The sequence below is a fragment of the Eublepharis macularius genome, chromosome 12 (genome assembly GCF_028583425.1).
Source record: "Eublepharis macularius isolate TG4126 chromosome 12, MPM_Emac_v1.0, whole genome shotgun sequence".
NCBI classification, from domain to species: domain Eukaryota; kingdom Metazoa; phylum Chordata; class Lepidosauria; order Squamata; family Eublepharidae; genus Eublepharis; species Eublepharis macularius.
The window spans coordinates 46,321,227-46,465,405 of NC_072801.1; the positions used below are offsets into that span (position 1 = coordinate 46,321,227).

General features: G+C 44.5%; 4 protein-coding genes across 4 annotated transcripts in view; 3 read left to right on the forward strand and 1 right to left on the reverse strand.

Annotated features, from left to right (window-relative positions):
• Positions 1 to 3,421: 3,421 nt before the first annotated feature.
• LOC129339036 (ras-related protein Rab-18-B-like) lies at positions 3,422 to 19,850 on the forward strand. Its single transcript, XM_054993638.1, has 7 exons — positions 3,422 to 3,503; positions 3,621 to 3,676; positions 6,352 to 6,413; positions 7,833 to 7,905; positions 9,998 to 10,116; positions 15,224 to 15,290; positions 17,978 to 19,850. Exons 1-7 carry the CDS (start codon positions 3,427 to 3,429, stop codon positions 18,145 to 18,147), a joined length of 624 nt encoding a protein of 207 aa, XP_054849613.1. The 5' UTR covers positions 3,422 to 3,426; the 3' UTR covers positions 18,148 to 19,850.
• Positions 19,851 to 21,229: 1,379 nt separating this feature from the next.
• On the forward strand, positions 21,230 to 30,416 carry CFAP97D1 (CFAP97 domain containing 1). Its single transcript, XM_054993707.1, has 5 exons — positions 21,230 to 21,341; positions 24,655 to 24,725; positions 26,874 to 26,992; positions 27,401 to 27,524; positions 30,360 to 30,416. The coding sequence occupies exons 1-5, from the start codon at positions 21,230 to 21,232 to the stop codon at positions 30,414 to 30,416; spliced, it is 483 nt and encodes a 160-aa protein (XP_054849682.1).
• Positions 30,417 to 37,889: 7,473 nt separating this feature from the next.
• Positions 37,890 to 116,353, reverse strand: MPP3 (MAGUK p55 scaffold protein 3). Its single transcript, XM_054994699.1, has 18 exons — positions 116,279 to 116,353; positions 114,201 to 114,319; positions 111,874 to 111,951; positions 108,209 to 108,289; positions 103,006 to 103,143; positions 101,398 to 101,479; positions 95,803 to 95,888; positions 88,170 to 88,244; positions 83,470 to 83,666; positions 76,166 to 76,230; positions 70,587 to 70,607; positions 65,256 to 65,297; positions 63,239 to 63,403; positions 61,774 to 61,854; positions 43,001 to 43,094; positions 41,725 to 41,833; positions 40,218 to 40,340; positions 37,890 to 38,372 (listed from the first exon to the last, which is right to left on the reverse strand). Exons 1-18 carry the CDS (start codon positions 116,301 to 116,303, stop codon positions 38,193 to 38,195), a joined length of 1,761 nt encoding a protein of 586 aa, XP_054850674.1. The 5' UTR covers positions 116,304 to 116,353; the 3' UTR covers positions 37,890 to 38,192.
• Positions 116,354 to 136,177: 19,824 nt separating this feature from the next.
• LOC129338975 (G protein-activated inward rectifier potassium channel 1-like) overlaps positions 136,178 to 144,179 on the forward strand; it is a 25,384-nt gene continuing 17,382 nt past the window's right edge. The window contains exon 1 of the mRNA XM_054993553.1: positions 136,178 to 136,828. Within this exon, the coding sequence (XP_054849528.1) occupies positions 136,178 to 136,828 (651 nt within the window). The remainder of the gene's footprint in view (positions 136,829 to 144,179) is intronic.

Here is a 144,179-nt window from a genome sequence, read left to right on the forward strand (position 1 = left end):
AGCCTTGGTCGATCTGGTGCAGAAGAAAAGGCACTCTGCACATGCTCGGAATTATGAGATGGAGCACTGCGGAGCTTTGAGTGTTGGAAATAGGTGGCTGGAGCTAGGAACTTATCCGAGACCTCTACGCCCGAATTCACAGACAAATAGTGCGTCCCATTGAAGTCAATGACCTTAGAAAGGCGTGATTCTCTTTAGGATTGCGTTGTTATGCAAGTTCGAATCCTTCCCCCGCACACACACGAACCTTCAGCTGTTTTCACAAGTATTTTTTTAAGCTTCTGTGGCCCAATTTAAGACAAATAGCTATGTTATTAATGTGGGATGGAAGCTGTTTTAAACTTTCAGAAGTGCCAAAAAATGTTTACTCAGAGAAGCCAACTGAGTTGCTGAAAAGCATTGTTATTAATTATATATATATTTTTCCCCATCTCTCCAAGAAACAGGAAATGGTGCAGATATGAGTCCCTCCCCCATTCTACCTCACAGCAACTTGTGTGGTAGGCTAGGGGGAAAGACACTAGCTTCAGTACTGACTGGAGAGTTACTGTTGGCTTCACCCACACACACTCCTAGTCCAGCTCGGTATCCACTACACCACATTGTCTCTTTAAAAATGTATTCACCTGAAGATAGGCTTGCCAACTCCAGACTGGGAAATTTCATGAGATTTGGGGGTGGATCCTGGGAGGTGTGAGGGCCTCAGCAGGGTATAATACCAAAGCAGACATTTTCTCCAGGGGAACTGATCTCTGGAGATTAGTTGTAATTCTGGGAGATTTCTGGGCCCCACCTGGAGGTTGGCAAGGCTACCTGAAGATGCAAACCTATGCACTCTTACCTGCAAGTAAACCAAAGTTTTAAGTAAATGGCACAGAGGATTCAATTGCATGTGTCAATATTCTCTAGAACTCTTGTACTCCAGAACTAAACTAGAGTCTAATGGGGTCTGCAATCTACAACTTTAAAGCTAAATGCAGCTCAGTACAGAACTAAATATAGAGCTTTTAAGAAGAAAATAAAATCCTTAAGGTGTGTCAATGCTAGAATAACCAGTCCAGGAAAGGAGTGGCAGACAAAGATTTGTATGAGACTAAAGACTTTCTCAGAGATGCTTTATAGAAAGGGAAAGGGTAAGAGGCAAAAAGGAGTCTGATTCATACCAGTGCAGCAAAACAGTCACTCTGGGTGCTCCTAAATATTCTTTTCACTCATTGTGAGATCTCATGTACCACTTCCTAATAAAGGACTCACAGCAAGCAGAATCTGAGCAGCAGTACATTATGGTTATTAATCCACACATCAGTAGTAATTTTCCAAACTGGTTTATTATTTATTTATACTTAGAAAATGTATATACAACCTCTTCAGGAGAGCAGCTCCAGCTTGCTCATGCTTATGAAGTAAAAACAGTACAAGAACCCACATAAACAAACGAGTATAGAAACAACTCGAAACAACATTTAGGCCTTTTTTGCACAAGCGATTTTTGCCGTGTTTGGTCCCATACCCCTTCGGCTTTTCTTCTGAATTCAGGACAATTATCTCCCCCTTCAGATTTCAATGTGACGTATCAAGGATTCTCTTCTGAGTTTTCTCCCTGCACAGAAAAGATGCAGGAAGAAAACTTGGAAGAGAACGCTTGAAATGCTGCTTTAAAATCTGAAGGAGAGTTAATCGTCCGGAATTCAGAAGAAAACCCAAAGAGGTATGGGGCCAAACATGGCAAAAATCACCAGTGGAAAAAAAGACCTTAGCAGCCTAATCTACAAACAAACTGCACTCTTGAAGCAGACCACTAAAATGTAAAATTGGAACACCTCGATTAAAAGCATGAATGGAAAGATATTTTGGACTGGTGCCTAAAAGCTATTCAGGTAGGTGCCAGATAAGCATCAAAGGGGAGGACATTCCAAAAACAAGGTGCCACCTCTGAAAAAATCTTGTCTCTGGTTGCTTCCTGTTTCACTACTGCATTTGGGGCATAATGAGAGGGGCATGGGAAGAAGGTGGTTGTAACTGGGAAGCTGGACATTGTGGCTCAAGCCCTGCCCCACCCCACCCACCTAATAGCTAAGGAGTCTCAAGCTTTTAAGTTCTTGGGAGATGGTAGTAAACTTCTTGATGAATTCCAAGTATGCAGTTTCTTGCTAGATTCTGCCTTGGAAGCTCTTTCGCTGGAGAAGGATGACTTGTAACTTAGAGACACTTTAACTAGGGAGACTGAAATCTCCCACTGGGTTTCAAATATTTTCATTTTTTAATATGGAATGTTTGTCTCTTGAACTGTTTGCATAGGGATTGACCGCTTTATGTTATATGAAGAAGAGAAAAGCATCATCGACACCTGATTATCTCACATTCAAAATGGAGCAAGATAGCAAAGCAGATATTATTAAGAACTCTAATAGCTTTGCCAGAGAGAATGTGGGGGCAATTTGCATCTGGATGTAATGCAAAGTCTGACTTGTTGAGCTATACTTATTGCCCAAGTTCTGGAGCCTTTCTTCCATACTATGCTTGACTCACAGATATGTGCAAAGCTAAAATTTGGTAATGAAAATAGGTTTGGTGACGAAGTCATGAATATAACCTGCTAATATTTATCTTCAGTTGTAAGAATATGAGGATTCCCTCCTGTTGGTTGGCCCTCCTCTGATTTAAACTTCTTTTAAAGTCTTGACTCTTAAACGCCTGACTTGTTAGGACTTGGTCATGCCTTTGAGCATGTGCAGAGTGCTTTTTTGCTTACTGCTGATTAACTACGCTCGTATTGGGAAACAAAACTACCAGGTCAGAGCCACATGACACCACTCGACACCTCTTTTGTTATTCAAACGAAAGAATACTCACAAAACAGCATGCAAGCTTTTGAGTTCCTGAGAACTCTGTCTGGACACTCAGTGTAAAGGACAAAAAAAAGTTTGGGAGGAGAGAACAGAAGTTGTCTGGAGCATAGGGACAAGGACCAAAGTTTGCCACTGTGTCCCAGCTAATTCTTTCTTGTCCAACCTGTTTTTTTAATTTTTTGTATTGAACATCTGGACAGATGAAGGATTCTAAAAATCACCCCCAAAGTTTGCATGCCAATTTATGATATTTTGGTTGCTTTTAATAAAAGGTATTACACAGCTTTGGAGATTTGGATCACCACAGCCACTTGCAATTTTGCTCCTATTTTTAGAAAAGAAGTCACCATGCAAAGCAAATTTTGGGAGAAAATATCAGCCCTCCCACAAATTTTTCTTCCCACAATGCACTTTTGTGCCTCTCCACCTCATAATTTGCTTTTTGCTGGAGGAGAAGGTGGTGAGGGTGACCTATATTCCAGTTCTTCCTCCCTGTGTTCTTGGCTGGGACGTGGAGGGCGGAGTCCTGGTTTTCCCTCTGCCAAAGTCTGCTGTGCCTCTGTTGACAGGGTTCACCATGGCGCGAGAGGACAGCCTGTCGCTGCCCACCCTGAAGCTGCTGTTGGTTGGAGACAGTGGAGTGGGGAAATCCAGGTGCAAACCGAGGGCGGAGGGGAATGTGCCAGAGTGGGAAGGGCTGTGGATGTTACTCTGTGGAGAGCTGGTGTTCCTGTACAGCTCATCTCTATTTTCTCTTGTCTCCTCCCACAGTCTCTTGCTGCGATTCACAGAAGACCAATTTGAACCCTACCTCAACCCAACCATTGGTGAGCACTGCTATCTGCCTCTGCTGTTTGTCACTTGTGAGGGTCATGTCCCTAGGGCTTAATTTACACCAGAAGCTGTTTTCTTCTGTCTTGTAGACTGTGAAACAAAGTGATTGCCTCTGAGCATGTGCAAAATACCTTTCCATGGACATTGGTACAACAAGGACAGTCTGCATGACTTTGAGGCAGGCTTGAGCTCTAGAAGCACTCAGTTCAGCAAAATATTACTCAAGATCCCCATTTGATCTCATTTTTAAAAACAAGTTTTTCTTGTTTTACTTTCTGTGGTTGTGTCCTGTTTAGGGTTGATAAATCAGGAGTGGGAAATTCCTGGAGATTTGGGAGTGGAGCCTGGGGGCATGTTTTGGGGAGGGGCCTCAGTGGGGTATAATATTATTTCCTATGGGGGAACTGATCTCTGTAGATCCATTGTAATTCTGGGAGACCTTTAGGCCCTACCTGGAGGTTGGCAACCCTGGTCTTTAGAAACTTCAGAACAAGTTATATGGGATAATTTGATTGGCCTCCATTCAGATCCACCTGCCGCCCCCCCTTTAGATCCAATCAATGCCACTCCCAAGCTCCAATTAGATCTGCTCTCCTTGGCACTTGTAGGTTTTCCCACGTGGGGGTGCTGGTGCTGGTGCTGGTGCTGGTGGAGTTAAGCCCCTCACCCTACTGCCCCTTTCCCAATCAGATTTTCTTCCCCTCTGCCCAGCAGTTTTATTTATTTTTATTCAAATATTTATACCACACTCTTGTGCTTTGATCTGAAAAGAAAAAGTGAGGATCCTGGTCACAGAATCTCTGGCCCTTAACTGGAGCATCGGGTGTTTTCTGTCATTTGTTTGCTGGGCAGTAATACCTATGAGGTATTCTGTAGGTGACCTTCTCCCATCCAGACCCATAATTCTTCTTAACTGTGGCTTCTTTTCATAGGTTATATAGTTAATTTAATATTCCCCATTTCAAAGGATTTTTGCTTTTGTCCCTATCTACCTTCATTCGGTTTCTGTATTTAAAAAAAAAATCCAGCCTTTTGGTAGGGAATCAAGAAGTTCCACTATGTTCAACTCAAGACCAACTAACGTTTGTCCCTTATTTTGTAGAATAATCCCCCCTTTCTCCAGTGATTACAACTAAAAGCCAGTCATTAACACTTAACTGAGAACCAGTGTATCACCTGAGGCCAAATTCACACATGCTGTTTTTGAGCTCTGATGTGTGAATAGCACAAAAGCAGATTGAATAATAAATGTTTAGCAGGTATCTGACATGAAAAATATAAAAAGGTTGTTGGAAATTTACTTGCATTGGGTTTCTGAATCCACACACACAGGTTGATTTACAAATACATGAAGTAAATAAATACACATATAGCTATCCTGTGCTCTACAGTGCAATGGATGATTTACAAATACATGAAGTAAAGAAATAAAAAAATAGATCGGTAAGAATATGTCTTAACTACAGTGATCCAGGCAACAGTCACCTCTAGACTGGATTACTGTAACTAACTCGCTCTACGCAGGGCTTCCCTTGAGTCTGGTCCTGAGGTTACAGCTGGTTCAAAATGCAATTACATGTGTTATTGCAGGAATGTCAAGTGGGGCACACATAGCACCTATATTGCGCCAGCTGCATTGGTTGCTAGTGGAGTACCGGATCAGATTCAAGGTTTTGGTATTAACCTATAAAGCCCTACGCTTACTGGGACCAGCGTATCTGCGGAACTGCCTCTCCCTATATATACCCTGGAGGACACATCGATCAGCAGAAAAACAACTATTGGTGGTCCCTGGCCCCAAGGAGGCCCACCTGGCCTCAACCAGAGCCAGGGCCTTTTCAGTTCTGGCTCTAACCTGGTGGAACTCTCTGTCTATTGAAACTAGAGCCTGGCAGGATTTGCTGTCTTTCCACTGGGCCTGTAAGACATAGATGTTTCACCAGGCTTATGGTTGAGGCTGAGGCTGAGGCCAGGCCAGGCCGCCCCCCCCCCCCCCGGTCCACCACTCTGTTTTTAATTAGCTAAGCAGTGATTGCCACCATCTGGGAAATTATTTATTATATTTTTTGTATTATAATTGACTGAGATTTTACAATGTTTTCAATGATTTTTATAATATTTTTAATGACTGTATGTAATGATCTTACTGTGTTTTTAAATAATGCGATCCACCCTGAGCCCACTTGCGGAAGGGCAGAATGGAAATCCAATAAAATAAATAAATAAGATATGTCAATTACCAATTTTTAAAGCCCCTTAAAACTTCTGGTGTTGCAAGTGAAGGGGTCTGTGTGACAGCCCAGGAGGGCTGGGGCAAGGAAAAAGAAAGTTAAAGGAAATGACTACATGGATGCAGCGGCATTCACAGCAACAACGAAAAGTAATGTCAACAATCATCACCCTGTGTGGATGCATCCCTAGCGTACTTAACATCTCTGTCTAACCCAGCCTGTTTTTGATGGTTAACTGTCATTTCGGTTAGGGCTCCACACACTATTTTCTCGGGCCTTTAACATGCTGCATCACAAGCAAAAAGTTGACAGGAGCAGCCCCTTCCAGTGCAGAGAGTGGGAAAGTTTCACCTTTCCCCCCATGCCTACAGCTGTTGCAGGGTGAGCAAAAAGATGCCCATCGGTCTGACTGATTCCTCTGTCTCTTTATTTGCCAGGTGTTGATTTTAAAGTGAAGAAGATGGTGGTTGGGGATCTTCCCCTGCAGTTGGCAATATGGGTAAGCAACATCTAGGGTCCCTGTAACAAACTGGGGTGCTCATTGTGGGGAATACCCATGATCCCCAGTATAACATTTTTAGGTATTCAAAGAGGACCCCTTTTTCACCTGCAGAAAGATTGGTTTGACCCAACCGTATAGTTTTAGAGCACCTCTTTCAAGTGAATTATTCTATGCAGTTCCGTAGAGCAGATGGAGCAGTTAACATGCTTAACTTGTTGGTGAGCAAATAAAAAATAACAAACTCAAAGCATCAGGTGATTTGAAAAGGCTGAAATCTCTGACCATTCTGTGACAAACGCCCATATTAGGGTTAGATCCAGCCCATTGTGCCTCAGCTTGCAGTTATACCCATCCAGGCCCAAGTGAGACATCCTGCCTTGAGGTTGAATTTCTCTTGCAGGAGTGCTTCATTCTCTTAGTGCAGGCTGTGTGACGCATTGTGGTCTTGGGAAAATGGAATTCTTCTCACCAGCATTTCCATTGTTGTTGCAATGTCTTTGCAGAAGTGCCTGTAGTTTTTGGGTATTGCCTGTAAAGCAAATTGACCGGTAAGAAGGAACCCTTTCCCTTCCAACTACTGCCTAGATGAGTGGAAACAGTGATGGCAACAAGTGCAGATGGCTTTAAAGGCAGATTAGACACATTCATGGAGGGCAGCCTATTAATGGCATCTAAACAGAACCTCCAGTGAGCCTCTGAATACCAGTGCTGGGGGGGGGGCAACATCTGGGCCTCTTTGCGCTGCTTGTTGGCCCTCCATGGCAACTAGTTGGCATCTGTTTGAAATGGGTTGCTGAACTGGGTGGACCACTGGTTTGATCCAGCAGGGCTCTTCTTATGGAATTTTAAGGTGCTGTTGGACTGCTGTTTACCATCAAGATTATGTACATGTAGTACTTTGAAGACTAGAATTCTACATAAATGATTATATTGCATTAAAGTTCACAAAACTTTAATGCAAAAGAAAGGGGGGGTTACCCATTCCTGAGTATTTCTTTATCTTCAAAATATTTATAAAACATACTCTGTTCCGGATGCTAATTGGTGGTCCGATGTGTGAAACAGGGTTCCAGACTAGATGGGCCCATGGTCTGATCCTACGGGGCTCTTCTTTTTTCTTATTTAATGAATTATGATTGATTTTATTTGCTGATGTTTTAGAAGTTCAGCCTCCCCTGCCGTGCTGGATAAAACTCAGTTGGGGTACACACCTGGTGATTGTATGGACGAGCCTGAATCTACCTTCAGGACATTGCCCAAGTTGATTGTCACCCCAAACCTAGATCATGAGAACTTCTTTTGTATGGAAAGTGATTGGGTCTTTGTAAACTTTTAACTTGTTTTAATGTTTATGCCATAGAGTTTTCAATTACTTTTAAAATCCTAAATGCCTATTTTGTCTCCCTGTTTTTGTAGGACACAGCAGGGCAGGAGCGGTTTCGAACACTGACTCCTAGTTATTACCGTGGTGCTCAAGGTGTAATTTTAGGTAGGTGGCCGACATCTTAGGATTGTAATTAGCATGATTCGGAAGTTGAACCCATTCAAGGAGAAGTGAATAAAAAAATTTTCCTCCTCCTCTAAGGGTGGCTGGTGTTGACCGAGTTAGAACAACAATTAATACTGCTGCACACCCACGCCAATAGAATGATGGTTGTTCTTTTTGGCAAAGAATTTCTGTTTCTTGAAAGGGTTTAAATGAAAAAGCCGAAGGCCCTTTCGCTCAGCTTTGTAGGCATTTCCACTTGATGTTGGGGTTAGCAAATTGACTTTCCAACATGCAGAGCCTTTCCTGACACAAACAGAGCCCCCAACTGTATTTTTAACCTTTTTTTTTTTTGTGCAACATTTGCTCTTTCAAAAAGACGCATAAATACCCTGCTAAAAGGTTCAGTCCTACAAGGTTAGAGTTGTGCTGCCAAATGCTAATTACATCCAGGAAGAGCCTGTGAAATTCACAGCATCCCTGTGCTGTGCAGCAATTATAAGGGCCCTGGAGGTGCTGGCTGGGAGAAGGAACTTTTCCCTCAGATACAAAACATTTTGCTTTGAATACTCAGAAAAATGTATGGCTCCCACAACAGAAGTGCAACATTTTGGAAAGAAAGCCTCAGAGCAGTAATCCTCAGAGTCTTTCTACATGAGACATCTTACATGGGGACACTCAAGTGTAGGGAGACACAATGTTAGCCAGAAGTGTATTTTAAAAAGACAGAGCAGGCTGAGATCACTCCTCAGAGGGTTTGTTAATTTCATCTTCGCCTCCCAAGGCTCTGTCAATTTCACCTCCCCTTAGGGGAGAGGCGTAGATGAAATTAACAAACCCTCTGAAGACCAATCTTCCTCTGCTTTGTCTTTTTAAACTACGCTTCCCAGCTAACATTGCGTCTCCCTAAATTTGAGCATCCCCATGTAAAATGTCTCATGTAGAGAGACACCACGTATGGCATTCGTAGGCGCTATGGTACTTGTCAGGGGTCATTTCGTAGAAAAAGAGCAGGAGGAACTCATTAGCATAACTCATTAGCATATGCCACACCCCTTGACATCACCAGAAGTGTCATTAGCATAACTGATTTGCATATGCCACACCCCTGACATCACCTATCCTGGCTGTTTTGGACCCAATCCTGGCCATTCAGGGCCAAATTGGGCCCAAAATGGTCAGGATCAGGCTGCTGCGGAGTAGGAGAGTGATCTACCACCCATCAGAGGCCCGATCTGGGCTATTTCAGTCCCAATTCAGGCTGAAACAGGCCCAAAATGGCTGAGAGTCAGGTGGGCGGGGCCACCTGACATGTGACTTCTTTGGGGAACTGCCGGAACTGCGTTCCTGCGCGTTCCCCCTTGAAATGAGCCCTGGTACTTGTAGATGTGTTTGCAGGTGTCCACTTGCTTCTTCCCTGAAGCAAAGAACCGATCCTGGCTTTCCTCCACCTCATTGGAGCAGAAGGTGTTTCAGAAGACTCCAGGAGATCACTTAGTGCCTGCAGGATGTGTGCATTCATAAAAGCTGCCTCTATCAGATTAGGATGCTTGTCTTGGAACTTGCCGATGTTTTGTGATAGGCGCCAGACTCCTCAGCAGCCATTTTGTTGCTGGTCTCAGTTCCATGGCGGTTATTTTGCAATGGCACCAACTAACCTCTCTCAAAATTTAAAATGTTCCTGCAGGCTCAACAAGGTTGGGCACCCCACATCAAAGCAATACAGCAACCACTCAGGGTAGCTTCTGTAGTAGAGTTGCCAGCCCTGTGCCAGCAACCTCTGGGAAATTTGGAGGAGCAGAATGTGAAGAGGGGAAGTGTTGCTGATACCACCCCATCATTTCCAAATGATCACCCAGACATGATGTCACCATGTCAGCGATGCTCTAGGAATTTACCCAATCTCTATGGTATCAGGGCTTCCTCAGAGCTAGCAGCAGGATCCTTGTCCCTATGATGCCGTGGGGGGACAAATCCAGCACAGCAGAGTCATACTTGAAGTGATCCGCTTCTCTCTTCTGTTCCTACTGAAAGGCTTCTGTGCGATCCTAAAGATTTGCATGTATGTTTGTGTGCATCTCTTTCTCCTGACCAGTTTACGATGTCACCAGAAGGGAGACTTTTGTAGGACTGGAGAGCTGGCTGTGGGAGCTGGAGATGTATGCCACAAGGAAGAATGTTGTGAAGATGCTGGTGGGCAACAAAATTGATAAGGTTGGTTGGGAGGCAGTTGCTCCCTTGGGATTGGGTCCAAGGCTAGCAAAAGGGCAGGGGCAGTGGGATCCATCTTTCTAGCTCTGATTCACATGTTCAGTCTGGGATTCCCCACCCTGTATAGAAGACACGAGTTGCAGGTTCTGCCCATGGGCACAAGTATCCAATATGTGGAAACTGAACATAGCCAGCAATTCACTTCTGACTGTTACACCAGGTGAGGTGTCCAGGCCGAACCTGTGTAGTCTGTAACATGTGAATAGAGAGGAGGCAACCTATGACCTGCATCTTTATTTTCTTGCTTCTTGCGTTTATTCTCCTCTGTTCTTGCCAAGACTCAAGGAGGATTACAGCATTAAAACAGTTAATAAAACTTGCTTGCAAAATCTTAAAACAGTATAATGCATGCAAACAATACAAAAAATCTGAATTTCATGACTGCTGATGGGACCTTCATTCCCCTTTCCTTTATCTTTTCCACATAAGTTATCCTTTTGGCTAATGATGGCAGAATATCTTCTGACCAACTCCAGATCTTCTTGGAAAACTCTAGTGCTCAAGACCCTTTCCAGTCTGGACTCAGACCAGGGCATGGGATAGAGACAGCACTAGTAGCATTAGTGGATGATCTCCATCTGAATATAGACAAAGGCCATGCCTCTTTATTGCTCCTCTTGGATCTGTCTGCAGCCTTTGACACAGGAGACCATGCCATCCTGTTGATGCATTTAGAAACAGAAGTGGGCATCAAAGGATATGCCTTGGACTGGTTTAAATTGTTTCTTATGGAATGGACTCAAAGGGTTGCCAGTGGAGATAAGCTATCTCCAGAATGAGAACTATCTTGTGGAGTTCTGCAGGGTGCAATCTTATCTCCCATGTTATTCAACCTCTACATAAAACCTTTATGAGAACTCATTTGCAGCTAAGGAGTGGGATGTCATCAATATACAGATGACACCCAACTCTATATCTCACTATCCAGGTCCCCACAGAAGGCAGTAGAAAGAACACTGCCTGACAGCCATGGTGAAATGGCTGAAAAATAAATTGAAATTGAACTTAGACAAGACTGAAGTAATGCTTGTTGGGAAGTCAGAGATCTTGGAAGACATTGTACTCCCCACTTTTGATGGAGTTCATCTGACCCTTGCAGACTCAGTTAAGAGCCTAGGGGTTATACTGGATCCAGTGCTACTACTAGAAAAACCAGTTAAGGCAGCTGCAAAAAATGTTTTCTACAATCTCACTCTAGCCTGGAAGATGGCTTCTTATTTTGACACAGCCGACTTGGCCTCCTGGATCCATATGGTAACATTAAAACTTGACTATTGTAATGCACTATGCATTGGTCTCCCATCTAAGTTAACTAGGAGGCTCCAATTGGTGCAAAGTGCTGCAGCCCAACTATTAGCAGGAGCGAGCAGGAGCATGAACATCACTCCCATCCTACAGTCACTCCATTGGCTACCTATCCGTCGCCATGCTCAATTCAAGGTATTGGTTATTACATACAAAGCTCTTCATGGCCTTGGCCCAACATACCTACGGGACCGCCTCCCTCCCTATGTCCCTCCACGGCAGCTTCACTCATTTGAATAGGGTCTCTTGCAGGCGCCAGCCTGTACATGGGCGAAATCAACAGTAGCCTGTCCACGGGCTTTCTCTGTAGTAGCCCCTACCCTGTGGAACAGCCTGCTTGAGGAGGTCAGGAGAGTCCCCACTCCTGGCTTTCCGCAAACAATGCAAAACTGAATTATCCAAAAAGGCTTTTTACTCAGATAGGAGGTCCGTATTGTAGGGAGGAGGTCTCAGATGTTTCACTAACGTCTTAGGGTCCATAGTCTTCACCACTAGGTTGCCTTACGTATTATCTTTTGCTTTAAATTTGTACTCCTATATACTACCTGTGCTTCATGTTACCTAATGTCAGTCCTAGAATTGATTATGTTCTGTTTCAGCAATTCTTCAGTCCCATATTGGAGCCTTGCTATTGCTATGCCTTTGTAAACTTGTATTCATTTACCCTATGACATTATTTATAGAAATGTCCTTAACATTATATGGAAATGCCTGCCCTTGTCCTTGCTACTGATTATACTGATCTCACACTATGTGATCCGCCTTGAGTCTCAGTGAGAAAGGCGGACTATAAATGATATAAGTAAATAAATAATAAATAAATAAACAAGTCCCAAGTGTTACACTTGACCTTGCAAAGAAAATGTTTATTCAGACCCTGACAGTGTGAAGCAGAAAAGGGTGAGCTGGCTCCCCCTAGGCTCCTCTGCACAATTTTCCTGATGTCAGTTCACATCTTAAGGCAAAGTTTGCAGTGAGCAAACCAGATGCATGATCTGCAGGGAACTTTGAGACACCAGCTGGCCTTTCCCTTTTTCCAGCTTGATTTGTACTGTCGGGAGATACCCAGCAAGACGCGCTCCCATCATCATGGGAGGACAATTGCAGAGGAAATCAAGGTGCAAAGGGGTCTATGGGGGGGGGGAGAAGAAGAGAATTTCAGCTGTAAGCTGGGTTGCCAACCTCCAGGTGGACCCTGGAGATCTCCTGGAATTACAACTGATCACCAAGCTTCAGAGATGAGTTCCCCTGGAGAAAATGGCTTCCAGTCCTAACATCACTTCCAGTCCTAACATTCAGGAGTCCTGTCTTGGCCTGCCAGAGCTTGCCTATGGATAGTTGTTGCCTGTCTCCTACCCAGCGCCAGAGGCACCAGCTGCCTCCTTACATCAGCTTTCTGGGCAGTATCTCCTCATCAAACTCCCTCTCTGTCTTTTGTGGGCAATCTGTCCCATGTGTCTCTGAAGGCAGCAGCTTCCCTTTCATAATGCTTTGTTTTCTGTTGCTGGGTGGGTTTTTTATTTTATTTTTTAAATAATTGATGTATTCCCAATGAGGAAAGGAGTCCACGGGGGCAAAGAGAAGGCCTAGGCCTCTGGCTATCTTTCAAAATTCTTGAAAATTCCTTTACCTTTTTCTTAATGGGGAGGTCCTTTTGCACACATTACAGGCTGGTGCTGGTTTCCCACCCTGTGGAACAATCAAGAATGAGTTGCAGGTTCTACTCCATTTTCTACATGTGGGATACCCAATGCAGAGCGTGACTGGAGCACACACAGAAAAGGGGCTTTAGCCTTCCTTTTGACCCACCATTTTCTAACCTGAAGTGGTCTGGAGAGAGTTTATTTAGCCCATTGGGAAACCCTACATACACACCTGGATTTTTTCAGGTTGGGAAAACAGATTGGAAGGCTGAAGCCCCTTCTCGACATGGACCCCCGTCCCAATCCAACAATTCTTAGCTAGTGACTAAGGCTGCCCACTGTTGTCTGGCAATCAGCTGAAGAAGGAAGACATGGGGATGGGAACTGTAGAATGGCACTGCATCACATCCAGCAAATACCCAGAAGTGACATCACACAGGCAGGACATCAGGGTGACATTTTAGGATTTGGACAGTTTTGTCAAAATCCTAGAGCATTGCCAGCAACAGGGCACAATGCCACTTTAAAAAAATTCCCTGCTGGTCCTCAGTGGGCCGGTGGGCAACAGAAAGGGGGACCAAGAGGTCTTTCTCCTGAGGACCCAAGATGCAACCTGTATACTGCATAATGTGCACATTGGCATTTTGTTTAGAGGATGCCGATACCCAGTATATGTAAGAGGAGACAGCAGGGCTTTTCCTTACAGAGTTGTTATGTAGACAGAGGTCAACATGAAACCGCCTGGGATTATTCATTACTGACTTTCTGACCAGCAGTCAAATTCCTTCCTGACCCCACACAAGGCGATCAGCAAGTCCCTCAATTCAAGAGGTTTAAAATGCCGCATTGCCACCTGCACATGCCAGTTTCCAGCGGTTTCAGTGCAGAAAGTCAAAGATACATGTGATGTGCCCAGAATAGATTTGAGTAGGCAGGAAGGAGAAAAGGAAAGTCAGAAGACTTTAGTTCCTTCTTCCCTTGGTGATCCCCATGGGAGATTCACACCAATAAGATCCACAAGCTCTAATTTCAGCTGCCTCAAGAGAGCAGTCCCTGGTGTATGCACATGAGGAATTCCAAGATGTTTGCCGGTGATTCACAGAGTACTGTCTTTCTTTTTAGAATTGTGAACTTGGCACTTCCCAGAGTTGATAACCTGCCATTGTTTATCCAAGGGTGTAATAGCTCCCTTTTTTGTTACCAGCTCCCTTCAACCTCCCACAAAAGCCAATGCAGGCAGGGCTGGCCCTAGGTTTTTTGGCATCATAGGCAAAGGAGAGAAGAGAGAAATCTAGAATAACTATTTAACTTACTGGGTGTTCTAAATGAAAAAGGTAAAAAAAAATTAAAAGCTCTTCAAAAATCCTCTGTGTTCCATCATGACAGCTATAGAAGGCCAAATATGGAGATTCTAAAAGATATCCTTTTATCCTGACCTGGATAGCCCAGGCTAGCCAGATCTCAGAAGCTAAACATGGTCAGTCTTGGTTAGTAATCGGATGGGAGACCAGCAAGGAAGACCAGGATCACTATGCAGAGGTAGGCAATGGCAAACCACTTATGTTAGTCTCTTGCCTTGAAAACCACAGCTGGGGGAGGGTCTCCATTAGTTAGCTATGACTTGATGGCACTTTCCACCAACAAAGACAGTTAACACCAAGCTTCCCTTCAAGCCAGTGCTCCTCTCACTTTTTTGGCATTCCTGAAAATCTGGCACCCTAGGCCAGATGGACTAGATTAGCCTAGCTGTTACATGTAGGAGCATCCGTTATTCCAGTCAAGACAACCCACGTATATCATTTTCATCAAATTTGTAAGATGTTTTCAAGTGTTCTATGGGTTCATCTTTGGAACAATCTCCAGAGGCCAGTTGCCAGTATTTCTCATTTTATACATAGTCAGCAGAGTCTAAAAAGCAGAGGCCTTCCCAAGGCCACACTGAGTCTGTGGCAAAGGCAACCTCAGCCTTCATAGGTTCTGGTTCCAATGAACTCTGTATTCATTGGACCACAGTGGCTCCTTGCAGAAAGCAAACCCATCCTCTCTCTTGAAGGTGTTAGCAGATGGAACAAGTTCTCATTGTGTTCTCTCCCTATCCCTAGCCTGACCGTGAGGTAGACAGAAAGGAAGGCTTGAAGTTTGCACGGACACGCTCCATGCTTTTCATAGGTAGGTGAGATAATGTTGCCAGCACCCGATAAGGAAATTCCTGGAGATGGGAGGGGTGGAGTCTGGGGATGTCGGGGCTTGGGGAGGGGAGTGACTTCAGCAAGGTATAAGCGGCCATTTTCTCCAGGGGAACTGATCTCTGTGGCCTGGAGATCAGTTGTGTAATTCCAGGAGATCTCCAGCCACCATCTGGAGACTGGCAACCGAAAGTGAAGCAAACCTTGTCCTGAGTTGGCTGTTTTGCTGGTGGTGTAATGCTGGACTGGGATAGTTTGGGTAACTGTCTTGCTGCAGCCAGTGGCCCATTTCCATTAACAACAGCCTCATATGCAAAGGACAAGAGTGGTATAGTAGGCAGAATGTTGGGCTGGGATCTGGGAGACCCAGCTTTGAATTGCCACTCTGCCATCGCAACTTGCTGGGAGACACTGGACCAATCGCTCTCTTTCAGCCTAACCTGACTCACAATGTTGATGTGAGGATAAAATGGGGAAGGGTAAACAATGTTGTAAGCTGCTGTCGGTGTCCATTAGGGAAAAAAGCAGGGTGTAAATATCAAATAATAAAACTGAAGCAAGAAAGGCTTATTCCCCTCATCACTATATCCCTGGTAGGAAACCCCTAGCTTAATTTCCACATGCCAGGCTGCCCTTAAAGGCACAGGGGAGCGCGGCAGTTGAAAAACTGTTAATTGTAAGAAGAGCAAAATAAGCAAGGGTGTGGGCTGTAGCAAATGATTTCCTCAAATCTCTGGTAACCACAGGTCAGTCAGTCAGTCTACCTCTCTCTCTCTCTCTCTCTCTCTCTCACACACACACACACGCACACACACACACACACACACCCCTGCACTTCTGTATGCCCCTGCTTGGTGAGTGGTAGTTGGATATCACAATTGGCTGGCACCCTCTCCCAATATTTTGGACTGCTCAAAAATAAAGCAAAGCACTTCTTAATGTGGATTTCTATCTGCAAGTTGAGAAATCTCTCTCATTTGTAGTGATTAATGTTTGTGCAAATATGCCCCCATGTGGTGAAGGAGAACATCTACCGTGGATTTTTAAAGGAGTCATCAAACTGCCAAGACTGTATTTATTAAAAGCTCCATGGAAGTTCTGTTTTTGAGGCTTTTCAAGGAAACATTTGTATATACAACGATCTATTTCAGAATGACATAGTAAAGGAAAAAAATTACAAAAACACCTAGGTTAATTTGAGGTTCTAAGCTTTAGTCCAATGACAAGTAGCTATGGGGAAGCCAGTCCACAATGAGGCAGGTGGTGCCAGGTACAACAGAAGCCCCCTACATTTCTAGGCAATCAGACATCCCCCTTCATTCTGCACTTCATGCTTTTTGCCATTAAATATATGTCACTCATAAGCGTTGATGCAGTTGCTTCTAGACGTTCTTCAGCAGCTGCATTCATACATCTGAGCCTTTGTGTTGACAAACAGACTAACAATGTCATCTTCTGCAAAGGTCCCAGGGGTGTGCTGTTGGCCTGTTAGGAAGACCCACAAGTACCCTTGTGAGTGTCCCCAACAGGCCCGCCCTAGACTGTTCCCTGTCAAAAAGTGATCTGGGGGACTCGGGGGAAGGCTGAAGCCCTTTCTCCATGCACACCACAACTATGACCCAATTGGGTACTGTGCATGTGGGCATTAAGAACAATCTGCAACTCGTGCATGATTGTTACTTAGGAAACACGTTCAGGACTCCAGACTTGTGTCCTAGAGGCACCTTGAAGTAACAAAATTTTATTCCAGCATAAATTGATGTTGGAATAAAATGTTATTAATATGTTAGCTGCCAATAGACTCCTGTTTGTTTTTTGCTGCAACCAAAGGCATTCTTAGCCATGGAACATCTAAGCAGTTGCCCCAGACCCTGCACTGCGGGTGGGCATGCTGGAAGCCCCAACTTCCCTGAAGCCCCTGCCAGAGTTGCCCCTGATCCCCACACTATCTGAGACTCAGACGGGAGGAAGGTGATCAGTTGTAGGTTGGTTGGGGGATCCCAAATTCCCTACACCTGGTTTCCCACACACATACACACTACCTGAGTGACTCTATGACCCCATTCTGAAGTTTTGCTCAGGGCTTAGGGTTGCCAGGCCTGGCCTATCGACCAGTGGGAGATTGGGTGGAGTAAGGACATGGGGAGGCAGCAATCAATGATGGCATGATACCACTTCTGGGGAAAACCCAGAAGTAATGCCACACCTCTCCAGGAATCACCAGAAACTCTATGGTAAAGCCACCCCCTGCAGGCGCATGGCAACCCTAACAGGGCCTCAGAATCACTAAGCCCACACCTGGCTGCAACAGATTGATATGGTCACCCCGCAGGAATGCTTCCATAATTACACTGAAGTTGCACCCTCTCCTGGCCACGTATATTTTCAGTCCTCCACTCACTGCTCTATAAAGCCTATGAGGCTGCTTGGTTCTCTTTCCAGTGCCTCCCTCCAAGCTCTCCCCATACACACAGTGTGCACTTCTGATTAACTGTGTGAACAAAAAAGTAGAGTGGCAAACTGGGTGGCTCTCCTCTGCTCGAACCTGGACTGCAGCATCATCAGTTGCTAGCAGTCGGCTAGATGGGCAGTTCTGGGTCATCTTGAGTGGCAGCACCTTGCTTGAAATTCTGTGCCGAGTGATGAAGGTGCTTGTTTGTTTCTGTCTAGAAGCCAGCGCTAAAATGAAGGAGGGTGTGCAGAGTGCCTTTGAGGAGGCTGTTGTGAGGATCCTGCAGACTCCAGAGCTTTGGGATGTAAGAAAGGAAGGAGTTGAGCTGACCGAGGACAAAATGCTTCAAGAAACACCCAGCTGTGGTCCATACTGTTCTCTGGCTTGACATCCACCATCTTCAAGCCAAATAGCCCAGGTCCAGCATGCCTAATGGACAGCCTCCTTGTTTCAGTGCCCTGCTAAGAGAATGCCCACCTGTGTCTCAGGTACACATTGTGAGGGTGTGCACATCAAATACATGGATGTATACACAGAATACATGGATAATCAATTGACTGAATGTTCACCATAGACTGGGAAGATCTGGCTCAGATCACAAGTGTAGCAATCCTGCTTTACAGAGCAACATCTGAATGTGGGAATGGTTTAAATGCATCTTTCTGAACTGGAGATTTTAGATATACATTGTGAGTTTGGGCAAGGTTAACCTCAGAGAACAATCTTTTACACATTACATTTAGCCAGCCAAGCACCCCAGGATAAGACTGCATCACTTGTGGCAAACCTCTTCAGATTCCAGACTGTTTCCACCTGAGTGGGACATTTGGCTTCCGTAACTTCTGAAGCAGCCGGGCAGGTAATGCTTTACTCCAGGAATGTTACCTCAGTAAAAATGTGGCACAGAACCTGACTACAGGCTAAATAGAAAAGCTAGTGTATAGTATGAAGAGATGGGCCCACACTTTGGCCTCTGTAAACAATTTTATTCAAAAGCAAATCTGAGAGAGAAGTTGTTTTTTCTTACATTTTTCTTCAAGCATTCTGTATTTTTGTTTTGCTTGATGCTTCATCTAATTATTTCATGACAGTTTGAATAGCTGTCATTTTGACTGCCCCCCCCAACCTTGGCCCCCAAATGTCTGAAAGTTACAGCTCTACATTCTTAAACCAAAGATAGTTTTAGGACTGTATTCAAGCGTCTTGACAAAAAGCCCACAAAGAATTTTTCAGTAAACTTTCATCCCATCGTCATTGGAGCTGTTTATTACTTACTTGTTTAGAAAATGTATACTCCACCTCTTCAGACACCTGCTTAGGGTTGCTTACGAAGTAAAATATGATAAAATAATTTTTAAAAAGCATACATTTATTATTAAAATGAACAAACCATTACACAACCAAGTGAGAGCATAAAACATTTAGCAGTCTAGAAGAATATTTGTTTCTGCTTGAAATACTACTCTGACAGAGAAGGTGGAGTTGTTTTGTGACCTAGAGAAGCACCAGGGTCCAGTTGACTTCTCTTAGTTTAGATTTTACCTCACTCTTGAACTTGTTAGTCTTAGGCAAGGGGAGGAGACATAAGTCAGTAGAAGAGTCTCCGCTTTGCACGCAGAAGGCTCCAGGTTCAATCTCAGGCATTTCCAGTTAAAAGGACCCGGCAGTAGATGATGTGAAAGACCTCTGCCTGAGACCCTGAGGAGCCACTGCCATTTGAGTAAACAATACTGACCTTGATGGATTGATGGTCTGATTCGGGCAGCTTCATGTATGTTCAGTGTGTATCGATCCCTTACTTCTGCCCCTCAGTCCTCAACTTGAAGACAACTATTCTGCTTTATCAACCTGTTGAAATGTGGTATGTGACACAGGCTTCAGAATTTCAAGAATCTCAGGTTTCATTCAGAAAGAAAAAGCACGAGTCTGGTCCTTTATGACTGTTGAAATGAACTTGGAGTTCTGAGGACATAGCAACATCTTAGAGGCCAGAAATGGAGGAGGACTTCCAGTGGTAAGTGAGCTTCAATACCTTGCAGAGCTCTTTGCCCCTTACTGTGGCTAGAATAAAGTATGCAAAAGTATCCAATTAAATCCAATCTGTATAATCTGATGATTTCTTGGATTCTTTTAGTGAAAAGGATAAACAGATCTGCACACACAGTAGACAATCTTGAGAAAGTTGATCTTAAAACTTCCAAAAGGATGTTGTACATTCTGTAGCACCAGAAAACTTGAAAGTATCCTGTGCTGTAACATTATGTGGATATGACTAAACAAGTGATAATAACTGATAGGGATGGCATTTGCAAAACCATTTTTGGATTGTACCATAAGCTAGTCAAAAAGCTATAAGCCCAGGTATGTGAGTGTCAGTTTATGCTTATTTGACAATGAGAGAAATATACTGTCCGTATGTTCCAGGACACTGACTGCATTCATTTTCGAGTGCTGAGCCTTGACACCGAAAACAGACTCTCTACCTTGAACTGAGAACAGATACCGCTATATTCTTTACCAAGGTCAGATCATTAGAGGGCTTTTATTGTTTTCAAATAAGAAACACCTTGAAACTGGGTAGATGTTATAAGAACATTAATGAGACAGAATTAAAAGAAAGACAAACAAATTTCTCACAAACGTAACTCAGTTATCCAATGAAACTGATTGGCTGCTGGGTGCTGTGATGACCACCAGCAGTCAAGAAGTTGACTTCCTTTTATTCAAAGCACTCTTTCCCCAGAGGCATTGATTATTTAGCTGTCCTGCCATCACACCCATATTTGATGCAGAATACCCATATTTACCTCAAAAGTAAGGCAACTCTGAATGTAAGACAATACCCTTAAAAAGGGTTATGCACAGAGTTTTTTATCATGGTACATACCCGTAACTTCTATGTGAATTTATGACCGACCGCTCCTTGTCTTGCTGGCACATGGGGGAGGGGGAGCCCTGGCCTTCCTTGCAGGTGAATAGTGTAGGTACGTAAATGAAAATGATACATATTCCTAAAGGTCTGGTAGTTAGCAGCCGCAGCAGCTAAAATGGCACCCTCCTTGTTCAGAGATGCTATATTCTGACTTCCTGCAACAGAACAGACATTTCCACCATATACGGCTTATGAATTTTCCTGGTCCTCTGGGTTGGCCTCATGAAACAGAACATTAAACTAAGAGGGACCATTTCCCTTTGTCCTATCATAGCAATTCTTAAAAACCAGCCTGTGTCTTGGTCAGAAGGGGAAGGGGGGGGGGAGCTGTGTGCCAATTGGCTCATTGTATCCAAAGGCTGAGCGCTTGTGTTAAAAACAATCCTTTCTTAGGCGTTTCAGAACTGATGATGTCACAGCCAGGGCATCTATGGCAACCCCTTGGGGGAGGTGAGGAGGAGGAGGAGCAACTCAGAAGCTGAGCCTCAAGTTTTGCCCTTTTATACCTTGAGATCTGCCACTGGATGGCCATGCCAAGATGAGCAGTCTGGAAATCTTCACCTGTCCTGTGGTCGTTGCTGATTCCAGGCAAAAGCTCTCCCCTGAGAAGAAGGCCGATGAACAGAAAAGTCACTGCAGAGTGGAACTGGGTAGGCTTGTAGCAATCCTAAATTTACTTCATACTATAATCTTAAGACTGGGATAGACCCACGGATGTCTTATCCTATCTACCTGGCAAAGGACTTTTAAGGGTCAATCTTCACATGGAAGGATCCTCAAGTTTTGGGGGGAAGCATAAGGGCTTTGTCCTACACATGCAATGGGAGTTTGGGGCTCCCAAATGTCTACCAGCCCTTTTCTGCTTACTCATGTGGCATGCAGAGAACAGTAGCTTCACACACACCCCTCACGAGCACTATTTTTGCATCCTCGAACTGCCCCATGGAACCTCTTTTCACCATTGCAAAAAAAGTGTTACCATGGAAGTAATATGATTTTCACAACAGAGCCAATAGCGGATCCACAGGGCAAGTCTGAGAAGTGCAAGCGGAAGGCTGAAGATACTTCTTCCCATGTGCCATGCTTGCAAACAGAAAGTGGCCAACAGGGTTGCCCACGCCAGACTAGGAAATTCATGGAGATTGGGGGGGCTGGGAACAGAAGAAATTACTATTTATGTATACTGTAGAAATATTGTTGCATATGTATTTTGTGTACTCAAATGTGTGTGTTAGATGGGGCTACATTAAGTATTGCTTGTTGGTGTTATCTAGGAAGTTCTTCGGAGCTCTGGCCTGTGGCTTTCCTTTTTTCCTGATACTAGGACCTCTTTGGTGTAGTGGTTAAGAGCATGGGATTCTAATCTGGAGAGCCGAGTTTGATTCCCCACTCCTCCACTTGAAGCCAGCTGGGTGACCTTGGGCTAGTCACAGCTCTCTGGAGCTCTCTCAGCCCCACCCACCTCACAGGGTGTTTTGTTGTGGGGATAATAATGACATACTTTGTAAACCACTCTGAGTGGGCATTAAGTTGTCCTGAAGGGCGGTATATAAATCGAATGTTGTTGTTGTTATTTCTTTCCTTGTTTGGTGATTTGGGGGTTGAGCCTGGGGAGAGTGGGATTTGTGGAAAGCAGGGACCTCAGTGGAGTATGATGCCATAGAGTCCCCTCCAAAGCAGCCATTTTCTGCAGGGGAACTGATCTCTGTTGTTTGGAGATCAGTTGTAATTCTGCCACCTGGAGGCTGGCAACCCTAGCCAGCAGGCATCTGGGAAGTCAGAAAATGCCCTGCACATGTACTACAAAGCCCTTGTGTAATCTCCCAGCAAACACAAGAACTTCGGAGCATGAAGACTGGTGCTTAAACCAACCTGCACAATCTATAGGTGGGAGTGTCTCTCCAGCCAATAGCTGGTCCCAGCCAGAAAGCCACATAGCAGAGGAAAAGAAATAAATTTTTGCTGTGTTCTGCAATGAGACTCCAAACCACCCTCTGCAAAAGCCATTATTCACCCCCTAGTCATACCTAAACAAAGTGACTGACCTTCCTTCTAGCCTTAATTTCCCCTTGCAGAGTGTGCCAGGGGCGGCCAGAGGGGGCGAAGCGGACTATGCTCCAGCCCTCAGTCCTAGGGAGGCGGTGGAGTATGAGCAGCATTTGCTCGGTCGCCAAGTGGGGGCTGGGGCTGTCACAGGTGCTCCTGGCTGGGGTGGGGGAAGGAGGGAGCACAGGGTACCACCGCTGCATGCCGAGGCGTACATGCAGGGGGCTGGTTGCTAGATTCCTGGGCTGCCCTCCGCAATATGGTCCTCGACTTCAACAGCATCAGCAGAGCGATAGGAAGGATTCTTTCCCTCTTCTCCCTGGCAGAGAATTGCATTGAGCGGCTGTTCTTTCTGACTACACTTCCCATGGAAACTTGTGGGAAATCGACACGTGAAGAACACATGTTGGGCATCTTGTGTAGTTTCTCTCTGAGTTGTGTTTCCCTCCCAGATTTCACCCCACTGATTTATGTGTAGATAAAGTGTGTTGTGGTACAGGGATTGAGGTGGGGGAGTTCTCACAAGATCAGCAAAGCAATTAAAGAATATTGTATCACCATAACATACATGACATCCAGAAGTACTGCAACATATTGTGGGTTTAGTGTTACCAAATTCCAAATGAGGCCTGGAGTTTTCTTGGAATTATGACTGCTCTCCAGACTACAAAGATCAGTTCCCCTGGGGAAAAAATGACAGACTCTATGATAGGTTCCAGGTGAAATTGCTTCCTAGACTTCCCCCTCCACAGGCATCACCCCCCTCCCCAATCTCCAAGAATTTCCCAGGCCAGAGTTGGCAAGCCTATATGTAGGTAATATATTTAGTTTGATTAATATATAATAACAGTAATAGATCCTTGAACAGTCAAAGATTATAGGCAAAGCAGTATACTTATATGTAACAAAAAGGAAAATTCAAAATGTCTCTCGTGCATTGCCATATCACCCTTCCTCCAAGGAAGATAAGGCAAGTTCTCCTCTCTTTCACTTTACAACAGCTCTGTGAGGTAGGATAAGCTGTAGCCCAGCAACTGGCCCATCATGATTTCTTAAAACACATACCAAGTGCTACATTTTTTCTCCTCACTTTCTGTGGTTGGGGAGTAGGCCAGACAGACACACTTTTTGTGACGGTATTGCTGAGGCTCAAGCCATAAGCACTAATACAACTCATCTCCTCCTCCCCTCAGTGGCAGGGAAGGAGCCTAATTTAGTTCAAAATGACATCCAGTCTTCCTTTCCCTTCCCTATTTTGGGCAGCAGAGGCAATAGCTATGTGAACTGGCTCTCATGTCTTTTTAGCAACTATAAAATGGCACCCAGCAGCCACCAGAACCAGTAGGTATAACCTTGAGGGCATCCAAGACTCAAGAGTCTATGGCCAAAAATTGTTTCATGAAGTTTCTGTTCTCCCCTCACCACATTTTTTTTTACCTCAGCATTGCTACCAATGGTGTGGTTGCTCCAGCTGCTTTTTTCCCCGGAGGGCTTCACACAAACTGCCAGTGTGGTGCAGTGGTTATTATCTCAGACTAGGATCTGGGTGATCCAGGATCAAATTCCTGCTCAGACATGAAGCTCACTGGGTGAACTTTGACCAGTTGCTATCTTTCAACCTAACCACAGGATTGTTGTAAGGATAAAATGGAAGAAGAGAGAACCACATAAACAGCTCTGAGCTACTTATAGGACAGGCAGGATAAAAATGGATTAGATAGTCATCTTCAGCTCCCTTCCCCAAATGGCCACCACTTGGATTACTCCTCTACAAGCTGGAAAAATGTACCAGAGTGTGTGTACATGTATTTTAAACTATCATTTTTAACTGGTTATTTTTCTAGAATTGTTTGTTATTGTTGTTGAAACCAAGGATATAGCCACTTCAGATAAATGCCATTTATTATCTTTCTCCAGCAAGGACTTTTGTTGACACAAAGGCACCAAATGCTCAGCCCCACCACTACTTCAAAGTTTCCAAAATTCAGGTACCTGACTTTCTTCTTGCAGTGGGTGTTGGCTGAGGGCGTAATGAACTGTTACAATGTATAAATCCCCCAGGAAAAGTCACTATAGGATAGGGTTGCCAACTTTCAGAAGGCACCACTCTGATGAGGGGTGGATCTAGGGGGACAGTCTCCCATGGTAGCAGGAGACCTCATGTCCCCTGCCTCCAATCCCCTGTTGCTGTCCAGTGAAGCAGCAGGAGAAATGGGGGGAAGTGATGTCGTGGCAATGATGCCGTGTCACTTCCAGACACACAAGCAGAAGTGACATTATGCATTGCCACAACACTCTAAAAGCATGGAGTTGGGGAGGTGGATTGCGAGAGCAATGCTGGACATATGATGACACTTCTGGTTGCCTGGGTGGAGCCCAACCTAATGCCAAGCCACTTATAGTGGCTGGACCAGTGAAATCAAGGGGTGGAGTTTAGTGGTGTCAAGGGATAGAGATAAGGGATCAAAGGATGGGGTAAAAGGGTGGAGCCAAGGGGGTAGAGCCTACAAAAAAATACGAGTTCTTCTTAAGGTGCTCTGTTGACTGGCTTGCTTAGGAAGTATCTAATGGTGGTGAAGTGGTTAAAAGAAAACAAGCTGAAACTGAATCCAGGAAAGACGAAGATGATGCCAGTAGGAAAGCAAGGCCAATTGTAGGGGGTTATCACCAATACAAATTGATGGCATGACGACCTGCTTCTCTGACTTAGGGAAACATCTGGGAGCAACACTGGACCCAATGCTGCTCTTAGAAAAGCTCATCAGGAAAGTGACTACCTTTGCTTTCTATTATCTATATCAGGTCCACCAACTAGCCCCCACTAGCCTGCTCCATGTTGCTATAACCTTGAGGCTAGATTACTGTAATGTATTGTACTTGGGGCTGCCCCAACAACTATTCAGAAATTTCTGCTGGTAGCCGATAGATTACTGACTGATATATCCATGTATGGACATAGAACACCTCTTCTTCAGCAGCTTTATTTGTTACCCATTTGTTTCCAGGCACAATTCGAGGTGCTGGTGCCTTTAAAGCCCTTCACAGCCTGGGATCTGCATATCTAATAAACAGCATTACAAGGTTGGCCACAATGGCAGGCAACATTCTGCTCCCATTTTCTCTTAAATGAGCCATGGGAGCAAAAATGGGAAGGGACACTGGGTATGATGCTATGATGCCACTTCTGGGCACTTACTTAGAAGCATCATGGTTCCCATGACACTCTAGGAATTCCCCCAATCTCTGTGGGTTTTACCGTTGAGATAGGACAAATTCCCAGAGCATCATGGATGATGTAAATTTCTGCAGTCTGTGGCCCCCAAATACTCCCATCTGGCAGCCCAACTAATGTTCTGCCTTTCTCCATATGATCTCATGTGCCAACTAAGGTTATCAAGTGTCTCATCTATTCAGGTGGTCTATTCAACTACAGCCCATGCACACTCATTTTCAGTGGCTGCACCCACACTTTGTCACAGCCTGCCAGATTACAGTACAGAAAGTTCCTACACTCTATTCCTTTCATAAAAGATGCAAAAGTGGAATTATTTCGATCCTCCTTTGGGAGAAATAACTAATGGATGTCTCTAGCAGTTGGTAGCGACAATGCTGCAGTCTTAACTTGATGTATTTTAATTCATGTGTTTAACTGTTTTTTCGTTTTATTTTAAAGACTATGCTTTTAATTGTGTATGATCATATTTTTAAAGCTGCCTTGGACATTGTGAAAAAACAAGCTATAAATATTTTGATAAATAAATAAATGAAATTATTGAAGTGGTATGTGTTGCTGCAATCCTTGTGCAAGTGGAGCTGTGCTAAGTACATTCTCCTCTCTGCTCATGCATCTTTGGATCCAACCCAGAGTACTGTAGAAAGAGTTTTGGAAATCTAAGGTGATTCCCCAAATTCTTTTATCACAATGTTATTTTTGGTAGTGGTATTGTTTTTGGTTTTTCTGCATTCATTTGTAACAGTTTGATAATAAGTGTGACTTTGGGCAGGTAGAATAGGGATGAGACAGCTCTGCTTGCAAGAAAACTTGGGTACCAATGAAAACAAACATTTATGATTTCCATCACTGGGAAGAGCTTGTGTGGTAACATCAAAAACCCAGCCGGTATCTCATTCTACAGGAAGCCCAGAAGAGGATTAGTCTGATTGAGAGAGAAAACAAAAGCCTCTCGGCACGTCTGGCTGACATATATCGTGGGTCAGGCATGGTAGACTGCTGGAACCAGTATGTAAAGAAGAGGTCAGTGTGACTGCAGCTACAGCCCTTCCTAGGATTACCAACCTCCAGGCGGGGCCTGGAGCTCTCCTGTTTTCTGCTTGTAGTCCCCTAAGGGATAAAGTAGTGGCGAGAAATTGTGACATTTATCCCCGGCTGGAAGGCCATGACAAGAAGAACTCCTTTTCCTTTCCTATTACTGCTTCATTCCGTATCCTCTAGTTCTCCAATACATAAAGGAGCTTAGATTCTTAACCAACCTCTTCCCAAGCTGGTGTCCCAACAGTGACCCTCAGTTTGTGTGTCTGTTTGAACATCTTCCACCTACTTAGCTATCCAGATGCAGCCAACTTCCTTTCTCCTGCTTTCCTGGGGCCTCTCTGTTTAATTTCTCCCCAAATCTGATACGTGTGACTTGTTTGGGTTTTGCAGCCCACTCCGACAGCAGCACAACAGGGAACTCGTGAGGATCACTGTGGAGAACCAGGGCATCTTGAAGAGGATCAGAGATCGTAAGCCGACCTACGATCGGAAGCAGTCCGAGATAGATTGGCAGGCAAGTGCAACCTTTGCTGTATTACTCAAAAAGAAGCCTTTTTCCTAACCATATTAGTCAAAGGATTCTATTGCTAAACTGGTTGTAAGGGCAGCTTTGTCATAACGCTGCATGTGTATCACTGGAGTGCAGGGAAAATACACATGTAGACAGCACAGTGAGAGGGAGAAGGGCAATTGTTTGTTTGGTCATTTATTTATGTATATTTAACATGGTTATATCAAAGGTCTCCTGTCTAGGTAGTGACCAGACCCATATCTGCTTAGATTCAGCAACACATAAAAAGATCCCAGCTGGATCAGATCAGTGGTCCATCTAGTCCAGCATTATGTTTTGCTCAATGGCCAACCAGTTGGACTCCTGGAGAACCAACTACCTGGGCAGAGAGGCCAAGGCCTTCCTCTGATGTTGCCTCCTGGTGGCGGCATCATGTACCCCAGTGGTGCCAGCCAATGGGTTTCTTGGGCTTCTTCACTAAAGCATCTCTTCTCCAAAGTAAAGAGCCAGTTCATGGCAGAGATAGGCCTCCTCAGACATGCCACTACCTTTCATCCAAGGATCACTTGGCCATAGCTTCAGCAAGGAACTTGTTTTGAGAATGAAGCCTATTCCTGGAATATGTGTAATGATAAAGAGTAATAATTACTCTGAGGACATCCTGAATGTCACAATTCCCCTCCTAGTCAGTATTGGTGATTAGAGTGAAGGGCATCCAAGTCAGAGGTTACATTCAAGGTAGATTTGTCCCTTTTAATTTTAGGCCTAATTAGATAGTTAGGGGATGTGTCATTGCTGGCAATCCACAGTTGCCTGGTGACGCTTGACATAACAAAACATGGTGGGACATCACCACACGCAGCATTTCTGTGCCCCAGTTTCAGTCATTGGCTGTTTCTCACAGAGGGTGAGGCGATAGAGAAGGTAGGAGTGCCACATCAGACATTTCTTCTATTAGAGTTTACCAGGAAGTATGGCAAGATTGGGATATAAGCCAGAGAAGGCTGTGTATCTTTTGTCTTAGGCCCCCAGACTTCTGGTATTCGCAATTTCTTTACATATAGTTTTTTTGTGTAAAAAAAACCCCAAACCACCCTGCAAATAGATCAGTCATCTCTGTGCCTAACAAAGAGGGACAGTTAATTAACTTTCCAGTTCTAGCGGTGGATGTTTAATCTTTACATTTCCAAATAAAAACAGGACCTTTGGAGCGCAATTAATTTTGTAATTTTCCCTCAGCATTTGCAGAATGTGATAATCCAGTGGGGCAATTTCTGAAACGCGCGTGGGCGAGAAAGTGTTTCAACCCTGTTATTAGCAAAGCGGGGAGGGAGGGTTGCGCAGGGTTTGTATCCCACATGTCACGTTGCAAAGTCTCCCCTTCTTCTCTCCCCTTTCCTCCCTCTTCTCGTTCATTATTGCAAAAAGTTGCCTGCACTAATTTGTCAGTGGAGTTAAAATCTCTCCCCAAAATCAGACGACGACATCTCAGTGGCAACAACAAGCCACCCACAGATTGGGGGGGGGGGGAGGTAAGCAGATGGCTTGGCTGCAACCTTTGTCTCAGCACAAAAGTTACCACCTCTTTGTCTCTCATGCAAATCTGGAGAGTGAAAGGATGCTTTCTCACAGATTTAGAAGAAACTCCAAAAGGTTTGACTAGTTCAGTTTCCATCTGTATGATAGGCTGCAATTCATTGATTCCTTGCCACTACGGTACCTGTGGGCGCCACTGTGGCACCCAACAGTAGGTTTCCTGGCACACACTTGCTTATTCCCTGGAGCATCTCTTTCCCTAACCAGATAGCCAGTCCTGGCTTTCCTCCGCCTCATTGGAGCAGGAAATGCTCTAGAAGCACCCAGGCAGCAGCATCTTTGGACTCACATGGAACACCCATTCAGAAAATATTCCTCTAACATATGGAGGATATACTTGGCTTGTAACCTCCCAATGTTTTGGGAGTGGTCTCAGAGAGGTCTGAAGATTTGACTGGAATTTTGGGAGAGGAGGGAGCTCATCAAAGATGTGATGTTATACAGTCCGCCTTCTGAAGCTGCTAATTTCTCCAGGGGAACTGATCTCTATACTCTGGCAATCAGCTGTAATTCCAGGAGAACACCAGGCTCCACCTGGAGGTTGGTAAGCCTACTCGTCACCACCCCATGGCATCCATTTTGTAGTTAGCTCCAGCTAGGATTGCCAACCTCCAACTGGTGGCTGGAGATCTCCAGGAATTAAATTGATCTCCAGATGAAAAAGCAATTCCTCTGGAGAAAATGGCTGTTTTGGAGGGTGGACTCTATGATATTATACTCTGTAAGGACTTATGTTAATGCCTTTGTGCTGTAGACTCCCCAGAAGCATCTTAAGACTTTTATGTTTGAATCATCCGTTGATCAAAGTCTGAGTTTGGTTTATCCCTGTGCTGGGAAGACATGGGCTGTTGCTCCCAACGCCCCCACCCCAGGCTCCACCTCCCCAAATCTCCAAGAATTTCCTAACCTGGAGCTAGCAACCCTAGCCCCAGCCCCCATGGCAGCAGTTATGCAATTTGCCCAGACCCTCATAGCAGCCATTTTTGCAAATGGCCTCTGGTCCCATGGCAGTAGGCTTGCCAATCTCCAGGTGGGGCCTAGAGATCTCCCAGAATTGCAACTGATCTTCAAACTATAGACATCAGTTCCTCTAAAGAAAATGGCTGCTTTAGAAAATGGCTGCTTTAGGGCAGGGATAGTTTATGGGGCATGATGTTGTAATGTGCTTCTGGGGTAACCCAGCATCAGTAGCAGGTTACTGTGCACCACTGATTATGTCCTTGGTTGTTTTTATTCCTGCAGAATTCAAGGAAGTATCTTAGGCAAAGCACCCGCTTTCTACTTTCATCCCACAGTTAGGTATGGAGCATTGTCTAGATCAGCCAACAAGAGGTGCTTCATGTTTGTGTGTGTGCATGCGCTCGTGTGTGTAAAGATATACAGATGGGGCAAAGAAAAAATCAGAGTATGCACAGTCCTTTTTTATTTTTGACAGCCAAAAACTGGAGTGAGAAAATGATAATGCTGCAGTCTGCATACAAGCGCCCATAAGCAATTGACATTATTTAAGGAGAGAAAATGTTTTGCTCACCTGCTTAAGAAGAAACTAGCATCTGCTTAAGTTACATTCTGCAAGTTCTTAGAATAGCCAATTATGATTTCAGACAAGGATTTTTTTTTGATGTGGCAAAATTCCCACAATGTGGCTTTAGTGCATAAGTTTCATCTGATAAATGTGCTGCTTGCTCCAGCATGAGAAATGGAGACTTGAGGTGCAATTCATCCAGTCACTCCATAGACATAGGGAGGAAGTGTGAATATTCTCACACACACCGTCAGTCTCTCTGTCTCTTTCTCACACACACACACACACACACACACACACACACACACACACACACACATGCTCAGAAAACTCTGCATCAGAGCAAATGCTTGGATAACTTGAACAATACTAGGGAGAAATGGCACAGATCACTTCATGTACAGTAATGGCACATGTGATGCTGTGGGCACGGTGGGAGTGTATGAGCATTCAAGACCTCCAATCACTCCTACAGAGGGCCTGTGTATGAAAAGGGCCAACGGGAGCATCTGTGGCATACCAAGACACATTTGCTATCTTTCCTTTGCAAATGTCACAGAGGATGCCTAGGATTTGGTCCTCAGCTTTGCCACTGAGTAAGGAGAGCAAGGGCTTGACCCACATTTGCTTCGGACTGGCTGTTTCTTTTGGCAGCTGCATCCTTTGTCTCAAGGGCCTAATGAAGCTTTATCAAAAAGCTCTGGAGCAGCTTAAGGAGGAAGGGAAGGGCTGTGCTACTCTTTGACATGGCAGTAATTGTGCCTTCTGCTGCAGGGACGATCCTCCTCTGCTCAGCCTTTAGGCTGCAGATGAGACTTTCCAGATCAGGCCAGCCTTCACTTCTGGCTCCTGGCTCTTTTGGAAATAACCAGAGAAAAATATCCACCCCGGTGGCATTTCTTTTTTGGCATAACGTGCAGAGAAGTGGGTCTGTACAAGTGTATCCTTTTAGACATTGTCATCTGCACATGGGTGAACAATGGGTTGGAACTAACCAACTTTTCTGCTAGTGAAAAATACAGGAGGGGGACCCTTTTCAACACCGAGAAAGACTGTATTGAGGATCATGGAACTTGCATGGCTAACAGCCATGTAAGACCAGGGTTGGCGGTGGGGGGGCTGTAGTAAGAAGAATTGGGTGAGACTGAGGAAAAAATCTGGCTGGATCCAACCCAATGTCCACTGGATCAGACCAGTGGTCCATGTAGGTCTCTATCCTGTTTCACACAGTGGCCAACCAGTTGCCTTGGAGGGCTAAACAAAGAGGGCACCGAGGCCAAGGCCTTCTCCTGATGTTGCCTCCTAGCACTGGCATCTGTAGGTTACTGCCTCTGTATATGAAGGTTACCTTGTTGCCATGGACTGTCTTGCTACCATGGAGATCCAGTCACCATACAGAGCCAGTGTGGTAAAGTGGTTAGAGTGTTGGACTAGGATCTAGGAGACCCAGGTTTGAATCCCCACTGCCATGGAAGCTCACTGGGTGACGTTGGATTAGTTACACCCCCCCAGCCCAACCTACCTCACAGGATTGTTATGAAGATACAATAGATGAAAGAAGAACAAGTCAAGCTACTTTGGGTCCCCACTCCCCATTGGGGAGAAAGGTGGGGTATATCTGAAGTAAAATTTGATTAACTGAAACCATGGCAAGTAGCCATTGATGGACCTATCCCTCCACGTTTCTGCCCAGTTCCATTTTAAAATAATCTATGATACATTTGCTGGCAGTGCGTTCCACTATTTAATTCCTTGTTGAGTAAAGTAGCATTCTTTTGCCTGTCTTGAACCTATTGTCTGTCAACGTCATTGGGTGCCCCCAAGTACTAGTACTATGGGGGAAGAAGAACAAACTCTCTCTGTCCACTATTTCTACCTCATGCACAATTTTACTAATTTCTAACATGGGTCTCCCATCCCCACTCCCAGCTGCCTTTTCCCTTTCAGCAGGAACTGAGTTCCTTCCTAATATTTCCTTTCTTCATATTCTGCAGGAAGCTAAGTTACGTGGGAATCATTTGGTGCTGTTTGAAACGTAACAGCCAGTTGATGGTGTGAACAGCTGGCCTCTATCTTAGGATTTTAAAATAAAACACAAGGTTCTGAACCCATGTCTCTTGTGTTGCTTCCAGCACTTAAGCACTCTCGTTCTCTCTCTCTCTCACACACACACACTTTCTCTCAGGATTTGTTGAAAATTATGAACAGAAATATTTGAGCTACAAAAAAACTCAGTCTGTCACAGTCCTCCCCTGAGAAAGCAAATCCTTGGAACGTGACAGAAAACAAAACACCTGCCGCCAAATTTCTCTCCCATATGTTGCAGCTTTAAGATAGAGTTTGGATTGAAATTCAGTAGCACATACAACACTGTGCTACTGTGCTCCATTCCTCCATGTCCTTTGCTCCACAAGGTCTTCTTAGAGGGCAACCCAGCAGGAGTATGAATAATATTCAAGAAGAAATTTCTTCCTTCAAGGCTGCCTGAGGTAGCTCAGAATATATTTGTAAAAAGCTTGGAAAGCACACCATTATACTCTCATTGAAAAAACAGCATATAAAACATGGAATCAGGGTTAACTTGTTTAAAAGCACTGGGTCAGGTCCTACCAGCTACCTCCTAAAAGGCTGCACCACAGATTGAGAGTCCAGGGCCGATTCCAGACGACTAACCGGAAGGCGCTTCATGCCACCATGCTCCGGATAGCGACGGGGAAAACGCGAAATATCGTGTTTTCCCCGTCGCGATCCGGAACATGGCGGCATGAAGCGCCTTCCGGTTAGTCGTCTGGAATCGGCCCAGCATGGACAAAAGACAAGAGTTGTACAGAGGAAAGGGGGAAAGTAGTGAAATTGGGGAGAAATGCTGGTAGTAGCCACCTAATTTTATCTTCTCTTACAATTTTTTAAATATATATATTGAATGTTAAATCATTTGTGGGCCTCATCTAACTCCTCTCTGCACCAGCAAGAGAATCAGTCCTGACAGTCCCTCCTTTGAGCTTCCTTATGTGAAAGCCATCTCATTGCCTCACACAGACAAGGAGTTGTATCATGACCTGTGTTTTCTACAGGATTGTTTTGTTTTGATATTGTACTGCAAATTGTCAGATTTTTTGTTTTGTATACATCTGTATTTATGAACAAATCTCCATGTTATAAATCAATTCCTAAAGGTCTGGTCATTCCCTCATTTTCTGCTCCCATGCAGATACCCATCATGTATGTGTCAAGAAGAATGGCTGCTTTTCAATAACGTAATAGTTGTTGTTGCAACTGATGGAAGTGTGGTCTAGAGTCTGAAAATGTAAACAACGCTCTGGCCCCCTATGAAAGTAAGAATGGAGGATTTTTCAAAGGGCCAGAATGCTGGCCTATCAGCACACAAAGCCACAGATTGGATGCTTATCATGGCATGGCTCTAGTTACTCACAGGACAGGAGCAAGTAGGATTGATGTACAAACATGACCTGATAAAGATAGGAGTGCAAAACCACTGGAGCAGTTCCAGGTTTGGGGTGTCCCTGGGTAGACAGTGTCTGAGGCACCTCCTCTGCCTTCCACCAGGCATCCCTGCTCAGTCCTCCCCATCGCTGCCTATGCGCCCTTCCCCTGCTCACGAGCCTTCCCTCTCACAGGTACCCATACTGCCTGCATGATACTGCAGGGCAAAGCATGTGGTTGGGGATGCTGCTACTCTGACTACCAAGAACACTATTCCATGAATGAGTTGGTGGCAGAGGGTCCCACCAAAAGCCCTGGCCCTTGGCAGCTGCCCTACCTCAAGACAATCCCACAATCCATCAGTGGAAGCCGCTGACAAACATCAGTCATCCCTGCTTTCCCCTCTCCCCAGCAGCCCCTTCTGACCCTGCAAAAGTTTGTTCATGGGGTCGCAGGACCTGTGTGGAGTAAAAGCTGTACAGTTCAGGAGGTTACAGTGGGAAAGGGGGGCAACATTGCTCCCTCCTACTAGAAGAGAACAATTTCACTTCCTCCTCAGCCTTCTATCCCACATGACTCCACATGGGGCCCCATGATTCCAGGAATAGACTTTACTGAGGTCAGAAATGGCTGCTCTGGGAAGGGAAAGCCAAGATCAGAGATTCTTGTGTGGACCTTGCCTGGTCCTTGCACTAGGAGTGGTTGCCTTGCACTGGATCTACCCCGTTTAGAAACCATGTTCACCACTTCTGGCTTCACAACGAAACCATGGAGGATGCCATCAAGTGACATCAACATACTTTGCCAGAATAAATTATGTTGACTGAAAAAGTGTCAGATTGATGCTGATAGCATTTAAAGCTTAGTTAGGAACTGGTCATTGTTGAGATAAATGTTTCAATCATTCTTACAGTTTCTACAAGGCTACAACACTACAGCTTTCCCCCATTTTTGCTGTTTTTCCTTCTCATCCAAACCACATGCCATGCCGCGCTGCCTTGCCCAGTGCAAACACCATGGCAATTCTTAAAGGAGGAGAGGGAAGCAGAAGCAAGCACTGCTGTTCCTTCCAATCCCTGTAATACATCTCTAATACAGTAACACACTCCTATTATAAATAGATTTATTAAATTAAGAGCACCACTGCTCATTTCAAAGCAGTTATGTGCCACAGAAAATAATTATGCTGTACTTATTGAATTATGGGAGGTATGGGGGAAGGGATGTTTTATCTCTGTACCAAGGATGTGGGGAGGATATTAAAGTGATGCAAACCCAGATGGCTCAGGCAAAATGTGCCTAAGTTGGAGGGTGTTCAAAATATATATATATATATTGCCAGTGTTGACCATGACTAGGCAAGCAGTATGGGGTTGAGCCCAGTAAATGGGAGATACAGCGTTTGTTCCTTGTAGGGTTCCCAGTTCCCCAGTGGGGCAGGGGATTCTTCTCCGCTGCCCCCTGCCACTTATCTGGCCAGCGGGGGGGGGGGGGGGGAAGATACAGGAAACAGGCCCAGGAGCTCTGGAGTGCACAAAAACAAAGGCTTTAAGCAAAATGCCCTTATTGGTGGGGGGGCTTCCCTTTATTGTGCCAGGAATGATGTCATTCCTAGTGCAACAACAAAGGCTCTGGAGTGTCCCTTTATTATTATTAAAAGGTTTATGGTGTATTTCACTTGCATAGCAGGCCCTGGTCTGAAAACACTACCCTCTAGAGGGAGGGCTTTCTACAGAGAGGCTGGAGAGTGGCAACCTGGCAATGGCAGAAGAAGGGGGTGGACTCCAGGAGAGAGAAAGGGAAGAAGTGGAGACATTTTTCTTCTGAGTGGAGAATTTCAGAAGTCGTTCCAGAGAAAAGCCAGTGAAGCCGGAGAAAGGCATTTGGCAGAAGAGTGATCACCTTCTGACATGGAAATATGACCCTGCGTGGTTATGGGACTTCTCCTGTGGTGACTGTGAGGTAAAGTGGCTTCTTAGAGTTCATGAAGAAAAGAAGCCTCACCACATGTGAAAGGACACCTGTCTACAGTTCATTGGTCAAAGCCAGAAACTAATGAGACTTCCTTCTCTTTTTATCTGAACTTTGGGACAGCTCAGTACAATTTATTATTCTCGGTGTTTTGTTTAAAACTCGTTCTGAACACATTGTTTCCCCACCTTTAAAAAAAAGTTACTTGAGTGTGGTGTTCAGGTTTTGAATCAGGAATCCACAGTTCTGTGACCACCAACCTGGCCCCTTAGAGGCTAAAAGGGTCACATTTTGTATCCATAGATGGCTCTAGGGCAGTGTGAAAAGGGAACATGGACTATCTCCCATTCCATTAAAGGTTTTGCTTCCAGAAAAGTGTCCCTTGCTCCTTTTCACCCACAGCTCCAGAGGGAAGAAATGAAAGCGCGGAGGGGAGGAACCAGCCACCTTGTTCCATTCCATATGACAGCTCCCATCTCACATTGCTTTTGTATGTGCAAGTTCTATGATTCTCAGCATAGCCTTTGTGGTCAAAGAAGATGCTTCTTTAGTTTATCATCAGGAGAAAAACGGACTACCCCAGCTGAGTCTATTCAGGCACAAACAACAGTTTTAAACACACTTAGATTTGGGCTAAAGTCTTTAGCCAACACCTCTAGTTACTCAAGGAAAATCTACTATAAGATTTTCCTCTATGGGAATTATTCTTATGGAGGCACACACAAAGAAAAATACTACACTGGAATATAAAATCAATTTGAATTTTCCAAGAGTGGGAATACAAGCCACAGACAAGGCTGGGCATCTTCACATTCACAAGACACAATCTCCAAAAAACTCAAATTCAAAATTCTATACCAAAAAATGTACAAGCTGCAAGAAAAATTATGCAAAACATTTGCCTATACATGCTTGGGTTGCACAAATTAATCAGCTTCCAATATCATTTTTTTAAAATGTAGAATGATGTGGCAAAGACTGGAGAAGTAGGAAGAGGGGGGAACAGACTGGAGATAAGTTGGAAATCATTTCCATGGAGGCTGTAATTTACCTTCACCTCAATTCGTAGAACAGGCACACACAACTTCCCTTTGGTTACGAAGCAGAAGCAACACTTGTATATTCTCCAGAGCAGTAAGAAATAAAAACTTCTTTTTAAAAAAATTAGGAAATCTACCCTGAACTAAATGGAAATTGGCTTTAGTATGTCATTCACAGAGCTGGAGTGAGTGGTTGCCTCCACAGGCATCTCAACATTTCAGATCTCATGCAAGCAAAATGGGGGAAAAAAAAAAGGAAATGCTTCCCAGGCCTTTGCTTATTTCAGATTTCTGAGTTTGTGGCTTTTCAGGTAAGAATGAGGGAAATGGTCCATTGCTTTGAGCATACAATTCAGAACATTATTTACAACAAATTGTAGATAAATTAGAGAAAAATTATTTGATCACTCAACCCTCCACCCTCTTTTTGCAGCTAAATGTAAGTTACAGAAAGTGGCTAAATTTCAGGCAGAAAGTTGAAAACCTGGGTGATTTGTCCAGGAAGTCTTCCTTTTTGCAAAAGAATGAAAGAATTGCCATTTGGATAGGAATCACCATTTGGATAAGAGCTCCTTTCCCGATCTAGACAACCAGTAAAAGAGAAGGTCCTTTCATTATCCAAAATTATAATTCTGTAAGTGCATTTATCTTTCATTTATTGTCAATCACGCCAAATTTGAATTAGCATATTTTTCCTATTCAGTAAAGTCTGAATCATCTTTTTCTACTGTATTTTTCTTAGTAAAGTCTGAAACATCTTTTTGTCTGGATCATTGTATTTTGATCCTGCATTGCAACTTACCAAAAAAGAAAAAACAAACCTAAAGGCTTCCATCTGCAGAACTGGAAACAGCACGCAAACCTCTGGATTGTATTCTCTGGGGATTTTTCATTCCACTTCAATGATTTTTTTTCATTCCTGTACAGGAAATTATTACATCATAGAAAGTTCCCAGATGGAGACTGTTTCTCTTTGCTGCTTTCCAAGCAAATCTGCAAGTCCAGTGGATGTTTCCCTTTTTGTTTCCCTTTTGATCATCCGTTTTATTTACAGAATATTAGCAAACCTCTCCTAATTTGGCACAGCATTGCTGACTATAATCTGACCCATGAGACTGGCACCCAAAAGGAGTCTGTGTTCAGTTTCTCCAATATGGTTTTCAACTGGCTGGAGGCACTATGGAGGTCTTCTTTCACCAGAACCGTGTCGATAAAGTGGCCATACTGTTCCTCGATGAAGGCTGCCGAGTTAGCCATTTCTATCTGCTCCTCATCCTGCAAATCAAGATGGAATGTCAACTAAAGGCAACACTGCGGGTTCTTCCAAAGAAATGCCACTAGGGTGCACTAGCCAAAAAGAAAATAGTTGGGATGAGGAATCCTGGTAAACAATCGTGCGTTTTGTTACTTGTGAATAATGCAGAATACAACGAACTCTGGTTATACCTCCAGGCCCTGTGCAATCTATTTCCTTGCTAGCCAGCCAGAGTTTACATTGTGTGTTCAACTTTCAACATCCTAGCAGCGCCATCCTAAACTGGTCTACTCAAAATCCTATCCAATGGGGATTACTCTCAGGAAAATGTTCTTAGGATTGCACTGTTATTACCACTGCAACCTACTTTAAACAACAACATGGGAAACATGATTGCAGGACATAAAAATAAGGGATGGAACAGGTGATTCAAGGCAAGTGCGGCAGGAGCAACACAAGAAATTAACACAAGAGCAGTGACATTGCGTCAAATGGTCCATTTAGTACAGCATCCTTTTTCCTATATTGGCTAAGCAGACGTCCCAAGATAGCCTACTGAGCAAGGCACAGAGGGTAAAGACTCCCCTTGTTGTTGCACCCCAGCACAGGCATTCAGAGGTTTACTGCCTTGGAATATGGAGGTTCTATTTAGTCATTGTGACTAGTACTTAATGAAAACCTGCCCTCCGTGAATCTGTCTCATCCCCTTTTAAAGCCAACTCCATATCCTTCCTATATAACATTAAAGCCATATACCATTAATTCTACCACCACTCCATCCTAGTAGGTTTCTGAATTGCCTACCAAAACTACGTTCTCATTTAAACGCCAAGCAGTCGTAGCTGAAAGGCTTTTAATTTTACGTATAAACACCTGTCCACTGGGTTGGATCCAGCCAGCTATTTTGCCCAGTCTCACAGAATTACATTCCTTGCTACACTTTCTGTCACATATAACTTATGTCCATGCTGGTCCTATGATCCCTAGCATAGCCTTTTCGGTGGTCATGAACCTTCACATACAAATGCCATGTGAGGCAAGGACTATAGCAAGAAGAGGAATTCAGCAAGACTGAGTGAAGAGAGTGTCAAGACCCAACCCCAAAATCAATGTAATTTATTGGAACTCATGGTCTGCTCCTTGTGCTGAAAGACAGATTAGGACTGTGGCATGTTTTGTTTTAAAATATTTATTTTTCACCAGAAGAGACCATCTCCTCCCTATTCTTGCAATGAAGTAAGTCTTGGGAAAGGAATCAGAGGTGATAAAAGATCACAAATTCAACACAATGGCGAGGAGAAAAAGCATTGCTTTGTAATATGTAGTGCTAAGGCACTTCCCCACACTGCTATACCACATAAGGAACGGGAGGGATTCTTCTTATAATAAGGGAGTTCTGCACATTCTTCTCTGAGCCCCTTGGAGGAAGGCTGGAATAAAAACTTAATAGGCAGGCAGATCAGACCACTGATCCATCTAGTTCATGTATTCTGTATGCAAGCAGCTTTCCAGGGTCTTTGGCAGAAGGCCTTTCCTGCTCCTCCTACTTCAGCTGGAGGTATATCCAGGGAAGTATCCTATCTGCTTAACCAGTAATCCATTTTCCCTACAACCCACCAGCCCTGGTGTTTGGCCTCCCTCCTACTTCTCTGTGTTGCCCTCCAGTTCTGCACTTAGTAGTTCCCACACCATCAACCTGGTTTCCAACTGGGCTCTCTCAAACAGTCCCTATTTCTATGCTGCCTCCAATCCACTAGACCTGCTCACACATCCAGGAGCCTTAACTCCCCCAACCAACAGCATCTGATCCACATGTATACATACAAAGACTCCGTTGTATGTTCCAGCTTGTGTGAAATACTTACAAACGGGACAGAGATGTCCTCTGGCGCTAGAGATGTTGGGGCATTCTTTTTCTTTTCCAAAATAAGAGGCTTCACAAACACAACATAGGGCTTGAACTCAGGCGTCCTCAAGTGCTTCATGGCCTGCAAGCGGAAATATAAACAAGCAGGCTAGGCACCAACCAGTAATGTCATACAAGAAAAAAATTCCAATCCAAATCGTTTTCAAAAAGCCACTGAACAAGGAAGATAAATGGGGGGAAAGGCCTAGGATTCAGCTGTGCCTGGAAGCCTCTTTATTACGAGCCACTGGCAAGAGCAGCATTACAAAGCCATCGTTATCATTTCTGCTCATATTAATCCAAAGCACTTTAGAGAGTCACCTAGCCCATTTTCTCAGGGAATTCAAAATATGATCTCTCTGTGTCATTGCTGTGAAGTGTTTCTTGTTTTGCATAGCTGACTTCATCATAAACAGTAATACATCTCCTAGACTATTATTAATGGAATATTTTAAATTTAACAAACTATTGCACAGCTGAATGTATTTTTTTAAAAATCAGAACCTAACAGAATGGCCCTTCCAAATGACATGCTGGGCTGAACAAGAAGCTGTCCAAGAAAGATTAGAAAAGACTGCTTCTTCATCTTCCCCTGCAGCAGAGAGCACACACTGGGGAAGGGGGAAATAATTTGGACGACAGGGTGGGCGAGACCTTGGATAATTTGGAATTGGGAACCAAGCTGCAAGATGAGTGGACAGAGCATATGGCATTAATGCTTAATCACACTTTGGGGAGAGCAAGAGGAACATCTTTCCCTTGTCAACACACAACTATTTATAACACTTATAAGTTGTGTTCTCTGAAGTGCGCCAAATCATAAAATCTCTCCATGAAGCCATCACCAATAAAGAATGAAAACCCAATCAGAAAGCACTTGACTGCTCCTTGGGACCATTAATACAGTTTCTGTTCCGATGTGTTCTTGGTTCTGGCTGATGTAGATCTCCCCCAAATTAGGCTCCTCCAAATGCATCGCTTTTCAGTCATCTGGACCCACAATGGGTCATAACAAACCTACAATGACTAATACTGCTGGATCAGATATGGCTTCCTTAAACAAGGTTATTTATTTGTGTGTTCAGAAAATTTATATGCCACCTTTCTGTAACCTGTTTGATGGGGCTCACAACTAAAACAATATCAACAAGCAAACAAAAACAATCTAGCCAATAAAAAAAGCTAAGCATTTTTTTAAAAAACCCAAAACCAAAAAGCAGATCACACAGACAGCCAACAATGAATTCCCTGTGGTTACTGCAAAAGTCTCAATCTGGTTCCCGAGCCAAGGAAGGCAAAGGTCCAGCACACAGGTAGTGGCTCTCAGAATTCCAAGAACTCCAAATTGCTGAGTGACAATAACAAATTGCTCCACCAAAACTTGTGTAAGCCAGCATGAGTCCAATGGTTATAGAATCAAAGGCAACTCTGTGAAAGCAACTCCGATAACAAAACTGGGGATTTACCTCAGGCACGACATCCACCAGGCAAACTTTATTCTTGAACATGACCGACTGTATGGCCTCCAAGCTTGTTCCATAAAGATTCTCCTTATACTCTCCATGCTCAACAAACCTAAAAATGTTGAGGGAATTAATTTAAAAAAAAAACAGAGAAGAAACAATTGTAAAAGATGTGCCAAATGCTTATTACAGTATTACAATTTCTCTTGAGGGGAAAAATAACTGGCAACAAAAAGGGTGACAGAAGGTAACATCTAGACTTCCTCTTTTGGGGAGCAGTAAAGTCGTCAAAGTGAGGGACATACTGTCTCAGTTTCACATAGGCAACAGTATGTGTAAAATGGCCATCCAGAACCTAATCCCTTGAATGAGAACTGAGACCCGAAAACTGAGAACATTAATAATGATAGCACTGTTGGGCTCCAGATATAAACACCAGCAACTTGTGGAGTCAGACTATCGATCTAGCACAGTCCATACTTTGACTGGCAGCAGTTCTCCAAAGCCTCAGAGCTAAGCTACAAGAGACAAATTACATGAGGAGAAGCAGTGAAGAGAGACACAATGTTAGCCTGGAAGCTGAGTTGTAAAAGAGATCAGAAGGCTTTGTCAATTTCCCCTCTCTACAGAGCCAGGGAGATCCCTGCTCAGAGGGTTTATTCCCCCTCTTTGCCTCTTAGAAGGAGAGGTGAAACTGAAAGAGCCTTCTGGAGGCAAAGAGGAAATAAACTCTCTGAGCAGGGATCTCTCTGGCTCTGTAAAGAGGGGAAATTGACAAAGCCTTCTGATCTCTTTTAAAACAGCTTCCCAACTAACATTGCGACTCCCTTCAAGTGCTCCTCCTCGTGTAATTCATCTCTTGTAGCTTGGCTATCAGCTAGAGGTCTTTCCTATCACCTACTACCTGACCCCTTTTTAAAGCAAAGATGCTGAGGATTGAACCTGAGACCTTCTGCATGCAAAGCTGATGTTCTACCACTAAGCTGCATTCCCATCCCATCAGCCTGAGTGCTTTAAGCTTAAGTCCAAGCCTACTTATGAAACGAGAACACTTATGGAATCGAGCACACCTTTCCCATTTTGTGACAGTTTTACAGTGGGAAAACCTGTCCCTGTAGAATTTCTTTTTGATCATGCATCTTGTTAAAGGCAAAGAAACCGCTGTTAGAAAAGGAGATGACAGCCTATCTCCATCACAGCATACATGAATCGGCCTCCTAATTTTGCCCCACAACAGACATGCCTCCTGTTTCTCCCTGCAAGTCAAACCAAAGCCTACTTGTTATGTTGCACATCAGTCTCAAATGACTGCTTTGAAACGAAGTTGTATTCCACCCCCTCCTTTTCGTGACTCTTCTTGGACCTTGTGGTATCTGGAAAGCAGAGGAAGGCAACATTAGACAGCATCCATTTATCAAATATAGCTGGTTGCAAAGGGGCGTTTGTTTCAGGCACCAATGAAAGTCTCCCAGTGTGTTTCTGTGTGCTACTGGACTCTTTTTGATTCTGTGTGCAACTTTGATCCTAATGCCTGCTTTTTCTTGTTTACTGATGGCTTGTTAGGACAGCCCACTGCTAGGTCATAGGCTTTTTCAAGAATTTCAGGAAGGCTCTCCCTTTGTTGATAGTTTGGAAATTGTTCACGGGGGCATTTGCAGTGGATGTCTAATCTCTCTTGAGGCTGCTGGGAATTTCCTTTGTTGTTCTTCTGTTCTTCAGAAAATGAGTTTGGATCTCTCCATCATTTATCTTAATCTCTCCAGAGAAGCTCACCTCATACTTTGAACAACACCAGTCTTCTATCTGACCTCTTTCTCTTGGTTGCTGTGTAGCTGGCCCAGAGACTCATTCACTGGTTGCTTGTTTATTTAAGACATTTTTAGTCAACCTTTCTCCAACAAATAGACATCTAAGTCCATAGCCATCACCATGCCTTGTGACATCAAATTCCATCATTATATACCATGTCTCCTCTCCCACCTACATCTGAGCTTTACTCAAAAACCTGTTCCAGTATTGCAAGATCTCCACTCCAACTGCATCATAGTGCCCCTTTTTCCTCCTCCCCTTCTGCATATATGTCTATGGAAAGAATCATTCTTATTTCACTTTCATCTGTAAAATATATGGAAATGCTGCAGAACAGACTCCTTACCCTATTCCTGAGGGATTTATGTACCGCATGAGGATATTCATTGGCCAGTCTGAGCAAACACTTGCTACACAACTTCTTTCTAATAAAAGTTACTTGGTTGCCATGGAATATGTGGCCTTTATCGTGTCTTGGCTGTTTCTCTCTTAACAATATCACATATTTTCCCATGCAAGTTGAGACAAGAGGTAAAGGGTGCCAGATCATAAGCACACAGTGGGAGGGTGAATCTACAGCTACAGAGACATGGGCAGGCTCTTATTTAGGAGATGCTCAAATTCTTCCCTTACCCACTCACAGAATATGTCAAGCCACAGTACACAGTAGACTGTAGCTTCCCCTCCTTTCTTTTCTTCTACTCACCCCTAAGCTGAGGGAAAGAATTAATTGTCCCCACTATAAACAAGATGAGAACTTGGTGTTCCTCCCATACCAATTTTCTAGCATTTTCTAGATTACAGAAGTGCCTGCCATTAACTCCACTCTGACGTAACATGATACCAGGATTTTGGTAGCACAAAGAGACAAGTCAAAATGTCCATCTTAATATATCACATGAAAATCATAGTTAAGCCTAACTGTGGTTAATGAACCAACTTCAAATTACGGCTTGAAATCCTGAATTGATGGACCTGAACTAACTACAGTTAGTGGAGTGACTTGCCTTCAGAGAATCACACACTATGCATAGTTATTGTAAGCCATGAATACACATTATGTCTGAACTGCGCTTCTAATGGTCTAAAGTACACGTTATGTTTTCCCCAGGACATTCCCGGGTCAGGTAGAGAGGCGTGTTATCAAATTCCATACTTACCAAGCATGCATGGGCCTATTGTGGAAGTGTAATGTGTAGCTCAGTAGTATGCATGCAACTCCCAATGTGGCAAATACCTGTTTCATGTCAGGAAAAGGACAAAGACCTATGCATGACTGCGAAGTAGAACTTCAGAACAAACCTATCCACCCAACCCAGGGCCATCCATGGGGAAAATCTAACATGTAGTTAGGACCCAAGTCACAGCCCCATACCAAAATCAGTTTAGATATAACTTAAATCATCCTTTTTAGTTTTACTGTTCCAACAAATTTAGGGACTGAATTCTCCAGAAAATGGAGGATACTTGTGAGCACCTACAGCACATACATAATCCTCAACTCCTCGGCAAGGATGGGGTAGTGAGAGCACAGGACAAAATCTAGCTCCATCTTCATCTTCCCAAATAGCTGATCAGAGTCAGCACTGATTTTTCTACTGAGTCTACATGTAGTACAACCCTGGCAGTTGGATCGGGGGAGGAAACTGAAACAACATATCTGTTAAAAACAAAAACAAATTTAAAGCCAACAGCAATAGAAACCCATTTAAAAATCAAACTGAACTCACCCCCTAGCAATGCTTTTCAAAAAGCCTTAAAAAGAAATGTTTTTAACATGCTGGGGAAAAAAAGAATGGAGCTTAAATTGGGCAGAAAGTTCAAACTGGCTGCGTTTCATTTTCAAAGAGGTAAACATCATAAACACGAGATTAGTTAAGAGGAAACTGAAGGGCTTATTAGAAGAGTTAAATGCCTTCAGGAAGCCTGGATGTAGTCTAAATTCACTGTAATGCAACATTTAACTTGTCAGACTGGAAGGCTGAATTATTTGAACAACATTCGTGATTTCGGAGGCAGTGATTACTATTATTTTATTTTTATTATTATTATAAATACACAAAACTACATTCAACAATAAACCACAAAATTATAAAAGAGGACATACAAAGAAAGGCATGGATTAATTTCTTATTGTCCTTTCTCAGATCTCACATCGCAACAGTCCTAAATTCCAAAGTTCAGATCAAAGTTCAGATTTGGTTTTAATACTGAATGGATAATTAACTGAAGGGCTGGTTTTAAAGCAGCATTTGAATTGTTTTGGTCTTATGGTTAAACAAGGGAATGAACCAATGATGCTGTACAGTAATAACGCATGGAGTAGCTTGCAACACTTGAAGAGAACTGAGAACTGGCAAAAATCATTGTGTGAATGCAAGAAGATTGGACGAGGAGGTATCAAGGTAAGTAACCTATTGGAAGCTATTTTGTTTAAAAATAAGGAACACAACAATACAAAGGAGAAGACAGTATGATGGAATCACACCCAAGGGGGTAGCGATGGGCAGTGCAATCCTGAGGCCTGACGGTCACTGCATGCCCGTATACTACAGTGCTACTAGTCTGCTCCCTAAGGACTTCGGTGGAACAGCTGCCCTGGTGGCTGAGCCTGACAAGGTATGGCTAGGAGAGAATGCTCCCTAGTTGTCCTGGCAACGTGAGCAGAATCCACCAATTGCAGGGTGGCTGCAGTTGACAGTGCTGTGAATGGCCATAGCCAGTCCACGGGTCAGGCCACGTTGGCTGTTGCCAGCTGCCAACACTACTCCCCTACCCTGCAGAGAGCAGGAGCACAGAGCAGAAAGACCCCCACAATCGGTCTTGCCTCATACCAACCGGGGCGCCTGACTCGAAGGGAGATCTGCCCCGTGGAGAGGAGTTACACTGAAGGTGTAGACAGGGCACCTGCCCACCCACTTGCCCAACTTCCATTACTGACAAGGGCTAGAATGGCAGCTGTAGCATCACTTGCTTGCAAACTCCCCCTCCCTGCTACCACTCCATGAAACATGCACCCCCTCCTTGAAAAGTAAGACCGGAAAGGCAGTTGGACCTAGCGAGGATCACACCCACAGCCCTCAGCACCCAGGATCAGCCCCCCAAGTCTCAGAGAGGCAGCATCTTAGAACCAAGCGGGAGGCGGGTTCTGAAACAAATAACGAGAATTCCCACTGGAAACAATAGGAGAGGCTGGAAGGCCCATTGAGTATGATGGGAGCCACGAATGTCCATCAACTTGCAGTGGCTCCATCAAAATACATCACTGCATCAAAAAGGTGCGAGGGGGATGCAGGATGAACCTCAAGAGCTGTGCTCAGGTGTCAGGATGACAGCCTCTGGGACCAGAGAAGGTGCTGTAGGGGCCGTCATCCCATCCCTATGGCAAAATTCCCAAAGTCCATCTCTGCCTCCACAAACAGCAAAAAGGAAGGCCTTGTGGGGGACGAGCCTCAGAGCCTCCAGGATGCCCCCCCACACCAGTATCAACCTTGCCCCTTGCATACAGTGGTCTTCTGCCTGGCTTATCAGATGCCAGCAGTGCTGTCTGTCAGAGAATGAGAGTCATCTGTGGTGTCCCCCCACCAGACACACACAGGCAACACTCCAAGTCCCACCCTGCTGTCTGCAGTGAATTTGAGGGGGGAAAGGGGTGAGGGAAGCTGAGCGGGGCTGTAGCCTCCAAGGTGCCACTGGACACCTTGGCAGTAGAACCAGAAAAGGCACAGAGGCACCTGGAGTCTCTTCAGGGCTACCCCATATGTACCCACCCAGAGCTAGAGACCATTTGCTGGGATGTGTGAAAGGGCAGACATACGGAGGAGGGGGACTACGGTCATTTACAGGCAAACAAACAGAGGGAGTTGTTGTTTGACACAGACTTTAATGAACTGCTAAAACTGAAGACGATGTCTGGACTCATGTTGCCAACTTCCCTTGCCTGGGTAGCGGGCTATCCCTGTTGGTGCAGTAGTCAGGCCCAGGAGAGCCATTTGTCATGCTCCTTTCTCAGGAGCAGGGCTGACTTGCGAGCTGCCTGGGAAACCACTCCTGGGGCTGGCTTGAAGGGCAGTCAAGAAGGATTCTTAGGGGGCGGAATAGCCATGCTCCTTGGCCTCCCTGACAGGTCGCAGCCTGCCTGAATGGGAAATGGAGACATGTGTGGCTACAGGCCTGGCCTCGCACAAGTCACAGCTAGGTCTGCCACATCCTGGGAAACCATCCATGGCTGGGGGCACTGGCTCCATTGCCAAGGTGCTGCTGGCAAATAGATGATGGATGCCCCTCTGGCAAGAAAGCACTCTTCGTCTCCATCTGGATGTTCCACTGCTGCGTGGCTGCTTGGAACTCTGATCCTGTGAGGGAGACATGCATTGGGTTGCAAACCCTTCATCGTGGAGTTATGGAAGCAAGCACCCAATCACTTCGACCTGCAGCTGCACTCTGTTCTCTGCCTGAAGGGGTGCTCAGCCAAGGGACTCTGAACAGAACCCCAACCTGGGCTGCTAGGAGCCTCCCCCAAAACAGCAGTGCTGAGAGTGGTTTCCTGGGTGACTGTGTCTGTGGCAGGCATGGGCTGTGCTGGCTCACAGGCAGGGGCCACACTCCCCCAGTGAGCCCCCATCACAGAGACCAGTTTTGGGAGGGCACAGGTGAGGGGAGAGGGCAGGCTGGTGTGGACAAGCAAGCTGGGGCAGCCACCTCCCCTGCTCCTTGCCTGTCTGTGCATCCTCACCCCTCCTCGAGCCAAGTCTCAGGAGATGGGTAACCTGCAAGGGACCTTGGATGGGTAGTTGCTAGTCAGGCATTCTGGACATGGCTCTCCTTCCATATGTGAGTGTGAGACAAAGTTCCCCTAGTGCACTCTTTCCCCACCATTACGAGCACCCTCTCCCACCTCACGCTTTAAGTCCCCATGGCAGGGGGCACTCGGACAGAGTCTCCAGCTGCCTCCCTACTTACCTGGAGTCATGGGCGCCCTGGCCAGCAATGATGTAGGGTGCCTGAGGAGTTGATTGAGCACGAGGGAGGGGGTTCAGCCACCACGGGGGTACAAGCAGATTGGTCCCCACAGTAGTCAGCATCCTATGCTTTGCCAGGCCACTTGGGAGGGGTTGAGCATGGGAGAGTGTCAACTTTTCCCATACAATGGGCGCCTATGGCCTACATTGTCATTTTCTGTGGTGTAACTACTGGGGATGTTCCCGGGCCTGAAACAACTTAGGGAGCTGACTAACTTGCACCTCCCCTAGGCACAGGGACTGCAGTTAAGTCCACACCTGGCCACTGTGGCCAGGCACCAATGGGGGGCCCAAACCGTGTGGTGCCAGGCCGCTGCGCCAGCATAGAGAGAGTTACAGCAGCATAAATCCAGGATACGTCAGTGTAATTCCTTATCAGCTCCCCGAGTGCTTTCACCCCCTCCCCTTCAGGATTGCAGTGTTATAGTGATATTGTAAATGAATTATTCACATAGGAAAGAATAAGAATAATAAAAGAGGCAAAAGAATATATCCACTCTGCAATATAAGAACAATGGTTTGTCTAGAATATCAATTTCCACACTAGCCAGCCAGAAGACCCACAAACAGGGCTCAGAGGACAGAGTCTCCCCATGTTCTTCCCTGCTAGCACCTGGTTGGTATACAGGAATATATTTCCTCTGAAGTAGAAGTTCCATTTAGCCATCCGGCTAATCGGTCTGACATAGCTACCCTCTGTGAATTTGTCTAATCTCCTTTTGAAGCTATTTAGAATAAATCTTATATAGTTTAAATAACACTGGAGAAGAGAATAATGCTTACAGATTTTCAAAAATAAAAGTGAATTGAATAAAAATGCAGGATACACAAAAAGAGCAGGGGGAACCCTTGGCACAAATCTGGACAATTTGATAAGCACGTTAGGTTGGTTAACATAGATTCTGGTTAGTAAAGAAGAGTTAAAAGAAGATTTGTAGGACAATATGGAGAAGACTGATAACAAGACTAGGAAAAATAACTTAAGAATTCAGAGTTTTGAGAGAAAAACAAAAGGAGAAATTTTGGAAAATATTCAGAACTTTAATAGGTTGTACTGATTCAAGTTCAAATATGGAAATTAAAATGAATCCTGTTTTTAACATCAGAAAGGAAGTAAAGTTAAATAAGATGGGTTAGAAGTTTTTACTTTTCCTTCTTTATTAAGTATCACCTTGTGGAGAGAAGAGCTTAAGTGTTTTACTAGAAGATAAAACAAAGAAGAGCTTCCATATAAATAGGGCTTATCTTTTAGATTAATGATAGAAAGAAAGATTGTGATAATTATATTAGTAGAGGAAGCAAAGGAAATTAACAAAAACTGATTAAATTAGAGGCAAATGAAGTAGAAATTAATTGAGAGCTGGAAAAGAATGAAGCTCTTTTCCAGCTCTCAGTTGGCAGGAAGGAAAGGGGAATTGGGGGATTAGGGAACCATAGGGAAAAACCTGCAGAACTGATTTCCAAGCATTCAATTATAAGATCATATCTGCTGTAGGAAGGGGAGAATACAACACATCCCCCTTCTTCTCAACCTCTTTCTTAAGAATATTTTTATTCTTGCTTTCTTAAGTACAAATAACTATGTATAATAAAATGAAGTTGTTGACACTGGATTTAACGGGATTGATCAATCCATTTAACAGAAATGCCAAGGTATTAAAAAGGATGACGCCAACATAATTTTCATATGTGAAACACACAGAGAGTGAAAAGGAGGAGGAGGACTTTTAAAGGGTTTATATAAATGAAATAATTGTTCACGTGCCTTATTGACTAAAATTAAAGGGGTTCAAACTGGGACCCAAAAGACTTGTTTAAAAACTACTTAACTTATCAAAGACACAGAGGAGAAAATATATAAAACAAGCTGAAAGTCTGCAAGAAATTGTAGGGTGGCAGTGGAAAAAAATTATCTGTCCTTCCTAGATCTTTTAAGCTTTCAAGGACTTGAACAACCTAGTTCCCCTCTCATTTTTTCCCTCTTTAATGGACTCACAGCTGCTCTGAATTGTTCTATTCCTTCTGGATAATATATTTTGCCCACATCAGGCTTTTTTTCAATTTTTTTTTTTTAACTTCGGGGAATCTCCACTAGGCAGACAATTATATGGGAAGTTATATATAAAGACCTGCCTATTGATGACCTCTGCCATGTTGCACATGATGAAGTGGGCTCTATTCCAAAAACAGCATATGGTGGAATAAATGCTGGTTAGTCTTTCAGATGCCACAGGGCTCCTATTTATTTTTGCTACAATAATACGGATCTACCCTTTCTGGAATGATTGCTGTCACATGAACTCTTATTAGAATCTTAATTCTGGAAACCTGGGAGTTTTGCTAACTGCTTAGAAGTCTATCTTCTTTAATTTCATTCATTCTCTTGATGGTTGGTTATTACCAAGCACAAGAAGGAAAACACTTTAGCACAAGAATTAGGCACTGTAGCACAAAGCGACACTTACAATGGAGTACACAGGTCAACTGGCTCAAAGAGTAATCAGAAGAGCATTAGAAAAGATTTCCTTGTATGGTTTGGCCCTAGACTCGTCTCTGAGTTCCACTCAATGAAACAGAGAATTCACAAAGTAAGTTCAAAAGTCCATCCAGATACTGGGCCAGTGTTCTCACTTGCAGGTCCATCAAAGCATCTTACACTATGTCAGCATCCTCAGTAGCCTGTTCCCAGCATTTTAGGACTCTTCTGGTAGTGCCATCCCCCACCTCTGTTAAAATTTGGAATTCATTGTTAGGATACTGACGTGTCATCTGCCTTCCTTCAAATTGTTTTTCAAATCTCAGATTTTCTATGAAGCCTTTGGAGCTCAACCATTTAACCTCATTCCCTACTAGAACTATGTCTATCTGACCTTACTGCACCATATTTATTTATTTATTTTTATTTTATTCATTCAGTTTTTAGCCCACCCTCCCCACGAACAAGTTCAAGGCGCGGTACAATAAAATGCTCAATAAGCATTTGATAGACAGACGGATTTAAAATCCAGAAAACATAAATACATAAAACAGCATATCAGATGGTGGCCCCCTCCAATTTCCCCAATCATAGCATAAAACAAACCAAAGGGAGTGGGTGGGGGCCACAGTTTGATAATATTCTAGTGACTGCATTTATAGGGGGGCAGGAGACTTTTGTCGCCCCCTTGGCAGGAGACCGGTAGGGAGGCTCCTAAAACAATCAGAAAATCAAAGACTGGCCTCAACCATATGCCTGGTGAAACAACTCCGTCTTACAGGCCCGCCAAAATGACATAAGGTCTTGGTGGGCCCAGGTGCCCTCCGACAGAGAGTTCCTCCAGGTTGGGGCCAGGACTGGTTGAATAGCAAGGGGGAGAGTATTGTCCTTTGCAGGACACCACACACTAAAGTCTGGAGTGTGGATAAGCTCTCCTCAAGTGCCACCCTTTGTCCCCAACCGTGGAGAAAAAAGGCAAGCCACTGCAAGGCAATCCCTTGGATCCCCACTTCAGCGAGGTGGTGGGCCAACAGTTCATAGTCAACCGTGTCAAATGCCGCTGAAAGATCCCATTGTCCTCACCTCCATCTCCTTCCTCTCCTCTGCTGGCTACCTGGTATCAATTTTAGGCTCTCTGTTCCCTGGGATAGGGACCTCTCTTATTGTTCTTATTGTTCGGTAAAGCATCATGCATTAATCAATAGTGTTATTAGTAATAATAATAATTTCTAGTGGTTCTCGTTTTGTCCTGACTGTGTTCTTGTCTTCCTTTTACACATTCACTATTCATAGTACAAAAACTGCAGAAGAACAGGACAAAATAATTTACTTTCAAGCTGGTACAATGATATACCAGTGTATTAACTCATGGCTCTGCTAGGAGACACATGCATTTATTTAGAGAATGTATACCCTGCCTCTTCAGAGATCTTTGCAAGGTGCTCACAACAAAAACAATAAATCAACAACAAACAAGCCATTAAAATAGCATAAAACAAACAGTGCAATCCCAAGCACAGTGATGCCCTTCTGAGCCCATTGACTTCAGTGGATTTAGAAGTATGTAGAAAGACTCTGCTTAGGACAGGACCATTGGCAGCCTACAATGGTATTCATAAAACAGTCCTCAGACTAGGAGCAGTCCTTATAACAGCCTTAAACAAGATGGAAGCTCTTAGTTAAAAGCTTGGGTAAAAAGAAATATTTTGACCTAAGATTAAGTAAGGCATGTACCAGGAGATCCTTCATGATAACTACTTGCACATCACAGTATAAACCATTTAGGATATAATCTTATGTATTTTTATCTGGGAGGAAGTCCTACTGAACTCATTAGGATTTAGGTCTAGGATTTAGACCTGCTTAATCTTGTTCCCTTTGAGTCTCTTAAAGAAGGTTCAGACTTTCTCTTATGCCAAAGCAGGCACACTACGAGCAACACCATAAGCTCTGACCTGGCTGTTCTCAAAATATTCTGTGGCATAGCAGAGCATGGCCAATAAGCAGGGGTCATTTCATAGAAAAAGAGCTGGAGGAACTTATTAGCATAACTCATTAGCACAACTCATTTGCATATGCCACACCCCTTGCCATCACTGGAAATGTGTCATTAGCATAACTGGTTTGCATATGCCACACACCCCTGACATCACCTACCCTGGCTGCTTTGGACCCAATCCTGGCCATTCAGGGCCGAAATTGGGCCCAAAATGGCAAAAAGGGGCTGAAAATGGCCAAAAAGGGGCCCAAAATGGTCAGGATTGAGCTGCTGCTGAACAGAAGAGTGATCCACCACCCATCAGAGGCCCAATCCAGGCCAAAACGGGCCCAAAATGGCTGAGAGTCAGGTGGGTGGGGCCACCTGACATATGACCTCTTTGGGGAACTGCATTCCTGCGCGTTCCCCCTGGAAATGAGCCCTGTCAATAAGCATGCTTTACTTTTTCTTTTTATGCTTAGATTTAAATGTTTATCTTTAGACTGGCTGATGTTGTCTTACTTTGATCTTATTTGCTGTTTTATTATCAGCTGCAGGCTGGGATTCTCACTTTTTATTGTTTTATAGTGCTTTTATTATTGCTGCGGTTTTGTATATTTGGTGCTTTTAAACTTGTGTGAGTCATTTAATGGGGAGGCGGGAGAGAAAAGCAATAACTTAATAGTCCCTCCATCAACAGTTCCCCTATCAATTTTACTTTGATATAACTCCTCCCTGCTTCTTTTTCTGCCCTAGACAAGTTGATGATGCCGCACAAATAACCACTGCTTAAGCATTGGTTTGCATGGCAGCCACTTAAAAGACAAATGTGATACATACATACACCTACAGTCTGCTGTTATATTCATCCCCAGACATGCATCAACAGCTCTGTAGGCGAACATGACACATTGTCAAAGATTCTCCCCTACGCCACTGCTCCTCCTTTCTCTGTCCATTAGTTTTCAAGTTCTTTTTTCTCAGTTCATACAGAACATGTTCTTTGTTGCAGAGAGCTTCATCAATAGTATGTATTTATTTTAGATATGTATACCCTGCTTTTCTCCCCAATGAATACCCAAAGAAGCTTACATTGCCCCCTTCTTCTCCATTATACTCTCATAAAAATCCTGTTAGGCACAAAGACAGAGAGAGAGAGAGAGAGAGAGAGAGAGAGACTGATCCAAGGTCAACCAGTGAGCTTCCAAGGCACAGTGGGGATTCAAACCGGGATCTCCCAGATCCTAGTCCTACACTCTTAAGCACTACATGCTGGCTCTTAAACACACCATTGGGAATAAATGTCAATTAAATAGTTATAACAATTAGAGAAAAGTCCCACTGAATTACACACACATTTGCCTAATTTATATTGTGCTGCGACCCAATGCCCACATCCCTCTGATGGTGACCTTGACAATAAGGACCTCAAATCAGTAAGTTCCCAGAGCCCTTGGGAAGCTGGATGTTTGCAAGTTTCAAGACTGAGGTGAGAAGTCTGAATCAATCCACCAAATCCTTCATTGTTGCTCTGCTTATAAGCCTTCAATGGAGAAAGTGGGAGACATAATCCTTGGTCGATCCCAAACGGTGCCAGTGTGCCACCCCTGGCAGCTTCAATTAAAGGGCAGAGCTCCAGCAGTCATCAAGCCCTTTTGGGGACTTCTTGATCAGATCAGCTTGTGTGGTCCCTGGGAGCTGTCCTAGGTCCTGTAGTATCCTAGTAGTACCTAAGTCTGACCAACTCCCTGCTCTTGCACACTCTCACCAATTGCTCTCTGCTCCGGAGAATCTGGTGCAGAATTTTGATTTTTTCCCTCAGTGTACAGAGTAACACAGTCCTTCTTCCCATGCACAGCTCATTAATTCCAACATTTTCTTTGTGCCGCAGAAGCCTTGCCTTCAGCAACCACGTCTTCTTTCCCCTGTGCCTTTACTGAAGCCAGAGATGATACTCCACATCTGGTCCAACACCACTAGCATTTATATAATCTCCTCATTAGTTTCCCAAAAATCAGTTCTCTTTCTATAGGCAAGCTCGTTTGACATATATTTCAATTATTTATCAGCTATATTTTTGACAATCTTGCCCTTACTCAGTTCTGGCATGTTCAAAATTGAATCATTTGGCTTACAAGGCTAATCACACACACACACACACACCATTTTGGGGGCATTGCAGAAAACCAGATTTCCCTTTTTTTTCTTCCTTCCTAATGTAGTTGGAACAAAACAAGTTACCCCCACTGATATGGTGTTAACTTGATTTCTCATCTCCCCAGTATTGTTGCTGCCAATCCTTTCCAGACCGACTATTTCTAAAAGCAGAAATGCTGACAGAGAAGAGCTTCCAATGAGCAGATGGGAGGGAAATGGAAAAAGTGGGTATGTGGCTCTGTTAGGTTAGAAGCAAGAAGCAAAAATAGAGGAAGAGAAGAGTCCCTAGAGCATGCCCCTCTCCCAATAACCAGACCCTTTTTCAGAGTAATTGCTTCTCATGAGTTGTTGTTCATTCTCCCACATTCTGCCTTCTCTCTTCTGTCCTGCCTGCAGTGCAGCACAGCTGGAAATCTGCTCATTACAGCAGGTGGGAGAGGAAAATGGACAATGGAACAAAGACAAGAAGCAGCTACAACTTTGTGCAGCAGCTGGTTTTTTTTTTCTACAACAAAACTATAGCATGAGCCAACCACACCATTTCTGAAACACAAAAATGAATTGTCCATTACTTCTTCAAATCACATCCAAGTTCTTTTCAAATCTTTTGATTAATGATTCCATGGTAGCTGGTGGCAAAACACATTTTTATTGGGAGGATAATACAACTGGGACCATTATCAATACTGTTTGCATGAAAAGCATTCTTGGACCAGCCTCTCAATTTCTAGATAATTCAAAATACTCAACACATTTTTTTCAGCTTCGCACCAACATTCAGAAAATGACATGCATTACTTGTGACTAAACCCTCTGAATTTGCACTGCTACCCAAGGCATATTTTATTTATTTCATTTATAGCCCACCTTTCTCCCCAGTGGAGACCCAAATCAGCTTGCATCATTCTCTTCTCCATTTTGTTAGGTAGGTTAGGCTGACAGAGGTGACTGGCCCAAGTTCACCAAGCGAGCTTCCATAACAGAATTTGGATTCACACCAGAGTCTCTGCCAAATCCTGCTCTGACACTCCAACCACTACACCACATTGGCGTTCCAGTGGAAATTTGTATAGAAAGCACAACATTGCCAACCATAAAATAAATTAATTCCAACTATTCTGTTTAATCTTACTGGTCGCATAAATCATTTATATGATAAATAATACTGAAACACCCTAACAGAGGTGCGAATTGCAACACTCCTAATATCTGTTTTCCCACATCTTATCTGCCATTTTCACACTTAGCTGCCTTGCTCAGTTTTAATTTGTTAACTTCTATGTCCTTTCTTTTCTCTTCCTCCCTATACCTTAAGGCATACCTAAACTGTGGTTTAATAGGCATTTCTTTCTCCCAGGAACCCGCACAAATGTGGTTTGGGGGAGAACAAGAAAGGGTACAGATCTCTCATGGAGAAAATGCAGCACTCACACCAAACTAACTGTAATGGCTCTCTTCCATTCTAGGAATTTATAGAGGTTTCCAGTGGTACAAAGGAAGAGGGGAATTAAGCCTCCCGCTCCATGTCATTTTCCCATTCTGAAACCACTCCATAGAGTCACTGTTTGCTCCATTGGGACCTATGTGGATACCAGCGGATTAAGAGAATGTTTCCCCAATGGGACAAACAGTAGTTCCATTTCAGGTCAACAACATTATATGGGGAAAAGGAGAGGCATTAAGCCCCTCTCCCTGCATGCCATGGTTCTGACCCAAGTTGGGGCCTGCCTGCCTGGAAATCAGGTTTCACCCAGCAGCCCCCAGTCTATGCCGATGGTCTCTGGAGCAGACCCTGGGATGGACCTGCAAACAGCGTACTATACAAACAGGTCCTTCTCTAACCACTAGACGATACTGGCTCTCTCACTATGATTTATTATGTATTACATTCCTGTTCAGTGACTAGCAATGGTTTATTCTTCTTCTGAGGCAGGAGATGCATCCCAAATGGTTCTAAACCAGGGCCACATCTTAAAGATGACACAAGCAGGCATCTGTACCAAATGGAGCTATCACAAATGGAATCTAATAATCGGAGGTGAAACCGCCACATTTAACAGGAACACAAATGCACTCTCTTGCTTCTATCTTGTGTTATAAGGAAACAAAGGAGATCAAGAACTGTGTTCAAATCCTGCCAGGATCTTTTTTACTCTTCCTAGAAAAAAGAAGAGGAACACCAATTTCAAATATCTAGTTAGAGTTCCCAATACAACTGTAGGTTTTTTTTTCCAATCAGAAACTTGCATGCACCCGTGACCTTGCCTACCAAATCAGAACATCTGACCATCAAAGTCAGCCAAGACTATTTTGAATGGCAGCAGCTCTCCGGAGTCTCAGACAGAGATCCCTCCACATCACCTCCTACCTGATCCTCTTGACTGGAGATGCTGGAGACTGCACCTGGGACTTTCCGTACGCCAAACAGATGCTCTACCACTGGTCCACAGCCCCAGTAGCAGCAAGGTACTGAAACCCTATAAGGATGCTCTAGAGGTGAGCCATCCCCAGTTCTGCCCCCACCTTCATTCCCAAATATGTGCCACTCAACAGTTCTGTACTAAACTAACAACTATGTGTTGGCCCAGATGGGCTCTCAGCACCAAAAGATGACACTGTTTCACTCTTAGCAACCTGCAGTAAATATAACTGAAGAGCATGAGCTTCTAAATAGCATTAGACAGCAGAGGCTTGACAGCAAAAAGTAGCGCATTAAAGAGAGGAGGAAAGCTACTCAAGAAGGTTTGCACATACAATTACTAAAGACTCCAGGCTGAATATCAAAAGTCTTCATGCTACAGGAATGTAAAACCCTTGAATGGTTTTTGCCTGGAATATTTACTGTAGTTACTTTATTTATAGCCCACCTTTCTTGCTCAGACTCCAGGCAGATTATCCTGCAAAAATAATGCAATCAAATAGCATGAGACACCCAATAAGCCATGTAATAACGTTAGGATCACAAAAATTAGAAACAATGCAAAAAATAGGTACAGAGATGTATCTGAAAATGAATCCAGCAGTTTTTATTTGTAGCTCAGTGAGGTCAAGAAAGGCTTATTTCCCCTATATGTTCATTTGGGGGTGGGGGTGGCCTCTCCTTAACGCCATCCCAGAAGCATTAAGAAGTGTCCCAACCAGTAAAGATTTTTTAGTAAATAGCATTTTTGTCTGGGATGACTCAAGGTAGGTTTCGTTCACATTCAGGGTTGACTAATCACTATAGTCTGGTGTCAGGAAGGAATTTCGCCCTAAACCAGATTGGCTAGACATCCTGGGACTTACAACCATCCAGTACGTGGCATGGCTTGCTTGCTGAAGTCACCCGGGGCCTTTTTGCTGTGGTCTCTGCACCATGATCACCTTCTGTGATCTGGGTTGCTTAGAGGGGTCTGTTGGGTGGCAGAATCTTGATTATTGAGAAGACATTTGTGATAGATATCCTTTTATTTCCTTTTCACTCTCATGAGTCTGACAGAAATAGCAAGGCCTTGCCAGTGCTGAGACAGATATCTGACTGCTCAAATACTATGCCAACCCTCTCTGTTTATAATGCCCTGGGGACTGGGTAGGCTCTGAACAGTAAGTTGAAAATCATAGTGAACAGACCAAAAAGAATCCCACAGGAGGGCAGGCAAACCCGCCCCCCCTCCACTTGGCATGAGAAGCGCGCGCGTGCACACACACACACACACCGCTCAGGTGCATGTCCAACACTTCAAGGTAGAAGGCACCATCTGCATTTGGGATCCCCAGAGGATCAAGGGTCCATCTGTGCAGCTCTCAAATCATCAGAAATAGGCAGCTGGACTGGGCACAGGGACTGGATTATGGCTGGAGCACGCATGCACGCACATGATTTATGATGTTCTGGGACACTTCTTGATTTCTTTTGCACATTGCTATACACATGCATTTAATTTAGCACATGATTTCAATCTCACGCCATGAACAAGCAGGGGATCAGCTCAGACCCATCGCAGCTGCATTTGGGAACACTTTTGTCCTCCTGCCTCACAGCCCAAGTGGTGAGTCACATGTAAATGTAAATAATGGAGGCTTCAGAATATCTATTTGTTCCATGTTAGAGCTGCCAGTTGTCTCAATCTTGCTAGTTCTCTCTCTCTGATGACTGAGTGTGGCTATATGGGTTATTCCAACATCCTGTTCCAAGACAAGAATGGTTAACTGGAACATCTGTCCAGTCCCATGCAATAAACAAAGGACAGCTATCCTGAGGACTTTGTTGGAGCAGAGACCACATTTCAGTATGGGAATGGGAGAATGAACAGCAGCAAGGATAAGCAGTGAATGAAACAGGCTGAGGCTCAGTGGAAGACCACCTGCTTTGTATGCAGACAGTCCCAAGTTTAACCCCTAGGAAATCCTTTAACTGGAGGAAAAAGGAAATCCTTTTTCAGGGTGCTAGTGTTGGAAAGAACCCCCTCTCAGATTAAGAGCCTGGAAAAGTTAGGCTGGTCACTAAAGACCATGCTCAGCTGACCTGGCAGGAGACAGCTTCATATGTTCGTATGTCCCACCAGCCACCCTTTACTTGACCCCAACTGGCTCAGAGGAGCGCTGTCTCTTAGGACCTATCTGGTTCCACAGTTAGTGGAACCTCTGGTAATAATAACTAAAGAGCTCTGCCTCTGTGTCTCAGTGCTGCACTATGGAGAAGGCTATTCCAGAGGCCTTTAATGTACTAGTGGAATTATTAAGGAATGTATCAAGGTGCCTGGAAGTTGCTTTGGAGCCAAGAGGATAAGCAAACAGAATTTGGGGGACCCGTGGGGATCTGAAGGTGGAAGAGTTCTTAATCACCATTGTCATGGACAGATCATTACTTGATGAGAATCACTGCATCTACTCAAGCTCTTTGAAACTGACAGATCCCAATAGGTTGCGAGCTTCTCTTTGATGACTAACCAGCTGACTTCACTAGTTATTCTGAAGTTGTAGTTGACTTCTGGAAAAGGGAGAGCATAAACACATGAAGTTACCTTCAGCCCATTGATCTATCAAGAACAGTATTGTCTACTCACTGGCAACAGCTCTCCAGGGTGTCAGCTGGAGGATTTTTTATATCAGCTTCTACCTGATCCTTTTAACTGAAGATGCCAGAGATTGCACCTGGGACCTTCTGCGTGCCAGGCAAATGTTTTACCACTGAGCGGCAGCTCCTTGATACCATTGCTCCTGTATGCCTAGAGCTCAGGTACCTTCCTATTATTCTGCAGAGCTGTGAGTTTCAGATTATTAGGGACAAGGGCAGAACTGGATGTGACAGAAGACTCTGAATGAGTCCCACTAAACATGAATTGAAGGCCTTAGTACTTTAGTACCTAGCTATCATGGTGGACATTAAAAAATGTGTTTCTCTACTATATCTATTCAATATGTGATAATAAGTTTTCCTAAATGGTGAAGCACACTTTACAATCGAGGCTGCTAAACAAACAGGAAGAATCTTCCATGACCTGCTATGACTTATTTGCAGTGAAATTCACTCAGATTTGCTTTGACTTCAATGCAACACACTCAATTGTAAAGTGTGCTTCACCATTTAATGCTGCCACCCTAAGCAGAATTATACCCTTCTATGCCCAATGGACCTCAAAGGGTGTAACTCTGCTTAGGATGGCCCTGTGAATCTGCACTTGAGATGCTCTTTGCCTCCTGTCCTCATTGTTCTATGATGAATTTCATTTGGCACTCCTGGAGGATGTGAAGCACATTCTCTCGGAGCTTGCAGCATTCTGATTAGCTGGCCCTCTCCATATAAATCTCAGTCCCAAACAGCACTAGAAGCGGTGCTTTTTTTCCTAAAAAAGAAGTGCTGGTACTCATGATGGTTGCCACCCTGGGGGCCTGAGCCTGCCGTCCAAAGTGCCAGTACAGTGTACAGGACCGTACCACCCGGGAAAAGCCCTTACTAGGGCTATCTCTTCCTTAACCCATGTCTGCCTAGTGCTGCTCCTTCTGCCTATCGCATCATCATCATCATCATCATCATCATCATCATCATCATCATCATCATCATCATCATCATCATCATCATCTCTAGCCTGCCTTTTTCACTGAGACTTTACAAAATACGAAAAGCTATCCAATTAGGCGGCGGAGACCTCCAATAAACAAGGCAGTAAGCCTAGGATTGCAGAGCTGGAACATCCATGCAAATGAAAAACAGTCTGAGGCCTGACATACCATCATGAAGAAAAGGGGCTACAAAAGTAGAGAGAACACTGCAGTAAAAAAGAGGTGATATATATTCAATAAACATGCAACAGATTACATTACTATCTCCTACACAAGTGACCTCATGTGCTCTTCCATCATACTACCATTCCAATCGCTGTGTAAAAATGCCCTCCTGAACATTTCCGTTTTGCCCATTCTGCCTTAGCCTCTTGCTCTCCCTTGCTGGTTCTTTACCTCCTGGTAATGCCCAGATCTCTGGATATTTGCCTTCCCCACAGAGCCCACCAATCCAACACTTCTAAAGTTGCAGGAAACAAACCACGGACAGCTGTCAAGTTGCAATAAAGTATTCCAGTGCTATGGAGGGAGGGCAAGGGAGAAATACAGTACTTTAAAAGGGTACTTACGTGGTACAGCAACTCCATACTCCTGTGGATTCTCTGCCACCACCTTCTGCTTGAGTTCATTTAACCGGGACCCCAAAGAACCTGAGGGGACAGAAGAAAAAGGTGTGTCAGTGGGCAGACTGTAAAGGTGCCCTGCAGTAAAAGAAATGGAAAAAAAATACAGGCCAGGAGTAGGCCTCGCTCATTTTACTCTGAGGAACACCTCTGTCAGTGACTGAGATGGGGAGGGGGGCGCTTGGAACATAATGGAAATACAAAGGAGTGGAAGGAACAAGAACCACAATGGTGTCTTGTTCTTCTTATTCATGTGTTTCAACACCATGTCTGAAACAAAAAGTTCATGCCTCTTCCTGAAGGCAGATGGCAAAACCCAGAATGTGGACAGGTGGAGGAAGATGTGAAAGCTCCATTTTGGAAGCAGAGAGAGGAACTGTACTGATGCCTCCAGTTCCCCAGATCTCTATCACATTTGAAGCTCTTCAGAGATTTCAAGGAGGAGGATGTTACCATTATCAATTACTATGCTTGATGCCAGGAAAGTACCTTATAGAAATTAGTTCATTTATGCTTGCAACAAATGAAGACTTGGTTCTTTTCCACGTGTGCCATCCAGAAAAAAAGAGGGAGCTGCCTTCAAGTTGCAAACAAGTTACAGTAATTAAAAGCAGTTGTGCACAACCTTCTTTTAGAGGATCCTTTTACATTCAGAATCTTCTTCCTTTCAAGTAAATATGGTAGTACCATAAAGAGCACACCCACCCTAGAGAGCTGGTGCTTCTATCCCACACAAAAGCTAAACAAAAAAACCCTCAAAGCAAAACAGCTCCTAGAAAAAATGGCAGTTGAAGGAACGGGAGAACAGTGGGGTAATGATAATGTCTGGAGCCCCCATTACGGCCATATGTGCAAATGATGATAACTGTGCTACAACTGACTAGGGTAGAATGTCCCCCGGTGAGGCCTGTCACTAGAATCAGCAGTGGGGCCTTGAAGCCAGGGCTCAGACGGTTCTCAAGTTGGAGATCACTTGAAAGCCCATATATATATACACTAAAATCCTTCCAAGGAGTGTGACAAACAAATTGGAGAATTAAAGGAGAAAGAAAACAACTACCCTACGACTACAACAGTCTAACCTACACATTTCTCACTCAACACCTTTCACCACTGATTCTCTGCACAATAAACAAATGTACATGGTCAGTTGAAACCGCCCAGTCTCTGACCAAGACTGATGCCATCTCTGCAGAACTAGAGAGACAAACAATGAAATCAGGATTGTTGCATATGATCCTCCCTCCCCCGACAGAGTGCCTCACACCTTGCTGAGGAGGCAGGAGTCCCTAAGGCATATCCTTCTCTCCTATGAGGTTTGGAAAGAGATGAGTTTGAGCTCCAGAACCTCTTATTTCAGAAAATGGCCCTCGGTGAGGCAACTGCATCCCTCTCTCACAGAATGACTCACCGATCAAAACCACCAGCCTCTTCCTGTCTCCCGGCTGCTGCTGGTATTTGGTGACTTCCTCATACGTGAGGAGTTCAGACGTCTGAGTTGATTCAACTTGCTTGGTTTCAGGCTGGCTGTTTTGCTTCTCTTTTCGGCTCAGACGGAAGCTCCGTCGCAAGCCAGCTACAAAGCCAGAAACAACTTTATTGCCATGCTTTACCCAACATTTAATTGAAGGTTTCCTTAGCCTGGACTGTTCTTCTACACAGTAATCCAGTAATTCTCAAACTTCAGGAAATCAAGTCCCCCTTCTTTCTCTTTTTTAAAAATTTAAAATATACATCAACTGTCTCTCAAAAAATGGCAATGCTCAACAAAATTTGTAGAACCCATACAATAAAACTATTCAACCAAAACAGAAAGGAGGGGGGAGAATGCTCATAGTCCCAAAAAATCTTCTCTAGCTTTCTAAACACATAGAGATTGGCTCAGGCAGGGTTACAAGGAAGCATTCCAGGTCACAGATGCTGCAGTGGAGAAACCTCTGGCCAAAATCTCCAGCAACCTAACATCCTGAATATACAGGGTTTAAAAACAAAGTTCCCCTCCTGATTTTAATGAATTGCTAATGTGTGCATGTGTGTTCTTAAAACCATCCTTCTCCTCTGGAAGGCAGCTCCAGGGTTGGGCTAGGGCAGGGCCATGTTTCTGGCATCCCTAAAAATGAGGCACCTTGCTAGGGGCTGGGAGGTTGGGGTCAGTTCAGGGAGAACAAGCAGCAGGGTCAGTAAATCAGGACCTTTGGCCAACTTGGCTCTCCCTCATTTATTTATTTAGATACATATATCCCATTTTTCTCCCCAATGGACACCCAAGATGGCTTACAACATCATTCCTTCTGTCTCCATTTTATCTTCACAAGAAGAACTTCATGAGGTAGCTTTGGTTGAGACAGAGAGTGACTGGCCCAAAGTCATCCAGTGAGTTTCCATGGCAGAGTGTGGATTCAAATCTGGATCTCCCAGATTCTAGTCCAACGCTTTAACCATTATACCACCATGCTAGCACTCATGGCAATGTGCACAATAATGGATATGACAGTGAGGGGAACAAACCCTCCACCTGTTCAGGAACACTGGTTTCACTCACCCACCCCCACTGGTGGTTGTTCTAGGATAAGGGAAACTGAGACTGGCACAAGGATCCTAAGCAGCCCTTTAAACTCTCACCTGAGGCCCAACAGGTGGTGAACCAAAAAACAGCTAAGAAGAAGATGGACTGTTTGTTAGCAGCATAATCTCTGGGAGGTCAGGGTTGACCATCTATAGCCCAGGAATATCTAGATGCAGGAGTGGGCCACCAATGTTCTGAAGTCAGTGTGGGGGGGTGATCACCCTCATCAAAATTCTTGAGTTTCAGAATTTCCCCATGAAATAACGGAAAATATACCTGCCAAACAATTTAGCCTTAAAATTTAGACATATCCCATATCATCATAACCATAACCAAAACCATGACAAAAATGCAAAATCCAGCATTAAGTATCTCATCCTCTTTTAAAAGGAAACTGCAAGTTTCTAGGTCTTATATAACAAAACATAACTCTGTGTGAGCAAAGCTGGGTGGTGGGTGGGTATGTTTTAGGTAGACTGGCTTTGTCTGGTGCAGAATCAATTTGTTTCGGGGGGGGGGCTAAGCTCAGAATACACTTTTGGCTCTGAATATATACAGTACAGTAATTTATAGCCCACTTTTCTCGTCAGTGAGGACCCAAAGTGGCTTACATGGTTCTCCTATCCTCTTATTTTCTCTGCACAGCAACACTGTGAAGTAGGTTAGGTCGAGAGTGTGAGACTGGCCCAAGCTCACCCAGCAAGCTTCAGTTGGCAAAGTGAGGATCTGAACTGGCACCTCCCAGATCTTTGCCCGACATTCTAACTACACCACCACTCTGGCTGCCGTGCAAGAAGAAGGCACTGATGTAAGATGCCCACAGTCAAGATCCAAACAGGTTTTAAAAAGTCCAGTTCCTCACCTATATATTGTCCATTGAAGTATCCCTCACAATCACAGTCTTCTGTTAAGAAAGAGAAAAGGGCCAGGATGTTACAAGGAAAAATGTGTATCCTCAATGAGGAAAGAGAGTATCATGTTGTATCTTCAGTGATATCATGGAACATTTGAGGAGCAAGGAGAGCAAAAGGCAGACACTGCAGCTGGACATTCAATTTATAATGCTGTGTGGAGATAATGTTTAAAGGGAAATTACCCTCTCTTACAGACCCCTGACAGCGCACAAAGAAGGAATTTATTTCCTTGGGAAATGCACCTTTTAAGGTAAGGGGGTCAACAAACTTTTTATTTACCAATTTTTTATTTATTTATGTCATTTATAGTCCGCCGTTTTCACTGAGACTCAAGACAGATTAGACAATGCAAGTTATACAAGCAACAGGATGGGATATCCAATAAACAGTGCAATAGGATTTGGATTGCAAAAATTTGGAACCAAGCAGAAATCTGAAAACAGAGCTGAAACAAGACATAAGCATTAACATATGACATTAAATAGGATCATACTTTCAGCCTACCTAAAGAACGAAACTGCATCACAATTCAGTGCAAAAGATCAACAAAGAGCCAGTATAAGAAAGTTTGCGTCACTGAAACTTTACAATTTAACATTACTTATAACTGACTTGTTGGTTAATAATTCATAAAGTTTCCACAGCCCAAACAATGGTTGTTACAAGTCTGCTTTTAGGAAGCGGCATGTGTGAGGCCTCACAATCAGCAATAAATATGCCCGGGGGCACCCTGGGTGGTTATTTCAGTGCACTGGCATAAATCTGTGCGTGGTTTGTACTTGGATTACAAGGAATTGTTTCATCTACCATTTCTCCTCCTGTAAAAGGTCTCTAAAAGCCCTTTAGTCCCATAAAAATCTTTGGTCCATAGAAAACCGGTACAGTGTTTACTGAAATGAAAGACTAGGTTTTTTTCCAGGAATACCATCTTACATTTGCATACAGTAGGGCAAATGGAGGCCACAAGGGACTGACAAAAAGAAAATGGCAGCGATGTGGAAAACTTTGCAAACACATTCCTTCCTGTCCAGACTCTGGGATAATGCACCTGGACTGAGCTCTTTCCCAAAAGCGTATTGAGGATGGGGAAAGGACAATTAGCACGTGATGTCATGTAGATGCTTTTTAAAGAAGTGCTCCAGTTTGGAACTCAGAGCAGAGGAAAACTTCCCTGTGGGAGCCGCCTTTCCTGAGCCTGAAGATGTGGGATATGGCTACAACACCCCTTCCTTCACAACAGGCATTTTGTAGAGGAGAGAATGTTACTAACTTTGTTCAGCTGATTTCTTCACTAACCCACAAAACAGTCTCAAGAACAGGTAGGTAGAAGAAACAAATAACAAACTTCCAGTGGGACCCTAAGGGGCATGCCAAACCAGGGGTTGCTAGTATGCACAGAACAAAAGTTCCACTCCCAACAAGCAACTGGTCAAGCCTCTCAAACTAGGCCACTGAGCACCTGCCTTATTCCAATCACCACTTTCAGGGTCAGTTTCTTTACTGCTCCCATTCAGATCTTGGCCATCTTGTTCCCTTCTGAAAATCATCAAGCACCATATGAGTCCCAAGATGCCCCATTCAAAGATTCTTAGGGACCAAGGCTCTGAAAGACCCTCTCTCTGAAGCCAGGAGCACTTTTTCAAGACTAGGTCTCAATGTACCATTGGTCTGACTCTGCATATGATGTACATCTCTCATACCTCTTCAAAGGAAATGTGGAAACCAAGACAGAGCTGCTGTGGGCCATTCAGACCAGTATGAATGATTGCTTTGAACTGGAAACTATGGGGGAGGGGGAAGGTGGGAGAGAAATAGCCCAGTGCTCTAAGTGCAACTACATAGAAGCATTAAAAGCACAGACACAGCTGTAGTAACACTTGAGGTTCAAAATGATAACCTTCCTATTTGTCCTAGAATCTTTAGATAAAAAACATGAAGGCTGGATCCTACCAGGTATTGTTGTCTGATAGAAAGAGAGGGGGCCCCTTTTAACTGCTTAAAAGGCTATACAAAGAAACGTGGATTCCTCATGGACAAAAGTCATACTGGATGGGGATTATAATGAGGAGAGAAACTGGATATGATGGAATGGAATAGATGGTAGGATCCAACTCATACAGCTAGAAGTGACCAAGCAGCTGCCATTTGCCTGTCAGCCATCCCTAACTACCCACCCATTTATTAATTTATTCATTGAAAACTTTGATATCCCACCATCTGTCCTTAGACTCAAGGCAGCTAATATCACAACCAGATCACAACCATTAACAAGATAAAAACAAACACACAAGGTATATATTTTTTTAAAAAATTAAAAAAACCCAGTACCAATTAAAAACAAACAGGAACCGTGGTGATGTCACAGAATGTTCACAAACATTCCAAGTGCTCACACGCAAGGCCTCTTTTTGGAAAGGGAAAGGGAAGAGAGCTAGGCACGGTCCATTTTACACACTAGAAGGAAACAATCAGCCAAATCTAGTTTCCGAGTCAGGGCTCACAAAGAATACCATCTCGTCTACCTCCTCCTCTCAAACCAAACGTGCAGAAGTGAGACCTGAGTCCATCTACATTAATTTGGAAAGCATGATGTTTACCACTCCAATGAAAGCTATTTTCCTTCCTCCTCACCCAACTGGACATCAAGCATTCTTTGTTCCTTAATGACAGCCACACAGTGAGAGAAAACAAACTAACTCACAAGCTGTACTGATGGGATTAAAATTTAACTGCCAAGCTAATAAAAATATTAATCATCATCATTATTATTATTTATAAAGCATCTCAAAAATTAGGCACCGTACGATGAAGTTAAAAGGCACACGCCTGACTTGGAGCCTTCACAAGCTAAATAGCTGCTCTTTTTCTTGGAAGGCCCATTGCTGAAAGTCAGGAAGGAAAAATTAAAAGCAACACCACTGAGGATCATCAGGAAAATACCTGCTGTGTTCACAAAAGCTCCCAGGAAGCTACACAACGGCTTTTTAAGAAACAGCAGGAGCTTAATCTGTGTGATTACAACAACAAAAAATTACATGGTTAAAAAAAGGCAAATTAATAGCTAAGGAAAATTAAACACGACTGACATTAGCTGCCTCAAGGGTATATTAGAAAAAAAACTCAGTTCCTCCCCCCCCCCCCCCCACACACACTGTATGATGCTAAAAAGGACTGCTACTGCAACAACCTCATTTCAGCCCCTTGATTGCTTGCAAATTCATATAAATGAATCCAGGGCTGAGCTGGAGTAGGAAATGAAGTAAATTAGATTTAGAAGCAAATCAGGCAACCCAGGACTTAGCACACCAGTGCTTTTATTCCCAAGATCCAGTCTGAATCAAGCATCTGCAGGTATGGTTTGTGACTGTGAGACACTGTAACTGTGAGACACTGGCAGTGACACTAAGCAGAGTTATGCCCTTTGAAGTCAATGGGTTTAATAGGTTGTAACTCCACTTAGGCTTCCTCTGTTAGACTGGCACTTATGCTAGTCGCACAAGCACCGATCCTGTCCCGTCTTGCAGGGATGGCCTTTGCTGCTCTCCCCTCCTTCAAGTCACTGTTCAATATCTTCATCTCCCAAAAGCCCCTCCATGATTTTGTCGGTTTGTGTTACTCCTCCTCCACTCTATCGATCCTCAACAATTGATCTTGTCCATCTAACTACAGAACATGAGTTCAGCACATCACGTCTCTCCCCTCTGCCACCTATTCCACCTTCACACTTCAACAGAAATTAAAATAGGAGTAGTAAAATCTGCAAGAGTGAGAACTTCAGGGTCACTCAGACACCTGCTTTTTCTGACAGAGAGACTGAAGGGTTCAGTCCTAGTGAACATGGTGGGATTTTGAAAGATATGTGATAGGACGGCACTGAAGAAAGATGAGCGAAAGCAGTTTTTGTTTCTTATTGTTTTAAAAAATACCCATGTCCCCTTGTCCTCATGATTACTCAGGAAACTTGAACGCATCTCCATTTCTTTCATCTATAACTTCTCTTTATTGACCAAAATAATACTTAGGTTACTTGAAAAACATCAATTTTATTATTTATTTATTAGATTTTCATTCCATTTTTCATCCAAGAATAATACATCAGTCTCCTTTCCTCCCGTTTATCCTCACAACAAGGCTGTGAGGTGCATTAGGCTGAAAGAGAATGTCAGGCTCAAGGTCACGAGGGCAGAGTGCAGATTCGAACCCAAGTCTCCCATATCCTAGTATGACACTAACCACTACAACCCCCTGGAAGTAAAATTATGAGAACTGTGCAAATTGATGTGTGTGTTTAATTATGAATTCTGATTACAGAACCTGGATTTACATACAAAACACATATACAAACGCATAAAAACTCAAATTTTTTTTGAAAGAAATACATGCGGAGATTCAAAAGATCTTAAAAACAGATTTTACAATAAAACCAGAGACTATGTTGTTGGGAATATTGCCAGACAATGTTGAGAATATTATATGAACTATTTAGGTATAAGCTAATAGCAACAAGAGTAGTATTGGCAAGTAAATGGAAAGATGAAAAGTGTCCAACTAGAAAAAACTGGAAGGATAAAATGATAGAATATGTGGCAATGGCAAAATTAACGAATTATATAAATAGAAGACCCATTAAAGAATCTGAAAAGAAATTGGAAAATTAGTTTGCTTATTATAGATAAAGATGAGAAATACAAGATATGAATTAACAATGTAAACTTGGACATGAACAGAGGTTAACAGAGGTTATAGATATGCTGTTTACTTTAAGTTGCAAATTTTTTGAAACAGGCTATAGAAACATATATTATTTAATTTGACTAATAAAGTATAATTAGCATAATTTGGTATATTATAGCATACTATTGTTAGTATTAGAAACGTTTAGATCATAATATGTTTTAAATAATTAGTTTGGAAGTAAGAAAAGTACAACAACAAATATCATTAAATACTCTAAAATACAATGATCAATATTTGATTTTAAAGTGAGATATAGTAAAATAGAGAGAGGAAACATTTCCAGTTGTTATAAATCCAAATAAACAATATATGGCTGTTGTATTCTAGACAATCTTTGTAATGGGTACCTTAATCTTTTTTTAGTATAATTTGTATTTCTGATCCATTTTTGTTTTGTATCCTTTTTATTGCTTAGAAAATAAAAAATATATAGTAAAAAAAAGACTCCAGTTACAGGAGGCTGTTTTTATTTATCATACTGCTTATGTGAAGGAAGAAATCAAAACATTAAATGCTCACTTCAGAATAGGTGAAGAACCTACCTTTCTCGGAAGACTGATCATCTGTGGTTAGCATAAAAAGATAAGAGGCAATAACAGGTTTTTAAAAGATCAAAGAAAAATTTCAATGGAACAGTGGGTGGGAATTAATGGAACTCTGCTCAGATTGTGGTTTTTCAAAGAACAACCTGTGGGCAATTGCAAAGGGAGGCATCATTTATGTGTTTCCTAGAAGTGTGACAAAGGAGACCCTGTAACCACATTTCTGTGTTAATGGGCCACTAGTGCTGGATATTTCTGGATAACTCTCTTTGAATGCATTGAGATCACTGCAGCTTCATTCCCAACTTTTATTTTCCACTGCCATTTTGGTCCAATTTGTCTGACCATTCTGACACATTAGTGGCATCCCTCATTATACAGTTACTAATTTTCACTTCTATGCTCACGTTTGGAGTGAGATTATGGAGTTACACAAATGTTAATTTTTAAAAATACAAGCAATTTTAGTGAGGCAACTGTGGTAACCTCAACAAAAACAAAATAAAAGGTCCATGGGCTTGAAGATCACCATTTTACACTGAGAATTCACTTATGTGACAAACTATCATCCCATGAGGCTTTGTGGGATTCAAACTCGTAAATTCCTACCCTGCAAGACACCTGTTTGTCTTTAAGATGCAACTCTTCTTTTTGTTTTTTTTAGCAAATCAGACCAGCTGGAACTGAAATCTTCCACAGATCCCTGCAAGCCACACAGTGCCCCAAATCCAGCCAGTACAGGCCCATCGGGCCATACCATTGCTATGTTATAAACCACCATATCAGCACAGAGTATCTCCTATGAGCATCTGGCAAACATCCATAAAAGTGATCCAGACATTATAAACATATATGAAGTTAAGTGACCTCCTAAGCGCTGCAATTCAGCAATGGCATATTAGTATATACAGGACACTGTGGCCCCAGAATAACAGTGCAATCCTAAGAAGAGTTATGTCTGTTTAAGCCCAATGATTTAAATGGGCTTAGAAGGTTGTGTTTAGGGTTACACTGTAAATCATGCAATTATACAAGAGAGTAGACGGGAAACAAGGAACCAGCATCCAGGGGCCTCATTAGTCCTGGTAACATACAATGATGCTCTAGATGTTAACCTCCATGGGATAATGTTCTCATGAATCTTCATCACAGCCTTAATAGGCACTGGGAACAATGTCAATGATATCTCCCCGTGTTTGTACAGTGAGCGTGCACTGCAGCTCGGAAGGCCTCGGTCTGCCCTGCGAAGTACTCTACCCCCATTCCCACTAGTCCTACTTTCTCCAATTAAGTTACACAAAAAGTGCACACGGCAGTGGCAAGGACTGGATCTGTTTCAGATGGGGCCAGTCACCAGAGAGAATGGGGTCTGAACCAAAATGAGATGCTGGAAGCAGATGCCAAAAATCAAGGGTCTGGAAACCCTCCTGGGAGTTCACCTTGGAGTTCACCCTACCCGTAGCCCGGCAACCATCAGAGTCAGAGTTCCTCCTGTGCTATAGGATACCTCTCTGCTGTGAGACTGACTGACACTCTTTTCTGGTCGGAATTGCATTTAAAAAGCAAGCCCCAACCCATTCCATCTCTGCCTCTTAATGGTTGTTTCAGTGCCCTTGTTGATTTGCAGTGTGAATGCAGAACTATCTGTAGGTGTTTACTATCTGTGCAAATTACCCCAGGGAGTCATTTGCATCAGGAAGCCAATGTAGGGAGAAAGGGTTAACCCCTTGTCCCCAAGCATTGCAACCCCAATCCACACCTCCTCCTCCTGCAACATATATTAATAAAAGGTTTAAAAGATGAAGCAAACCAATTGCAGATCTCCAACATCTTCTCTAGTTGCTTCCTTAGAGGACACACAGATGTTGCGGCATATGGCTTCCCGAAACATTATCTACACTTGACTTATGGAGAAATTGGTAACATCTTTTGCCTTGTGCAGAGTCTGCAATGCAGAAGCAGTTAGGAATTTACTGTTTACAGACAGGTTTTTAAAATGGCAATTTTAAGGGGACCCACTCTAATCGCCTTCTCTAGCCCCAGTCCCATGATCAACTGCAATCAGATGCCATCCCCGCTTTAGAAAGCAACTTCATTCTTTCCATTTTGCACCTGAGCAAAGACACAAAATGGTAAAGCACAAGTGCTGAGAAGGCCATGGAAGCAGTAGCCTGGTCTGTTTCCGGTTGTTGTTTTGAGTTTTTAAAAAGGACAGACTTTTACATTCACTCCGCCCTCCCTCCAACTAAATTTTGCATCCTGAGCTCAGAACAAAGCCTGGAATTTGAAGACCCCGTGAGGGTCTCGGCATTTTTAAAAAGCAGCACAATTAATGCCAACAGGGGCCTTGCAGCACTTTGAAGATGAATGGATTGTATAGTGGTCCAAACTGACGACAACCTACTTTGTCGGTTAGATGCATGAAGCAGGCATTCCTCCATGAAAGCTTCTACCACAGTTAAGTCTTCCACATGCTGCAAAACTGCTGTCTGATGCACACACATATCTCAAGGCCACACTGTCCTTGTTCCATCACAACATTCCATGCACAGGAGGACCCACATCACCTCAGACTGGATGCCCTGAAACATCGGATCGCTCCTCCTTTCTGTACTCTTTGCTTTCACAAGCTGCCTGCACAGGGATATTTCATCCTCCTTGGTTTGCTGCAAATACTCCTTATATAAGCTGCCTTTCCAATCCCCTCCTAGGGTTGGTTCCTCCCCTCCATGCTTTCATCCAATCGGGTGGGGCTTGATGATGTGATGGGGCTGCCCAACTCGACTACTTAACTCAGACTTAACCTTACTCTACCTATTCTAGATGTATCCTGACTAAGTTGAAGCGGCTGTCAGCAGAGGTCAGTTGTACCTACAAGACTAGGGCAAATCTCATTGCCAGATACCTTGTTTTATTTTTGCTGGGGAAAGTGTTACCAAATGAGTACTATTCACACACTGAGAAAAAGAAGAGGTACAGGAATGTGGTATTCTCCCCATAGGGAAAACCTCTATCTGCCTCTTCTCAAATGCTGCAACTCCTGATGGTTTCCTATAGCAAAAGGACTTTGTGGTGGAATGGGATAGTGCAAAAGATCAGCATCTAAAGAGATGTACATGTGGACCGGAGTTTAGGAGGGGGTCACAATTAGACATGGGCATGATCCAAAAAACAATCCCGATTTAGCTGATCGTGATTCCGCGGTGGCGCCGAACCCAGGTACCCAAACCTCACCGATCAAGTCCCGTTTCCGATACAGAATCGGGAATCGGGAATCGGGAATCGGGAAGGCTGACATGGGAGGGCGCCCCACGGTTTCCAGCGCTAAAGGAATGGTGGGTGAGGAGGATGGTGGCCACCGGGCCCGGCAGGCCCATGGAGGCGGTGGCAAGCTGCCTCCCCTCAGGGGGCGGGGAGGTCTGTCCCCACGGGAGTGTGCCGGTACTGTCACGGGGGCGGGGAACCAGAGGAGATAGCTCCCTATTCCCTAATTCCCTATACGCTGAAGCCCAAAGCTAAAGCTCCCTCTCTCTCTCTCTCTTGCGCTTTCTCTCTCCAAAAGCAGCAAGCAAGAGCTCGCCTCTGTCCCACTCCACCCACGAGCGGAAAGTGAAACTTTGTTGCACAGCACATGGCTATTTATAAAGCCTGGGTCTGCTACGCAGGAGGGCTGTGTTTGGCCGTAAGAGCTGCTTCTCCGGCTTTGCAGGGATGAGATTCGAGCACCCATGGATACAGAAGAACACCCCCTTCCCCCACCCTCCCCTCTCTTCTCCCAAATGGACGAGACGGGCGCGCGCTTTTCTGGCTGCTCCGTGGTTGGAAGGAAGCCCTGCTGATCAAGGAAAGCTGGGCTTCCATTCGCGTTTCCAGAGCGACAGAAGGAGGGCAAACAGCTCTGGCATTCCCCAGGCTCCATTTCCATGGGGCTCCATTCCCTCGGGAACAGATGGCTGGTGCCAGACTGTCTGCAGACTGCAATCCTGAACGTAAACCAATTGATCCAATTGAGACCCGATAGAGTGCCCTACCCGAGTGCTGAACTGGGAGCCGTGGACAGAACCAATCAGCCTGGTCCCGATGGCGCAAACGCCAAAATCGGGGCAATTTTCAGTTCGTAATTCCGATCGTGCCCATGTCTAGTCACAATTGAAGAATTCCCCTCTGAAACCCTCCATTGCTTTGTCCCTGATCTTATGCCCCTGAAACCACAATTATCAAGATAACTCCAATAATTTGCAATCCTGTGCAAATTTAATCGAAGGAGTTACTCAGGAGTTACACGTGGCTCTTAGACATGCCACATGTGGCTCTTCTGAGAGTTCAACTGGAGGGAGACTTTTAACATAGGGAACCTTTGAAAAAATCCAGCTCAATAATCAAGAGTTCTGGAGAACCTGAAAACTTGCACACTCTTTTGTGCCATGAGTCTGACATGCAAGCCCTTCCACTCACTCCAGATAAGGGCTGGGCAAAGGTTCATCAGTAGTGGGGAGAGACAACCCTACTTCCTCAGAGGTACTCTTAATTTAATAGGTTACAGTTATACACATTTAATATTAATACTTGTATCTTATTGTGTGTGCACGTTCAGGGAATATAATAGTCGTGTGGTTCTTTTGGCTGATGGAAAATGTGAATGTGGCTCTCCACCATGGTTCTAGTCTAAATCTGTGGATTAGACTGGAGTAACTCTGAGTAGGAGTGCACTGACAGCTTGCGCCTAAGGCCTCTCTTACCCACAATACACATAGGTGCAAATCTGGCCCTTATGGAGGGCAGAATACTCTACAGAGGGTAATATGTAGGGAAGGCTTGTGGCAAAATCCATTTGGCAGGGTTGGTTTTGGAGTCCTGTGCTGAGTTTCAAAAACAATATTGGCAAGGTGAAAAAGATCCAGAGGAACGCTACACAGATAACCCAAGCGATTAGACAGCAAAACAAGAGATGGCTAGATGGAAATGCACTAGGCTTAGCCTAGAGAACAGACTGCTAAAGGACAAGATAGCAAAATGGTTAACAAATATTTGGAGCCCAGAAAGACAAAAAGGAACAACTGTTCATGCCGTTAATTTAGGACTAGCTAGGTTGCTTAAACTATCTGGTTTACATGCAACATTGGAATGACTTCCAAAATCTAAGAACCACTTAGCCTAGGAAGGATGTGGCATCTTCTTCTTTCGTAAAAATGGCTGGAATGACTCATGTTACAGATGTTCCCGAACGCCTGGTTTTTCGTCAGAAGACTGGTACAATCAGAAATTTCTGGCTGTAGGATTGCTTTCAAAATCTTTCCCCTCTGATGGCTTCATCTCCCTGCCACCCCTCCTTGTGCCCACGTGAGGCTCGCCTTCCTTGTCACAAGCCACATTCCTCATATGACTCCCACCCACCTCCAAGTGATACATGACTGCTGGCCAGCTGTGCTACTCAAATGGCATGCTCCCTGTGGCTTCAAGCTCAGGACCTTCAAGTGACTGCCATTAAAACTCAACAAATAAAACTGGCTAAAATGAACCAAAAATGCAAGTGCCGAGGATAGGGGCGGGGGGGGGGGGGGAGATGTGCAGTCACTTACAGAGTGGTTTTGTTGCACTTCTGGTGTTGTGCAGCATGCCAATGGCTCTTCTGTAGATCAGGCGCCTAAATACAAAAACAGTAGTTGTCATTCAGAGATGGGGGGGGGGGGAGTATAAAGTATCAAACAACAGTGAAGACAGAAATCAGCAAGGGGGGAAATTCAGTGCTTCAAGCTAAATGGTGAGCAGAGTGATGTACTTCTATGGTGGAAGATGCTGAGAGGCAAGTCCTCTGATCTGGAAGGCCTTGATCTGGATCCTGAGAGTGCGGGATTGTTTCTACTTGCTAGGTGATGATAATAACAACAACAACAACAACAACAACATTCGATTTATATACCACCCTTCAGGACAACTTAATGCCCACTCAGAGCGGTTTACAAAGTGTTATGATTACCCCACAACAATCACCCTGTGAGGTGGGTGGGGCTGAGAGAACTCCAGAGAACTGTTACTCGCCCAAGGTCACCCAGCTATACTGTACGTGCCAAAATGCATACTTTTATTTTCTTTAGATGTTCCAGGAATGTTATCTATTTAAAATATTTATAGGCCCACCTTTCTCCCAGATCACTGGAACCAAGGCTGGAAACCACAATAAAAACATTACCCCGCAACAAATCCATAATTACAAAGACAAAATTAAAAATAAGTGTCATGGAGAAAAAGCTTTAAAATGCAAGACACCCACCTTGAGGAGGCAAAGGATGATACAGTGACTTTATTAAAACTAAGCCGGTCTGGGTTTGATCAGTGCTTGGGTGGGAGACCTTCTGGAAACCTTATGAAAGCCACCTTGAGTTCCATGATGGACCACTTCACAGCCACCTGGTTTGTGGGGCTGAGACAGTTTCACTTGCACTGAAGGATAATTTCTGGATACAGGCCATTTGTCTCTGCTGGTTCTGCTGCATTTGCCAACAGCCTTTGACAAGGCCGATCACTCTATTTTATTAAATTGTTTGGAATGTGGGTAGATAGTAAAGGGATGGCCCTTTGATGGCTTGTGTCTTTTTAAAATTCTGGACAGGCTCAAAGAGTTTCTACGGGAGAGGCAGCAGCATCAGTTTAAGATCTGTCCTGCGGAGTGCTACAGAGGCCAGTGTTGCAATCAACAACACACTTCAATATTTATGTTAGGTCGCAAAATGAGATCATCCCACACTTTGGGGTTGGGTGTCACCAATATCCTGAGATGACACCTGCCCTGAAGGTCTTTGTCTAAGCCCCCGGATGCTGCTGCATCAATTTTGAATCTCGTCTCGAGGCTGTGGCCAATCAGCTAAGACAGAACAAGCTGGTGAGTAACCAAGCAGGATGAAGGAGAGGCTGCTCAGTAACTGCAATTTCCAAACCATCTTGAACACATCTATCAAGGTCACCTCTTCACCATGGCTCTCCAGGATCTCAGCTAGTGATCCTTCGCATCATTGGAGATGCCAGGGATTGAACCTGAGACCTTCTGCACACAGAGTGGATGCTCTATCACTGAGCCACAGCTCCACTCCAAAAGCAGCTCTATTCAAAGCACATTGCAGTAATCTGGTTGACTACAATCCTAAACAGAGTTACATCCTTCTGAGCCCACCAACTTTAATGGACTCAAATGGGTACAAATCTGTTTAGGATTGCACTGTCAGCCGATCTTCATTTTTATTTTACTCACGCTATTTATACTCTGCCTTTTTCACTGAGATTCAAGGAGGATTAGACAATGTAATTCAATACGATCAACAGCGGAGACATTCGATAAACAGTACAATAGGGTACAGATTGCAGAATTTGAAAACGAGCAGAAATCTGACAGAGCTGAAACAGCTGAAACGAAACATAAGCAATTTGATATGACATAATAAATACTAATGGACAGAGCACAGTAGTACGGCCTACAGGTCTCTATTCCTTTATCGAAGCATCTCTCAACCATTTCCTTACAGTATAGCCCTACTACCTGTATAAGAACGCCCCCCCTGACCAATTCAGTTTCGCACAGTTTGAGGAAAGCCAGGAGAGTGGGAGCTTTCCTGCCCTCTTCAGGCAGGCTGTTCCATAAGGTGGGAGCCTCTACACAGTATTTAAGTTCTCACCACCAAGCGAATTACACATTCTGTGCTTGTTGTACATTTAAAATGTCCCACTCTTCAGAAACAAAAAATATGGTTGTCCCTTTGATAGGGAAGCAGCTGCCATGAATCCAACCACTAGACCTACTCTGTAAGCCAATCCAGGAATTCAGGTGTGAGACCTACGTTTACTCAACAGGAGCCATGCAAACAGCTGGTGCGTTAATGTGTTTGTTCAAGGGCCAAGAGGAGGCAGGAGGGAGCTTTCTTTGGAAAGGAAGTGCTCCTGCAGCTTCACTGGGGAGAGGGAGGGGGGAGGATTAGTCTCCACTCCCCCTTTTAACAGACACGCCACATGTACAAAATGGGAAAGATTAAGCCATTTGCAGTGCTACAGGATTCTCTCTTATGGGTCTCAGGAGTTTTATTACTTTTCCAGATTTTGGCCACAGGAGTTGTCTGAAGATGAATATTCAAAGGAAAGACTGTGATTAAGAGTGGAAGGCAAACACCCTGCAAGATGCAGAGCATTCATTTCCATTACCATCGATTTGTTCCCTCCTCGGCATGAAAAAAAATCAATTTTAAGGAAAAAGAAAAATTCACAGTAGCTAAGCTTTTCAGAGGCAAATTCTGTTGTCAAAACCCTTGAGAGGTTGCAGAGGCTGACCAGAAAAATGGGGTCCAGATGTCAAGGGTGTAAAATTTTGCTGTGGGTGATGCTAGTCCTCCGAGCCAGTAGAACTCGCCTCTCACACAAATTTCTATCTTGCTCTTACCTCAAGGAGCTCAGGGTGCCACATGTGATTCTTACCTCAATTCTCCACAGTAAGCCAGGCTGAGAGATACTGACAGTTACCACATTATGGAGTACAGGTCCAGGGCCCCCACCCTGCGTCCTGTGTAACTGTCACCCAAGAGTTTCTCAGTTCCCATGACAGCAGGCTCAATTTGGGTCACAACTGTGTCATATATGAAGAAGGGGCTTCAGACTCCCCCTCCTGCACCATTTTCCTCATAGTCCTGGTGAGGGGCCTCTACTTGGTCCATTGGGGAAATCCCTGTTTTCACACAGGTTTCCCTCATGGGCCAAATAATGCCCCCATCACAAACTGTTTCAGGTCAGGAAAATGGTGAGGGAGAGGCTGAAGTTCCTTCTCCATACACAACACAAGCACAAATCAGGCAGATCCAGGAACTGAAGAATTCATGACTGACTGTGACAAGAGGTGAGAAGCCAGGGCCCATCCTCTGTACTCCATAATGTAGAAATAAAAAAGAGGCCTGCGAGATCAGTCCGGTGGTCCATCTAGTCTATCATCTTGTCTCACAAAGTGGCTAACCAGTTGCGATGGAGGGCCAACCACAGGGCATAAAAGCCAAGGCCTTCCCCTGAAGTTGTCTCTTGGCATTGGTATTCGGAGGTTTATTGCCTCTGAATGTGGAGGTTCCCTTTAGTCATCACGGCTAGTAGCCACTGATAAACCCTGCCTAACTCCCTTTTAAAGCTGTCTATGTCTATGGCGACCACTCTATCCTTCCCCTAGCAGTGAATTCCACATCTTAATCACTCATAAGCTCTCTAAGCGTGGGGGGCAAGGTTGTTCAGTGACTTGCATAACTGAGCAAATGTTTGAACTCAACAGCTTGCATGGTATCATTAGACTCAAATACAGAATTCAGTATCAAGAATAAGATTTAACGTGACAAAATAACTATTAAAAGGGATATTTCTACAATTTTTACTTGCAGAAAAAACTTAGAAGCACATGAGTTGTCATGCATGCAAGCGCAAAAACCTTGAGATTCCAAAGGCTTCCAAAGGTAAAGGATTTTGGGGGCTCCAATGCAAACATAACTGAGCATTCCCACCACCCACCGTTCCCTACCTTTATTCATAATTCAGTCACTCCAGTTATTACCCCCTCCCCAAACAACTCATTCAATCTGAATCTTGGAAGCAGAATACATTAGGGTGCATAAACATATGGAAATATGCGCAATCTAGGCACAAAAGAGATGTTTCTGCAGTGCAGAATGTGGGTCTGGAGTTTGACTCAGAGGGTTGGGTCCTACCAGTTCTTCTGGCAGAGAAAGTACAAGATGGGGGCCCTTTTCGATTACCAAAATGGTTATGCCAAGAAGCGTGGCACCTCTATTTGCAAAAGCAATAAGGGACGGGAAGAACTGACAGGATCTAGCCTAGTCTGCTGAATGCTGCACTGTACTCAAAAAACAGAATCTCGCATTTAGCCTGCCATTTGTAAGATTCAAAGAGAGTTCTGCAGTAATTAATAGAACAGGTTAATTCCAATCAATTCACAATACATTAGACTCCCAGAACAGGACACGGAATGAAGGTTGAGGAGCTCTTTCTAACAGAGCTCTGGATCTCTCTGGGTAGCCACATGACTGAGAAAACCGACCTTTTTAGAAATGTAGCCTTCATTCTTTCTCCTGACCCCAAAAGGCAAGCAACCCCATTTGATTCACCCCTCTCAGCATCATTGTTAGACTGAATGAAAATCTCAGTAACTAAATGAAACCAAAGAAGACAAGTGGCAGCATTAACATCTGCCAGGAATTTTCAAATTTCAGATGCCTTGGGAGTGGCAGTGATGTCTAAGTAGCACTCTGCACAAGCTCAGAGGCACTTATGTCACTTAGCAGGACCAAAATTCAAGCAAACGAGTAAATAAGCAAGCATACAGGGAAAACATCAGGCATGACAAATTCAAGGCCTTGACCAAAATTTAGCTAGGGTGTGGTTGTTCTCCAGCCCAAACCACAAAAATGACCTGGTCATATACATTTAATTGGAGGGCAATATCGTCTCTGAATAAGAACAATGTCAGGAACAGGTAAATGCTATTTTCCTTTTTTTTTTGAAAAATTTTTATTGGATGGGTTCACAAACATACACAAAAATCATTATCATTTTCTACCCTATAACATTTTCCCCATCCTTCCCCCCCCTTTTTTCCTGGTGACTCCCAGCAGTTTTCCATACCCAACTTAATCTAAAAAGTGTATCATATAAATTCTTAAAGTCTATAATGTATATCTATATTATACATACTAATCAAGTCTCTTTACTTATCTTAACTATCTACACTTACTATATTACTTATCTTAATTAAAAATGTAAAAATTATATGTAATAATAGGTACATATACTAAATAAAATACATATATATGTGTAACATACTATTCCTTACATACCAATTATCTATATTATCTATATTTCACATATATTCCCTATAACCTTATTACTCAAACTTATACTCCCCTGTAAATATACTATACTAATCCAATAAAATACAGTAAAATATACCCCTTTTTAAACTTAAGTAAGTTTCTATCTCCCCTTCAATTCTCCAAAGCCCACAGTTTCCCCTTCATGTCCCACTTTTTCTCCATATATTTCTTAAATTTTTCCTAGCTTGATGTATAATCCAATTCTTCTTGTTCTTTCAATTTCCTTGTTAATTTGTACATTTCTGCCATATTCAAAACTTTCAGAATCCAGTCTTCCATAGATGGTATCTCCTGAGTCTTCCACAACTGTGCATAACACATTCTGGCCGCCGTAATCATATAAAACACCATAACTCTGTCCATTTTATCAAAATCTTCTAGGTTCATACATAAATGCTATTTTCCATTTACAAAGAAGTTACAGAATTTGAATAGATGTGGGAAATGAAGAACATGTCCAGTCCAAACCCTTGCTATAAAGGATAAATTATTTACCCAGTGCCATACACAGACCAGCCTACAAAATCTGGAGTGCACTATGAGAAAGACAGATGCATGAGCATCTCTTTGCTATAGAGCAAAGAGAGATGATTCAGGTGAGTAAGCCAAGTCACATAAAGCACAGAAAGGCAAAAAGAAAGAAAAACAATACTGGCACAGGGAATCAGTGGTCAAATTGTACCCATGCCCTAAATCCAACAATCAAAAGTGAGAAAGACTACCCAATGTAATTGTTGTGTGTGTGTGTGTTATGTGCAGTCAAGTCACCTTCGACCTGTGGTGACCCTATGAATGAAAGACCTCCAAACTGTCCTATCATTAACAGACTTGCTCAGATCCTGCAAACTGGAGGACGTGGCTTCTTTTATTAAGTCAAGCCATCTTGTTTCAGGTTTTCTTCTTTTCCTGCTGCCTTCCACTTTTCCTAGCATTACTGACTTTTCCAGAGAATCTTGACTTCTCATGATGCGACCAAAGTACGATAGCCTTAGTCTTGTCATTTTCGCTTCTAAGGAGAATTCAAGCTTGATTTGATCTAGTACCCACTTATTTGTCTTTTTGGCTGTCCAAGGCATCTGCAAAACTCTCCTCCAGCACCACATAATGGAATTGTTACTGGAGTACAAATCCCCAACATTCTTTTTAAAGCCATGAGAGACCCTGAGAACCCAAATGGTCTTTGGGCAGGCATACTGCGGGTAGGAAACATTGAAAAAGAAGAATTTCCTGGCTGTTGGACTGAAACCAGACTGATCCATGCAAAGCATCAACACCGTACTTAACCAGTTAAGACTTTCAGCGCAATTCCAACTCCAGTTACTCCTGACTGAATCCATTTATGACAAAGGATTCAGACTGCAGTAACCCTGCATAGGACTGCACTGTTCAGCCCTTCTCAGAGAGAACCAATTCATGTTTGTAAGGTAAAGTCCACACATGCTAAAGTGGCCACAAGTGGAAAATGATGTGTGGACTCTTCAGTCTCTTGAACTGGGCCAAAAAGAAGAAATAAATATAAAGACGGCTATTTATTTCTATAATATATAGAAAATATATTAATGGTGGTGGTGGTGGAGGAGGAGGAAAGTGTTGTCAAGTTGCAGACAACTCTATATGGTTTTCAAGGCAAGAGATGAAGACAGGTTGGTTTGTGATCACCTGTCTCTGCACTGAGACTGTCTCCCATCCAAGTAATAATCGGGGCCAACCCTGCTTAGATTCTGAGATCTGGCAGTACCAGGCTAGCCTGGACCATCCAGGTCAGGGCATAGAAAATATACAGACTCTTCTGAACAGAAGTATTACCAAATTGCAATGAAACTGAGGCTACAATAACCCAATTCAAAGAGGTTCAAAGAATTTTGTATTGTTGACAAAGCATTCGAACTCGCCTACTTACACTCCGGCCTCATCCACGGTCTTTGCTTCTAACCCAGCACAGGCCCAGAAACAGCACCTCCCATCCCAATTGTCCAACTAACCTTTCTTGGAACTGTTTCGAGGGGATCAGCCCTGCCCGAAGGTTCGTGTCCCCTACACGCTTGGCCTGCCACCACGTTGGGTCATCCTGGCTCACCACCTCCAAGATGTGTCTTCTCTGAAACGGCAGCCCAGCTTCCTGGCAAGGGATGGCTTTATCCTCTTTGGGGTTGTAGGAGAAAAGGGCTCTCATGAACACCTGGGGGAGAACAAATTAAAATCAGGGCCCATCCTGTAGCTATTCTGCGGTGCTTGACACAGACACAGGGTTGGATGTAGTCAATCTTTTCACTAAGCTCTCACCCAGTCCCTCTCTTTATCACAGCCCATCAGTCATGAGCTTTGGTCCTGCAAATCCCCTGATCCCCAGCAGAGGATTTTTTGGTGCTTTCATTTTTCATCAGCAGAAAAGGTAGCTGGATCCAACCTATAGAATTTTACAGACCACAGAACTCATCATCCTGAACTGCAAACATCCCTGAAATTTTATGTCCCTAAACAAATAAAAATTAAATTAGATGGGACAGGGAGAAAAGCTGCTGCTGCTCTTTGCCATTTAAAAATACTGGCACCGGGATTTGCAATTTAAGGAAGCATTCACCAATGGCACGTTTTTTTTAAAAAATGCAGTAGAAAAACAGAAAAAGGAAGATCACATAATATTTACATTTAATCAAGCCCGAATTCTCCCTAGAAGCTAAAATAACAAAACTGAGGCTATCATACTTTGGTCACATCATGAGAAGACAAGATTCTCTGGAAAAGTCAACAATGCTAGGAAAAGTGGAAGGCAGTAGGAAAAGAGGAAGATCTAAAACGAGATGGATTGACTCAATAAAAGAAGCCACGTCCTCCAGTTTGCAGGATCTGAGCAAGTCTGTTAACCTGCATCTTGGAAGTTTTTCATTCATACAGTCACCATAGGTCGGAGGTGACTTGGTGGCACATAACACACACATGGACAAAATTGGGAGGGGCATTTAAAACACTACAGAATACCTGAATGTCTTTTTGTAAGAATACTCAGAGTATGAAGTCATTCTATAAAAACGCATGCACACACAGCATTCTTCTTATCTGGCTTGCCCTGCAAAGACTAATGTGCTGTTAATACTTGCTTTTACTAAAGTATGAGCAATCCTAAGCAGAAGTAAGTCCTATTTTTATTCAATGGGGCTTACTCCCAGGAAAATGTTCTTAGCATTGCAGCAGGTGTAGATAAACCTTTGGCAAACACGACTGTACCACAAAGGAATATTTTTTTCATTCTAAATGATCAGATGTCTGTGATTTCCTTACAGAAAAGCCTGCATCTCTCTTCTGACAGCAGGACAGTGGTTTTATTGGCCTCAATCAACAGCAATCTTCCAGTCTTTCAAAACATGCACACAAAGGGGTTCAGCTGCATCCGGAAAATACTCAATTCCTTTCCACTTAATGGAAAAACAGAAAAATCTAACCACTCCCTCCTCTTCCCTTTCCCACACAACAAAGATCCACAGGCTACTCTCCTCCCAAGAGTGTTATTCTACTTTTGAATTGATGGGTATGCTTATTGTTTATTCATATGAACACATGATAGCTACCTTATCCATCAAGGTCTATCAATGCTCTGGCTGGCAGCAACTCTCCAAGGTATCAGGCAGAGGTCTTTCACATAACTTACTGCCTGATGTATTGTCGAAGGCTTTCACGGCCGGAGAACGATGGTTGTTATGGGTTTTCCGGGCTGTATTGCCGTGGTCTTGGCATTGTAGTTCCTGACGTTTCGCCAGCAGCTGTGGCTGGCATCTTCAGAGGTGTAGCACCAAAAGACAGAGATCTCTCAGTGTCACAGTGAGACACGCTGTGACACTGAGAGATCTCTGTCTTTTGGTGCTACACCTCTGAAGATGCCAGCCACAGCTGCTGGCGAAACGTCAGGAACTACAATGCCAAGACCACGGCAATACAGCCCGGAAAACCCACAACAACCATTACTGCCTGATCTCTTTAGATGAGAGATGTCAGGCGGTTGAACTTGGGTCTAGGGGTGTGCAAAGGCACACCGTTTCGGTATTCTTGTTTCAGTTATTACCGAAACAAGAAACCGTTTCGGTAATCGCTAATACCGAAATGGCAAGCTGTTTCAGTATTCGCGATTCGGCAATTGTTTCGGTATTTTGGCTTGTTTTGGTAATGCATTTCAATGGGAAAAAGCCTCCCCAGGTTTCCCTGAAGCCTGGGAGAGGCATTTTCCCACAGAATCAAGACAAACTTGGTGGGAACCTTCCTCTAACTCCTCTCTAACAACTCCCCAAGTTTCAGACAGATTGGACCAAACCAGGTCCCCCTATCCTCGCCTAAAAAGGGAAAGGTTTTCGCTTGCTGCTGCTAATCTCTTATTTTGTGCTTGCTGCTGCTGATCTTCATTATTTCCTATGGGGAAAAAATGAAGAGGCAGGCTTGTCTTGCCAGGGGTGGCATTTTGCATGCAAAATGCCCCCAACCCTCAGGGGCCCTTCTCCCACCTTTCCTCCCACCCCCCACCAAGGCTCAGCCAGCTCCCACTTGGGGGGCCTCCCAAAGTAGGTGCTCTCCCCCCCCGCCCGGCAAGACAAGCCTCTGTTATTTCCCAGCTGGAAATAGTGGAGAAAGGGGGGGGGAGAACCTACTTTGGGAGGCCCCCCAAGTGGGAGCTGGCTGAGCCTTGGTGGGGGGTGGGAGGAAAGGTGGGAGAAGGGCCCCTGAGGGTTGGGGGCATTTTGCATGCAAAATGCCACCCCTGGCAAGACAAGCCTGCCTCTTCATTTTTTCCCCATAGGAAATAATGAAGATCAGCAGCAGCAAGCACAAAATAAGAGATTAGCTGCAGAAAGCGAAAACCTTTCCCTTTTTAGGCAAGGATAGGGGAACCTGGTTTGGGGGGCCATAACATGGCCCCCCCCAAAGTCCAATCTGTCTGAAACTTGGGGAGTTGTTAGAGAGGAGTTAGAGGAAGGTTCCCACCAAGTTTGTCTTGATTCTGTGGGAAAATGCCTCCCCCAGGCCTCAGGGAAGCCTGGGGAGGCTTTTTCCCATTGAAATGCATTACCGAAACAAGCCGAAATACCAAAACGATTACTGAAACATACCGAAACGTTTTGGTAATCGCTGTTTCGGTATTACTGAAACGTTTCGGTAATCATGAAACGTTTCAGTAATACCGAAACAAACCGAAACAGGTATGTTTCGGGTTTTTTCGGTAATCTGATTACCGAATTGTGCACCCCTACTTGGGACCTCCTGCATGCAAAGCAGATGGTCTGCCACTGAGCCACGGCCCCACTTCGATGCATGAAGCCGACTTAGCCTATGCATGAGTCAGATCTTGGTCTATCAAAGCTAGACTTGTCTACTCTGATTGGAAGCAACTCTCCAGGGTCTCAGGCAGAGGTCTTTCAATCACCCACTATCCGATCGTTTTAACTAAAAGTGCTGGGGATTAAACCTGGGACCTTTCACATGCAAAGCAGACGGTGTACCTCTGAGTCATGACCCCTCCCCTAAACATCACATGAAGCTGCATTCTACAGAGTCAGACCGCTGGCCTATCGGATCAGTGTTGTCTACACTGACTGGCAGCAGCTCCATAAGGTCTCAGGAAGGTTACCTGACCCTTTTAATTCGCTGACCCTTTTCTGACTCATTGAACTGGAGTTCTGGGGTCCGAACCTGGGACCCCAGAACTGCATGCCAAGCTGCAGTTCTCACACTAAACTACAGCCCCTTCCAAAAAAAATCATCTATCTCAATTTCTCCCGACATGGGTTCCAAAATGGATTAAAACAATAAAAATGCAATAAAATTCTTTAAAACACACACACCCCAATACCGCACAAATCAAGCCAGAAGCAGCAAGACAGACCAGTTATTATGAGACATCCAGGGCCAGGAAAGGAAGAAAGTGTGGAATTGTATGTATTTACTTAATTTGTACTCCACCTTTCTCCCCAACAGAGACCCAAAGTGACTTACAAGCCATGTCTGACAACCAGTGGACAATTTGGGGGAGGGTACATGGGGCTGTAACATCATATACACTATTATGTTGTTTCCAGTGAAAACCCAGAAGTTACATAAGGTAGTTCTAGGAACTGACAGAAATGATAAAAAGAGTTTCCAGCAAATCCTAGAGCTACCTTCCATCACTTCTGGGTTTTCACTGGAATTGATGTAATGGCACATGCAACACTGCCGGGTTTATTTACATTTTTCTCCAGCCATCACTTGGAGAGGCAGCAGGCAATAGACCTGGGGGTGGGGTATCCCCTGCCCCGACCAGGTGACTGGCAAGCCAACAGGACCGAATTTGCCTGGCACCTAAAAGTTGACAGAGCAGGCACCAAGCTGTTTCCTTGTCACAGCCTGCCTAATCTCAGGGGCAGCAAACGAAGGGCCTTGAAAGATGACAAACTTTATGGCTTGCTTCTGGGGACTGCAGTTGCATGAGGCAGATAAAGGATTTCTATTACAGAAATCTCAGCACCTTGCCAAAGTTGTCACTTTTCCTTGAGAGAAGCCATGAGTCAGTTAATTTCTCTGAAAGCAGTTTAAGCTTGTTATATAAATGTGCCCCTGCTCTGAAAGACACTGCCATTTCCTACAGACTCAGAATGCAGATCCCAGCCTGCAGTCCTCCTAACAAACCAGGGCATTTCCTTATTCCAGCAAGCTCTCTTACCTTGCTCTCCTTCAGGCGATCTTCTTCTTTGATGGCTGGAATTATTTTCAGCGTTATCGATCCCTGGGACTGAGCCTGTGAGAAAAAATACAGAGGAGGGTTTTTTGTGTATGTGGAAAAGCAGGCTACGTCTGCAAAAAACAGTTCGGTTCAGTTACGGTAAGAACATTTTTTTAAAAAACCCTGCACTCTAGACCTCACGTAGGCAGCTGTGCTCAGAAAACTGGCAAAAGAAAATGGAGGGAAAGGGTAATGAAGGAGGGGCAAAATTCCTCTCTGCGGGAATCATTAATGACAAGACCAAAACTTTGTGCAAGAACTGAACTCAGAGATACCAAAGATATCATTAACAGGTCAGATCATATAAGCATATAAAGATGCTTTCTACCAAGGCAGACCTTCCGTCTATCAACCTCAGTACTGTTTACTGTAAGTATCAACCTTAATACAAGTTGATACTTACAGTACAACCCCAATACTGTTTACTGTGCTCACCAGCTCTCCAGGATCTCAGACAGAGGTCTTTCACATCACATGCTACCCAATACCTTGAAGGGGAGATGCCAGAGATTGAACCTGGGACCTTCTCCATGCAAAGCAGATGCTCTCCCGCTGAGCCATGGCCGCATTCCATAGTGCACCATCCATACTGCCCTTTTACATCTAGTGCTGGAATGACATGCAAACCAAAGCAAATCCAGATTTGTTCTGCTTGTATAAGAGGTTACAGAATCTCATGTGGAAAGACAAGAACTTTTTAAAAAACCTATCATATTAAGATGTGAACTCTTGAGAGTTTCCAGAACTACACCAGTTGCCATTTCCTTTCCACTGCACTGAAAAAAGGAGGTGGGGAAACAAAACTTTACAGCCATTGTAATATTGAGGACAGAATGCTGGCATGGAACAAGGGGGCCTAGTACAAATACCCACTCAAACTTAAAGCAAGCTGTCTGGCCCTGGGCTAGTCAACTCTCAATCAAGTTTTCAAGATAAAATGAGACAACCCTGTACCAGATACCATAAGGCACTTGGAGGAAACACAGAACATACATAGAATAAGATGCATGCCATTTAAACCTTCCACAGTTTTGAAAGATGGAGCTTTGTTCTAAGAGGCATACCATGAGAACCTCCAGCCACCTAATGCCACCAAATGTGATTTCTATTGACTCCCTATCCTAGTATGCTTACAAATCAATTTCTGTCATTGCTAGTATGATGATGATGATTTAATGGAGGGGGGGGTCCTCTGCCTTTGCAAATGGCTCTGCCTGGCAACATCAGAAAGGATCTACCATTTCTATTGTTTTGAAGAATGTATAAAATGGATTGATCAGGAGGGCATTTTTATAAGGGGAACAAGATTGTAGTTTTATTATCTGTGGAAAAAATAGCCCCTTTTATTGCATTGTTTATTGTATTTCATGTGGGGACTCCAAACTTTTTGAGCTTGCAGGCACCTTTGGAATTCTGAGACAGGGTGGTGGGGTACAACTACAAAATGGCTACCATATGAGGTGAAGCCAACCACAAAACAGCTGATGCAGGAAGCAGAGCCACACACACACACAAAAAGCCCAAGTGCAGGGGAGAAGGGTAATTTAAAATATATACTGGGAAAGAGGACTGAGAGAAAATAAAACCAATTTTGAGATGGCAGCTACTGCTGAAATGATACCATTGTAATCTGCACAGCCAATTCGATCTCCAATGGCCAATCAGAAGCCCTGCTGGGCAAGTGCTTCACTTAACCCCACTCACTTTTTAGAAACACTTGGTGGGTACCAGGAAAGGTATTGATGGGCACTAAGATGCCCAAGGGTGCCACATTGGGGACCACTGTATTACATTGTTTTTACTGTATGGTAATCCACCTTGACTTTCAGTGAAAAACGTGGACAATATATGAAGTAAATAAGAGTATTGGAAGAATCCTGCTGGATCAGACCAGAGGTCCAACTAGGCCCCAACCACTTTTCTTGGAGGGCCAACAAACAGGACACAGAGGCCAAGGCCTTCCCCAATGCTCCTTCTTAGAACTGAGATTCAGAGGTTGACTGCCTCTGAATGTGGAGGTTCCCTTTAGTCATCGTGGCTAGTAGCCACTGATGGACCTATTCTCCATAAATTTGTCTGACCCTTTTTAAAAGCCATCTAGGCTGGATGCCATCACTACATCCACTGGCTATACATTCCACAATTTAATTACTCATTGAATAAAGTACTCAATAAATAATAATAAATAAATGTCCGGAGGTGGAAGGCTTCCCAATTGTGATGCAGCTCTCATTGTCCCACTCTCCTCATAGTTAGCCAAATCAAGAAAAAATGTGCAAATAATCCAGTATATGGACTTTTCCATGTTTTGAGTAATAACACAAACACTGCAAAAGCCACCTCTTCTTGGCAAAGAAGTGGGGGTTGCAGTGGGATGCGTTTGCAACAGAACTACACAACAGTCAAACGGTGTTGCCATTATAAGCATGCCTCCCACATGGTTGCTCTGTTCCGAAAAGCAGTAGCAAATTTTTCATTTACTGCTTTGTCCCTGGAGGAGTATTTTCTCCCCCCTTAATACTTTAAGAATTCAAGTACAAACGGCACACTGCCTTTAGCATATTGCCAGAGTTTAAAGACAGATGCCGCTACTGACACTGAAACAGAACTGAAAGGAATGGTTCTTTTTTGTAACCCAAATCTCTCAAGTGAAGCTGAACTTATCTGCACATCCCCAAATGCAAACTTCTGGGTACCTTTGCTTTGCTGTGAAAGCTGTCAAGACTAAGAGAAGCCATTGCTCACATTATTTCTTCCCCTTTCCACAACATAAGTACAAACTCTGTGAGGATGGGTAACACTGCCACCCACATTTCAAACATTAATTGACCCATCACAGGATTCTGTCACTCAATTTCTCATTTCCAAGCAACCTTATGGAAGATGAAAGGATTCTTCACTTCCCAAGAAGACAATAGGCTCACTTGTTCTGCTCACTGAGTGACAAGAGCTCAGAGGACCCATCTCAATTGTTTATATAACACTGTGTACACTGATGATACAACTATAATTTAAAAAAATACTCAACTGAGTCTAGGCATGTCACAATTATACAATAACAATAATACTTTGCATTTGCATAGCACTTGAGAGAGCTCAAAGCCCTTCACGTACATTAAGTGGGGAGAAAATACTCCTCCTGGGCTAAAATACTGTTCATTTATATGGCATTCCATCAGCATACATGACCCTTTTAGCATAAACAAAAAAGGTAGAGCTCCTTGCCTGAGGAACCTCCAAGTCAAACTTGTATGTGAGGAAGGCAATAAGGGGGAGTCAAGAGTGATGAACATGAAAAGGAACAACTGACGGGCAAACTTTGTCGCAAGGAGAAAACCAGTTTGGTGTAGTGGTTAAGAGCGTGGGATTCTAATCTGGAGAGCTGAGTTTGATTCCCCACTCCTCCACTTGAAGCCAGCTGGGTGACCTTGAGCTAGTCACAGCTCTCTGGAGCTCTCTCAGCCCCACCCACCTCACAGCGTGTTTTGTTGTGGAGATAATGATAACATACTTTGTAAACCGCTCTGAGTGGGCATTAAGTTGTCCTGAAGGGCGGTATATAAATCGAATGTTGTTGTTGTTGTTGTTGTTATAAGGCCTCAGGGGATTCTTCTTGTGCAAGGCTTCCCTCAGTTCACAAACTATTTCACCAGTGAATTTGTTTTTTTTGCTGGCACCGTCTTCTTTCTTAAATGTATTTATTTATTTACATCATTTATAGTCTGCCTTTCTCACTGAGACTCACGGCGGATTACAGAGTGTGAGATTAGTACAATCAGTATCAAGGACATTTCCATACAGTGACAAGGACATTTCCCTAAACAATGTCATAGGATTTTGCAAAGACATAGCATTGGCGAGGAGTCAATATGGAGTTGAAGAATTACTGAAACAGAATATAATCACTTCTAGGACTGACATTAGACAACATGAAGCACAGGTAGTATATAGGAGTACATATTCAAAGCAACAGATAATATGCAAGGTAACATAGTGGTGAAGTCTATGGTCCCTAGCTCATTAGCAAAGCATCTGAGACCCCCTCCCTACAATACTTCCCTCCTATCTGATTAAAAGCCTTTTTGAATAATTCGGTTTTGCATCGTTTGTGGAAAGCTAGGAGAGTGGAGGCTCTCCTGACCTCCTCAGGCAGGCCGTTCCATAGGTTAGGGTTCACCACAGAGAAAGCCCATGTACGGGCTGCTGTTGATTTTGTCCAGGTGTAGGCTGGCACCTGCAAGAGACCCTGTTCAGATGAGCAAAACTGCCAAAGCACTGTTCCTAATACTGATAAAATCATTCCATTTCGAAAACTCATTAAACGTGTATTGCTTACTAAATCTGTCCAGTCACATGGGCTCTGTTGGCCAATCCGTAATCAACCAGGACCAAAACAGACATGATGGGGACATAAATGAGTACTTTAATCTACACATCCACACACTGCTTATAATGCATGGTTGAGGGGCTTCAACAGAAAACTGAGCATAAGGTTGAGGGAAGCTGGTTCAAGACCTCGACTGGCCAAGCCTTAACATGGAGAGAAGAATCCTCAGAAGCAGAGGAACATTCATTGAGAGGAGGAGTGCCCTCAGGGCCTCCACTACAGCCAGGGCTTCAGGCACCCTGGAATTTCCAGGGAGACACCCCTTACCTCCTGTCCAACAGCAGGCTTCTCTCACTCTAGAGTCTGTGGAACAGACGGTGCAGAAACCCTCCAAATAATAACATTTGATTTATTTACCTTCAGGACAACTTAATACCCACTCAGAGGGGTTTACCAAGTATGTTATTATTATCCCCATGACAATCAGCCTGTGAGGTGGGTGGGGCTGAGAGAACTCTGAGAAGCTGTGACTGACCCAAGGTCACCCAGCTGGCTTCAAGGGGAGGAGAGGGGAATCAAACCTGTCCATCTCCAGTCCCACGCTCTATCCTATAAACCAAGAAGGCCAGAGCTGAATCGTGGTCCCAGTAAAGAAGAGCACATCTGGCAGTACAAAGCCTCTGGTACTCCAGTCTCACACTAAGGAAGGGAGTGCCAAATCTCTAGATCTCTTCTTCCCAAACTGTTCTGGTCCCATCTCCTGAGTCTGAGAAATACTAGCTGAACAAAAAATTCCACGATGCTGTTCCCCTTAGAATATCTTCTTCTTTCACGCTATCTCCTGATTTTTTTCTTTAAAAAAAAAAAAACAGGAAGACAGCACTGGTGATTAAAGGTGCCCTTGGCTACTCCACAATGTTGCCAAGCCAATTTTTGCACTACTTGCTTCATTTGGAAGAAATTTGTAACTGCAAAGCTAATTGCGTTGGCATCAACAAGGGCTTTTTCAGGTCCCCAGCGTGGGAGTTATTGTACACGTCATCTCCTCTTTGGCACGGAAGAGGTGTGCCTCGTGACTATATAATTAACCCTATGCCAAAGTTGGCACTCTAAGTGGGTCTCTGCACTCTAAGTGGGTATGACAGGAGACTTGCATTCCCAATTAAAAGACTCTTCTACAGGCTATGAGAAAAATCTTAGACAAAACGTTGAGTATAATGAGAGCAAACAAACTAAGGCAAATGGATATCGGTTCCTTCCTTATTTAGGATTGGATCCAACTAGGTTTTCTGCTGGGGGGAAAGGAGGGGGTCCCCTTTGATCACCCTCAAAAGGCTGTGTTATAGATCATGGAACCTGCAGAGACAAAAGTCAAGTGAGACAGGGCAGCAAGGAGGAGGAGAATGGGCTGAGACAAAGTAAAAAAGATGGCTGGATCTAAACCTTAGAGTTACTCCACCTACATTTTTACAGCCTCCTATTGAATCATGAAACCACCTGTTGCCGAACTAAATCTGCTTTGGCTCAAAAACAGAATGCCTTGCCTCCCAGGGGCCCATGTACTTGGAGGACCATCTCTCCCTGTATGTTCCTATGCGGCAGCTTCATTCCTCTCAACAAGGCCTAATGTCAAGGTTCCTTTTGTCTAAGACACAATTGCAAATGGGTCAGGCTCCAGAGGTTTCAGCGGCTTGTAGACAGCCCTCTGGAATAGGTCAGGGATGAGAGTTTAGCCTCCTGGCTTTTCAGCAAGGCTGTAAAATGGAATTATTCTGGAGATCTTTTGGGGAAGTCTGAGCCCAGATCAAATATCTTGCTAATGGATCATAACAGATTTTCACTAGATGTTTTAATGTATGTTTGTTCATCTCTGTGAATGTATTCAGTTTTGCTTTGTCTTACGTTGTTGTAAGTCGCCTTTGGTCCTGAATTGCTCAGGAGAATGGCAGGCACATAAAAATTTCAAACCAAAGAGGCCTCCAAGTAAATCTGTGGCAGAGAGGAGGTTTGAACAGGCAACCTCCCCAATTGCAGTTCATCCTCTTAGCTATGCCAGCTCTCACCCTTCTGCTTGCAGGAGAACGCAAAGCGGCATGATATGGTTATATAACAACAGAACATTGAATCAGAACTATAACATATAAAATCAGCAGTAAATAATTCACAGACCCAAACTTACCAGATCTTCCAGCTACAAATGGCAACACAGAGCAGCTCTGTGCCATTGTCTTGCGAGTCTGGCACATTTTGGGGGGAATGGGACCCACGGAACCTAGACCTTTGCCTAGCCTGTAACAGAGCCCAGTGCTCCAGGCCGTCCAGGAGCCCCCCAATCCAGCCATCAGTGGGAAGACAGTAGTGGTAGAGTCCACCACCAGCTATATAAACTGTACCATTTTAAACAGGGGAGAAGGAGATTACATTTTTTAATGCTCTGTGACCTAAAGTGCTCTCTGAAAGCAGAAAATCTGAAAAACAGAGATTGGACTGGAAATATTCTTGCTTGTTTTAACTGCAGGAGTTTTTTTAAAAAAAAAAACTGGGGAGCACTCCAAAATTGTATCCCCATCCACAATTTAAAATGGTGCAGTTGAGAATTCCCTCTTTCCCTCTCTCTCCCCCATCATTCTTATGCCTGCATAGAATAGATCCTACTGCCACTTATTTCTGTAATTCAAACATAACATTTTAAGCCACATCTACAATGAAATGAGATTTTGTTCATTTGGAGTGTCAAGGGGATGGGAGGTGTACTCTCTCCCGCATCCTCAGTTCAGCCCTTATTTCTCAACAGGGCCTCAGTGAAAAAAGGCTTTGCCATCGCCCACGTCCTCCTCCTTTTTAAAGAACCCCCACCTTGCACAACCTGGAACAAGTTTCAGGAGCTTCCTCATCAGCTGATGTCCCAGCCTGTTTAAAGAGAGCCCAGTCAACTGCATATGCCCTCTTGGGACTCGTGATTTTTCACGAGAATTCCCACTCTCGTGAGAACTCAGACTGTTCCTCATGTGCTGCAGAGGCACCACTCGGCCCTCCCATGCCTCCAGCCACTCTCCGTAACTATCACTCAACTGATGATGTGGTGGTGCCTCAAAGCCCATCTCTGTCACAGCAACCTTCTCCCCTGCTCAGAACATCCACCAGTCAGGGCCGGGTAACTGCCCATCCCTGAACGTGAGATAACTGCTGATTGAGAAATAGGTATCTTACAAGTACAGAACTAACAGAAAAAAAAACAGAACCAACCAAAATTTGGCTTATTTCCTCAGGCCTTTTGTGAAGCACAGCAATACCATTCACTTCTCGCAGTTCATCACCAACATGCACAAGACCTAGGGAAAAAAGAAGGGGAATTAAAAAGGTGTCTATCTTTTCTAATGCATGGAACGCTCCCATGTGTCATGTGCAAAGCATTCCACAGCTCATTAAAAAGACCAAAAACGGTCCCTGGGCACAAGTCGCCAAATGCCTGCTTCCAAACCTGAGACTAGAAAAGTTATTGGCTTTCTAGGTTGCAGAACTTGGGAGTCGTATCTTCTCAACAAGGAAAATTGCCTGCTGAAACGTATGGACCTATATAGATACCTGCTGCAGAAGAACACTGGTCAGCGTGTCTCAGTATTCCGGCTGACTTGCAGGCAAAGAACATTCTCTCCCACCACATTACTGAAGATCCTCAGCTGGGGATATCAGGGACTGAAGGTGAACCATTTTGTATGCAAACATCAACTCTGCCACTGAGCTACAGATACCTCTCCATATTATACATAAAGACATTCTCCGAGATTCTGTCACATGCTAGAATGACCAAGAAACAGATCATGGGAGAAGATGATGCAAACAGAAGCATTCCTCTAGTGCAATCCTAAACAGTTGCATCCTTTGACTTCAATGGGCCTAGAAAGGTATAGCTCTACTTAGGATTGTGCTACAGACATCTTATTTAATTTATTTATTTGCTTAATTTATAAACCACCTTTCTCCCCAACAGGGATCCAAGGTGGCTTATATAATTCTCCTCTCCTCCATTTTACCTTTACAACAACCTTGTGAGGTAGGTTAGGCTGCAAGTACATGACTGGCCCAAGGTCACCCAGTAAGTTTCCATGGCAGAGTGGGGATTCAAACCAGTTTTTTTTCAGATCCTTGTCTGACACTAGCTACTACACCATGCTGGCTTATCTCCCATTTTGGTGGTATTCCCAAGTATACCCCCTTTACCCTCTGTGACAGACAGACAGATAGCCAAAACTGACTCCTATAGAGAAAGGAATGCACAGCAGTACTTGTGGGAAATGTTTTAATGAATGCAAAAAAATCACTTTCCATCTGGATGCTGGGATCCCAAAGGTAAAACAAGGCATTGTTCCCTTGTCTTGCAATTCCTGCTTTCCTGCACTTTTACTGCAATCTTCTCGACTTTCATTTCATTATGCGTATTACACTGTTCTTACCGCATTATTTTTAGTTGTAATCTAACTTGAATCTAAGGGAGAAAGGAAGACACGATAAATGAAGTAAGTAAACAAATAAGATGCACTGTGCCCAGACTCCTTGCACTAGCCCCCAATCATTGTGGCATAGTGCAAGTTTAAAAATAAATTTAACTCCTGCCTCCCCACACAAACACAAGCTAGACTAAATGCTTGTATGTATAGCAAAATCTTTTAGTGCCTCTGAAATATGCTTCAGCTAGGGCTCCAGCAAATCTCCCAGGAAAGGGGGTTCTCTGCAGAACAATCACCATGAATGGTTTTCTCTAAGATCTCTGTCTTCCAGGGGGCACACAAACATCAACACTAAAAGGTGTTCCCAAAGCCTGCAATCAGTTACCAGGAAGGAGAAAAGGCCCCCAAAACATGTATTTATTTTGTTTGTGCCCTGTAATTCTCCCCAGTGGGAAAATAAAGAAGCTTATATCAAACTCCCCTCCTCCATTTTATCCTCACCGCCCTGTGGGTTGGTAGGGCTGAAGATGTGTTTTTTAGCTGAAGGTTACCCAGCAAGCTTTCATGTCACAGTGGGGATTCGAACCTGCATCTCCCAGACCCTAGTCTGACACTTTAACCACTACACCTCACTGGCTTTTGTGGATTATGAATGGGACCTTGCATCATGTTCTGAGAGGCTACAGAAAACACATTCCTTCCCATTTTTGGTTCTGAAAAAAAAATATTTACCACATACTATAGCTAATAGTAAACTGTCTGGCCTTTGCGAGGCTGATGAAAACAACATAACTAGACCATCATCAAACACAGTCTCCATATACAGAAAAACAGAACTTTGTAAGTTAAGCAGAAGTAAAAAGGGGAATCCTCCACGCTCCAAAAAAACAACCTGATGAGATCTAGGCTCCAACAACACAAAACACTGGAAACAGTTGAGTGTTCGTTAAAAGAAAAGAAGAGGAGAAATTAACTTGTTCAAGCCTCCAAGAGCTTGCAGACAAGATTTCCATATAGTTCTCCCCTTCCACAATTCTCACAGCCTCCAGCTTGTCTGTGTGTTATGAATCAGGGCTATGTGGATGAGCAAAAAAGAAAAAATACTGTTTAAAGCATTTTGTATAGGCTTGATACGTGCTTCCAGCCACAGAAGATTTCCAGAGAATAATCTAGGTGAAGAAAACTAGTCTTCCAAGACACAAACAAATCCCCCAAATCTCAGAAAAGACAGCACAAGAGAAGAGACACAACCCGGCAACTGTCTGAGCAGACAGTATCACCAGCAGAGGACAGACTTGCTCAGATCCTGCAAACTGGAGGACGTGGCTTCTTTTATTGTGTCAAGCCATCCCATTTTGGGTCTTCTTCTTTTCCTACTGCCTTCCACTTTTCCTAGTATTACTGGCTTTTCCAGAGAATCTTGTCTTTTCATGATGTGACCAAAGTACAATAGCCACAGTTTTGTTGCCCATACTTTACTGCAAAGGCTGATGTGGGCAGGCTATGGTTAGCTTGGGGCGGAGGGGAGAGAGGAGGCTTCAGGCCCAGGCAATGATACCATGCTCCAGCCTAAGTTTTAATGGGGAAATTGCAGGACCAATTCACACGCCACAGAATCCTCATGTCCCTCAACTTGACTGTCACAAAAACTTTCAATCCGATGTGCTCTTGGAGTTCCATACATGGAATTTCATGCCCAGGCATGCTCAGACCCAATCCAGACCAGGACCATGGTGTGCAGGGAGAGGCGTCTTGAGGCTTCCCCCCCCCCCCAATGTCACCACCAGCACTATATTCCTGAGCTGAAATGGCCATGGAACCTCATTATTTGTCCTGTTGTGGGCACTTATATACAGCCATCAGAGGTGATCATCACATGAAGGATACAAGGACTTAGTAAAATGTAGTTGGACTAGGATCTGGGAGACCCAGGTTCCAATTGCCACTCCACCGCGGAAGCTTGCTAGGTGACCTTGGGCCAGTCACATACTTCCACCCCAACCTACCTCACAAGGTTGTTGTGAGAAGAGAATGACATAAGCCACTTTAGGTCCCTCTTGGGGAGAAACACAGGATATAAATGAAGGAAATAATTTTTAAAAATCCAAAAACAAAAGCTATGTACCTTTTTTTACCCTGAAAGGAATACTAAGTTTCTTTCTACATGAGCCATTAAGAAAAAGAAGGGGGAACTACATACAAATTACAGTTATATACAGTAATAAAAATCCTTTTTGTATAAACTTTTTTAGGGATAACGTATTATATGCAGTGTCACCTTCCTTTGGGGTAAATACAGGTAACTACTTCTATTAAGGCCATAACAAACACAACAAGCTTTTAAGTTCTCAAGTGCACAAACTTTTAAGTTCTCCAGAACTCTTCATAAGGCAGGATGAACTGGGGGGGGGGGGAGTCCTCTTCCTCCCCTCTGCAAAGCACATCTAGAGTCCTCACCAAATTTTTTAAAAAACACGTTCTGTCATCACTGCCAGCAACATTTATGTTACTGAAACTTGAGGGTTGCGTCTGGGATCAATGGAGAGTTAGGGCCACAACCCTCCACAACAAAGGAACAAGGCAGCTGCCTTCCTAAGCAGGGGGTGTGAGGGAAAATGTTGTGTTGGATCAGTCTTCCTGTCTATATCAGTTCTTTGCCTAGTAACAGGTGACAGGCAAGAGCGTCCCCCCTCCCAAGGTGGAGCACATCAACAGGACTCAAAAGCACTCCACTGTGACCAGATCATATCCAACAGGATTTATTGAAAAAGCTTTGAAAATGGAGGCCGAAGCTTCCTATACAACCATGGAGTTACTATTCAAAAAGGATGATAACCAGTAACTGTTGGCCTCAATTCAGTGAGCCTAAAGGGTGGCAAATAGCTACACCCTTGTTGCAGTAACAGCAAAAAAAACCCAAAAAACCAGAAGTGTATGCAAAAGGTTGTGTTACATACAGAGTTTCCAAGAGGCCTGGAGAAAAAATTCCTGTTCCTTTACTAGAGATTTATGTGGAAATGGGCAGCAGAAAATGGTCACGGTATGGAGGTAAACCACATACTATTAAGCCTCTATTAAAGGGACAGAGCATTTTTTCCTCAAAGCAGTTGGCATCCCTAGTCACACAGCAGTCCCTGTCATAAGCAGCATGGGGCTTTGCAAGCATTTTTAGAGAGAGAAATGCAATCTTTTTTTCATCGTTCAACAAGTATTTTGCACATCCACCACAAAGGATCAGAAGGGAAGCGATTATTCCTTCAGTATTCTTTGTGGATGTGGGGGTGCTGGTGAACAGAACCTGACATGTCAGAATATATGCAGTGCCGACTCTAAACAAAACAGGACCCAAGGCGAAAAGCATTTCTGCTGGCTCCCCCACTCCACTTCTTCAACTCACAGTGCCATCCTAAGCAGAGTTACATCCTTCTAAGCCCATTAATTTCAATGGACTTAAAAGGCTATAACTATGTGTAGGACAGCACTGTATATTTCTTATTCTTTATTGTCTTTGTAGCCCATTTCATGACTTGACGCATAATGCAGGCAATTTGTCCCTCTCTGGCAGCTCTATGCACCGGGATCTGTCTTTACTCGTGCCATACATAACATTTTTTTTAAAAAAGAAAGAAATCTGCTCTTTCAAAGCTTACAGATGCTTTATAATTTTAAGAAAAAATGAAATCAGGAAACTGAACTACATACCAACAATAGGTGGATCAGAATTAAACAGAACAATAATAAGCAACAGCCTTGGAAAGTTCACCTGACCCTCTGGTTTGGACTGTTCGTTCAGCTGATGAGCATGCTGCTAAACACCTATCCCTTCACAGGCACATAGAGAGGCTGTCATTTTTATTTTTGGCGGGGAGAAAGACTCCTAACTACCTGGTCATTTGTGAACTCTCATGGGAATATATTTTTTATAAATACTGAAAACAAATAACAGCAGGGAATTAACCCTGCTCAGAACTATTTCATTGGAGTGTCACTTTGAATAGCGTGGAAGATGGCAGCCCAAGGCTGTAGCACGTGGCCCAAATGCACTGCTGACAAGATTTATGCCCACAGCTGCCATTCTTGGCATATAGCCTTCTTGCCTCTGGGTTAGCAGCTGGGGAGAGGTAGCTTAAGGGAGCCTGAATATGCTCTTCACATATTACACAAATGTTTTAATTTTTAAAAGACCTGTTACTTTAGTTTACCTTTCTCTGTTGCCTCACATCCTTTTCGTTAGTTTTAAGTTCCGGGAGGGGGGGCGGGGGAAACAGATAACTGGTCTGTCAGTTTTGACTCAGTGTAACCCATACAACGATGGCTGGTTATCAATATGAAAAAGAGTGAATGTTTCAACGTTGTTTGCTGCAAAGAAACTGTATGACTGGAAGGAACATACCGCTGCGATCAGCTGCTCCTCCCCTCATGATCCGTGCCACAATTACAGCACCAGTGTGCTCATCCCGCCGGATGGTTGCGCCCTGGAACAGAAGGAAGATGTTCATTAACATGCCACATTTGCCTATAACTTGTTGACAAGTTGCCTGATGGGACTCCATTAATTCTCACCAACAAGCCAAATGCATACCTGACAGACAAAACTACGTAGTTTATCTTATTGTCTTCTAATGAACTAAGGAAACTGTAGTGTGTTAAAGAACTCTGCCGGAAATTCTATAACAAAAAGTCTCTTTCCGCAATTCCAGTTCTCAGTATAAGCTGGGACCCATGGTAATTACTCTGTATCAAAACAGGTTTAAAATTAGTCAGTGAATCTCCCCATTTCCCTGCTTATCTTCTGAGGATAAGGACAGGAAATGACCTCATCCTATTCCATCTCCTGCTTCCCAGATTGAATCCACCTAATAATCCAGCCAAATATTTTTCCTGCTTTCCTCTAGAAAGAGTCAGTGCTGGTTCTTCTACATCTCTTCAGAAAGAATTCATTTTAGCATCTAACCATGAGTTCCAAACACAGCACCTGTGTCAGTGCACACATACAGAACCAAACTACGCAAGACTCTGGAGCTGTGCAATAACAACCACCAAATGTATAATTTGGCCCTAAAAAGATGCCAGTCTGGGTTGGGACTGTAGCACTAGAAAACAGAGAACTTAACTTTCCTCCTGTGTTAATTCCCCAATCAGAAAGTTGCCCCCCCCCCAGCTGCTCTAACCCTGGGTATGGGGGAAAGACAGGTACAGTAAAATACTTGTTTTTTCCCATTTTTTGGATTTTTAAAAAAAAAACAGGGATGATGGGGCTTTCCAATCAGGGAAATTGCGCTACTGGGAGGGGAGAGTAGTTGCAAACATCTGTCCCAACACAGCCTGTGCAAGGGTAATATTGTTACCAGAGCCTACACCTACTGCCCCTTCTATTCTAGGAAGTGGTCCTCAAACTGTGGGTCAGGATTCAAAAGTGGATCATGACTGCCTCAAAGGTAAAGCCCGTTTAGAAGTGGCTTCTGCTTCTAATAACACAGACTCTGAGCAGGGCACCAATCTGTCTAGAAAAGCGGTATATAAGCACACTTGTTGGGTAATTGCTGTTTTTAATGGCTTGCTTTTAATGTTGCTGTTTCTGTGGGCTGGATCCAGCTGTTTAACTCAGTCATGCCCAATTCCCTTCCTTACTGTGGTTCATGCTCCAAGCAGCTTTTGAATATTGAAGTCTACTGATCACCAACACACCCTTTTTTGGTAGTCCAAGAGAACTGACCCCCTCTCTCCTTTTTCATCAGCAAAAAAGCTGGTTGGATTAAACCATATGATTTTATGGTTTTGTTTTTACTTTTACTCTGGAGAGATGGCATATAAACAAACTTTAAGAAGCTGTGCCTTCAGATATCAGCTCCCAGTGACCTCTCTTTCCATTTTTTTCACTTCACCAACTCCTCTCTTTCCTTAACTGCCTTCAGATCCTCATAGCGCAGACCATTCTCTTCAAGTCCTGATTCCCTGACCACTTTAGAGAGGTCCTGCTCTTACAGATACATATACGTACCAAAGGTTCTTTATTCTTCACCAAACGAACTATTTTCACTGATTCCTCATCAAAGTCTTCATCAAAGTTGTCCGGCAGAGGAGGAAGGACAGGGTCAAAATTCTTCTGTGCAACTGTGTCGTGTACAACAAGCATTGCCTTGGCATTGGTAAGGGAGGCGAGCAAGAAAAAATAAACAGGAAAGATTTTTGAACAGTTCGGGGATTGACCAACATGATTGCTCCTCTCCTCCTTTTCATACTCTCAACGAGAATCACTGAGAGACAGTGACTAGCCCAAGCCACCCAGGAGGATTCATTGTAAAGTAGGAATCTGAACACAGATCAGATCACCTCACACGCATTCTCTGTGGTGGCGCCCATCTTGTGGAACAGCCTGCCTGAGGAGGTCAGGAGGGCCCCCAAACTCTTATCATTTCTCAGAATGTGCAAAACAGAAATGTGGGGGAGGGCAGTTTTACAAAGGGATCAGAATGACAGGATAAAGTGGGATAAAGCCACTCTTTTTAAATATGGTGTAGCGTGTCAGACTAGGATCTTCGAATTACCACTCTGAATGGAAACTTGCTGGGTAACCTTGAGCCAGTCACGCACTCTCAGCCTAACCTACTTCACAGGATTGTTGTGAGGAAAAAACAGAGAAGGGAAAATGTTGTAATCTACTTTGGGTCCCCCGCTAGGGGGGAAAGTAGAATATAAATGAAATATATAAAAATAAATAAATACATTTTCTCCCCAGTGAGGACTTAAAACACCTTCCAACAACGTTCTCTCTTCCTCTACTCTATCTTCCCAACAATCCTGTGAGGTTAGGCTGAGAGTGACTGACCCATGGTCATCCAGAGAGCTTCCATACCAGGGTGGGGATTTGACCCTGTGTCTCCCAGATCCTAGTCTAACACTATAACCACCACTCTTGCAACTGTAGGGCACCAGGGGAACAGCAGATAGCTCCAGATAAAGAGTGCTTACTTCACAGAGGTTTCCCACAAGTGAGCCAAAGAATTATGCAAGCTCCCTGCCATTCCTGAATGCGGTCCACAGTCTCCTCTTGCAGCAGGATTGACCACATGGTCGGCCATCACTTAACAGGCACCCAAGATGATGATGAGTTCAACCCCACCAACCCCATCTAAGCAGATACCAGGTTATACCACTGCTTCATAAAACCCTCAACAGTTCTCTTCCCAGTGCTTATGCTCTGAACACATGCCAATGTGTGGGCAAACGATGCTCAAATTTGGACCCCAATTCTCGCTTCCTTTTTCTCTGAAATTGTCTTTCCCTGCTTTTCTGTGCATTTTTAATTAGATGGGAGATAAATCCAAAAAGCACATCATCGCCGTGCCTGCCTGGTATCATTAAATATTTCATACAATGGATCTGCGCTGGCAGCCAGCCATAAAGCTGCAGCGGAGTTTCTAGAGGAAGTGTTTTTTCCCCATTTCAGGGGATACGTTGACTTCTGAACGAGTAAACGTACATCAACAGGGAAGGAACTGGCGAGGCAGCAGTCAGTGCCCAAGAACACAACACAATAGAATCCCACAATATGATTATTAACAGTAGATAAAAAAGCGAACATCAGTTTGATGCAGTAGCATAAAGATCCATTCCATTTTAGGTGATATTAAACTGGAAGGAGGTCTTCAAGACTGAAAATCAAGGGTCTACAAATCATTTTTTAATTATTTACTTCATTTGTACCCCACCTTTCTCACCAATGGGGACCCAAAGAGGTTTACATCATTCTCCTGCCTCCATTTAATCCTCACAACAACCCTGTGAGGTAGGTTAGAATGAATGTGTGTGGTGAAGTTTCCATGGCCAAGTTGGGATTCAAACCCAGGTCTCCCAGATCATAGCCCAACACTCTAATCACCACACCGTACTAGCTCAGCAGCTCCCCACTGGTGAGTGCTATTCTGGCAAAGGCCATCCCCTTCACCCAAGCCTGGATAAAGGCAGTGGAATATCCCAGACCTTCTGCTGATTTCAGGAAGGCTTGGAAAGCAGCCCTTCTGAGCCTACCTAAGGGATATTCCCTTGCCCTTTACAAGGTTTGGAAGAAGGCTGGTGAATTCTTGTTCACTTACACAGGGCTTCGGAGATGCTCAGAAAGCTGCAAGAGGTCTTGCAGCTTTCTGACGATTCTGTAAAACTAGAAGATCCTCCTGCCTTTTTTTTCTTCAAGGCAACTGGGAGGGGGGGGTGAAATCTCAGGCACTGACACTGCACACCAGAAAGCACCAATGAGATGGCCCAGCACAGTGTGGATGAGTCACTGTCCCCTTCCCCCCTATTCTCTGAGCTGCAGAGGAGGGCAGGAGATCCCACCGGGCCTTGGAGTTTCTCAGAACATCTCTGAAGCACAGTGGAATATCAAATGCTTCCCCTTGGCAGGCGGGGCAGAGCCCTCTGATGAGAACAAATTCTGTCTAATGTGCAAAGCTAGACCAAATTTGTGTGCCCCTGCTGAGGGGCCATCACCAAAAAGACCCCGTTCAGAGTCCTTTTTCAATTCTACTGCTAAGATCCCATGAAAGTACACAGTACTTCAGAGGAAGCAGAAAAGATGGCTCCCTTCTTCTTCCAGGATCTTATGGTTTACATACCAATGGGGGGCAGAGATCAAAGAAAGGGGAAGGAGGGGGAAAGAACAGAAGGAAGTGCCAAGGTAAAATATACAGAGAGAAAAAGAAGGTTAACAAGGTACAAATGCAAAGGCTTAGGCAATGCTTTAGCTAAGGATGTAGGCTGACAGCACAAAAAAAGGACTGAACAGTAAAGTTATTTCAGTCCAAGCTCATTGAAACTATTAGGCTTAGGCTGTAGTAACTCTGCAAAGGATGGCACAGCAAGAGCCTAAACTGTATGCTACACACACACTATACATTTCATATATTATATAAATTTTATATAAACACATTTTTTTATTTCACACATGCACACTCTCTTTCTCTGTGTGTGTGAGACCTGAAGAACAGCTTACTTCTTTGTTAGGCAGAATCTTAATTGCCATTACTTTTATAAACCCGTACAACAAAAAGATAATTTGTTAAGCAGCTCCTCCTCTGCGCTACCTGAATTTCCAATTTGTTCCGAATCTATTATAGACTTCTGCAATTTGAACCCATTTGAACGCATTGTTTTCCTATCTTCTAGTTTTCAGTAAAAGTTATTAAAACCCTACTCTGAAAACCCAGTTCATTATCTACCTATTCAAACCTAAAAGAGAGAGAGTTAAAGACCTCTATCCCCACAGCAAGAAAATGAAAGGCTCCTGCTAGCAGGGGAAGTTGCTGTTTGCATTATGCATTGAGCACAGGACAAAAAGCTATAGGTTGAAATGTCTAAGTAAAGCTGATTAAACATTAGGGGGGAAAGATCCCAAGGAGGAGATTTGCAGCGAGATAAACCAGCTGTTTCAAAACCAGAAAGTAATAAGGAAATAGTTCCCAAGCATATACAGAGTGCCATTTCATTCCCACAGCTGCAGCTACCCTCACATATCTGGAATTAGGAATAAAGGGTTCCCAGAGAATCTCAAAGCCCATCTCAAAGCACATCTCCCCGATTGCCATTGGGTTTTGCTTTTGAAATTAAACCTACTTCCTCCTCTGCCAAATGTCGTTACTCTTCTTCTACTCACCTCCTGGAGAAGAGTATTTCAGAGCATGTACAGAATGCCCTTCTCTCACTGTCATCTCAACAAAAGTCAAATTTAACCCCCACACACGATTCCCCAGCACCAGAGAGCCGATCCATATCGAGTCCTCCTGTAGCGTTATGTGGCAAAGGGTATCTGATGCTCTAATCCCGGACACAGTGGCCAGGACAGTGTAGTAGTTACAGTGTTGGACTAGGATCTGGGGGACTCAGGTTCAAATCCCCACTATGCCACGGAATCTTGCTGGGTGGCGTTGGGCTAGGTACACACTCTCCCCTGAACCTATCTTAAAGGGTTCTTGTGACAATGTAATAGAGGAGAGCAATGTAAGCTGCTTTGGATCCCCATTGGGGACAAAGGCAAGGGATAAGTGAAGTAAATAAAACAAACAACTAAATCCCAGCCATACAATTACTGTACGTGTCTCTCTTGGAGGTGCCACAACTTAAAAAAAAAACTCCTGTTGTTTTTAGAAGAGAATACTGATCAAATTAAATGAGTGCAGTGTCACAGCACCCTTGGGTCCCTTGGTGGGGAGCGAAGGCAAGATAAAAGTGTTTTAACAAATAAATAAAGGAGTTCAGCAAGCTGTGTGGGGCTCTTGTAGCCTGCCCCCAGATGCAGATGATTCTCCACTGTGGACTCATTGTTACTGAGAATGCAGAGTTATTTACAGCAGTAACAGAGCATCCACATGGGGCAGTTTTCCATTCTTTTCTCTCTCGGCCCTTCCACCTGCCATTCCCTCCATGCCATTGGATGAACTTTTATTGGCTTTTTAAAAAATAGCATGATTATTGCTATGCCCTGACCCAGTTAGCCCAGGTGAGCCTGATCTCGTCAGATCTCAGAAGCTAAACAGCATCGGCCTTGGCTAGTAAGCGGATGGGAGACCTCCAACGAAGACCAGGCTTGCAGAGGCAGGCAACGGCAAACCACCTCTGTTAGTCTCTTGCCGCGAAAACCCCACCAGGGGTTGCCATAAGTCAGCTATGACTTGAGGGCACTCTCCACTCCAGGATTATTTCTATAATGTTGGATAGATATACCTATAAAGGGTTTTTTTAAATGACAATAAGCCTGCTGGGGCAGGAGAGAGAAATGGCAGGTGTGCTGGAATAGGGTGGGAAAACAGCTCCAGATGTGGGCAGGTAGGCTTAGAAAACCACACCTTCCCCTCCACACACAAACAAACCCTTGACTTCAATCTTTCTGGAAAGTTCAGATCAAGCATTGGTACAAACTTCTGGAAACCACAGAATGTGAAAGAAGCATTACACAGGATGGCAACACTGGGTGGATGGTCTGACAAACCCTGTTCACAACTTGAGACCTGGGGTGCAGCAATTCCTCTGTGCAGAAGCAGCCAAAGATGTACGTTACAGGAGGGGTTTGTAGCCTCTTACAGGTGGTTTGCCAGCAGCCAAGGATTGTTAAAACTGACAAAGAGTCCAAGAACAGTTTCCCCATCCTTGAGAATCACAGAACTGTACCCTCATCCCATTCTTAAGTTACGCAATGGAGCGTCTTTTACCCTGAGATGCGGCGTGGACAGCAACTGAAGCAGCTCTTTTTCATCATTATTCATGGGCGCCATCTGCAATTCTTCTATCACCTTAAAAACAAAAAGGAGACACATACAGAGAAATCCACCACGTATGAGACAGCCAAGACAGCATATTATTTTCTGATTGCATTTTCTGGTCAATGTTTTCCTAATCTCCACGTCACACTCCAGAGGAGCAACGGTAATTGCAAGCATGTGTCAAAGGCAGCTTTGATGGAGCATGAGTTGAGGAAGAGACACAGTATGCACACTGATGCAATTCTGGAATTTGGGAACCCAGGAATGGTGCTGGCGCACCAGCAGGATTGGGTTGCAGCATCTATACGGACTGCTTTTTCATAGCAAGTTGGAGATGTCTTGAGGAAAGTAACGTTTTTGCAAGCCCTTCCCAGTGTCTTCAGCTTAAAAGACCAACACTCGTGGACACACCATTGAAGAATACCATGAGGTCCACAGCTACATCTTCTATCCCTATGCACATTTGCAGGCAATCTCCATGAAACTTGCTCCAGCCTCAGAGGGGTCACTTCAAATCTTTATTCTGAAGATCCTGTGAGAAGGCAGCAACTCCCCAGACTGGAGAAGGGGCCACAGCTGCACCGTAGAGAACCTGCTCTGCATGCAGAAGGGCCCAGTTTCAGTCTGTGTCATTTCCAGTTAAAAGGTTGAGGCAACCGTTGATGGGAAAGATCTCTACTTGAGAACTGGGACAGCTACTTCCAATCAAAACAGACAACACAGACCTTGGCAGACCAATGGTCTGACTCATTATAAGGCAGTTTCATGTGTTCAACTGGGTCTGAGATATTCAAATTGAGAGGCAAGTGGAGGCCCTAACCCTTTCACACTGAAAACTAAGGCTGCATTAAGATGGCCAGTAAGCCAGCTGTGTGAGCTGAGAAAGCCTTTGAGGTCCTCAGGCTGGCATGCTTCATCCCCATCCCCCTTCTGGGATGCAGTGAGATCAAAGACTCCTGCAATATGTCTTGACATCCAAATCCCGTTCTTCAACAAACCACAATTTGTTTCTTGCCTACAGACCCAGATGAAAATGCAACATGTTGAAGTCCCTGACTCAGACATCGCCATAAAATGCTGTTTGGTTTCAAACTAGGATGATGTCTTCAGTCTCAGTTTAGCGTACAAGGGGAGATGAGAGCACTCCAGCACAAGGCTTCCTGATGTGTTCTTGGGGCAAACAAGACAGAGATTGATCCTCAGGTCTGAATGCAGCCGAGATGCCAGGGAAAAGGGTTCTAGGCTACGTTTTTCTATGACATGACACTCTGCTTTGCTTTCTGCAGTGTTATTTTTAAATGAAGCTTTCAGCCATGGTAAGTCCACACCAGCAATTAAACAGGAGCTCCCAGAGACTTCTGGCTGAGACCGCACATGATGTTAGGAATCGACAGAGTTTGACTCTCTTGTTTTACCTGAAAATTTCCAAACATGGGGTTTGTTTTGCCAGTTTCACCCTCTTGCAACAGAGCTCCAACTCCACTAAACTATTCCTGGAGATTCCCCATCCCCTAGGAACAGAATTGGTGGGGGGGGGGGGCATTTTGAGCAGGAGGCAAGGAAGTTACACTTCTGTGGGCAGAAATATTTCCATCCACAGACATTTTCGGTAAGATCCAACCCACTGAGAAAGGCAAATGAATTGCAGAAGCAGCCAGGGAAGATCCCATACCAATACAGACCGGGCCCATGATGCTGGGGAAGAGGAGATGTTAACTTATCCCCCTTGCACTGTGTTCCTGATTAAAAAAACTGCAATAAGTACCAGAAGGGGAAAGAAAAAGACAGGTGCCATAAGGCAGCCTGCCCTTTTCCCCTATCGGGAGTTAAAGCAGCCCAAGGGGACCAGCCATGTTTAATTGGGGAAATGGGTTCAAACAAGAGAGTCAAACCCCCTCACCTTTCCCCACACTTTGATTCCAATCCATATGCAACCCATCACCCACCTCCAGCTGCTTTCTGCTGCTAAATTATTCTACCATGGATCCCACCACAGATTCCTAGCATCATAAACAGTTCAGCCCTCAACAAAGACAAGCTCAAAATAGAGAGGTCTTTATTAATTCTTGACAATAAGCCCAGAAGAAACAAACATGAAACATATTAAGAGGACAAAGGAAAATGTGTCAAAGGAAAAACTGCACACAATAAAGGTATTTTTTAAAGTAACAAGCTACACTAGAAGCTGCAAAGCTAAGATGGCTGGACAATAATGCCTGTTACTGAAAGATACTCAAGAATAAGTAGGTATATTAGAAGCCAGGAGGAACAAAAATGAGATACAATCATCCCTGGATATAAAATCTAGAGAAAGAAAAGGATAGGGTATATGGAAGGGGGCTTTATTCTGTATGTTAAAGGTGGCATCCTGTTTAATAGATCAGAAATCATAAAAGTAATCGCCTTATTCATAATCTGTATAGGAAGGAAAAAGAAAAGGAGCTGCAGGAAGCCAGAGGAAAAATCAAGACAATCCCCAATCATAAGGACTGGCTTATGGGTGGCAACAGATTTCAATACATTTGTCAGCCCTACACTAGCAACCCCCAGGAGCTTTGGAGGCAGACTGGAGGAATGGGCTGTATTGCTGATGTGGCAACTTCACTTGTTGACAGAAGTGAAATCTCTGCATTAGCAATGCTCTAGGAATTTCCCCAATCTCTATGGTAACGGCCACAGAGATTGTGGATTCCTAGAGCACCATGGACATGGCAACCTAAAGTGATATTACCACTTCCATGATGGCACCCCCCCCCCCAGCATTTTCTCTCACCACTCAATCACCCAACAGCATGCATAGGGCAGGAGGCTGTTTCAATCAATTCAGAAAAACAGTCATATGTTTAAGAGAAGTCAATGTTTAAGAGAATCAGACGTCATAACCAAAAATCTAAGGCTGCCATGGGGCAGGGGGGTGGGGCGGGACACAACTAAAAAGACAACATTCTGGGAGCCCTTGTCACCTGGGGGCCCCTGGAGGTGGGAAAGCAATTTATGTTGGCCATTGTGACAAGCAAAATATTCATTAGGACCAGTGCTGTGCATGTGAAAAGAGAGAGCCAGAAGGGGGACTTGGGATCTACAGGAACTCAGAGTGTACATGTGTGTGTGTGCACAGACATGCATGATGCACCTCCATGCAGAGGCATGCATTGCTTCCCATGGCAGCTACCGCATCAGTAACACCAGGATCACCTAGTAACAAGAATTAATAGTAAGCATTGTTCCTATAGCAGCACTCTTGCCAAGTGCAGTGCAGGAATGAATGGCAGACACCCATTTATATGGAAGAAAATCAGGAGGTACATTTAGAGTCTTCATGGGGGGAAATCTAAACTTCAAACCTGGGAAGCCAAAAATCAGACTGAGAATCCACTCTATGCAGTCTCATCATTTTACCTGCACTGCCCCATTCTGTTTCATGGTCAGGCAAATGGAATCCTAGGAGTGGACTTTTTAATGCAGAAATTAGTATGTTACTCTCAATACCAATTTTTTTTAAAGAAGCAGCAAAAATAGCTTGCCCAAACTTACATCTTGGTAGATTTTACAAAAAAGGACTGCCGAAGTCAAATGCACTCACACTCATGCACTCATCAAATGGCAACACTTACATCTTCAGCTAGGGCCGACGCGCTGTGCAGAACAGGGACTGGACTCTGCCTTTCATAATGGCACAGCTTTTCATGAATCTGAAACAGAAAAGAGGGGAGGAACAACCTTCAGAGGCTCAGGCTCCCTTGAGAAGTGGCTCCCTTCCTACTGCCAGTGTAGGAAGAAGCCACAGATGTAATTAGCTGGTTTCATGCAAGAACACTCAGCTCAATGTGCTTAGGTAAGGAACGGCCTGCTTCCCGCAGTGACCACAGAATTAAGCCACCCAGACAAGCAACTGCAGAATCATGCCGATGCCCATCCCTGCCCATTTCCAGGCAGGAGCTAAGTACTCTAATCAGTCTGCAGAGTCCACGCCGAGTCCTGCACCCTGCCCAAGTAACACCATCACCCTTTCCAGAATGAGCGCATGCTCCAATTATCACCACTGAGACCGATCCAATAATGCACCATGCAATAAATTGGACAGTGAGATGTCTTTTTTTGTTCTACCTTTGCAATCCACCAGAAATACATTACTGTCTGGCCGAGGATTCTCACTCTCATGGTCCTCCTCTGTCTTTCTGGCGAAACTTACTCGCCGTTTACCTCTCTCAGCTGATACCTATCAGAATGGCTATCATGATCAGTTAAATGATACAGCGCTGCCTATACAGAGTCAGATCTCTAGCCTCTCACAGGTCTGAGATCAGGCCATAGCTCTCCAAGGTCTCAGGCCAAGGTTTTCCCAAGCCACATTATTTGCGTCAATTCTATAATGAGGTGACCTTAGGGGGCAGATGGAGGGATTCAGTCACAAGCTCCTGAACTGGTGGACAGCATCAGCTCGGCTTAATCTTGGCTATGAACCTCACGCATTCCTACTCAGCTGTCCAGGTGAAAAACAAGACATGCTCCCCCTCTAGTGCTTGAGAGTCAACGCTTGTCTTCTCCCCTCAGCTGGTCTTCTCCACCAAATGTAAACAAGAAGGACTCTAAGCCTTTACTTATTGTATGCATTCAGTTCTTGAGGCAGGGTTACAATTCAATTCCAAATCCAAATTCAAATATCAATAAAACGAAAGAACAACTTTCGTTTTTTAAAAATTAGCAAAAAGCAGCGGGAGTAGCTTCTGTGTTCCGTCCAGCTCCCACTATATTTGTGGCACTTTGTAAATGATACTTCTGCACCAAGCAAATCTTTAATTGTATTCTTAGCAGAATTCAGTCCCTCTCAACCTACTTTTTACAAATAGCATTTTAAAAAGGCAGCGCAAACATTTCTTTCAGACTATCAATTCCCTCCAAAAGCGATTTTGTTGGTTGTTTGGGTATTAACTGAAGGCAGGGCTTTCATGCTCCGTCAAGCGCTCTGCAGACCAGACTGTCAAAAAAGCAGCTCTCAACATTCACCCACGCAAATGTATGCATATATTCTAGCATTCTTTTCTGTCACCCTTGAAGATCTCAGCAAAGAACCTTGTTCGGCTGCACAGTTCTGCCTCAATTATTCTTCCACGCAAGGGCTTTGCGCTCCACGGCCCAAACTACATTTTAATCTCTTTTGTTTCCCTGTGCAGGCTCCATGTCAGGACTCAGTTTGTTTAAAGCAAGAAGCCTGGGTCTTAAGATTTGTCCTCTGCCCAAGAAGCCCTGCCCTGCTCACTCCAGATGTGGCAAACCTGACTGCAGTTCCTCTGTGCTGCTTCATCATTTGCCAGAACAATAACAATAACAACAACAACATTTGATTTATATACCGCCCTTCAGGACAACTTAATGCCCACTCAGAGCGGTTTACAAAGTATGTCATTATTATCCCCACAACAAAACACCCTGTGAGGTGGGTGGGGCTGAGAGAGCTCCAGAGAGCTGTGACTAGCCCAAGGTCACCCAGCTGGCTTCAAGTGGAGGCGTGGGGAATCAAACCCGGCTCTCCAGATAAGAGTCCCGTGCTCTTAACCACTACACCAAACTGGCTCTAATACACTAGCACTAATAAAGTAAGAGGGAGGCACACCAAACGCTGCTCCCATTCACCACACATCTGTGTGAGTGGAGAATCCTCCCTGCAGACATGTGACCACCTCAAGGTTTAATTTGCTTGATATCATTCCTCCATCTTGAGGGAAGAAAATCCCTACACAGCTGAGGGTTCTCACTAAAAGCCTTGCTCAAACAAGAGGGAGTCTGTGGAGAAGAAGAGAGCAGTCATCCACTACTGTATTTCAATGTCATCTTCTGGAGAATGTACAGAACAGGACAACACCAGGACCCAGAAGCCACAAGAAGGCCCCCGATGAGTCCTATCTCCACAAACATTCTCATCTCAAGACAAAATATTTACCTTCATTAAATAGCTAAGACTTCTCTCACTGAAGATGTCCTTCAAGAACACCATTTCTTCCTTGTGATTGGAGTCAGGTCTCAGTTGCGATGTTAGGAGGGCAAGGGTCTCATGCAAACCTACACAAAGATACAGGAAGGCTACGGTGAGGCGACCCCTTAACAGAACATGAACACCTTTCTACTACGAGTTGCCTTCCGGCTGACTCCTAGTGGCAGCTTCAGCCACTATTGTAGCACAAAACTGAAGAGATTCCTCAAGGACAAAACATCACATATTAGGGAGGGTTTTAATGTTTTGGTTTGTTTTGTTTTAAAATTATTTTATCCCTCCTTTCTTCTGCAAAGCAGGACCCAAGGTAGTCTACCATATATTCTCTCAACAGACATTATAATACAACAAACAACACTGGCATGGATTAAGTGGGAATAATCCCAGTTATTTCCCTCAGACAGAAGTTCTTTACCTCAGGCACAGGATGGAACTGTTCTCAGAGTTTTGAGCTGCTATAGGACCTGTTTTTTGAACTATGATCCCTCCAAGGATCCCGCTTGTGCTAAACTACCATTTGGACCAGTGCCTGGGTCACCTCCGTTTTTTATTTCTTATTTATTTGTATTTACATTATTTATTGTCCACCTTTGTCACTCAGAGTCAAGATGGATTACACAGTGTAATTCAATACAATGAACAGCTGAGACATCCAATATACTATACGATAGAGTACAGATTGCAGAAATCTGAAAGCAAGCTGAAATCTGATACACAGCTAAAACAATGTTGAAACAAAACATAAGCAATTTAACGTAACAAATGACAGTAGCAGATAGTACACAGTAGTATAATCTACAATTCCTATCCCTTTTTGGAAAAATTTCTTTAACCATTTCCTTACAACATAGTGCCTATTACCCGTGTAAGAAAGCCCTTCTAAAGAATTCGGTTTTGCGGTTTGCAGAAAGCCAGAAGAGTGGGTCCCATGTGACCTATGGCTCTTGACTGCAAATCACCATGCCCGATACACACAATCTCCCTATATATAATTGCTGCAATCCCATGTTTCACCATTAACTGGAGTCAGTTCCCAGTGCTGTCCAGTGACCTTTCCCAGCTCCTGCAGAAGAGGCCAAACCACCCACCAGGCCAAGATTTTGTTGACGCATCTAAAATGTTTAGCTGAACAGATCCCTAAATCTCACAAGGGGTCCCAAATATGCTGAGGAAACATAAGCAGAGCAGCCCAGTAAAGAGACGCCTGTTCCTCCATAAGAAGGTTATGGATTACACCAAGTCCACTGGGGAGCATTTTAGGAGCTGGGGGGTGACTACTCCCTTCACTGGCGCCATCCACCCAGTGGGTTTGCCAGACAGTATCTTTGCTGCAGCAAGAACAAAAATGCGGGACGCTGGTGGTGTTACAATGTCACTTTCAGCTGTACTCAAAAGTGACGTCAAAATGCTTTAGGAACCACCAATTGGAGGATTTGTAGGTGTTGTGACATCAGTTCCTGGTACAACCCAAAGTGACATCACAATGTCACATGCCATTGCTCCCTGCCTCCTATTTTTGCTCCCACTAAAGCAAAGAACCCCAGCAGGGCTTGGAGCCCAGGGGCAGGAGTTTGTCTGTCCCCAAGCACATGGTAACCCTACCATTAACACAAGAGCAGAGAAGCTGCCTGAAAGAAGCCAGATCACACAGTTTGAGCCAAGCTAGCACTCTGCTTCTTTTCTCCTCCCCTCATCCAACCTCTGACACTAGTGTGTTTAAAAACATCTAATTCTACCCCAAGCCATGTGGCAACAACATCTCAATATCACCAGAGCACATGGGACTGTAGCCACAGAAGGCAGCCACTAAGCCATTCCTGTAATATAACCACCAGCTCTTAAGCCATGAGTGAACATACATAATTACAGTGCTGAGTTCAATGTGGCTGTACACTCATTGCAATTTAGGTGGTTTTCTTCCAGTCTCTATCCAGACTTCCCCCTCTTCCGAAAAAGACATGGATCAAACATGATTGTACTATAGTGCCCAGTTTGAGGGCAGGCTAAGACAACAAATATCTCCTTACCTGAATCTTCCGATAACACAGGCATGGCTTTTTCCTCACAACCAAGTGAGAATTCCAGGCTTCCACCAAATGACCAGACTTCCTCTAACAGAGGAAATGTTTACAAGGGAGCAGAATACCTGGAGCCAGATAAAAGACTGAATGAGAATTCATTCCATATACATGTGATTGGCAAAGCAAGGGCAGCGCTGATAGTTTTCTTGGGCCACCAAGACAGAGAGAACTGCTTTGCTCAAATGTCACTATCCATCTGTGCTTCCACCATTTTAGTTATGAATACTTGTGCGTCCCCCTATGACTTGGGAGGCAAGCCCAGAAAAAGAAAGAAGGTGCCCTCAAGTCAAATTTTGCAAGGGTGGGGTTGCATAAAATCCAGCAGAGAAGATCATAAGTGCAAAGCCAGTGTGGTGATTAGATGACTGGTTTATCTCATAGTGCCATCAATATATTCTGAGGAGGGATGCTAGGCCACCACCTGGCACCCACAGGAGCATTGGGGGGGGAAGGCAAGGAGCAGACATATCGCACAACACATTGACATCGTGTCAGGACATGACATCAACACATCATCTGATGCTTTGGAAACTACTGTAGTGCATGCATCACCACCACCACCACCACCATCACCACCCACACACACACACAAACTGTTCTCCCACTAGCCTGGATGCAAGGGCAGCTCAGAGGGCCCAGCTGGTAGAAGACTGCCCCCCTGATGGGGACAAATGGCATCCCTTATTCCAGGTGACTTGGAGCACCACTAGCCTTGCTGACAGACTCAAACGTATGGACTATGGCAGTGATCTCCAAAGAGATACTGCATTTTATCACTGAGCTTCAGTCCATTTGGCCTCAAGACAAAGCCAGGTGTTTTTCATACCCTAGAACTGTCTTTTCCCTCTCTCATCGGAATGCTCATGAATTTCTCTCCAGTAGCCCATGATGGGCAAGCTACTCATTTCCTCTAGGACATGTCACATTCTCTCGTCCCGGTCATGTGGGCAGCCCCTGGGCCAACTGCAAGTGGTTTGAGCCAGCTTTGAAGTGAATTGGCCCAAACAGGAATTTTGCAATGCACAGTTGCTGGAAAGAAGAGGGATCTATATAAAAGAGGAACCAAAGGACCCTGGAGGAGGTCAGAAATTCTTTGTTGCTGGGAAGGTGGAAAGGACCACAGGTTTTGGTCCCCACCCAAAAATGGACTGCCCAAAGATAACAGGATAGAATAGGGCAACCACGGGACACCTGGAGGAAGCCTTCCTGGCCTCTGAGTTGGAGGCCTCTGAAGGCACAGAAATGTGATGCAAAATCACTACTCTCAGATTTTTTAAAGAGGCAGAGTAAAAAGTCTAGTGATAGAGTAACCATGGGCTCCTTGCTGGAGGGAGAGCATGGAACGGGCTTAGAACATGAAGGTGGACCATGTCCCCAGAGGCCCTGGCAGCAGCACAGTCCCACACAGGGCGGAAGCAACCATTCCAAATTCCTTGGCAAGTGTCAAACTTGAGTAGTCAGTCATCTGGGATTTTCTTTCGTAGCCTCAAACGCTCTCCCCAGCAAGGGAACTCTGACTTTAAAGCTTTGACTTTAAAAGTACTTTAAGCAGCCTATTAAAATCCAATCAGTTTAGAATATTAGTAATTACAATTTTGCAATTTAACCATTATTTTAAAATTATACCACTGTTACATAATTCAATGGTTGCATAATTTCCATTCTCCTATTTTTCTAAAGACTTCCAATGACCTCTGGCCCACAACACAAGGCCCATGGAAAGAGGTACTCTTATCACCTACACTAGTTCACACAGTAAGTGCTGACTCACACAGCCACCCTATTCTCAGCTGTCTTAAAGAAAAAAAAATTCTGGAGCTCACAGAAAAATGAGTGTCTGAATTCTTCACCATGCTGAAATGTGCCACCCTGCCTTTCAGAATGCACGTGGAACCTGCATGGCTAGTCATAATGGTTTACCAGCAAACAAAAGCCAACTCTAGGCAGAGTTCTCCGGCCGTGAAAGCCTTCGACAATACATCTAGGCAGGGAGTTGGATCGAACTTCAGCAGCTCGACTCAGTCAAGCTGCTGAATCCCAATGAGTTCAACTAGACTTCTTTCCAAGAAAATGTGCATAGGATTACAGCCTAACAGTGCAATCCTACAAATCCTTTACTGGGAATAAGCCCCACTCAGTGCTGTGGGACTTGCTTCTGAATAGACCTGCACAGGATTGCTCCCTTCGTCTGTTAGGTGGCTCAGCACTTTTGAGTCATTTTGCTTTCAAGAGGCAGAAAATGAGTGATCCACGGAGCTGGGTCCAGTTCAGCTGTATATCCCAAACCCCCATCTCTCCTGGCTCAGACCAAAATCTTTGCCAACCCATGCTTGTGTCCTAAATATTCTGCCATCCACACTTCAGCATATGATCACAGTACATACAAACAGTCCCACTACACGTGGCCAGGCTTTTCACTCATAAAACACACCTTAGGGCAGTTCTCAAAGGTTTGGGGCATCCCACAGGTTCACCCTTTAGGTCAGGCTTCACCTGATAAATCCTTCTTGACCTTCTTTTACTTCCTGGCTGGATACATTCAACAGGGGCTGTGAAGAGTCTTGCCCCAACACCCAATTTGGGGCAATAGCTCAGGACCCAAGCTTAGTAGGATCCCCAAACCTAGGTTGGAGCTAGAGAGACAGACAAGACAACCAGTTCACCTCCATCTTTATTTCTTCTCCCCAGTGCATTCTGGGAATTGTAGTTCCTAGAGTTCCTGAGATTCATGAGGACAGCTGCAGAGAAGTTAGCCGTGTTAGTCTGTGGTAGCAAAATCAAAAAGAGTCCAGTAGCACCTTTAAGACTAACCAATTTTATTTTAGCATAAGCTTTCGAGAATCAAGTTCTCTTCTTCAGATGCCTGTATCAGGCATCTGAAGAAGAGAACTTGATTCTCGAAAGCTTATGCTAAAATAAAATTGGTTAGTCTTAAAGGTGCTACTGGACTCTTTTTGATGAGGACAGCTGAGACCCCCTAAGACCAGTAAGTCCGGCAACCAAAATCGCCTTAACTGTGCCACTGCAATGGCAGCCTCCAGCATCTCTGCATATGGCCATTTGTTGGGGTGGGTGCAATATGCTGACAAACAGACCAAGCATGATCCGTTCTACAACATGCTTTGAGGTGGCCCATTCCAGACACCACAAGCGGCCTCATGCCTTTCTTCCTATGGGCTGTACTGGATTTCTCTAAGGCAACTTCTATAACTCCCTTCACTAATCTTTAATGTGCCGAGAAGGCCAGGCTTTGTACAATATTTGGGCTCCGCGGGGTCTAACTACTGCTTCTGAAGGAGTACATCAGAATTTGTGGTGGGGCTTGGAACAAGTTTGACAGGGCAAACCAAGAGGGCAAGGAGAAGGGGAAGAAGAAGAGGAGGCCTAGCAAGGTGAGAGGACCAGACACTATAGGGTGTAAGGGGGGCGGGGTGGACAGTGGCAGGAGTTACAAGCTTTGAGAAACAAGCAATGAAGAAGGAAGAAGAAAGACTGAGTGCCTTCCCCGATATTGTGAGTGTGTCTGCCAGTCCACATGTATGCCCACAAGACCGCAGTGGGATATCGGTAGGGAGGGCAGCAAAGGAAAGAGCATTTTCTTCTGTCCAACTCACTTCACCTTTTTCTCCCACCCACCCCTCCCTGCAAACACGCTACTTGTGGGTCTCCACTTGTTGCTTAGCCTATTTTCCATTGGCGGCCGGGCTCTAAGCCCCACTCGAAGATTCTCTGAGCATATGCCAAGCGCTTTCTCCTCATCGCCCAGGGACCACAACACATCCCACGCCGAAACATGAGCTAAAACATTGGCCAAGTCGCTTCTTGGTTTTCAGAAGAAGAAGAAGAAAAAAACACAACCAACTGCTAGTTTTAGGTCTCGTCCCGCTCGCCGGCGGTCAGAACGAAGCCAGGCCGTTCGCCAGAGCCACCACACCGGCAGCCCCAACCCCAGCAAGTGCGACCGGGCCCTACGGACGACGGTGCAAATGCAGAATGAGCCAGCATCTCTGCCGTGCCTCGGCCACGCCGAAAGAGGTGGCAGGCGCGGGCCTCCGCAGACAGAGCAAGGGGGCGCCGCTATGGTTTTGTTCCCCTTTGCCTGGAATCAAGCGCCACCTGCTCGCGGGTCCTCGTAGGATCGGGGGCTGCGTGGGATGGGAGGAGCGGGGTCTGGCGAACCGGGGGCGGGCGCGGAGGAACCGGCCGGGGAGGGGACTGCTCAATCCCAACCCACCCATCCACCCACCCTTCCTTCCCTCCCGCTGGCTCGGCCCGGCCTGCTGAGGCCTCTCCTGCCGCGCTCGCTTGCCTGCGGCCGCGCCTCCCCCGCCCCGGTCCCGCGGCCAGGTTACCCGCAGGAGAGGAGCGGCGATGGGCGCTCGCTCGCTTCCTTCCCTCTTCCCTTCCTGCAGCCTCCGGGCTCCGGCAGCTGCGCGCACCCGCTCGCTCGGCTCCTTGGCTCCGTGCAGGGCGCGCCTCGCTCATGCGCTTCGCGGCGAGGACGGAGGGAGAGGCAACCTCTTCTCCCCCCGCTCCCCGGGCACCGGTGCTCTTTTCCCTCCCCCTTTTGTTCGGCAACCGACTGAAAGGAGCCGCCGGCGAAGCAGCCGGCCTCTGCCTCCTCCCTCGCTCCCTCGCTCCCTCCCACCGCTTGGAAGCCCGGCCTGCGGTCAGGCGTTCCCCAAGCGCCTCGCTCGGCAACCCCCGCCCCCAGCCGGGTTTCATCGTTAGGCCGTCCCTGCAGGACTGGCGGGTTGCCCTGGATGGAGCGGGGGTCTGCTCTGCGCAGGGACGCCATCGGGAGGATTCGGAAAGGGGCTCTTGGTGTTGGGGGCGGAGAAGGGATGCCTCGCGCGCAAGGGGATTCCCGCTCGGAGCATTGGGGAGGGGAGGTGCAGTTTTTAAAAAATCATTTAGAACTGCAATGTTCCTGTATATTATTCCAATGTTTTTAATTTTCTTGATTTTCGTCCGTGTTTATTTGACTATGTCTTGGTTTGCTTGTTTTGGTTTGGTTTTTTAAATTCTAGCTGTTTACTGTATGGAACGATCCTTCCCTTTCTTCCATTAACAGCCACAATCCAATCAGTCCCTTTCAGTTAAGTGTATAAGAGCTGCATTAGAAACCACCTTGAGAAAAGGAGTTTGTCAAGCAGCAGTTTGGGCGTGTGAACTGTCAAAATGTTTGGGAGCATTCCCCACATCTTCCCCCCACTTTGTTCATTGTCTCTGTAGACTTCCCAAGATCTTATGTAAAAAATAGCCGTGTTGGTCCCAGGGAGCTCTGACTCTTGAAAGCTTATACCTTTAAAATCTTGTTGGTCTCTAAGGTGCCACTGAAATCCTGATGTAGTAAAGAGGCTGCTAAATGTGCAAGAGATGTTCTGTTCTTCCTTTATTGTATTGAGCTTATGATACTGAAGTGCCAGATGGTGATTGGCTGAGGAGCTTCAGGTGATGTCAAGGAATGTTCACATTCTGACAGCTCAAGCGCCAGAACCATTGGAATGTTTACAGTTCCGTTTCCCTGAGGAAAAGGAAAGTTGTCAGTTTGACTAGACTTAAAACTTCACAAAACATATGCCAGAGGACTTCTACGTACGGCATTACAAGTCTTTCTGTTAGAAGATCAGCTGTTGCTGCAGAACTGGAACAGGATAATCCTAAGAGGAATGGTGAGAGCTGAAAAGCAGGAATGGGGAGATTTAATGTACCGATGTGAACTAACAAGCCAATTCCTTGACAGGAAGCTTCTAATTTATTTTTTATGTTGTTCTGCAGCTTCTTGAGAACTAACACAAAATATGTGGACTAGGCCCCGCCAGCTCTGCATCCACATTGACATCCTCCACACACATACATGTGGTACACACACCCTGTAGCACTGGAGGTGTGGAGTCCCAGGCACTCTTCCCACTAGTAATCTGTCCAGTGTGGGAGAGCAGGGACGAGGACACAAACAAAATGTGCTACCCAGCTAGTAGTCCCAGTGACCGTCACGGGCCAGCCCTCCCATCCCATCTCTTAGTGCACTTCAGAGCACAAGCAATCTGTCTCCCCTCCTCCACCATTAATATCCTCTCCTTCTTCCTTATCTCTGTTCCACACTAGACTCCTGACATGGATAAATTGTGATAGTAAAATAACAGTGCAACAGTACCATGTGTCTTCCTTCTCCCGCAACACATTCACCTGCAACCTTTCTGGGGGTCTTTGCAGGTAGATGTACTGGAACCGGTGCTTGGAATCCTAACACAGGGCAGAACGGATCCAGCACAAAGAAACATGTGCATGTTTTGCCCCGGGGAGATCTCCATGAGCCCAAAGCATCCACATAAGGCACTGTATCTGCACAAAGCCAGCAATTTTCTCTTGCTGCTTGTGGTGTTGCCAGGATCAAAACAAATGACTGCATTTGTAATTTATGCCAGTCGATTAAGCTGTGTGTGGCCCCCAAAGCAATTTTATCTGCTCCTGGCCAACTGTTAAAAGGTAAAGTAAAAGGTGTGGTTTAAAAGTTTGTCCAATTTTCATTCATAAGGCAAACTGAAAAAACAAAGATGCCACCCTTCTATGTTATTTCTCAGGTTCCATAGGTAGCACATAACTGAACATGGGTGTTGGTACGTAATGCAGTGCTCTGCAGCTGTGACTAAAGGAAGCTGCCCTGTCCAGATAGAGTGAACTTCCGAACCCCAGTGGCAGGAGGCAGCATCAGAGGAAGGCCTTGGCCTCTGAGCCCTGTTTGCTGGGTGAAACAGGATGCTAGTTTAGAAGGACCACTGGTCTGATCCAGCAGGACTCCGCTCATATTCTAAAAATGCAATCCTAAACAGAGTTACTCCAGTCTAAGCCCAGTGAAATAAATGGGCTTAGACTGGAGTAACTCCGTTTAAGATTACACTGTAAGGTTCAGTGAACAAAGTGGGGTTAAATTAATTAAATAAATAAATATGCCCTTAGTGTTAGATGGAGTTATTATGGAGTTCAACCGCAGCTTACCATCAGACCACTACCTGCAAAACACCATAATTCCAGATCACAGTGAAAGCTGGATCCCAACATTCCACGGCACAAAGTGATCACATGAAGCTGCCTTACGTGAAGTCTTGGTCCATCAAGGTCCATCTTGTCTACTCCGATCGGCAGCAACTCTCCAGGGTCTCATGCAGAGCATCTGCTACCAGACCTTTTCAACTGGGATTGAACCAGGAGCTTTCTGCATGCCAAAGACAGTGTTCTACCACTGAGCCAAGACAGTGGTAAGGCAGCTAGAACAGGCTTGGTCCTCAGTGCGTGAGTGGTCAATCGGCACAGGAAGCCACCCCTTGGTCCCTTTCTAGTCTTCCACATCATCACCATCTACTCTTTGGAGAAAAGGGTTGCACTTTGTGACACAAAACCTGCCTTCTACTCTTTTACTGCCCTGGCTTTAGGGGGCAGTGAGCCTACAGAATACTATTCTGTACCTCTGAAGCCTCCAGGGAACCTTGATTTTTGCCTATCTTCCCTGCCTGCCCTTTTGATGTAGGCATTGGCTAGTTTTTCCCTACCCCTTCCAATGTTTTCTTCCTATACTTCTCCTAATTGCTCTCTCCCAACTGTCAGAAAGCTATGGCTGGCAATATGACGTGGTTTCCAGCAGCAAATGTACAGCTGTGGGCTGCCCTTCCTATCTTTAAGGAACCAAAATATTTTGTGACAATGCTTCTCGCTCCATGCACGAGTTTTCCGTTTGTTATGTAACCCACACATGCTTCTTCAGTGCCAACAAAGCAGCATTAAAGAAGGAGGGTGGTTTTTTAATGTGATCTGTTATCCTCACTTTGGGATATAGCAAAGGTTTGGGGGCAGGCAACACCATGTGGTCTGTAGTACCCCCAAATAATATTCAGCACCCAGGAAAACCAAATTCTTCAGTATGAATTACAACGTTCATCAGACCACATTTGCACACATCTGCTCTCTGGGTATTCTGCCTCTGAGCTGACAGGTTGTTAAGAACATGGTGTCAACATGACCACGCTGGTAGTTGCACATTGTGTTAAGTCACATGAATAACATAATTTCAGTGTGGTTCGGCAGCCTTCAAACCATCTTCATTTGTGGCTGCAGCATTAATTTCTCCAGGAGAGTGAGCATCCATATGGAAACATTGAAATGAAATCTCAACAGCTTACACTATTCTTGTGACAAAAGCACAGTGCCTGGGATTCTGGGATGTTCTCTTGTGGGAGGAAAGGGTGGCCTTTGCTGCTTGCTGTGCTCAATTTTTAAAATACATAAAAGATAATCGCTCACAAGGGCACCGTAGCAGCTCGATTCAAATCCAAGCCAGCCATAGTTAGCAAAAGTGAGCTGCTCACATCCCTATTTTAAGGGGGAACATAAACGATCTCTATTACCCCTCCTGGAACTGAAGGCTCTAGACAAGAAAATGAAGGGTCCTATCCTTTTGTCAACCCTTTTTGAGTGCTTTCTGCTCCAGATTCTTGGACTAACTGCTGCAGTTATTATAGCCTAAGTACCCTATTATGCGCTCAACTCTGGTGAGCAATTCTCTCAAGAAAACATGTCTGTGCTGAGCTTTCCCTTTTGTGTACTTATCTACGAGGTAATCAAGTTCCTGTGCCTGGCAAATTGGGCCGGGTTAGGCATACAGAGGAACTAACCTGGATTGATTGGGAGCTTGCCCCTTGTAAATTCAGATGGATGCCAGAACTATTTCACCCACCTACTCCTCACATACACAGGGTGGGTGGGTGGGTGTGTTTTAACATGTGTCAAGCTTGGCCCAGTGGCTGTGAAAACTCTCCAGCTCCTTGATGAAGAATAGGTAAGGTTCATCTCTTTGCTTTTCTGAAAGAGGGGTTAAAGCCAAAAAATACCCACTTCCAGCAACTCACATTTCCACTTCTCCATGATACCGTGAAAAGAAGCTGTCTGCATAGAAGAAAAGGTGGGTGGGTACTTTTCCCTATCAAATCCCCCCCTCGCTTAGCTGTTTGATCCCCAGCTGGGGTTCCAGGCCTGTGTTTGCAAAGGTACTCTTTTGCAACAGTTTCAGCCTTCTTGCATGGAAATATGCAAGTCACAATCAATGCCCGCTGTTCAGTGTATAGGGCATATTCAGTAGTGAATATACCTTTGTGTATTTTGATTGGTTAAGGGTGGGTGGGAGTGCAGGGCCAGAATTTCGACACATCATTCTATTTTAATCTGGCTTTTGCTGGGGAAATCAAGGCTTTATGGCTCCATTCTGGACGCTTGCCTCACCCTACTTGGCTATACTTTTAGGTTGGCTTATTGGCCTAAATCTTGTATACCTCATAAATAGGCTGGAGGTAGTATTTCCATGCACATGTGCACACACATGCACATGTGCATCAGAATACTTGGCGGCTTCTTGCTCCAGGGCTCCCTTAAATCTGTTGTGTTTTTCCATGGACTAAATACATATTACCTTATTAGTTTGTTTCCCCCTCCCCAGGCCTGCATAATCAGACATATGTTGCTAGTTCCATACTGGAAACTCAATTGCCCGGGATGCATGGCTCAATTCAGAGGGGAACCAATGTGCACAGGGAGAGACGGTTTATGCCTCATCACCTCCGAACCCTTTTCCCAACTTGAAATGGCCCCAAGGGGGTGCTTTTTGGCCCACTGGGGGCTCCACATTGACTGAAGAGGTATGTCTAGGTTTCCCCAATGGGGCAGATAGCAGCCCCCAGGGCCATTGGTGGTAGTGGAAACTGCCATCAAAGTCACAGCCAATGTATGGCATTCCTATAGGATGCTCAGGGCAAGAAACAAAGAGAGGTGCCATTGCCTGCCTCTGCATAGTGACCCTGGACTTCCTTGGGGTCTCCCAACCAAGTACTAACCAGGGTCAAACCTGCTTAGCTTTGAAGACCTGACAAGATCAAGCTAGCCTGGGTCAAAAAATGGTGTGCAGGGAAAGCAGAAGCCTCCTCTCCCTGCAGGCTGGAGGAATTAAGTTCCCAGCACGAAACACCCAACACTCATCTGATCGTAAGGGCATGGGGAAAACATAACACATAGTTAGGCTCAGCAGATCTGAGAGTGAGGTAAAGAAGAGAGGTAAATCCTGTGGGTCCATTCTCACTTTGAAAGAGCCCCCAAGTTCCTTTCTTATGAACTGAGCCAATGAATACTGAATGTAAATGCCAAGTTAATTCCCAGTAGCCACTGGACCTCACCTGTTAGGATGACTCCCCAGTAGAATGCCTAGTGCAGGTTTACGGTACACTCTTCAAGGAGCACCAAATAGTGAATGCATTTAGTTTCATTCAAAACTGCTTCCTGACTGGGAAGAGGGAATCAGTGTGTCTAACCAACAGGGTTCTTCTTGGTCTGTAAAGCTGCAGTGCCAAAGAACCAACTGAGGCTGGAAGAGCAGAAGGTGTTAGTCTTGCAAAGAAACTAGAATCTGGCATCTTGTGTTTAAATTCTTCTCTTTCAATATTATGACCCTGAAGTCAGTCACAGAATATCCTTGCAAACTGAAATATCCCTGCAGCTCCTTTTTTAAATCTCTCACCCATGACGACCTTCCTCCAGCACCAGGTATCAACCTGGAACAGTACCCTACTGGCTGTAGCTTAGTTCTACGGTGTGTAAATGATCCCAAATACATTTCTTTTCTATTTGTTTATATTTTTTGTCTTGTGGTTTCATTTTTTTTCTTTTCATTTTGTAGATTAATTTGTATCGTGTACACCGGTTTGGCTTTTCTATACGATTGATCCTGAAAAATCTGCACCAGCTGCCTGATTTTTCAGAGTAGTCAAGACAATAGGTTATCTCATGTTCAGATTAATTCCTTCCTTCTAGATCACGACGAAGAGGCATAAAGATGACTACTCTGAAAAAGTTCTGTGGAAACAGGACCACAGCCAGATTCCCATCATAGTCACAGATGGACTGGGTCTCCTTCAAGTGACTCTGGGACCCTTTGGATTATTTCTTACATAGCAGTACTTTGCTAATGTTTTTTGAAATTTATGTATGAATGGACTCTCTGGCACTGGCACTTTAACAGTGCAATCCTACGTACAGTTACTCCAGTCTAAGGCCATTGATTTCAAAATTCCCTGCTATGGTTGAGATATTTATAGAGGTTTAAGGTTTTTTGCTGTTTAGCATTAACTTGTTGTACCAGTTTATTTTCTATTGTAAATGAGATTTGTAGAATTGAATATTGTGATTTATGAAATTATTATACAAAAATCATACATATTTATTTAAAACAAATATATTTATTCTTCCTTGCACTTTACTAAATATATAGATTTCATAAATATTTCTGACAATTTCTTGACTTCTTGTAGTTAGCTTTCATGGTGCGCTGTTATTCATAGAGGAAAGGATGGTGATAACCAGAGGCCAAAACATTTCTTTTTACCAGGCTTTCAAGCGAGGGGCTCCACCTTTTTCTTGGTCTGCTTCTAGGCTGAGGGCTGAATTGTGGATATAATTTAAAAACAGCTGAATGTTGTTTTTATGTCCCCAATTTGTTTTAATGCCTTGTATTTAATACTGATCATTCTTAATGTTGATGGTTTTTATTTTATTTTATTTTTGTTGTGAGCCTCCTCAAGCAATTAATTTAAATATGCAACATATGTTGTGTATACATATAAAGCACGAGTGTCCATTTATTGACATGCCAATAATGCTGTAAATGTTTGCATTTTATAAGAAAATTTTGGTGAAAGAAAAGAGAAAATCAAAATCACTCATCTTGGAGTCGATACGCTTGCAGATTGATATGTAAAACGGGGGAAACTGAGTTGAAATGGCAGGAATTAGACCTTTGAAATTATCCCTTGCTTTAACCACTTGCTTCAGGCAAGTCCATTCTGTGGCTCATCCACTGCACTTGCAATGCACCAGCCTCTGGACTGTATGGGTGGATATGTGCGAGAGTGTCTCTTCTTTGTGCGGTAAGTTAAACAAGATTGCCTCTTGGTGCCTTCTGGCTCAGCTAAACTAGCCCCTTTGGGATTGGACACGATGGTTGTTCACCTTAATAACAGCTTATGATTTGTCCAGGCTACAAATTGCACATGGAGGAAGTTTGTCCAGTTGTGTTCCACTGCCTCCTTTTTTTGAGTTGTTACAGTTCCTATTGAGATGGACAGCACGTTCACTCAAAGAGAGGGGAAACATTTACTGTTCAGCAGCTCGGTGCTTGATAAATGACAGTAGAGATAAAGCAAGCAGAGCCCGGCCAAACCTCCGCCATACAACTCTGTTGCTGTGTGCTGTTAGCTGCTTCCTAGACCAGGGCCCATTCGTGAGACTGAGCACTGAGCACCCAGTCAGAGGTTGCTGACTCCATGGTTATCCAGCCTGCTGGAGATAACAATCAAGCTATTGATTACATGGAGTGATGTAGAACATTCTGCAGCAAGTGCAACATAAACAGCTCAATCCTTAAGTGAGAGAAGATCAGCCTATGGCACAGAGAGGTAGCCCACTGTATCAGATCCCAGAAGGATAAGAAGTCAACCCTGTCTGGGAAAGTGCCACAGTCTCTTTCCAGTTTTTCGCCTTGATTGCTGCATGTTCCTTCCAAGCATCATCCATACACACAACCAAATGATAGGGTTGAATCCTGCCAGCATTTTTGTACCATCTCAACCAATTCTTATTCTTACCAAAGTCCCCATCCAACATGGCTTTTGTCCATGCCAGTCCCATGATCCCCAGCATCAACTTGTTGGTGGTCAAAGGTGACTGCCACCTTCCTTTTCGGCCACAAAAAAGCTGGTTGGATCCAACCCAAGATCAGGAAATCACACGGGCACTATGGTAGAGATCATCCATCCTTCCTTCTTCATGAGAACAATAGCTTGCCTTATAGGGTTGTCTCATTTTTGGTATCCACTTGGCACAAAGTCACTTCAGATAATAAAGTTTTTCCACATAGATGTGGGGGAAAGTGTTGGTCACAAATGCCAGTGAACCTGAGTTTTTCCTACATGTACGTGAAATCCATGAAGGAAATTTATCTTGGGCAAAGCGATCCACAATTGGAAGCAAATCTAGCAAGAGCAAATTAGGAAACTCACCAGAGTCATAAAGAACTTCCGACTGAAATCAATAACTCCCTGATCATGAGGGGAGTTTGAAGCATATGAACTGGAACTCAAAATATGATTGTTTTTACATTAAACTTATATGGGAAGGGGCATATATCTTTATAAGATAAAATCACCCTGTTGAAAGCAAATAAAAAGGAACTCCTAGACACCTATATCACAAACCCCTCACTGGGAATGAGGATTAAATTAAAAACAGAGAATAAATCACATAGAGTTGAACAACTCTTCACACTGATAGCATCTGTGATTTATGTCCGTGACTGAGCTCATTTTGGAAAGGCTTGCCAATAACTTCTTTAGGTGACAAGTTCCAGAGAGAAACCCATGTTGAACTTTTAAAGGAATTTTGAGGTGTTAAAGACATTGGATTTACAGCACAAACTGGGACCATTGAAATCAACGAGGTTAAACTCTGCATAAGATTGCACTGATATGCTGCAACTCCTATGCACATTTACCTGGGAGTAAGCCTCATGGGACATAGCAGGGCTTACTTGTGGGGAGACACTTAGAATTATACTCTCGGACTTCAAGATGCCACAAGACTCTTTTTAGTTTTTGGTCTCTAGATTAGTCTTTGGTGAAACATCCAGGTCTTCTTGTGGCCAATCTATGGGACAGGAATTGTAAATTGGTGGATGCCTGGTTTTTAAGCCCAGGAGCATATAAAGAGGCTTCTACTTTATATCTGAAAAGCAGGATAAAAATATGATGGGTTGGATCCAACTAGATTTTCTACTGATGAGAAAGGGAGGAGGGGGTAACCTTAGACCACCCAAAACTATATGGTGGGAATCATGTGACCTGCATAAACAAAGAGTGTCAGACTACTTTCTGGGAGACCCAGGTTCGAATTCCCACTCTGCTCTGAAAGCTCACTAGGTGATCTTTGGTCAATCACTCTTTCTTAGCCTAACCTACCTCACAGAGCTGTTGTGAGGACAAAATGGAGGAGGGGAGAATGACGTAAGCAATTTCGGGACCCATTGCAGAGAAAAGTAGATTATGAATGCATGAATGAATGAATGAATGAATGAATGAATGAATGAATGTTGGAAGCAGGCTATAAGGAGGAGGAGAATTGGATAAGACTGAGTGAAAAAGCTGGTTGGACCGTGTGCGCACATGCACGTGCGCACACACAATGAATGCAAAAGAAAATTCAGTATATGAAGGGGAGAGGCTAATTTTTGACTTGCACTCAGTATTCATTGTGCTTCTTCAGATGAATATGCCTAGCAGTTCAGGAGACAGTGGACCCCTTTGCACTCTAACCCCAATGTTTATGACTGTGGGACTTCAAAGCAAAAATGAGTGTTATTAATATTAATATTTGTTACTATGTGGAGGCCTGCAAGTAATTACATGAGGGGAGTGCAGGAGCAAGACACACACATCATAATGTAATAGCAAAACTTTATATCACTCTGGAGATAGAAGAGCAGCTATTTCCCCATTTGGCCCTGAATGTCAACAGTTCAATTGTTCTAGTGAGCAAGCAACTGTTCATCTAGCCCTAACCCTGGGGTGGATCCTACTCCTATCCCACCTCTCCACGGAGCAATGTTTATTTATTCATTAATTTATGTAAATATTTATACCCCCTTTCTTTTTGGCTCAAGCCTTCCTCCAATCTTAATGAGCTGTCCTCCAAATTAAATGGTTTTTCCATTGGAAGAAGAGCCACTTAAAGTTGAAAGATGGCTCCTTAGGCCGTAAGGAGGAGGCCACTTGGAAGATGGCTGGATTTGCTACCGTCACCCCTGAGCCCAAAGCACAAAATGGGAACCTTTAAAAAAAAATCCCTCCCTCCTCAAAAATACAGAATGGGATTGGAGGAGGTGTGACTACAAATGCATGCCTCACAGCTCATATATATCTCCCTCCATCCAGGACAATATAAAATGGTAGCGGCTGTGCCTCTTTGGGGGGGGGGGGCATTTTTCCTCTGATCAGTACACAGTATTTCAACTATATATATGTTTAAAACAGTTCTTTTATCAGTATCAGTGAAGGCCTTTGATCTAGCTGTCTATGGAGCCCTAATTTTTCTTCTCCTGTTGCAGATACATTTAAATGCCTGCTAGGCGTCTCCTCCTATTGAGCACTGGATGAAAGTCAGTTTCGCTGTTCCTTTCTGACTCACACAGACAGATTTTAATCTAACAGGCCAACCTTGGTACTCTTTACTTTTGAATTCTAGAACTCTTCCCTGGTTTGTGCAGTTATAGTAAAGACAAAAAAGAGTAACATGGAGAAAGTAGTTCATCATCACTGAGTAAGCATAGCTGGACTCTTACATCTGAAGGATTAGGGCAAAGGCGTCCAGAGCTGAGATAAATTTGAGGGCCTTCGCTTCGCTTTTAAAAAGAACAGATCAAGAAATCTCTCATGCCAAACCAGAGAACAAGAGTTCAAAGATACAGATTGGGATCAGGAGCTATTTATACCCCCCCCCTTTTCTCTCCAATGGGAACATATTTCTCCCCTCCTCTATTTTATCCTCACAACAACTTTGTGAGGTGGTTCAGGCTGAGAGACAGTGGCTTGGATCCAGCAATGTGCAAGCAGAACCATAAGCAGACTTAGCACAATTCCATTTGCACAAGATCTAGTGCAACACTGGGCGCCTCCCTCCCTCTACATTATAATGCCCCAAAACTGGCTGCACAAGATCATGCGCAAGCAGAAACACAAGGAAGGGACACTAGAAGTTTGACTTGGCGCAAGCCACCCTCTTTTTCTTGTGTTTCTGCTTGCATGAGAGCTCTATCACTAGCAGAGTGCTGGATCCAACCCAGTGACTGACCCAAGGTCACCCAGTAAGATCCCATGGCAAAGTGGGGGTTAAAACCTGAGATCCCGGGTATGACAATCTCACCATCACAAATGGCTTTTGTCCATGCAGGCCCCCATGATCTCCAATATAATTCTGCAGTTCCCCAGATCCTAGTCCAGCATTCTAAACACTACACCTTGCTGGGGGTGAAGGAGAGTAACGAGCCTGAGAGTTTGCCAACTTCTTCCCGCAGCATCCAAACCCTTCTGGTTAACTGAGAGATCAAGGGACATTGGAAAAGGGAAATTGACACAAATCGCAGGTGGGAGCTTTAATGAAGATGCCTTCTAATAAAAGGTGCATCTTCTTTGTGTGACTTCAGAAACACGGAGACTTTGGCGGTACTCTGGTGTGAATTACGCACACTATAAAAGATGCCAGGGAGCATGAATGGCAAAGGCATCTTTAGAGGGAGCTGACAGGGGAGTGCCTTGAATCTCAGCATGTTCACATTTTATCTGTGCATCTGATCTTTTGCTGTTCGCACTTCCTCTAGAGATGAACGAGCCTGATTTGCAAAGAAATTAGATTGAAAACCATCTACGGGAATCTTGGCTCTTTCTACACTCTAGGGACCCCCCTGCTGGCGAGCAGGAGCAGAATATGTTTGGGAGGTAAAACTGTGCATGGGGTAGCGGGGGTGGGGGGGAAGGAGATAAGGAATATTAATTAACATCAGATGCTCCAGTTTGAATTAAGAAATTGTCAGGTTGCATTTCAATATGTAGCAGAATAATCAATAAAACCACCACTATGCATGGCTTGAAATAGAATCTTCTGTGCCAGGGTTTTTCATACGTGTATCAAGCATTGTGAGGTCTCAGATTCCTTCTCTGCATACACCCCCCCCCCCCAAGTATACCCCTATAAGAACAAAAAATACACAGTTTAGGAAAGCTATGAGAGTATTCAATGGTGCGCAAGCTTGCACACTGACTGCAACATGGGAAGCCTGAAGAGGATTATAATTACCTTGTTGTTGGACATGGCTACCCACCCATTGGGCTCTGCCAATGCAGCAGCTAATGTGGCTTGGGGTGTCTTTTATACAGGCAAGTTGTAAGATGCCGGAGTCCTTCCGTTTACCGCAATGAAAGCAACCAACATTCGCAGGATCAAGGCAAATTAATGTAAGTCCAAGAAGGATCATAAATTTCTCTTTCCCAGCACTTGGTGCTACCGTATCACTTTCCTTCTCCCTCTCCCCTTCTTTTTAATCAAGTCCTGTCTTCTCTCCATCAGTGTTTTGGCCAGGCAGAACTACACAGTCTCAAGGAAACTATGGAGTGATCCACTTGTGAGGGAGAATGGGAAGGTAGAAGGGAAAGCTTCCTTCCTTCTGTTCCTCTCCCAACCGTGCCACTTTGAATGGCTGCCAGACTCCATGGGCAAGGAATGGGATAAGGCAGCCCTGCCTGCCTGCCAAATCTCCCTTGTGAATGCTCTCAATGGCCCCAATTGTTCACTGTGAGTTTGGGAGCACAGGTTTGCTGAGCATGTGGCCCTGTCCCCGTTTCATAGAGAGCCCCCATATTGCACCAATCTGTTTTCCTAATGCTTTGAGAGAGTGATTTTTATTGGGTAACTATGAAGGCTTTGCCCTTTTCCCAGCACCATGGCTCAGGTCCAGAACTGCCTTCTGCTTTTTAGCATTAAAGAATACGGCAAGAAACCCAGTGGTGGATTTGTTTAGAAACCCATAGGTCAATTTAAATGACTATAGTGTTAGAATGGCGCTTTTGAGGCAGGGTCAGATCGCTCCTGAGGTTTGTACAGCACCTAGTATATTGTAAGGAAAGTGAGGAGCAGCTGAAACCAAACCAAAAAAAATACCCAGTTTTTTAAATAGGTACTGTAGAGTTAAACTCCCCCTGCCCCCACCAGTGACACATGAAAATGTTACATTAGATAAAGGCAGAAGGGCAGAAAATCGGAATGAACCAAGATAGTTTCAGGTGAGCAGCCGTGTTGGTTTGTAACAGAAGAGTAAGATTCAAGTCTAGTAGCACCTTAAAGACCAACTAGATTTCCAGGGTCTGAGAGCTTTCGGGAGTCAAAGCTCCCTTTGTCAGATTCCAAGGAATTGCAACATTTCTGGAAGCAGTCAAGCTTCATAAAGTGCTGGTGTTTCGTGCTGTTCGCTGCTTCGAGCCCCTTTAAGTAGAAAAGGATTTTAAATAATGAATTTTAGAGATTCAAGCTTTCTTGGAAAAACCCTGCGTTTCTGGAGGGGTGGAGATTTAGCGCTCTCTGCACATGCTCAGAAGCAAGCTCCAGGCACGTTGCGGGGCTCGAATGAATCTTAATGCGCTCCCCCTTCCCATACATCCTTTCTTTCAGATTATTCGGCTGAAGTGGAGTTCCAGCCCCCACCCCCAGCTCTGTTGCCAGCCAAGCTTCCCTCTCTGCCGTCGGCGTAATGTGCAGGAAAGGAGGGGGGCTGCGCCCTTAATTCGAATTCCTTCCACTCCCCAATTCCTTCCTTACGCGGGACTCGAGCCATTGTGTCGCTGGCTGGCGTGACTCACCGCTGCCGCTCCGGGGTGAAGCTTTCACCCCCTCCCGGGCTCCCCGACTGGGGAGGCGGGCAGTAGCAGAGCTCGGCCGCCCGGCGTCCAGCCACTGGGTCCGGGAAGGGTCCGTCTTCGGGGGAAGCCAAGCCTGACCCAAAGAGACGACCCTCCTCCCGCCCCGAGCGCCGGCTCGTCTGGCGCGAAGAGGCTTGCCGAGAGCACCCCGACGGCCACCGGGCGGCGCTGCGGAGTCCCGCCAGCCCAACTCCGCTTCGCTCTTCTCCGCGTTTGGCACAAGCCGGGGAGTTGGGCAGCCGCCTGCGAACTGCTCGGCCGCCTCCCGCCGCAGCCGGGAGCGCCTTGGCTGGAAAGGAAGACCGCGGGGGGGAAGTTTCCGAGTCCGGTGGCTCTCCAGGCACGCCGGGGAAGACCCGGAAGGCGCCCGGGGCGCTAGAGCCGGGCGAGGGGAGCGTGCTTCTCCGCCCCGCGCCGCCTGCAGCCCTCCTCCGCCTCCGCGCCAGGCAGGGGGCAGCGTCCAGCGGCGCCCTTCGAAGGGAGCCGCCTCTCCCGAAGCCTGGACGGGCAAGTCGGGCTCGGCGTACCAAGCGCAGCCCGGCGCGGGCGCTCCGCTACCAGGCGCGACTGCGGAAGCTGCAGCAGCCCCGGCGCTGCTCCGCAGAGGACCCCCCGAGACCCCGCCGGGCGCCCGGACTCAGGCGAGGCACTCGGGACCGCGCGCTGCCGCTCCGAGGGGGCGACGCGGAGGTGCCCCGAGGACAAGTGTTGCCGCTGCAGTTCTTCCCCTGCGCCGCGGGGGCCCGTCCAAAGCTGGGCTGAGTTCGGCAGCTCTGGTCCCGGGGACGCCGAAGGGCTCCCAAGCCAGCCACCCTCCGGGGCGTGCCAAAGCTTAACCCTTCGCCTGGCTCTGGCTTTGGTCCCCACCAGCGTACAAAAGAGATCGCCCGGCCAACCCAACGGAGTCCTGCCTCCTACTCGGCCACTGGCATCTACGAGGGACCATCCGGCAGAGCTAACTGGGTCTGGGATCATCTGACTCCCACAGTGCGTAGAAGAGGCCACCAGCCAGTGTGGGCTATGTTAGGTAGCGCCACGACCAGCTGGTAGTAAGTGGGCTCAAGGGGTCCTCCAGCAGCAGCCCATGGTGTACAGGAGAAGCTGCCCAGTCCCATCCCTGCTACCAACCCTTAATCATGCATTAGCAGGTCGAGTTTGGGGACCCCAGCAGACAACGAAGAGCACCGCTCTGTGAGTCTCCACACCATCCAATCCAAGCTCAGTTCTTAGGTGCTGGTGTATCCAAGAGCCCACCTGGCCAACACGGTAAAAGCACTTCCTTGCCAGGATGTCTGTGGTGCGAAGGAAATTTGGCGATGACTACCAGGCAGTGGTGGGTGCCTCAACCCGTCGGAAGCGGCAGCGCTTTGTGGACAAGAACGGGCGCTGCAATGTGCAACATGGCAACCTGGGGAGCGAGAACAGCCGCTACATCTCCGACCTTTTCACCACGTTGGTGGACCTCAAGTGGCGCTGGAACCTGCTCATCTTCTTGTTGACATACACCGTGGCTTGGCTGATCATGGCCTCAATGTGGTGGGGGATCGCTTACCTGCGTGGTGACCTGGAAATGCACCGTGGCCCAGATCCTGGACACAGCCCATGTGTCGCCAATGTCTACAACTTCCCATCAGCGTTCCTTTTCTTCATTGAGACAGAGGCCACCATCGGTTACGGGCACCGGTACATCACTGAGCGCTGCCCAGAGGGCATTGTTCTGTTCCTCTTCCAGTCATTGCTGGGGTCGGTGGTGGATGCTTTTCTTATCGGATGCATGTTCATCAAGATGTCCCAACCGAAGAAACGTGCCGAGACCCTCATGTTTAGCCGGGCAGCCGTCATCTCACAGAGGGACGGAAAGCTCTGCCTCATGTTCCGGGTGGGCAACTTGCGGAACAGCCACATGGTCTCAGCTCAGATCCGATGTAAACTCATCAAGGTGAGTGAGTCTGGGAAGGGCCACCTCCTGCTCACAGTGATAGCGTTTTGCTGCAGCATCGCATCCCCGTGGCCAGGGAATTGGAAGTGGTTAGCCTTGGTTCCTGCTCTGTCTTTGCCTTGGGCCTGCATCTGAGGCCTGCTGGTCTCAATTCCCCTTTCTATTAAATGGGATATTTAAGAACATCACCATGGGGTTATTGTGAGGGCAAGTGTCATAAGAATTACAGAGCACGCCGCAAATGAAGACTGCTATATAATTGATACTTATGAGCAGGCACCAGGCTGAGCAGAGATTCCAAAGTGGATGGCATGGTTGGATTGGGAGCTTGTGTCCCACTGCATTTGAAATTCACCAGACACGTGCATAAATTTCCAGTCTCTACTTTGGATATTTGATTTTTTTAAAAGTAAGTAGACAATCCCATCCACATTTATTTGAGAGCCACCTCTGTTGAATTTCATTGAGAATTACTTCCATGTAAACATGTTCAGGATCAAGTTGTCTATCACCTTGCTTAAGGATCAGTTCATTAAATTCAGTACCTCCCCCACCCCATGCCTAAATACAGCAGTATTTGAAGAAAAAAGGAAGACAATATAAACTAGAATATTTACAAGCACATATGAATTAGAATTTTATAATCTTTCCTTACCCACCTACTCACATTCATTTATGCTTGTTTGCGCTCATGCGCCTGGCTTAATCTGATGAAGAATGTGCAGCTTTGGGCTTATGCAGAGCACCTTCCCATCACAACCATTTTCCCTAAATGTGGTGGCCCTGAATCTATTTTTTTAAAAAATACTGGCAAGATCCAGTTGCAGATCGCCAACCTGATAACTCATGTAGTTTGCCCTCAATCCTTCTGATTTCTGCCTGTAGTTACTATGACCACAAGCACGGCCGGGTGCCTAAAAGAGGGCAGGACTAGCTTCAGGGTGATGTTTATTACAAATTGGTAAGACCTTATGAACTTCACAGTAACAGTTCCTGTGCAAGTTAGATACATGGAATACATGGAATAATTCCACTGTGGTAGCCACATTGGTTTGTTGCAGCAAATTAAACTGGCATCTTGTGGGACATTCAAGATTAACAAAAAAATTCAGCAGAAGCTGCCATGGACTACAGCCCCACGTTGTCTGATGCAATGAGCGGTTCATTGCAGATGCAATAAAAATGTTACTCTTTAAGGAGCCACAAGACTCCCATTTATTTCAAATACATGTAGACAGTTGGGCTTCACAAGAAGTTTGTAGATGTTTTTGTCAGTTCTGAGAAAAATCAGTGATTTTTCCAGTCATTTCTTTGAAGCCCTACCAAAGCAAGGAAGTTTGGCTACACGTGTGCCCATACCACACACATCCTGCACCAAAGCTTTCTGTTAGTCGGTACTATTGACTTTCACTTCCACCTGATTCTCAGGCCTTCCTCCTCCTCCTCGACTGATGGTTTCTACTCTCAGGGCTGACATTGCTGACCATCTGTTCAGCTGGAAAAAAATTTACCCACAGCTGTACACAGCAGTTCCCTCTGGATCCAATCACTGCAAAGTAGCAGGAACAAACAATAGTCAAGTTAACAGCCAGCCGGGGGGGGGGGGGGGACCACAAAAGCTGAAGCATTTGGAAGTGGTAATTTTCAAAGCTATTTGAAGCTGCTTCTTCCAGTCTCAGGTATTGGTCTTAGTTGGTAGTGGAAGCATGTGCTTAGAAGCATCCTGTTCTTTGCTGTTCTTTTATATGGAGGGTTCAGCCCTGTCATGAAAAACAGATTCCTCCAGGGCTGGGCAGAGCGTGTCATGTCTGAAGTTAAACCCATAATGAAGGATATGAAGAGACAACATGGGCTGCAGTCCTAGGAACACTTTACTGGAAGTAAGCCTCACTGAATCAAATGGGATTTATTTCCAAGTAGACCAGATTAGGATTGCTCTTGCAGAACTGTGGGAAGCTTGAAAAGCAAGATCCATCACATTATCCAGTTTTCCCCTGCTTCATGGGAACTGTAATTCATTCATAAAATTCTCTGACACGGATGGATGCTGCAATGGCCCCTGGTTCTTAAAAGGTCTGGATAAATTCATAAAGGTCTACCCTTAAGCTTTACTAGTTAGGTATGAGACTTCCACATTCACAGGCAGGATGCGTCTGATTACCGGATCCTGCAGTCCAATGACAGGCAATTGATTCTGCCCTGCTTGTAAGCTTCCCGGGGGCAGACAACAGTCCCTGGCTGGGGGCCTGTGATGCAGCAGAAGAGTTCTCATGCTCTTACCCTCTATCTCTTTTCCAACTTTTTGAAGAACAAACAGGAAATCAAGGTCCATTTTCGAAGCAGTTTATGTATATCATGCTGTTTCAGAGAGAAAGGACATACTGCTGATTGTCACTGTATTAATACTGAAATTGTCTTGTTCTCAAAATAATCCAAAAAGTTTTTCTACAGTCACAAGAGCTTGTATAAAAGCAAGTCTCTTCTTTCTGAAAAATCAGGCTTTGACATTTTAAATGAACATATCAGTAAAAATCGGGCTATTTAATATAACATGTGATCTCTTCCAATACCTCCAATTCTAAGGAATTTTGCACCTTGAAGATTCTGGAATCTTTCCTGCCAGTCATATTTTAGTTGCAACCAATAAATACTGAATTAATCCCAGTACCTTTACCTTTACATAAATGAATATAACAGAGCCTCTGAATTATCTGAGATGGTAATCTATGACACAAATATGTCCTAGAAATTCTGGATCATGGACATCTCCACCACACATGTATTAATTCCCATTCTTCCACAGCCATTCCATGTTAGTTTTTTATCCCGATCCTGCAATCTTCTTTAGCCTCAAGAAATAACATTGCAGTAGGATTCTTTCTATAGAGAAGACTGCTCCTCCTTTGCAATGTGACTGGTATTCTAACAGATGTGCAAAATTCTCTGTATTACACATAATCTTATAGAATTTGGAGAGCTTTCTGTTTTGACCTGCTTTCCTATGAATTTGGCCCTCACACACTGTTGTTGGCCTCCTAACACCCTCAACAAAGAGACTGTAGTGGTTAGAGCATGGGCTTGGATTGGAGAGACCATGGTTGCATCCACAAAGGTTTGGTTTGTTTGGCTCTCAAACTGGAAGGGGGTTAGCACCCATGTGACGACATCTCCTACTCCAGGTTTTGCTCCCATCTTTCCCAAACCTGGTTTGATACGATCTTTTAGGAAAGACTGCAACCAAAGCACATTTGCACGTAAATGGGAGAGTGCATATTTTTACAGGTCCAGCCCACATTGCTGCCATTTTCTTGACCTCAGCTCCCTCCCACCTCTGGGACTGCCATTCCTCACCTTTGCAAAGCACCAGAGGACTTGTCTCGTTTTTAAAAAAAGGTAATTGCTGTAGATTTATAGCACTACTGCATCATTGATTTTTTAAAAAATAAAAGCCTATAGCAGCTCTCTAGCGGGGCAGGGGAGATGGCAGCCACATGGGAGGTTGAGTAAAGCAAAGTACAGAGAAGAACCACCACGTGGATGTTTTCTGTTCCAGAGGTATTTGCTGTGGCAATGAGAGCTCCACAGAGAATAAATAGTTGCTGTGTAGAAGCCGTGTTTGGTTCGAATCGCCTCTTGCCACTATGAAGCTCACTGGGGCGACTTTGGATCACATGAGCACTCTTTCTCACTCTCAGCCTACTGTACCTCATAGGTGGTTGTAAGTAAAAATATCAGATAACCCCCTTCGTGTGTGCCACCCAGGCTCCTTGGAGGAAAGCCAGGATATTAACGGGAGGAATTCATTGCATATTGTTTCCAAAACAGCACGTATACCAGCAGGTTCCGTTCACAGTCACTCATTATAAAATTCTTAAATTTTATAGGAGCTATTTTTTCCGTTTATTAAACTCTGTGACAGACCCATCAAGACTGAAGTCCCTCCTGTACTGTACGTCTGTTCAAAGCAAGTCGGATGGATGCACGGAAGATTGAAATTCACTCCCCCCCCCAACCTCCCCAGTTTTGAAAAGGCTATATTAAAAGGCTGCTGTTGCAGATCCTTCTGTTCAGAACATGAAAAGTACTCTAAGGGGACCCTCCCAAAATAATTGATCTTGTTCATTGCAATGTCCCTTCTCAAGAAAGTCACTGAGCAAATCATCGGACTTGACAAAAATAACGATCTACAGGGTCTCTTGCTCTTCCTCCTGAGCTATTCTGCAGCACTTATTTAGTTCTATGAAATCCAAAGCTGGTTTGCTTGATTAAGGTATTTATTCCCTATTTTTGTACCCAAAGGGGATCCAAAGCAGCTTATGACATCCTCCTCCATTTTATCCTCACAACAACAACCCTGTGAGGTACCTTAGGCAGAGAGAGAGAGCAACAGACCCATGAGGTCACCCAAACAGCTTCCATGGAAGAGTGGGGATTTGAACCTGGGTCTCTCAAACCCTTGTCTGACATTCTTAACCGCTACACCATGGTGATCTGCTCTTGGTCCTTTATTTGGGGGGGGGGGTGCATTTGGGCGAATTGGTGGCCAACCAGTCCTTATTCCTTTTGGCAAGAACTCTCCCCTGCTGTAGCCCAGCCACAGAGTAGGAAGCGCCGCAAGCTGTCGTTGCCTCTCTCTGCTGTGTCTTCGCAAGTTCCTGTATCCGCAGAACAAGCCGTTCTCTGACATGGGCCCAGATCCAACCCGAGTGCTTTGACTATCAAAGGCAATCCCTGGCAGGACCGTTGAGCTCTGACTTTTGTCAGATCACACCAGCCGAAGGGCACATGGGGGCCACTGCCATCGCCTGGGTACCTTCGCAGGGCTTTCTTGAAGGTCATAAACCAGGCTGGGTGCATTTGCACACAGTGACAGAACTGCTGCAGTTTGCTGCAGCCTGGATTTGGCAACCTTTTCTGTTTTTTTTTTAAAGTCAGGTTTCTAGCTTTTACATCAGCATAGAAAACTTGACAATCTGTGCCCTGTCTTCTGTGTCATTTCAGAAATCAGGAGGGCCTGAAGTTACTGAAGTTCAGCTTCAGAGCCGCTGAAAAGGGGGGAGAGCACATAAAATTCCAGGGTCACCTTAGAGACCACCATGCTGGGCAAGTCAATGATGTTTGCATTGGGTTAGGGTGGTAAGAAGGTGTCCACAGCCCCATTCACCTGCCAGAGCTCAGATCACATTCACACCCTTGTCACTTAAAGTGCCGTACAGCTCCCCTTCGACTGTTTGCATGCAGATATTTTAAAAAGCAGACATTTAATTTTAAATACACTTGTTTCTGTTTTAAATGCACTTGCTGACCAAACAGCAAGGCTAATTTACAATCGCAGCGCTGACCTTCCTGTGCTTTCCAAGGGAGGTGTGATTTTGGCCTCATTCAAGGAACATCAGCAGGGGGATAATGATAAAAGAAGAGGGCGTATGTGAGACTCCTGTGCCCCACCCCCTTGCAAGTAACCGGCCTGCCCCTGTGAGCAGCCGTGTTGTACAGGAGTCGGAATGTCAGACTTGTGTTCGAATCCTTACTCAGCAGTAAAGTTCACAGGGTATCCCTAGGCCACTCATACTCTGTCTCACACACTGTAACCTACCTCACAGGATTGTCATAAAGCTGAAATGTGAGGGGGGAGCCATCCTGCCCTAAACTGGGATTTAAACAAAACAATCTGAGATTAGAGAGTAAGCAATACTGAATTAGGCCAGGGGGAAAAGACATCCCCCTTGGGTCATCCCCATACGTAGTTAACTGCCATCAGCCTTATTCTCAGACTAAGAATAACAGCATCAACAGCATCCCCATAATACATTTCTCTGTTGTAATTTACTCTGCAATAATCTGCTGTGTGCTGAGTTACACACAATGTTTTTTCAATGCCAGTTATATTAGCAAACCATAAGATCTTTTCAGACATTACATCCATGCAGAGCAAGAGCCCGCCGACCGAATGTAACAGAGGTGCTTGCGCTGCCTGCAGTCCTTCCAATACAAGAAGTGGCCATGTTGTGTTATCATGCATGCAAAGCTTTGCGACGTATGAAGGCATGTGGCAAATACACAGGTTGCCCTGTTTACACAGTATGGCAACCCTGAGCACCGGGAGGATCGTGGGTAGCACATACTCCCATTACGCAGTTACAGCACTCCCAGTACTTGTGGATGTGACATCCCCAAAGCACTGATATTGCCCTGTAATGTGTTTGGTGTAGCTGGATCATACCCAGGATGGACCCAAGTACACAAACCCATTAGGAGCACTGAGGTGCCTCACCTGTTTTTTTAAAAATTAGGCTTTTTGATGTGGCATTTCCACAAGGGCTTCTTTTTAGAACACAGAGGATTTTTTTTAAAAAAAGTGACAGCCCCCAAAGTGAAAGGGCTCCAAAGCCCCACCCCTATTGCCCACTTGGGGATTTTTGAGTGATCTTGTAAAATCTGTCCAATTAGCTGTTCAAGACTGTGAGCATGGCAGGGTCCTTAAACTGGCATTGTAAAGAACTTTTTACGTTAAGGAGGATGCTCCTTATAAATGGGTAAGGTCAATAGCTGCCCATAACTGAGCATTCTCTGTAGTGGTCCCTACCTGGCAGAATAATCGATCTGACTAAGTCTGGAAGGCCTCCTGCACTCATTTCATTCCACAGAAGCTGCGAAGTGGGATTTTTAATGAGGGCTTTTGAAAGGTCTTTTTAATATTCACTGTAAATCCATTAATTTTAAAATTCTATTTATTGTTGGTTTGGGAGAGGAAAGGTGGCATGGTAAAGCAGGACTTTATCAGATCTTGGAAACGAAGCAGGGTCAGTGCTTGGATAGGAGACCACTAAGGAAGACTCTGCAGAGGAAGGCAATAGCAAACTGCCTCAGCTTCAATTACCTAGAAAGCCCTTTGCAGGAGTCCCCATAATGGCATATATGTACATATTGCTGAATTTTAATTTTTGTAACCTGCCTTGAGTCATTTTGAAAAAGACGGACCAGAAACAAAGTGATCAATAAAAAGTGGGTGAAGTTAAAAAGAACCATCTCTGAAGTTATTATCAGAGTTTTAGGTTTCCAGTGCTAACAGTTCAGAGGTGCAAAAATAGTTGGTCTTGGCAAGAGGGTTTCATAAGTTTCTTTGGTCACAATTGTTTTCTGTTCACTGGAAGCTGTATTTGGAAATGGGACAGCCCTACCTAGAGAGCAGGTGTAGCGAGTGTTTGGAGTGTCAGACTGGAATCTGGGAGACCTGGGTTCAAATGCCCACACTTGCCTGGGAAACTTGTGGCCAAGTCACTCACAGCCTAACCTGCCTCACAAGATTGTTGTGAAGATACGTTGGTCTCAGCAAGGGATAGTGGGGTAA

Bases quoted from the DNA above. Each gene is read 5' to 3' on its own strand.
- LOC129339036 (XM_054993638.1), top strand. From the start codon at position 3,427: ATGGCGCGAGAGGACAGCCTGTCGCTGCCCACCCTGAAGCTGCTGTTG. The intron at 3,677-6,351 runs GTGAGCACTGCT...TTTATTTGCCAG, and splicing joins CTACCTCAACCCAACCATTG to GTGTTGATTTTAAAGTGAAG. The intron at 10,117-15,223 runs GTTGGTTGGGAG...CCCTATCCCTAG, and splicing joins TGGGCAACAAAATTGATAAG to CCTGACCGTGAGGTAGACAG.
- CFAP97D1 (XM_054993707.1), top strand. From the start codon at position 21,230: ATGAGCAGTCTGGAAATCTTCACCTGTCCTGTGGTCGTTGCTGATTCC. The intron at 24,726-26,873 runs GTACCTGACTTT...CTCATTCTACAG, and splicing joins TCAAAGTTTCCAAAATTCAG to GAAGCCCAGAAGAGGATTAG. The intron at 26,993-27,400 runs GTCAGTGTGACT...TGGGTTTTGCAG, and splicing joins AACCAGTATGTAAAGAAGAG to CCCACTCCGACAGCAGCACA.
- MPP3 (XM_054994699.1), bottom strand. From the start codon at position 116,303: ATGCCTGTGTTATCGGAAGATTCAG. The intron at 101,480-103,005 runs GTACGTATATGT...CTTCTGTTCCAG, and splicing joins TGAAGAATAAAGAACCTTTG to GGCGCAACCATCCGGCGGGA. The intron at 88,245-95,802 runs GTTGGTTCTGTT...TTTTTCTCACAG, and splicing joins AGGAAATAAGCCAAATTTTG to GCTCAGTCCCAGGGATCGAT.